A 125,080-nucleotide genomic window follows, 5' to 3' on the forward strand; every position below is an offset into this window, starting at 1 on the left:
TGTGTTCACCTTGCTTAACAAAAAGAGCATGTAAAGACCCTTATTTAATCCCGAAATCCCTTCCCTTGCGCTTTGGAGTGGTCTGCCTAGACGAGTTCAAGTCAAGGACCTGAAAATCTCCGTTTTAAGACCGGTGAAAGGCACCATTGATACTCCGGATGCACTCCCGTTCAAATATGCAGCCTCTAAAACTTTCTATTTGAGATTTCTGAGCGCACCAAAAGCTACTGCAAGACTTTTCTCAACACAAAAGCTCGGTGCTTTTGTTTTCTAAGAAAATTCTTGCTCTGTATGATATGATCGCTTGTTTCCTTGAAGATTGATATGCTCAAACTTGCTTTGCTGGTATCAAAAACTTGAAGCTAAGAGTCAATCGATCAGGATGTAAAGATGTGGTCCTGGCAGGAAAAAGATACGACTGTTGGTGGATGGCTTGCTTGGAATACTAGACTGGGTTGATGGTGAATTTGAAAAGATCTTCGCACCGACACTAATGCACATGGCTAAAAGACAAGATTGTTGCATATCTCATAGTAAATGCTGACAGCATGACGTTGAAAGGCAATGAAAATGAGCACTACGCAAGGACCGGAGATAGAAAGGCACTCGGAGCACTTAAAATCCACAAAATTTAATTTCAAATCCACGTAAAAATGAACGAATAAACATTTTATCAATTGCAGAGTGCAATTGCGGCCCTCTGCAAGCTTATGGAGCTGAGAGCCGTTATCTTGCGGAGTGGCAGCAGCAGCATCACCCGCAAATGTGCTTCTACAAACATGTTGAACAACCACAAGCCACTACAGATATAAAAAAAACATATCAAGAATTAATAATATAGTGCCGTGTAGCGAAGCAGATTCTTCAATGCTGCTGGCTTTTATATATTCACATAATGTATACAGCAAGTGTCCTCGTTAACAGGCAAAATCAATGCGGGAACGAGAGCACTGGAGTTTTGTACGTGCATGGGGAAAACAGAAAAAAAAGAGGCTAAAGGTAGATTACCAAGCATGATATAAAATTCTGAGGAGCTTGAGAAGCAATTTATGGGAGGGCAAACACAAACTGTCCTTTTTCTTCAGTAAATGGAGTGTGTGCTAAGAAACCAGGACAACAGCAAACAAAAATCATAACATTGATCTTACAAAAGTTGTTATTTTTTTTTTTTTTACATTGTATGCTTTGTAATGAATGACATGGAACAAATTTGTAATCTGTGAAACACTCGAAAACCTCTCTTGTCATGAGCAGAAAACCCTGAAAAAACCTCGCCACTCAAGCTGAAGAAGCAAATAAATTGGAGAACACTGGAGCTATGATAAATAACAATGCAGGGAAATAAATATCGAGAAAATTGAATACCATGATACAAAATTGATGCAAAAGAAAATAGTGCATTCACAGAATGAGATGTGGAGACAGCAGCAGGATCCAAACCTGTAAAAATGAGTGCATCTGTGTCAAATTATGCTAGTGGAGCAGGTAAACTACGTAGCAGGTAAAAGTTTGTACTGATAAGAGTCTCTCAACGAAAAAAATCATTCTTACCTGATACTACTTTTGCATCCTCCCTGAATTTAGCCTTCCAACTAAAAGACGGACATCAAAAAACATTTTCTTTGAGAAGCACACTCTGTAAAGGAAAACATATAGAAAACTAGAGAAGAAAGCCAACTGGCCAATTCAATCAGGCATCAGCTTTTGGGGGCAAATGCAGCTAGAGCACTAGCATGTGCAGGCGGGAGGTTACTTAATAGAGGTTGCATTTGATGACCATAGAGTGAAATCAGGTGTGAGAAAGCTCTTCCTACTTGAGCCTTGACTTCAGGTGTTTCAACTGGAGAAACCACAACCTGAGCAAAAAGATTGACCAACTCTGGAACAAGTGCAAGGATCTGCTTTTGCGTATATAAAGAAAGAAAAACAAAGAGCACAGCTTTAGTGATCGAAATAAAACTAAAAAAGCAGATAAGATTAGTATATGTCTGTGTCCTGTTACTTTCACCACCTCTTAACTATTTCAATGATCTAATAAGTTTTCACCAAACAATCTATTAGCTGTATCCATCTGAATGATGTGTACACACAGACACAAAATTACCTGTTGATTGGATGACAAAACAAGAGTATAGACACAACTGTAGACAGCCATGGACTCTTCACGATCTTCTTTTAATGGAAGAACTTTCAGGAAAACTGGAAGGACCTGAGAAAATTAACCCAAGAGATTTAGCAGTCAAGATTTATAAGGAAGAAATAAGTAAGAATATTAATGGAACAGACTGGGATGTTAACCTGATTTAATGGAACGGACTGGGGATGCGCCATTATCATCCTTGCAACAGCACCAGCTGCATTATCCCTGACAGCGTCATCTGGCTCAGACTCTCCAAATAATGGGAAGAGCCCGCGCAATGTATCACCATAATATCTGGTGTTGGTGAAAGAAAAGAGCTCCAGCAACATAAATGAATGGGCTATGTAATGATGAAATCAGCAACAAAATAGTTCCTTCCACCTTTTAAGACAACTTTCAACATAATTAATCACTCACAATAAACTGTAGTCCCACACTATCCAACAGCCACAACATAAATGTAGATTACAAAAAGCAGAGCTCTTAACTATCAATCATGGAACATAGAAAAAAGAGGGGAAATGGGTAAGTTTATGGGGTTATGCATGCATAAGGATACTTCAAAGTTGACTCCCCACCATTTTTGCACAATTCTCCAACACAAAATGCAGCATTCCTCCTGTTAGTTGCATTAGATGATGCGAGTTCTTTGATTGCTAAGGGCATCACTCTCTGAAACATGAGACGAGCTTTCAGAAAATATAGAAAAAATATCAGAACTGCCAAATAACCAAACCTTGAATGAACAAAAAAGTGTCATGTTGCAATAAAAGTACATCAACATAATCCGCAATTGGAGCACCCATGCCCTGAGCAACTTCTGCAAGGCAAGCAACCACCATAGTTCGATCTTGCAGAGGACGTGAAGCTTTCTGCACTTTCCAACCATCAAAATGATAAGAATCCAGAACGAGTCTTAGCACAAGATGACAACTAACTTGCCAAGAGGATCAATTAATAACACACCGCAAATTTCATCAAAGGTTCAAATAGGTTTGCAAAGATGGGTGCAAAATGAGAACCCATGGACTCTGCGAAAGCAGGAAGAATGTCAGAAACAGCATCCATAAGCACTTCATCATGTTCTGTGTCATCATCTTCCATATCACTATCGTCTTCCAACTGCTGACAGGCTGACTCCTCTTTTAGCAATACCAAAGTCGCATCAACAAGCCGAGACATATCTATGATCAAATCACATTAGAGCACAGCCCATTAAGATGTTTTATCTGCATCTAAGAACTTTAATTTCACGAGAGAGAGAGAGAGAGAGAGAGAGCGGGGGGGGGGGGGGGGGGGGGAGCAAATACAGCCATGCTTACATGGTTCAATAGCTGCATAACCATAATCCTTGATGATCTCTGCCACACTCGTACAAGCTTGAGCAACTACTTCCTTGTCATCATCTCCGGTCATAGTTTTGATGTAAATATCCATCACAGTATCTGCTTGTAAGAAGACATGTTAATTGGAATTTGTTCACCACTTAAAACTATGAAGATATGTTAATTGGAATTTGTTCACCACTTAAAACCAGGATATTTAATCCTGGCAGATACACACTTTATAAGCCACTATCAAGCCATGTCCTCACCAAGCATTTCTCTTGCTTTTGCCGGTCCATCCTGCATAACAAGAAGCAAGATTAACATTGAATTAGTACAGACAACCAACCATCACAGTCAGAATTGAAGAGAAGTGTATTTGGAAACTAGTTGTAAGCCTTTTCACTTCATCTTGTACCAAGGATAGACTGGAATTAAGTTGAGAATAAGGTCAGCAACATAACAAGGGAGGACATGGAAGAACTCATACAAACCAAAATGGCTCCACCGATCTATTTTCTTTTCAGGTTTTTATCCCAAGAAACAAATAAAATTCCAACTGAAACCGAAAATAAAAAATGCATGGCCAGATTGTATGAAAAGTGCAAGTTGTATATAATATTCACAAGTCATCTGTCCATGGGTGTGGAAAAGGGACAAGAGATGGGCGACATTAAGACAAGAAAAGTAAAAGATATTTCTAAAACCATCAAAGAAAGACAACAATAAGTAAAGAGCTAATGCATACTCACATTTTGACTCTGGAAGATTGCATGCGCTGCAGTCAAAATAGCTGTATGGAATCACATAATGGGATTAGTATGATTTCGGCGAGACTTACAGTGTGTTATCTATTGTTATCATATAATATTCATTCAATCTCTACATCTTTGCTATGAACAATACAGGCTTACAGAGCTTAAATCCCACAGGCTGCGTGTGATAAGACAAGTCAAGTCATGCAAGAATTAATAGCAATAACAAACATCAGGGTGACATGCTAAAATTTGTCTCTAATCTTTCAATCTCTTCTGAATTGCCAAGGAAAAAAGATGCCCACATTTTCGTTAAAGTTCCCATCCACTCTCCTCTCCTAAGAAAATGACTTGTTTTTCATATAATTATTGTTATTGCTATCTCATGGTGATCTGCTTCCACTTTGTAAACTTACTTCTAAGAAACAATCAAAAGAGTTCAATTCGATAACAGACATTAGTTTGAATGGGGAAATGGAGCAGCTGGGTATGCATTAACACTATATCATCAACAAGCCATATGGTTGTCACTCACACTTCAAAGCAATGATAGCCTGAAGCCGAACATCTTCATGGAAATACCCTGAATGTCTCACCAGAATCCTTAATGTCTCCTCCAAATAGCTTAAAACAATTAAAGAATTCAAGATGTAATACTTTATTTGTTATTTAAAATTCAAACCTCAGCATGATGATAACGGAAAATAATTCTGGGAATAAGGAGGATAGAAAATGGATACGGAGAATAAGAACTCTTTGTGTGAAGTGCATATAAGCCAAGTGCTTGAGTTGCAGCTGCCTTTTCATCCAGCACTCCTGTTCTTACACTGATATTCCGAACTCTTGGCTCATCATGAGCTTCATCATCAGATGAGACTCCACCAAATCCATTGATATTTTCATCATCAGATTCAATGATGTCCACTGCAGAACCATCATCAAGATTGCAGGAAGCAAATGCCAGGGGTACGACATGAGGAAGATACTGTTCAAAAAAATATCATTACATGTGAGCATGGGATTTATGCAAAGGACCATACAAGTTTATTTCCATGGAAATAATTAAACCTGTGCAAAGCTATCATCCATAATTTCTGCTACATTGCTAAAGAATCCATGAGTATACTCCCGAAGCTCACTGAACTCCAATCCAAAACCCTGAGAAAATACAGAAAAAAATAAATTTCTAAAAGAACATGCTGCAATTGTTAAAGAGAAATGGTAATGTCATTACAGAAATTGCAGCTTCCATGAAAGGGGGTAGAATTGGTTCCATCCTCACTCTCCCAGCAGACATGGCCACTATTCCTACAAGCTCAGTAGCCCTTGCTCGTGATCGGAGATCTTCATCGTTGGTAAGCACCATGAACGATTTCATTAACTCAAGAACCCTTTCAGAATAAGGAATGAAAGCTTGCTCAGCAGCAGATGCAACTGAACCGATTGCAGACTGCAAAAACATTACTTGGTAAAATTTATAAATATAACCAAAACAAAAGGCACAGAAGTTAATTACTAATTCAGTTTAATCACATGATTTGCCAGAGCACATGAGATGCATCTTCCTTACCATGCATGTCTCCTGCAAATTACGAGGGCTATTTTGGAGGGCTGCAAGAAGCTTCTGCATCAAAGGATCAAGGAAAGGAAGAATTTCTTCACCCATGTCCTCACAAAATGCTGCTAAAGCGTAGTATGACTTTTCCTATCCAAAATCAAATAAAGAAGATCATGTGGAGTAAAAGAGTACTGTTTATACAAGTGTCGTGCAAAATGTGATTTGCATAATAACTTGATGGTATTCTTATGTTTACCTTTACTTCATCAGATGCATCCTCAATAGCATTTAAAATGCAGGGAAGAACACTTTCATAGTGGGACAAGATTTCAGGCTGTAAATGCTCTGCAAATTGACCCAATGCAAATGATGCAGCCCCTCTAACCATTTGTTCTGGATCCCTCAAAGCCCCCAAGACAATATGAAGAATGGGTTCCAATTTATCTTTCATCAACTCCAGACAACCCTCTGAAACAACACCTAAAGCTGTAACAGAAGCTTCCCGGAACTTTGGGTTCGCACTCTGACTACTTAGAGAAGCAAACTCAAAGACAGGAGGAAAGACTTGCTTTGAGAGGTTCAAAGACATAGTGTCAATAACTTCTGCAGCAGCTCGATCAGGAGCAAGATCATCATCTTCAACAGAATCAGTTGATTCTGCAAGCAAGGGGCACATCACTTGCAGAATGGGGATGACCAGCTTATACTTTTTCAGGGAACTGTATTTGTACTTTGCCAGCCATGAAATTATCTGAATAGCCTGATATGAAAAAAACAGAGGAAGTGGGGACAAGATTGAGAAAACAAGGAGGAATTTCTGGGTCCCAACTACACATGTCAACTAAATTCAGATGTCTAAGCACACATGTTTTGATCCACCTATCTAACCTGATGACGTGTGTTGGATTCCAAATTTTGACTAGAGCAAACTTCAAGAGAGAACTGCACAATGGATTTAACAGAATCTCCAAGAAGAGGTGCAGGAGATTCAATCAGCTCATCAAAGATTTCAAAAGCAATTATTGCAACATCCTCATCACCAGATGAAAGGCATTGTCTAGCCACGTTTAAAATGCTTGGAATGAACTGGCGAAATTTGACCTGCACATATACATGGCTTGAATCAACGCTTGAAAATAGTGAGGGACAAAAATGAGCCTCTCCAGTGTCAGAAATTTAGTCATCTCTTTTAAATTGCTTTTGCCTAGGATATTTAGACCTTTCAAGATTGCTGCTGAGCATTGAATAATCCAAAGCAGAGCGCAGGAGTTGTGATTGATCCAACTCCTATTTTTTTACTTGCTCACTTAGAGTTGTATTTATTCCCATTATGTGATTGCATCATTGCTAAGATTACCTATTATCTAAAGGAGAGGGATTGAAAGGAAAACAGTGGTTCATTTGGGGCTGTTCAGGGTTCAAGGACCATCTAAACAGTACTTGTGAATAGCAAGGAGCTAATTTGAACTTTGATATGCTTTATTCTAGACATTAAGAGTCTTGGTTGAAATATTATGCATTTCATTTTTGAAGCATGGTAATAATACAGTGATGTGCAAGGTAATGTCAAAAGACAAATACTACAACAGATGACAGAGGACACAAGACAGGTGCAAATGGAGTAAAAAGATAAACCAGAAAATCAACAATTAAAAAGTAGTTGTCTAAATTCTGCTACGAGCATAAAAACTGACCACTTCATCCCCGTCATTTGTAAACTCGAGAAAAGATCCCACTGCCCTGGTAAAACATAATAAATTTTAGCAAGCAACCATACAATATTTGTTTGTTGATGAAAACAGGAGCACCAAAAACATCTAAAAAACGCTCAGCCATTACTTGAGTGCAGCAATTCTAACACGGTTGCTAGTATCATCCTGCAGACACTTGAGCAAAAGAGCTTGCAAATCTGCGAAATGAGGTTGAAATGCATTCCCGATAGTTTCAGTTAAAGAGCTGAAAAGGATCAGTGCCACCTTACATCACCAAAACAGAACACAACCAATAAGTAATCCTTTCAATTCTGGTAAAACAGTAGAGACACATAAATTATCACAGAGAGTGGGAGAGAGAAAATTACACACACACACACACACACACACACACACACACACACACACTTGTTATAAGTAGGAAAAAAAATGTATTGCCCTGATCATGCTCAACAATTCTTGATCAGGCTAATCTTGCATCAAAGTATCAACCAGGTAAAACAATGAATGAGAAAAGAAAATGTTCTTACTTCTCTATGATCTTCCTGTGCACTTTGGCTACATTGGAACAAAAAGGGCAACAAATCAGGCCACTCTCCAGCCGGAACTGCGTATTTGGCAATTATACTCACCACATTCGCACTAGCTCTCCTTACTGGAGAACTACAAGATTGAAATAACAATAATTAAAACAGTTTTCCATGATTATTATTCATCAGATTAAAGAAATGAAATGAAATAATCAATACCTGTGTTCCATGGTGATGCTTTCAATGAGAGATTGCTTGACAAGGAGTTTGAGTTGAGGAGAGAGTTTAGCCCAGTGGCCAGTGATCTTCTTGCGGAGGAGGACGGCGGCGAGTTGGCGAACATTGGGAGTTTTAGCGGTGCGAAGATGTTGAGCGAGGGCGGGGACCACTTGAGGATCTTTGGCTAGCCTCTTAATTTGCTCCTCTGCTTGCCTTCTGGCATCGTTGTCTGGCATCAAGAATTGAATCAGCAGCAGTTCAAGTGACTGTGCCATCCTTCCTTTTCTCTCTGTGTAGTGTGCTGTGCTGTGTTGTGCTGTGTTCTGTTTCTGTAAAAAGGAGAAGAGAGGGCGGAAGGGTATTGCTATTGCAGTAAAAGGGTTTTTGGTATGGGTTTTGCTTTGCTTGGTATTTAGGAAGTATTTGACAGTTGGGACAAAATGATTGTCCATAATTTGATTTTTTTTATTTTAAATTATTTTTTTAATATTTAAAAAATATTATTTTAATATAATTTCAGGTCAAAAATATTTTAAAATATAATATTTCAAAACATTGAGGTGGTTTAATTTTTTTTTCTTAAATAATTATTTTAGTCCTAGGTTTTCAACCTGATTTTTTTTACTGATAGTAAATGTTCAGCCAATTTTTAGAAGAAAAAAAAGAGCTTAAATTGTCAAAAGTACCATTTGATATTTGAGAAGATGGATGATAGTTTTATGTTTATGGTTAGGTTAATATTACTATGTCTTAAAAAGTTTTGGATGCTAATTTGATTGATATAAGATCAAAACAAGTAACATGATTGGTCAACTTCTTTTATGATCAATAGTTAAAAGAATAATACAAATGATTAACAATTAAACTTTAATTTAAGTAAATTTAGATTCAAAATAATTACCAGAGACAATAATAACATGCGCGCGAGAGTGGAAATAAAATGAATTGTTGGATTTCTGTATGCTTTCAGTTACAAATCTATCGAGTTTGTTAATAATAACCTTATTTGATTATAGAAATTTATGCAAATTATTACATATTTTGATTGCGATGCCTGTAAAGTTTTTTTTTAATCAAATTATATTTCAATCACTTTTGTAATTTAAAATTAATCGAGTTGCCATTAAGTGAAATGTAAGTGATTTGAAGAAAAATTATATATAAAATTTAGAAGTTATTTGAGACGGTAATGGTGCTAAGTTTTAAAAATAACTTTTATTTTAAAATACATTATAATAATTTTTTTAATATTAATATATTAAAACAATTCAAAAATACAAAAATTATTTTAAAAAAAATATAATTTTTTTAAGACTCTCGTTGAAACACTCCTTGTTACTCTAGATTGAAGGTTGGATCAATAGCCTTTATTTTATTCAATTTAAATAATTTATAGTATAGTTTTAAAATCCGGCTTAACTTGGCGGGTCGATTCAGGATTCGAAGTTGGAATCAGGCCGGGTTGAAGAAAAAACAAGAAAAGAAAAAACCCGGCGGGTTGACCTGGCAAGACCCGGTCAAAAACCCGGTTGCAACTTGCTGACTTTTTTTTTTTTACTAAAACAACGTAATTTTGATTTAAAAAAAAAATTGATCCGAATGACCCGATCAAAATCCAGAATCCAAACCTTATACTGGACCAAATCTAAAAATTATGATTTGTAGTCATCGTTCATCAATAAAACTAAATATAAGTATTGAAAAATCACAAAACTGTAGATTAAATTTGAAACAATAAAAAAAGTTCAAGTCACATTTTGCATTTTCTTAAATAAAATTCTCTGTATCCATGAGAAAAGTTTTCCATGCCCTCGGATTGCAAAATATATATATTTTTTTAATGATCTGAAAAGTTAAAACTGGAAGCATCCTTGAGATTTTGGATAAGTCATGTTAGAAATTGACATGGTTTGTATACGAGGTATGTTGCTGGACCACAGGTAACGAATGACACAGTGGAGGACACGAGATTTTGAGATTTTCAATTTTACTTTCCTTAATTTGTTTTTCATTTCAATCCAGGTCCCTCTGGTGGAGGACACGTGGCGAGAAGTGCTAGCGGGTGAGTTAGAGAAGGCGTATTCCAAGAATCTGTGTAAATTTGTGTGGAAAGTGAGAGACTAGCCAGCTATATATCCACCACATCATTTGATGATTTTAATGCCTTGAATTCAACTCAGTTTTTTACTCTTAAGGCTATTATTAGAGGACAGGATCCTTATCGCGGTCTTGGTCAAGCTATGAAGCTGCTGCATCTGTTGCCCAGAGAGATGCGAATGCGGAGTAGAAGGCTTTCCTTTCCTGCTCCTCGAGGGGTTAAGGCACCTTGCAGTCTTGTTAATACATATATTCAAGCAGGATTTGGGGTGTTCGATTCCGTTTCATGGGAATCTGGAGAAACGGGCTGTTCAGGTTAGATTTTGTTCATGCTCTTCTGAACAATTATATGTGATTTGCTGTTTTCTTCTCTACAATGTCGACGTGCAAGGTTTAGATGTAAAAAAGAAGAAGAGGGTTTTGACTTTTGATTGATTTGGTTCGTATCTTATCACATTAAAGAGGTGAATTCGAAGCACGAATCACTTGAGAAATGAAGTCAGTAGTAAACTCTGGAATGGAATTAAAGATTTGTTCTTTTATTGTGGCTTACTCGTATTTTTTATTTATTTATGTGGGTGTCCGGACAGTTTGCTCGTACCATAACTAATCTCACGGCTCACTGAACATCCTGCAAACCCAATAAGCATATAAAACACCGCGAGGGTGACAGACGTGCACATGTAAGTTCGAACCCGGATGCAGAGGAAAGAAACAAGTCCCTTCCACCGCTAGGCCAATACCTAAAGTACAACTTAATCGTATTTTTTGTTTCAGGGTGTTCTATTGCTCAAGACTGTTCTTGATGGTAAGATTCTTCATCGTGCCAATTTATTTCACAGGGAGCTTGTAATTGCTTCATGCTGATTCTTTCATTCTACTAATTTCTGATCATTGCACACCTGGGATGAATTGAATCAGTGGGCAGAAATGCTCTCATAACCAATGCAATAATTTTTAATTGTTAATATATAATTTTTCATAAAATAACTGTTAATAAAATTGTGTCAAAATCATATAATTTTAATAATTTTATTTAAAGAGTATTTTATAATAAAATATAAAAAAATAAACAAGTAAATAAATAAAAGGAAAGGAAGTGCAAAAAATAGGTTAGGCCTCCACGCTGTCCTGCTAAATAAGGAGGTGATTATTGTGAGTGTATAAGGTAAGGTCCAATGGTCCATGCATTTAGTCTATTATAATAATAATAAAAAAAAAAAACAAAAAACAAAAAACAAAACCTAGGTGTGTCCAGGGCCTCTAGGCCCAGAAGACAAGATTCACGCACTTATACTTCTTATTAGACAACAAGTTGCCAGCTTCGTCTTTTTTTAAATGAATGGACCATAGGTCGTCTGACGGACTACCTGTTGTCCTCTACAACTATTTTTTATGGCTAAAAAATCAAGTGGAAATGTTTTGGATCCCAAATATGAAACTATTTTTGACCAATTAACCTTCAAATATATCACATGAACCTTTGTAACCCAATTTAGAATCACATAAAACTCTCTATTCTATTTAAAAACTTAAAATTTAACCGAAGCTAAACAAATTTTTATAAATTCTGATATGTATTTTAATAATATTAAAGGATCAAACCATCATATCGAACTCTCTTTTAAGGACAAATTAATTAATAACAAGATTGATATTTTTTTATGGGAGAAAAGTGGTTGGTTGAGACATGTCTCTCTTCTTGTTTTTTTTTTGGATGATTTTCTCTCTTGTCTTGTAGTAATTAAAGACTGAAATATAATGAAAATAAAATTCAAGACTAAAATGTAAATACCAAAATCTACAAGAGCCAAATAAGGTAAAAGATGCAAAAATTAAAGGGTTAAATTGCAATTTCATGTAGAAAAAAATGGCATAATGTTTCATTATTTATTTTACTCGTCAAATGAACAGTAAAACACCAATGCTTTTTAGTTTATAGCTAGATAAGTGGTTTGCGCTATGCTACGGGTTGAACCAAATTATTCCAGCACAAAAAATAATATTCAGTTGATGATAATCTGAATCAAAATCAGGTTAAATATACTAAAATACAACCCGAGATATGAGACCGAAACAATCCACATAAAAGAAAGCGAAAAGAAATAGTAAAGTTCAAGACTTAATGTCAAAAATAAAAACAAAATTATATATATATATATATATATAAAATACTAAATAAAAAAATTCAAGTCAACTCGGATTAATTTGATGAACACAGATTAATTTGATAAACACAACCTATGATATAAGATTCAAATAATAATAAAAAAAATTAAAAAAAGTAGCTGGCAAAAAAAACCAAAATTAAACACAAAAAAGGCTCTGTATGAATACCAAAATTAATAGAGATGAAGAAAGGGCTTAATTATTTTAAAGTTAGGATCATAAGAAAACAAACTTCGCCGCATAATCAACCGACCGAATAAATGGAGAAAAGGCTTAATTAAAGTCTATGCATGAATAACAGATGACATGTCATTGCAAATTGCATATCCAAATCTTAATAAGCCCTAGCTTCAATTAATAACTACATGTGGGAGGGGAGGATGCAGTTTTGTTTCCATTCCCTTTTTGGCTTGCCCCTCTGCCCCTTTTAGGCTTTTACTTTAAAGAAGATGGATTAATCATAACAAGCAAGTAACGAGAGCTCCCTTCTCAGTTCTAACAAAACACAGAAAAGCACATCCATTACATGCTATGGCGCAGTTATCATTACGTTTGCCCACATTTTGGTGAATCCACAATTAGGAGTTTAAACCATGAAAGACAAAAGAGGACGTCCAGAGAGACACACGTTTGAAGAAATTAAAAATAAAGGCAGCATGCTGATAAAATATAAAAGATAAGTGAACAGAGAAATGATTTTGTAAGGAAAGTTACTTCTCTTTTGAACTGTCATGCATCCTCCATTCTGATTTCCATGACCATTAATTAGTGACTAGCTATCACTAATCAGTAATCAACATAGTCGAAGAAACTAGAAAACGAAAGAACAAAAGAAGGCAACAAGAAAAGAAAAAACAAGACAAAGAGGTTTCATGCCCACTAGCCTCTGCCTTTCTTTCCATCCGTCCCATGATCAAGATGAAGTAGAAGACCCATGAGGAGTCATAGAACCATTAACATGGACCTTACTCTCAATCTGGTACCTATCAAAGCTATCATGCTTGCTCCCGTTGTTATCGTTATCAAAGCTGTATCCCTTGTTGTCCGTACCAATTACTCTACCCGCAGCTTCCTCGTTAACATTAAAACCACACTTGTTGCTGCTATTAATACCATAACTATCACTGACCTTTTCTTTCCTGGACCTGTTGTTATGCATCCAAACTTTGAAAACATTTCTATCAACCCCTATCTCAATGCAAAACTCTCCAACATCTCTATCATTGATGCCCCTCGGCATCCTCCACCCCAACTTCTCAGCAAAAAGGTACATCTTTTCTTTCTGTTCTTGACTAAACTTGGTTCTTCCTCTCTTTTTCCCATGTGGGTTTATCATTACCAGACTGTGACTCTGTTTCTGGGGTTGGGTATCATCAGGATGACCTGCGCTCAAGGCCAATAGCATGTGAGGTGCAGAAGGGTAGAAAGACTGGGGGATTGGTGATGCTGGGCTTGGACTTGGGCCTGAACTTGTCGACCCTGGACCTGGGCTTGTGGTCCAGTTAAGTGCTGGTGGTGGCGGCGTGCGAGTGGTGGTGGTGGTGGTGGGGCCAAATGGCTCGCTTCGGTGGAAGTTGCGGTGGCAGCCACAGGCAGCACATTTGAGGGAGGTAGGGTCTTGAGGAGTAGTAGTTGGCTTAGGCATGAACTCCCCACAGCCATCCAAGGCTAGGCCACCAAAACCTGCAGCATGGTTTTTAAGGCATTCTCTGTAAGAGACCACCGTATGTTGCTGTGGTGGTGGTGGGAAATAGTGATTTTGGCGGGTCTTGCACGAGCCTTTTGTGAGAGATAAGGCCTTGGTGAGGTGGGTCTGGAGCGGGGTTTCAGTATCCGTGTCCGAGTCAGGGGATTTGGTAAAATGGTGGGGGCTAGAGGTCAAGTCCATGGCTTTTTCTACACGCTAAAAATGAAGAAGTTGAGGGCTATGCAGTGATGATGATGGTTTATCTGTTTTTAATGCCAAATGTCTCACGAGGTAATGTGTATTGGGGATTGTGAGGTGGGAGATAAGATGGTTGATATAGAGGGATACAAGTGTGCAAGGCAAAGGGGCACCACTCCGAGTCGCAACAAAAAACTTGGTGTTCCTTGTGTAATGTCAACTCAAAGCTTCAAAAATATGGTTTACTACTTGTCATTAGCGTGTGATTTCACCTGTTTAGCTAGTTTTGTTGTGGGCAATCAATAGAATTGGTTTTGTACTGCTTTGGGTGGTAAAGGCTGAAGAACACGTTCGATGGAAATCAGTGCCTAAATATTTGGGTTAAGGCACTTTTCAGAGAGATATGTTAGGTTTTAGGTGTCTGCTGCAATGCAGTCCTGAAAGAACACGTGGCTTGATTCTAAGGGTATACAGTAATAAAGGACAGTATGCCCTCATCATCAGGCACAGCTCATCCCCTGCAAAATATAGAGCTATGATTTTCACGTCAAGGCGTGTATTGGTCTCTCTGCCTACGCCATCGTCTCCTCTTCTGTTTGCACATAGAGTTTAATAAAAGATTTCAAACTTGTTTGCTTCCATGGCAAGAAAGAAATCTATGTTAATTTGAGAATTGTTGAAATATGTCAATTAATTAACATGGTCATGGCTAATTTTTGGCTCTAACAATTAGTCAGCATTGTTTAATTAACCTCCATCCAAGTTTTTATTTAAAATAAAATTGTGTGTATAAGAATGTAGTTGAAATTGTGTTTTCTAAAAAAATATTAATATTTTTTAAAAATATTCTTTTATATTTTTTAATTGTTTTGATATTATGATATTAAAAATAATTTTTTAAAAAATAAAAAATATATTTTTTAATATATTTTTTATTAAAAAATATTTTAAAAAATAATCGTCACAATACTTTCAAACAATCTCTAATAGACGAGATTTTAGTGATCAAACGGCAAAATATCTATCAAGTGGCAGCTCATCATCATCACCATGTAAGAAGAGGAACTATTACATAATGGAGGCTGATTTGTTTGCTATGGGAGGAGATTTCAAGGGGCAAAGTACATTGCATGATTGAAAATTGCACCGACCATCTGAAGTGCTTTCCTTGTTCCGCCAGGAACTTCTTACGCTGCTTAAAGGGTGATCAGTGATGAAGAATCTCATTGCCAAAACAAGGAGGGTGAATAATGTTGATTTAGCTAGAGGTCCACCTATTAATCATCATTTTCTCTCCCCTCGAAGCATCCTAAATCCTAATGCGGCGGCAGGTCATTTATTTATTTTTCTTGGTGCGTGGTAGTAGTCCTATCTCCTAATCATAGTGCATTTCTTTTCACTTTTGCTGGAGGAAATTTGCAAACCCCATTGCTAAACACACAAAATATACATGTTACTGAGAAATATTGTACTTAATGATAATCCAAGGAAAATTATATAGACAGATCACAAAAGTTGAAGATGTGATCTTTTGTCCTTTTGTACTCTCATCCGTGTTAATGTTCTCCGAGCACGCTTCATTGGAATCCAAGAGAGAAAAGTCTGCTCAATATAAATGCGATTTATGGGCGTTAATTCTCTCTTCGATATTTGATTAGACGCAAGATCAAGATCAAGATCATGCTTAAGGGATATAATTAAGGGGTTGCCAAACCTGCTGTGAGGTAGATGGATATGGAGAGATGATGGCGATCTCTTTAGTTGGAACAAGATGACAAAAGTTGTAATAACAACAGCTATCAAATTACCAACGCCACCCCTTGACCCTAAAACCCTAAAGCCCGCAAGATATGGCCTAGATAGCAAAGAGTCAAGAAAAACTCCTACCAATTGATTAGAAACATTGCCTGACAACAACGATGCCATCATCCATGAAGCATGCGCAAGGTGCTAGAGATCAGAATGACCCTAGGGTTGCTCCACCGGAACCTCTAATTCCAGGAAAGATTGAGAAAAAAGGGAAAAGACATGCATGCTTTCTTTGTTATTATCACTTCCGGTGTTCTGCTTTTTTACATGAAGTAATTAATTTTGAATGGTAGAAAGGTGAGGTTTCGAGGACGCGTTTAACCTAGACATGGCATCAGCAGCTGCATATCATTGTGGGTTCATGCTATATTGGTGAATTAAGACTTGTTAGACTCGTTTATGATCAGCTGATCATTCACCAAAGTAGCAAGATTTTTGTTTTTTATATGTTAGCTGTGGATGGATATGATCGGAGCTTGATCCATCTAAGAAAGACCCATAATTTTTATAGAAATTAGCCCCTTAAACCTTTCACCTCCCTCCCCACCAAAAAGAGAAAAGAAAAAGCAGCAGCAGCAGCAGCAATTGGCTGAGGGGATTTGAGTCGAGTTTTTTTCTCGGATGAATATTTGACTCGAAGTTATTATTTTGTCTCGGATCTATTCGATTACTTGGACAAGTAATTATGAGAAGAAAGAAAGGGATATTGATAGGCCGAGTCCATGGAAACTCGGTCATGATAATTATTCTTCTTGCATTATTATCTTCCACGAGCGTAGAAGAGAAACAACAAAAAAGCAAGACGATGACAATCATGTGGTGTCTGAGATCGCAATTCAACCATATTTTCAAAAAATCTTGAATTTTTTTAATTCTAAATTATTATTTTTATATCTTTATAATTTTCTGATGCCGAAATTAATTTAATTTTTTAATAAATCCTCAAGCAAAATATACTTTTAAAAATAACAACGCTCTCTCGTCATCGAGTAATTAATCCCGATCATGCAATTAATCATGGTCAGCAGGGCAGATAACGTGGGTATTTGTGCAACACTATGTTTTGAGGGCAAAAGGGAAGAAATGTCCTTCTGCCTTTATTTCTTCTATATTGGAAGCCTTGTATTTGTCATTCATGAACAAGAGAAACAATACTGGTTTTAATATCTGTTTATTTGCTGGAAAGTAATTTTATTTTAAAAAATAAATTTTTAAAAAATAAATTATTTTCTGATATTTAATAGTATAATAAAAAATAAGTTGGAAAATAATTTCCAGTATTTGGTTGTGTCATGAAATATGAGCTGGAAAATAACTTATTAATGTTTTATTTTTCTCAAGTTTATTAAAATAACGAGAAACAAATCTTACAAATTAAAAAGTTGAATAAGAATGAAATTGAAAAAAAATATAATTTCATAAATTACCTCAAAAAAAAATAATAATCAAAATAATAGAGATCGAATCTAAAAAATAAAAAAAATAAAAAATAAAGAAATTAAAATAATAATAACTAACATTTCATAAATTATTTCAAATAAAATAAGTAACAATCAAAATAATGAGGATCAGATTTGATAGATTAAAAATTTCAATAAAAAAATGATAAGGGAAAAACAAATAACAATTATAAAAATGAGGACCAAAGTTAATATAAAAATTAAATTTTAAGAGATGAAATTGAAAAATAAATATTCAATATATATATATATATATATATATATATATATATATATATATAGCAATCAAAAGTTCAAGGACCAAATTTGATATAATCAGCAAATAATATGACATTTCTAAATTTTTCACACCTTCCAGAAAGTGTTTTCTGCCTAAATTTTTCAGAAAAACACTTTCTTGGAAACCAAGCTAAATTTTTCTTTGACTGGAAAGTGTTTTTCGTTAATCAACTTTTCTAATGGCAAACAAACACAGGAAAGTTTGGAAAGTAATTTCCCGGAAATCACTTTCCAGAAAACAAACATAGACTAAATTTCACCCAAAAGCATTTTAATGTTACTTTGAGGAGAATAAATCCGGTTTGTTTTTATATTTTACAAGTGTTTTTTAAAAATATTAATTTTTTTATTTTTTAATTTACTTCAAATTCATATTTTTTTAAAAATATATATTATTTTAATACATTTCTAAGTAAAAAATACTTTGAATACTTTAAAAAATAACCACAACTACAATTTCAAACATGCTATAAATTTTTTTTAAAAAAATCCCTTAAACCAGCCTAAGGAAATAAGGAAAAGAACTATCCCGCTAATATCATGGACTAATCCCACTTTCACTCAGATTACCTGTCATTTTTCTTCCTCGTCAAAAATCTCCCTTTTATTGGACACCAAATGTGCGTCATATTTTGGAAGCATGTGACAATCTGGTTCCTGTGCGCCTGTGCCCTTAACAAGGGCACACAATTACATAAAATAGGAAAGAATGTATGAATGTTATTTTTTAAAGTATTTTTTATTTAAAATATATTAAAATAATATATATTTTTAACTTTTTAAAATTTATTTTGCACATCATCACATTAAAAAATAATAAAAATAATAATTTTGTTTAAAAACACTTAATTTTTTATAAAAAACAAGTCCACAGCCACAACAAATAAACAATACCAAACCACTAGAGCCCATTGACATTTGTTTGTAAGTACAACAACGGCCTAAAGCCCATTTTCTTTTAATTGGGCAATACCCGGTAAACCTTGCCGTTTCAGGATCCAATCAATTACCTTCTTTCTTTCTGCCTTAAACAAATGCCCTAAATTGATCACTCACGCAGTCACGCGCCTCACAATCCCCAAATGGAATCCACGTCGTGGTCAACAAATTCAACGGCGTAGATTGTTTTTGAAAAATACAGTCAAGGATTGATGAGCATCTTCTGGTGATCGAGAATCATTCAACCTTCAAGATTAGGGCTTTATTCGTTTGAAGCTTGCAAGCTAAAGTGAAAAGGGATTCTCTATGAATGAATTCACTCTCTGGGTATGGTTATTTTTCTGTTTTGATAAATGAGTTTAACATGTTTTAGTCTGATTCACCTTTTTGCTGTTCTTTCAAAATAAATGGCAGCTTGAACGGTTTTGAGCTACATGTTACTTGATAGGCAATGTTATTTCGTGGCGTGAACTTGCTTTGTACAAAGTCTCTATGTTTTATATGGAAGGGAAGTTTTGCTCTTTCATTTTGCTTGCTATCGCTTAAATGTATTTGTTGATTGAATACTTCAATTTCGTGTAAAAAAACTCGTTGATTGCTTTTCGAAATGGACAAATCATTTATGATTGGCACAGGCTTTTGAAATCAGTAGTGTAAGCAGCCTGTAGGGTAGACTTGCCCTTCTGTATTGGTTGCCTCGTTGGAATTTCCCAAATTGCAAACTAGTGAGCATTTAGATTTTCTAGGCTTGAATAGTCATAGTGTTATGATGCGATGCTGTCCTAGAAAAGAAGATGGGAGTGGAAATAGGTTAGTTTGGAGTTAATAGTGCTGCTGAGAAACCAAATCCTGCCTCCTCAACTTTTAGTATAATATCTTATCTTTCTTATTCTCTGCGTTAATCCCAATGCCTCGCTTTCTGTAAATATGCTTCAGAACAAGTTCCTTAAATAATTCTAAAGATACGTCTTTCCCTAAGTTAATCCATCGTCTCGTTCCTGGTCATTTTTATTAAGGAAATGCAATGATGTTACCGATAATTTTACTTTGTTGGAGACCCAAAGTATGTGCACTGTTATTTAAAAAAGCTTTGTCAGATCAACCAATGTAATCCACTAACCCCCCTCAAATTTGCTCAAACCATACCATGATGAGCCCCTGTTCTATGGCAGTAAAGGAAACTGAATTCTATTGGAGTATATATTTTGCTGCTCATAATCCTGTATATTTTAACTGCAGTTTCAATGATATTCGACCCCGAACTCAGTGGGAAAGATAATTGAAATTTCACGAAGTCTATGATAGGTGAGATGATCCAACGTAGAAGTGTCTCTTTAGATATGCTTAACCTGTTGTTTTCTTAGTTTTATCAGGTTAATAGCAGCATCATAAATATTAACTACTTTGTAAAAGGGAGAGCATCCTTGGTCATAACAGTGATCATGTTGTATGCCCATATTGATACGACTTCTTAGCTTCTATTGGTAGACATGAGATCTGCCCTGTTTATGTCACATGAAATAAGGTGTGGATTTTCATAGTAGTTCTTAATGAAACACTAAGAAAACCTGTAGGTCTACTTCATAAATGTACATAAAATCAGTTGTGAGGCTTCTAGTTCCTGTATGGCTGGATAGCAAGTTTATTTAATTAGTGCTTACCTTTGTTGTGGAGTTGTTGGTATTCTGGGTTAAGGCATGTCAAGGGTTGAGTTTGAATCAATCAAATAATTTTTACCCTCAGTATGCTAAACTGTTAAACAAACTTTGTTAATAAAGGAATATTACTATAGTCTACAGATAAGCATATAACTAAGCAAACAGATGCAAATTTCAAAGAAAGATTGAGGGGAGAAGAAAAAACTGTCTTTTCCTTTCAGGGAGCCATACCATCATCCATTCCGGGTTCATTGGCGGTTGATTATGATCTCAACTTGTGGCACAGAGATGATACTGGCTCTGTGAACATTTTCTCTTATGGCTTTTCTATACACATCTCTCTCTCTATATATATATAAAAAAAAACAGAAACTCTTAAAATAAAATAAAACGCTAAACCAATCAACCCATCCTCTTTAGAGTTCTTCAAAATGCAAAATTCACCACCTTCTAGTTTTCTCTGCATTGCTAGAAACTATTCTTTTTCTTTAGCTGTTGACTTGCTCTTCCTGCCTCTGTTTGAAGAAACAATTCAAATATATCAGGACCTGTTGTGGATAGGATCTGATCCTCTCGGTGCTCTTCTTTTGTTTGATTGACTTCGATCAAATGTCTTGCTTGCATGCGCTGATTTCTTTGTGTCCATTCCTTGCATATCAACATCCTTAAGAACACGTTGGCTTTGTGGTGCTGTCCCTTGAGCTTTTTGGTTGTGTCTGAGGACCAGCTCTACACTCGTCAAGCCATAAACTTCATCAGGTTGAACTGCTATGAACCCAATACATATAAGAAGGATAAGCACTCTATGAGCACAAAAAACCATTGTTTCTGCTTTGAACAAACAACAAGAGCAGAAGTATGTTGTTTCTGTTTAGAGTAATGAGATGAACACGTCTGAGAATGTGAGGTTTCTATGGTATGCTCCATTCCTGTGGATATAGGTCTGTTATTTATCCCTTGTTGGATTTGGAGGGCACTTTAAAGCAAAAAAGCAGGGAGGGCCCCAGAACACCCACTGCGATTTTTGATTCACTCAAATCATAAGCCTGCATTCTAAAAAATTTAAGGCTGTTATGGAAGAATCTGACAATGATGAATAAAGGAGTTGGAACACTACCCTTGAGAAGCCAAGTATCTTTTTCCATTTGTTCCCCCACATCTCTATCATTTGTTTTGCTTTTGCTATTGAAACAGGCCTACAACTCTCTTGAACTCTTTAACTGTCTGGCCACATCATCCGACCATGCTTACTTGGACATGCACTGGGGACTGATATTTATTCGTAGCCAATGGTCTTTCCAGCTCGGGTCTCAGCTTGGTTCAGCTCAGCTTATGTGGATGCCTTAACTACGTACTTTTGGGGCATACTTTGAGGCAAGCTTTCTACGAATAACAGGGTTTGCTGTTGCAGTTATAAATACATATTCTAATGGTATGAAGATCTTTTATGTAGGGGGGTGTTCTGGGAAATTATCATTGCTTTGATATTAAGAAAAGGGGAGTTTTGTTTTTTAAGCAGGAGTGACTGGGCAGACATAAGCCACGGGGCCACCTAGAACCAGTAGTAGATTGCTACAGTGGCAAATGTAAAGAATCAAATAAGAGGGTGGAGAATGAGGAATAGAAGAGCCCCCAAAGAAACAAGCTCTTGCTTTATGCCATTCTAAGATCTCCTCCTCACTTTAGAATTCCAAGCTCTCTTCCCTATGCAACAAAAATAACATTACCTGGTTTCTTGTGCTAAATGTGTTTCTTTATGCTTCTTTTCTTTGGGTTGCCAAGTACTTAATCCCCCATTCAATGATTCAGGAAGACCCACTTCAAGCCTCCCTCCCTCCCTCTCTGTGGATTAATTTGTAATTTTTCTCGTTTATTCATGAAGACCATCTTTCCCTTTATTCTCTTTTCCTTTACTGTTATTGTTGCTGTTATAATAAAAAGCACATGCATCTAGGAACATTCGAAGGCATATGTTCTTGTACTTTGTTAAAATGGCTGGTGAATATTTATGGTGGCTTATCAACGGTGTTTAATCACGGTCCAATAACGCAAACCCAGCTTGAATGTGTTGTTAATGTGCTGATTCTTTGCTTTATATCTTCCAAATAAAGTAGAATGGTAAAATCGATTGCTGCTTTGTATTCTTCCCTATCGTCCATAAGGATTAAATCCTCCATTGGTGGGTGGTGCATGCACATGATCAATATGCGGATTCATTTGGAGGTCTTGTTTGCTTGAGCGTCCTAATGTGTTTAACCATGAAGTCGAGTGATGAAGTCATCCTCATCTGTTTCATCACATTTTGAATCAAATTATTGCTGCTACACTAAACCTGAGCTTTCTCCTCCACTGGCTGGATTGGCATCCACCATGAGCACTTAAGAACTGTGTTCTGATGCAATATCTTCGGACAAGTATTATCGCAATTTTTATTTTTTTTTTGTTTTGTTGCTTTCATGGTCAAGTGGTGTCGTTGTCCAGTCAAACGGGATGCATCGAAGTTCAAATGCTCATGGAACACTCCTTTTCTTTTCCAACTTTTTCTCCAACAAGTGAGTTGGCTGAAAGGCTTCAGTTTCTAAAACAAAAGAAATTTTATTTTCATGACTTGCTTTGTTTTTTTGGTGTTTGAGTCCCAACTTTGCATTTGAAATATATTTTCTTAAAGAATAGAGCCGGAAGATATCTTGGGCTGCAAACTCTTTTTTTTTTCTCTCTCTCTCGAAATATTATTACTTTTTTTTCCCCCTGAGATTCTTTTTGTTTTTAGCCCCATCTCATTTAGCTTTTCTTTTTTATTTTTACAGTAAAGAAGAGGTTTGAAACTTGGTTTAAAATATTATAAGTTATTAGGTGAAGTTAAAATAATGGTTGTATATTATTTAATAACCCATCAAATGCGTGTATTTCTAACTGTATTTATGATCGAATTACAAGAACGGTAATGCATTCAGATTAAAAAATATACATACCAAATTGATACCTTTTGTATTTTCAAATGTATTTAACCTAAATACCTGAGGGTTTCTTAAACTAGAAAAACTTGGGATGGATAGATGAGATGAAAAAAAAAAGTAATTATATCAATTCACGTACAAATATGGAAAATGGGGTGATGGATAAACATATTTTAGGCCTGTATTTATTTTGGTGATTGTTTTTCAAATTGATTTTTACTTGAAAATATATTAAAACAATATTTATTTTTAATATTAATATATTAAAACAATATGAAAAAATAAAAAAATTAATAAAAAATAAAGAAAAAAATAAAAAAATTAATTTTTTTTTAAATATTTTTATAACATAAAAGTAAAACGATGGGGAGAGTTGTCTGATGGTTATGGTCGACAATGATCCACTTGTTATTCGTTTTTTTTTTTCCTCTTGAATATATAACAAGTTTTAATGTTATAAATGAATTATCTTTATATAAGATTTGATAACGGTGGGGAGAGTTTGTTAACATTACACTCTTAATTCAGAGGCCATGTCCCCTTTGGTGTAAGATAGGAAGTAGCATTTGCTACAGATTGTGGTAAAAAAAAGGAAATTTTATTTAAATCTTAAAGTGAAAACCCTAAGCTACAGATTGTGGCTTTGTAGATTCTCGAGGCTGGTCTTAAAGTCGGGACTTCTCTTCGGCACTTTCATTTACAAGCTAAAACAATGGATTGCAAGGACTCGAATCCATATTCCACGGTCCTTTTTTTTTTTTTTTCCCATTTAAGCCACCAATGTCATGTCAGGGCCGACACACAAAAGTGGTAATAGAAGATCGCCAGAGCAGTTTCTGTTAAAGTTAAAGAAAATTTGAGTATGGAATACTTACATATACTCAAAAGAATACTTGTGATATGTTCTGCTAGAACGTAATGCAATAGAAGAAGAAAATGAGCACCAATTCCTCCTATAGATTACATTTCCACAGAACAACTTATTCTTGACTACAAGTGCATGCATCATTACAGATAGTGTCTTAAAAGAGCACTAATGAACAGGATTGGAGGACGTAGAGTTTGGCATTTATTAAGATTCTGACAACCGGAAGGTTTCCTTGACCTTTCAAGAGCATAGATCGGTTTCTACCAACACCTCACTCACCTTATTGTTGTATATGAAGTGTGGTAACGATTGTTTTTTGAAGTATTTGAAAATATATTAAAATAATATTTTTAAAAATTATTTTTAATATCAACATTTTAAAATAATTTAAAAATATAAAAAAAATTCAAAATTTATCTAATCCTCGTTTAAAACGCAGTACCAAATATGGTATTATCTAGAATTGTTTATTAGGGTTTAAGGTCAATAGCGTGCAATCTAAAATGTATGAATTTGAACAAAAATTGAGTATCCATAGACCAAAATAACACTTGATACTATGACAATCACAAATGTTATCTGTCTACCTGGAATAGGTAGGCAATGGACATTGAACTGACAACCATTTTGCGTTGGGATCCAAGTATAACAGGGGACTCCTTACATGTTTTGCTGTTGCCTTCTTAGGCCAGCCAAAACATGCATCTTCAATGGAGTTTTGGGCCTGATAAGATATACCAAGAAGGATGTTAATCTGCATCCTTCGAGATTCCATATTTGTTTTTTCTCAGCCAGTTCCGAAGAAATCTTGAGGACAAAAAGCCACATTGCAGGTTGAATCATTCTCTGGAACAGCTAATCACTTCTTTAGCAGAGGAAGATTCATGATGAACCCTATCGTAAGCAATATCTGTTTCTAAAGGGACGCCAAAAAGTGAGAGCTGCAAACAGAATGTTACCGAAACACAAGTAAAAGGGAGATGCTGCCTTGTTCTACTTTTAACATTGTTTTTAATGAATAATAATCATGCCTGGAGACTGAGAGAACATATTCTTGATGCTTTATGAGCAGTTGTTTTAAACGGTCGTATCTTCATTTGGTCATCCACCTGCCAATTTCGAACGCATTTTCTCCCCATCCCCTCCTCCACTTTACAGGGTGCAGCTCGTGTGTTAGATAAAGTACCAATGGGCATGTGAAGAGAAGATGGAGCGAGCTCCTGCAGAGGCCAGCCCCATCTTTCCTGCATTCAGCCCTGCTGGTGTCGCGGTCCAAATTGAAAGCTATGCACGATATCTTAAGAGCAGAGGTGCGCCTTCAAACTAAGCTTTACAGAGTTCCATTCAATTAAATTGCATCCCTTACGATTTCTAATCGGGCACGTCAACCTTCCCGGGAACATTTCCACCATGGTGTCGATTATTTTTTATAAAACAAACACCTCTCCATCATCAACTATGATAATTATGATCTGATGAATCATTTCTTTACTCCATTCTATTATCAGTTCCTTCAAATGTTCCATTTGGGCTACATTACCGCGGGAACCCTCCTCCCTCTGCCAGTCCCTGTTTTGGCTGCTTTTTATTTCACGAAGGCTGGGGCTAACCTAATCTTCATAGGACGATTTCTCCCAAGAACTCGAGCAAGAAGCTCTCACCCCCTTTACACAACTAAATTAACAAGATATTCACAAGGCTGCATAAAATTGCTCGTGTCAGTAGAAAATAAAACCAGTTTCAGACTACTAAAAATAAACTCTCAAATCAGGAGGAAACAATTTAAAATTAAAATGTGTTTAAATTTAAACAAAGTACAAAATACAGAGAGGGGGCGAGGGCATCCGCGCTCATGTTTTGCCAGCAGATTTAATTATCCAGCTACTTTCTTTGAACTGGTCACAATATAATGCATATACACGTTTTTAAACAGGACAGATACTGATTGATAGCATTTTGGCCTTGTAAACAGGCCATTAAACATTTTTCTGGATGATATTATTCAATGGCACTCTCTTTCATCCTTCCATTACTTTCGCACAACCACTTTTTTTTGCAATATTAAACAGGTTCCTGGTGAGGAGTTACAGTAGGTCCTGGTGCAATGGTAAACTGCAGACCCCTCTGTTGCCCTGATTGGAGCACAAAAGCAACCTGTGTCGCTGCCAATGCTGCTGCCTCCTGTTAAAACAAATTATTGTATAAACTTCAATATAAATTATTTTATAACATCAATTTGATGTGAAAAGATAGCATGGACAAAGTTACAGATACAACACAACAGACTAGAACTGAAAGAAACACCAACCTGTCTTTGCCTCCGACGCTGCAAGATGCTGATGGCCCAGGCCATGATGTAACAGGGCAGAAGAAAACCAGCTGCCCGAAGCAGGAAAAGCTGTAGGTGATCAACTGGTTCGTTAGATTGGTGAAACCATAAAATCAAATAAACACTACACAACAAAGAAATGATGTTTGTCATTATCATAGAATAGATGGAAATACCAATTCCACTTACAGAAAAAAATGTAGATACGTCATCGTCTGCATCAGAATCTGTGAGAGTCAATGCATGCCGCAAGAGCAGGAGGGCCATCAACTGCAATGTAAGTGAATTTAGGATTAAAACCAAATTTCAATTGTGTAGATAATCAAAGAAAAATGAGAGCTTAAATAAGAAAGCATTAGCAAGAGAAATAGCAGATGCAAGTAACGGCCAGCATGGACACCCAGGTGGTATGCTCAAGCAGCTTCCATGTGATATAGAGGGAAGTTTGTTCAAATCTCCAAAGTTTGGTTCAATCGGGTTTCTTTATATTGTTAGTATTCTCCAGGTATTGAGAAAATATAATCATGTGTTAGCAAACAAACACTTCAATATTAAGGGCACGGGGAAAATATCCTGTACTTGTAACAGCTGACCAATTGTACTAATTCACAAAAGATTCTGAATTATAATTCTCACATGGAACCATGAAAAAAGAAAATTTTGACTCTTCAAATGCTATTGGGGGAAGTTATGAAATCAAGGGCTTACGATGGACTAATTCACATAAGGGCACAAACACGATGGTAAATACCCTTAATTCATGTAACAAATGATCAATTCACATAAAATTCTGAATAAACTTTTCACACGGAACCATGAAAAAAAAATCTTTTAGACTCCTGTGAATGCTATTGGAGGAATTTATAATTTAAGGGCTTACGATAAGAGCAACTGAACGGCAAAATGCAGCTCCACTAGCATTTGAAGTAGCATAGTCATCATACTCTGCTTCTAGAAAATGGCGCTCAGCCTCTGCGATTGCCAATAAGCGAGGATCACGCAAATCTAGTTGAGTGCCAGAGATTGTCCAGCCTCCACTGCAAAAAAAATCATGGTCAGAACGTCAAAGAAGGCATGATAATGCAAAAATCATCATTGATAGGTAAATAACATGTAAGTTATTTTGATGCACATCGAATTGTATGTAAGCGATAAAAAAAAAAAACCCAACAATCCTAGAGCAAAAGACAAAAATTAGCACCAACTTATAAGACAACAAACATACAAGAGATTTTAAACATACCCAATATCAATAGCAGTATCTTCAGAGTGTGGTGGATGAGGTGGAGCGGTGTAATCAGGTTGGTAAGGCTATACATCATAGATGAAAAATTAGCAGGATTATCAAGTATATTATGTTGTAAGTAGAAGAATTAAAAAATTGAATTGAACTACATACAAAATAAATACAAAAACAAACTGCAGACAATTATCCAACACATCAAAAATTAAGGTTTAACCTAAAAATCCTCTGAAAAGTTCAGACAACATTCTTCACACACTCTTTCATCCAGTTCCACAAAATCCAAAAAACTTCCACCAAAGGTATAGAAGCCTACATTACTTTTCCATATACACAACCACATCCTCCCCTGATAAACTAATCCTGATATAACACAATGAAAACCTAGAGTCTCCAACACCACCTGTAAGCTTCTTGGATGTTTGTTTAGTTGCAATTTGATCATTACAGCATACCGCTGCTTTGCTAGTAGGAAGTGAAATCCAAAAATTGCTTCGCATGTTTTCATGTTAAAAATGCATGTACATTCATGAAATGGTGTATGCTATACAAATCAATAAGGAACCAAGCATGCAGCCGAGCACAGAGAACACCTAGAAAACAATATTAAGCGAGCATACCTGATGGCATATCTCACAAGTGATATCACCCTTCTCATTGCACCAGTGCTGGACGCACTTCCTATGGGCATACTGGAAAAAAGAAATTGCAGTCATCATCACATACATAAAAAGTGTATAGCGAAGACTAACATCAATCTAAAGGCTCCTAGTATCCGATGCCATTTAAAAAAGAAAAGGGCAAGATGGAAAGACAGGACCTTTAGTCAGATTATCTAAAATGCATCTCATAGGCACAAACATCACGACAAACTAGCTAATACAATCTTCCGAAACAACAAATTCTCGAATAAGATGAAATAAAATTTACACTGCAAACATGATGAAATGTCAAACGATGTCTTAACAAATGTAAACACTGAACAAAGGATAAAAAAATCATGCTCTAATCCAACAAGCTACAATTATTATACACGGGCACTGGCTGGCCTATCCAGAAGTCAATTACAATGAAAACCTAACTTTAAAGAACACAAAATGAGATATTAATTATTGACCTCTCTAAGCATCAAGGAAGGAGCGACCTTTCCGTGGACCAAAAACCCTCAATTTCATAATATTTAAAATCTTTAAAAAGAACTTAATAAGAAATAAAATCTGTCAACATTAATTATACCTTGAGGCTGCCGCTGCAAGCACAAGGAGTCTCCAAATTGCTGATGGAATCCTCCTCCTGGCAAATGCGACACTCGCCCCCCTGAATCAACGGCTCCTCCTCCCCTTCCTCCCCTGAAACACGACCATCGGTTCCTTCACTTGCCCTCGAGCACGAGGGCCCGGCGTCGGCTTCCTTAACGATCGCCTGAACAGACTCCTCAGTCACCGGCGGCTTTATGAGTCGGTCAACATCCAACACCACGTGATCACTCATTTGCAATCCCTAATCTCGTTTTCTCCTCTTCAAACTAAAAAATAATAGAAAAGGAAAGAACAAGTAAGCTTATTTGAAACCCTAGGATGACGCTTAAAAACAGCGGATCGAAGGATTTCGGTAGAGAAATTTAAAGATAGAACAAAAACAAAAGAGATTGTGATTATATATATATATGTATGTTTTATAGTTGGCTTACCGGTGATTTTTTTTTAAGATTTTGATCTTTAATTTGACGCGAAATGGGTGTGTTAGGATTTGTTTGTGTATTTAAGCGAGGAAACAGGCAAGACCAGGGAGAAAGTAAGAAAACGCGTTATCTAATATTTTGCAAAACAGGGGAGGGGAGACCGGCGAGCGTGTCTTGGAATGGGTCACGGGTAAAAGTTTGAGAGGTCCCTTCCTTTTTTTTTCTTTCTTTGCTACAGTAGTAATTTTTTAAAATATTTTTTATTTTAAAATATATTAAAATAATATTTTTTTTATTTTTTAAAAATTAATTTTAATATCAATACATTAAAATAATATAAAAATATAAAAAAATTAATTTTTTTATTTTTTTTTCTAAAAATTATCCAACCCGCTTGAAACGCAAAATCAAACTATTGCATTTGCTAGCACCCCCGCGGCCCACGGTATGATTGTTTTTCTCAGACTGTTCACTTACAATAATACCCCCCAAAACTGACCCTCCCATGAATCACATCTCTTTTGATTGCTTTCAACTCTCCCATTAAAGAAATTTCTCAGAGGAAATTATGAAACGTCAACGTTTTATTCGAAAAATGTGTTCTCGTTCTCTCAGGGTTTTGCTATTCCCTACCGCCCGTGCAGCTCACGTGTCCGCTTTTCTCGTAATTGATAGATACATAGACAGGACTTTATCTTTTTTTTAATTGATTTAAAATTTATTTTAAAGCAAAATAATTATGTCAAGCTTATATTGCACGATGATGTTTTTTGTTTTTTTTTCCTCTCTCTTTATTGTGTTTAATTTTATTAATGGGGCATATAATTTCTCTTCCTGACCAAATTATACAGTAACGGAGAATTTGTCAAAAAGCTCATTCATCACGCCGGAGATTTTTCGTTTTTACTCCTCGACTGGAATGCTGGCCACCCGATTCGTTAGAGCACGACGACCTCATGTGAATGACGTCACCTTTCCCAGGAGTTTCTTTTCTTTCTTTTAATAGGAAAAAAAGAAACAAGATAAGTTGTCAGAATTAAAATAGTATTGCAGTGCAAATATGGGAATTTCTCGTCATCTTAGCAGAATTTTGGTGGGTGACAACTGACAAGTGCTCCCGATGACGTTAGCTCCGAACACCACCGAACGCTAACAAAATTTTCGGTGATTCGTGTATGATTGGAAATGTGATGTAAACGATATTTGTAAAAGTTTTAAATTTTGTTTTAAAAAAAATATTTTTTTATTTTTACATTGTTTTGATTTACTGATATTAAAAATAATTTTTTAAAAATTAAAAAAATATTATTTTAATATATTTATAAATAAAAAATACTTTAAATCATAACTGCTACCGCAATTTAAAATAGATAACCATTTTATCTAATAATAAATGATTTTTGGTATCTATAAGTGATGTTAAGGCGCTATCTTTATTTTTATTTCTAAATACTTTTTAAAGCTATATTTATTTTAAAAAAAATATTAATTTGATATTTTTATGTGTTAATGCCTGAAATAAAAAATAATATTTTTTAAATACCTTGGAACACACTATTTTTCCTTCCCAGCTTCCTAGCTAATCTACCAGGTACCACCTCTTGGAGCTGCTGTAATATGGACACAACTACCGTGGCCGCATGGTTTGGAATATTCGGTCCATTTATCTTAAGATCGGACCGAGGTGTTTTATTTTTATTTTTTCGGGGGTAAAAGACAGTTTCTAGAACTAAAACCTTTAATTTCCTCCTTTTATAATCTGGAAATGAACAATGAACGCAAGTCCTATGACGGTGTTCTGTCATCACATGCTATGCTTCGATTTTGACACCAACAAATTACATAATTTATGTTAACAAACATTGCTAACATCACAGGCATTGTCGCAAATGTTGACTACAAAATGCACGTAAGATTTTATGTACATGCATACAAATGCCTTGTCATTTCTTTTGGAAATATACATTCGGATTTATAATATGCTCTTTGCCATCCTTTGAATACCGAAATTATACTGTGTTAACCTGGACACTACACAAGAATGTTTTTTTATTATTATTAACGTGAGTGTTTGAGTTAATTTGCGTGTATCTTGACTAATCTTACGGGCTCTGAAGTTAATAATCATGTAAATCTCTAGTGATCATTGTATTGATAATCACAATGTTTAAATTTGAGATAAAAAAAACAAATTATTTAATTTTAAATTCTTATCACTGGATGGTTCACTAAAAAAGAAAAGAATGTTGCGTAGAAGCCATGCCTGATAAACTCTGTGCAACCACTTGAGCAATAAACTTAGGGCAAATGAGTTTCCTAGGCCTGAGCTTGTTTTGTTGATACGGACTGAGCTAGCCGTGGTCAGTATTTTGCTATTTTCTGAGCTACTGCGGGCTTCTTGTTTGTACTCTTGGGCTAGGCTCATCTCGTTTTTGGTTCAATGAAGGCTAGAAACAATTGTTCTTGTGAAAACTGAAGAAAAAATTAATTACCCTTTACCGTTTAAACATGGTTGAGGGATGTTAATTGTCAAGGGGGTGTCAATTATCCCCGCAATTGGTGTTTTTGGAGGAAAAACTTTATGCTTCATTACGAGTGCAATTGATATGCTTAATGAAATTTTTACATGAAAAAAATAATCTTAATAAAAAGACTACTTTTGTAAGCCCCAACAAGAAATATGGCTAATTTAAATAATTTTTAATTAAATTCTAGGAAGGTGATTAATAATAAGAGGATTTAATAGGCTTATATGAGTGAAGTATGGTCCATGGGAACATGAAAGCATGAATTATAAACCCCATAAGAAAAAAGTTATAAATTTTTGCTACTAAAAAAATGCTTATTTAGAAATTTAAACAAGCTTAATTAGAAAGGTAGATTGATACTAAGATAAGTAAATAGTCTTGTAAGCATGAAATATGCCTTAAAAGGGGGGCATGAGATAAATATGTACATGTGGGAATGTGACAAAAGGCCATGTAAGATTAAGGACCAAAAGGACAAATAACAAAAACAATATTTACAAATCAGCCCCTTTTTTTTTAAGGGAGAGCCGACAGATTGAAAAGGAGAAAAACCTCTCCTCCTCCTTCTTTCTTCATGATCTTCTCACTCAAGACCCTTGCATGCATCTCATTCGAGCTTATAAAAAGAGAGGGACAAGTAAATAAACATGAGAGTTAGACTTGTAGGTCTAAGCTAAAGAAGGAAAACAGTCAAACACCACCATAGAGAGAGAGGGAGAGAGACTAGAAGAAGCCGCGAGGGAGGAAGAAATTTGGAGCTGAAAAATCAAAGAAGAAAAGGGTCCTCGACATACTCCGTCCATTTGGAGACATTCTTGGTAAGTATTGATGTAAAGCTCCAAATTCTTAAGCTAGGGTTTTTGAACAATTTTGAGAAAATTGAGAAATTGAGACAAACAAGTAGAGTAGAGATGAAATAAATAAGAAATATGAAATAAATGTTGAGAAATGACAAACAAAAATGGATATTGTAGAAGCCCTAGTGTTTCAGTCAAAGAGGAAAAATCTAGGGAAGGGTTTTTCCAAGTACATTCGTGTTCATGCATGTTGATAATTGATGTTGTTAGATATAATTATAGTGATTTTTGTTGAGATGAATGTTTAAAGGTTACCTTAACTTGACTTTAATTTGAATATTCTTGGATTAATGTTTAGGATTGACAAAAATATATGATACTCCGAATGAAGTGAAGCTAGTTAGTGCTGTAAATTTGAGTATACGTAGAAATATCATAAAGCAATGAAAAATAATGAGTGATTACAATTCCCGCAACTTTATAAGGAAATTACCTGTGTATAAAGAAAAGCAAGAGCAAGACTACAAGCAAATTACCGTAAAAATAAATTATCAAAGCTGGCGTTTACGTACTTGCCATTTCCATCTAACAGTTGTCCCTATAAACAGCGGCCTAGATTTTACATATCTCCATCACTGTTCTTATTCGCTTCAATATTTTGAAAGACGTTGTCCTCTCGACTTCCTTAATTTTGATTTTCTTCTCTGTTCATTTGGGAGTTGTTTTCTATAATCTTTTGACTTCCTTGAAACATGTCATGAAAGAAATTACCATGAACAGATCGTGTTCATGGCTATTAATCCTCTTTTCCAAAGCAGTGATGACTGGTGATGGTGAATTGCCATGAACAACGATCTCTCTATGGGTTTGATTTATCTAATTACATCTTGTGTGACAATACAAAGTGGGATGAATCTGAGGATGTTGTATCAGATTTCAAGCATCATAAATGGATTGTGTTCATGGCACTTCATGTATCTATCTGGCTCGGTGCTTGTATCAAGATAAATGAAATGCCATGAACAGCAATCTCTTTATATGTGTTATGATCGCATAATAATGCCTTTGCATCTAGAAGAAAATACGTGATAGATGATAAAGATTGCCATAAGACAAATTTTTTTCCCCTTAACTTCCTTCTCTTCTATTCCCACTCATATCGCTTATGAATCATTCAATTTCAGCATGAATTATGTCTTCATTCTGGAGCTATTCCTTGTATTCATGCCTTGATCTATATCATTCAAATTTAAGGAAGAGTTAGATTTTGAGAATTTTGTGAAGCTTAATTGTCCGAAGTTCCATACTCATCGGTAGGGGCTATAACTGATGCATGATATTTCAATGCTATCTGGTTTAATCTCTACATCATGTAATTAAAAAATGGTTCAAAGTCAACAGTTTTGAAGTAGTCGCGTCTTCACCCGCCTATGATACCTTGTTAAAGCACTGTTCTTGTTTCCTGTTATTCCTTAAACACTATGCAACAACTCGGGCTTTTTTTTTTCTTTTTGATAATTTCAATTCAAGCTGGTTTAATACACCGCCTATTGCGTAGAAAAAAAAGCTTTGACAATATAATTTGGCAAGATTTGTGAGTTCAGCCTCCCACTTTTTGGCCTCCAACAATGCCGATGGACACCATTTTTCGTGGCTCGCCAATTTCTAGCGTCAGGATGAGTCTGTACGTACCTTAATGGCACGACATATTCAATCATACTCACACTTCAACGTGCTCATTCATCCTCCGAGTGTAAAAGAAAAACAACCTTAAGAAATAGAAATAGAATCAAAACGCAATATGCACATGGATCTGGAAAAATGAAGTGAATAGTTATTAAGCAACTCATTTTGATACAACACACTGAACAGCGTCGGGAATCGAGATTCAGAACTCCCCAATCTCAAATGGTTCCTAATTTTGTAGTCTAGGCAACAAGGAAGCATTTGCTTAAAAAAAATATTCAGGATTTAAATTCCCGCTAGATACAAAATGGGAAACTAATCTTCTATGCTATATTGTTGTTCTTTCACTAGTTACACTGCAATTTTTGGATCCCCGCATAATAAGTTGGTAAGCTTTAAGAGTGGGTGACTGTACAGTGAAACAGGGAAGTGTAGAATACCAAACGATGCTTATTGTAATTTATACAAGCTTCCACCTGATCTACCAAGCCAGGAAGATGAAATTGCATCCTTCCACAGATGCTATCAACTTTTTCCAACTCGAGTAACTATATACCGTCCCTTCTCTAGATCGTAAACTGTCTTCAACTGGGGCTTCCTCCACTTCGATATAGACCATGCTATAAACATTATTAATATGGCAAAGCCAATTAGAGACAGTAGTGTGGGCGAGTCATCACTGATAATAGTTGCAATCCAGTCAGAGTGCTCCATATCCAAGGCCACATTGGTGTGCAAGATAAAAGCTCCCAACGCCCAATCAAGTGGGATATTACCAACCTGATTAGCAAATTCAATTCTGCAGAGGGACACCACAGGTCATCAGGATTTAAATTATTGAGATAACGATAATAAAATACAACTGGGACGTGAAGAGGTGTATTCAACACATGCTCAAAGAGAGTCACTCCTTTGCAAGACTAACTTTATGTAGAAACATGAGCAGTTTCAATTCACAGGCTAATTAAATGATTTGGCAATCTAAGATGCATATATTTCCGCATTCAAAGAAAATACTATTTGAAAGTGCTGGGTGAGAAATTACCTTGGGTCGTCAACTGCAATACCAAGGCTGTCATGAAGTAGGGCAACAATATATGCCGAGGAGAAGCAATAGTGCACCAGATCTTCATCCTTGAACGAGTGGTGTTTCTTCTTCAACGTTGACCAATCCTCCCCACAGAAGTGTTCTCCAGCTATCATGAGATTGGAAAGAAATGCCCTTTGACCCAGTCCAAAGAACTAATCAATCAAATAGTTAAGTTAACAAATAAGAAAGGGATTTGGAGACATATGATCAGAGCATAATTTAAGCATGTTGGATATGGTCACAACCAAAATCAGAACATCATAGGAAAACCTTCATTGTTGTTTCTCCATCGTAGAATGCGAAACATGAAAAAAAATTATAATGTAACATAAAAAAAAGGAAGTGGGGTTGTAAAACCTTTGATGTATAAAAGAAATTTTCCATGGCCAAGAACTTCCCCTGAAGCTTAGGTATGAACACCGATCCTATTTGGCAATGCTGATAGGAGCATATCTCTGCATCCAGATAATAAAGCAACTAAAGGAACAGAAAACACAAAATGCCACGCTATAATTCTACTAACAGAATTTCATACCTTTTCCCTTTTGTAACAGTGTTAGTGCAGCTGATCTGCACTCGGAGAAGTTGCCCCTAGAATGAAGAGTTGATACAAATCTGTTCTTTTCAGTCAAAGAACCTGGAGAGAGCTTCAAAGACTCCACAACACGTGAATATCCCTTGGGAGTACAAGGATCCACAAATATTCCCTTCCCAAGAGATTCAGCAGCTGCATTATTGAGGATATACAATAACTTATGTTAAGATATCCCATTTCCAAAACCAAATAATGAACTAGTGCACACTGACCAATTCAAACCAATCAAAGATCCTAGAATTAAAATCAAACAGAAAAAAAGAAGACAGTAACTTTAACAATCCTTATGCATGACCCATTGAACATGCATGCATCCTATCAATCTATTTATCTGAAATTACTGTGAAAAATATTAATTCCATGCACATCAGTCATAGATTTATAATTTATCTGGTCTTATTGTTGCTCCCAATAATTGGTCAAGTGTGTATTAGACTAACAGAGCATATTGGGAATCTCTCTCTCTATCTAGATAGATAGATCAATTTTTGATAGATAGAATAGATAGATAGATCAAATTTAGTTTTAAATTGATTCATAAAAAAAAAGTTCTTAGATTGCATTTAATTCAGATTTAAGCACTTACAAATAAAAGGCACAGCATACTTACCCGGATGATGGTTTCCTGAGACAAGCGATTCCCTCAATGCTTCAGATGCAGCATTCTACAAAATTAAAAAGTTACAAGCTTCTAATACTTAATTTTTTCTCAGCATCCGAGAAAAAATCAATAACCAAACGTCAAAGTTCTTCCAATGTGGACAAGTGAAATCAAAAGCATCAGCTGCGACACAAAAAGTTTTATAAGAGTTTCACATATTCAAATTTATGCAGTTGATGCCTTGATAAAGATTAAAATACAGTCCATGCAGACAACACTTTTATCTAGCTAAATAAATATATGGAAGTTACAATGCTAGGAATTTTAATTTAAGCTTGTTTCCCCTGGTTTTCTGGTCAAGCGGTTTTCCTTGATTTAACAAAATTTCACCATTAAGAAAGCTATGGCTATATATATTATAAGAATTATTCTAGAGAAAGTTTACCTGTCCAAGATTAAGAAAGCTATGGCTATAGACATTATAAGTAATATTCCCAAACTCAACAGTACGTGAAAACTCAGGAGGCACTGGCTCAGTTGAAACAAAAGCCACCTGCGACAGAAGCATCAGACAGCAGGCATGAATAAAATAAATTAGCATTACTTAAAGCATAAAAACAGACAGGAAATTCAAGCAATATAAACTTCCTAAAAATATTTTGCATTGGCCGTTGACGGCCAACCGATACAAGGAACAAAAGACAAGATCTTCTCTCAAACCTTTAAACCTAGAAATACAGCAACTAACGCTAAGTACATTGTTAGAACATCTCAAATTTAAATCAGCTCTAACATACAAAACATTTTGCCTAATTCAACAAAAACACAAGCAGCAAGACCTTTCGATACATGACACTTTGCCCTTGAATGGCCACTCCACATTTCCAACTTCAATTCTCCTTACAATGACAATGCAACTGCTGTATACTCACAAATTTTCAGTGGCACAGCAGAACACCAAAAAAAATAATATAAATTTGAGACAAAAAGATAAAAACCTGAGCAGAAGCTCCACCAAGTTCAATAATCCCAGTAGTTTCCAAAGGATCGCCACCAAGAGTACCCAACGCATAATTCGCAATAACCCAAGCATACAACCCCTCATCCGACCCTATTGAGAAAACAGGGTAATCGCAACCAATGTCAGTCCTCTCTCTATAACAATTAACAATATACAAATAAATAAATAAACAAACATTTTGTACCAGTAATAACAGAAGCCCAACTATCCTGAAACTTAAACCCAGACTTCCTCAAAACCCGTCTGCACACGTCTAAAATCCGATCTCGAGCCTCCGAATCAAGCAACCGCATTCCGGCAGTCGCCATTAACCTAACCTCAGTCTCTCCCCACAATTCTCTAGGCACTCTCCCTTTCCCAAACTCCACCAATTCCTCCACTGACCCACCTGCACCTTCCGGATCCCCCGCATAAGCCGATAACCCTGGATTCACCTTCATTGCTCCTTCTTCTAAATCAAACACAACTTTCCCTCCACTTTCAATTCGGTACCCCAATACATGAATCCGGGTACCCGTACTCCCTCCGTCGATTATGATACCGTACATTTTAGAAAACGATTTCGTTTTCGATTTAAAGAGGTAATAACAAGATAAGAGAGCGATTAGAGTTATTATAATAACTAGTTTGGATTTGGCGTATTTGAATTTGGTAGATCGGGTTGAGATGGTTCGGCTGTGAAGTTTGATAGAAGGATCCATTTTTTGCTGGTCGGTGGTATTTGAATCGACCCGGTTGCGGGCATGCGGTCGTCGCATCAAAGAGAAGGAATTGGCATGTGAAGGGAATGTGAGATTTTTAGGGTTTCTGATGGATAGGAGAGTGAGAGGGCTAACAGAGCATGACGGCCCCCCCGCTCTCTATCTCTCTGAAATTCGGGTTTGGGTATGTATTTCGGGCACTCAGGTGGTGGTGGGAGTTTTACGATGATGGCAAGACGCGTTGACGGGAGATTTTTAAGGGAAAGAGGTTTTTGCGGTTCGGTTTTTCTTGCGAGGTCTTTTGGGTTCGGGTTGTGGACTGGTTTGGGCCCTTTTTTAAAAAATAATTTTTTTTAAAAAAAAAAGTATTCTCACATATTGTTTACAGAGTTTAATTTAAGGTATTTATGTAGAAATTAATGAAAAATAAATATTTAATTGTTAATTTTTTTTAATCAATGTAACATGATTATTTTAATGTTAATAATGAATTGAAACATTTTTGTAGGAATCAAATAAGTCATTTATATATTTTTTTTTCTACTGTTTTTAGAATGATGTACCCTGTAATATGCATGCTTATGATTTAAATGTATTTTTATCTATAGATAAAAAGAAATAAATTCACTTTTAACTAGACCATTTTATTAAGAATAGTTTTTCATTTAAATTAATAAATTTTTAATCTTTTAAAAAAATGCCCTGATTTTCATATCTTCATGTGCATTTGTTTTATTTCATTTAAAATTCGGTGTCATTTATATCGATCATGAAACTATTAATTTATCCAAAAATATTTTGATTCAATAGACAATAAGCATTTCAAATTTATTATTTTTTTTTTCGCGCGCGCGTGGTGTTTAGATAAGACAAATGTACATTTACATATTTTTCTCACAATTCTTTGGCATTGGACTTCTAAAAGCAAGTTTGGCTAAGTGTTTGCGACAATATTTTTATTTAAAATTAGTAATATATCATTTGATTACAAAATGAGTTGTAGTTTTCATGCATGGACCCATCTTTATCTGCAGTCAAACCTTAATTTTGTTGAAGCAAAAATTAGATGCTTTTCGTTTCCTGTTCATGCAACAGTGTTTATAAACACAGTATAAAATTGTTCCCATCTTTCTTCCTTGACCAGTGCTTCGGGTATGAGTGGATTTTGTCCAGATGAGAAAACCATGAGGGCTGTTCTTACCTGGGCGTGCCGTTGCTGGAGGCGTCGAGGGAGACAGCTGGGCTGGCCTGTTGAAACCATTTTCCTTCTGTTCAACCACGAGGGCTGTTCTTAACAGTTTTCCTTTTGTTCTTCCCCTAGTCTTCGTAATTGTTGTTGCACTTGAAGATGATGATGATGATGACGGTGATGGAGGGCTGACCTCCTGAAACCATTTTCTTCTCTTCTGTTTTCCCTTTATTCTTCCCCTAGTCTTTTAGGTGCCCTCCTTGTCTGCGTGGAGAGTGAATTAATTCACTCTTTATAAAAATTCACTCTCCATTGTTGTGAACAGTGGAGAGTGAACTGCAAAAAAAAAAAACAGTAAAAATATTTAATTTTTAATTGTATTTTATTCAAAAAAATTAGTGTTTAATATTATTTAATAACACTACATAAATTAGAAGGAGATCACATGATGGCGTGATATTTGCAGAATTTGATCATAATTTCAATTTTGTTTCTGATGATATTTTACCTGATTTTGTTGCACGCTCAAAAAACCATGAAAACTGTAGTCCTTGTCCGATGAATTTCGTACGTGATGAAATTGTAAATAGTTTAATGAAATAATAAAAAATATTTTATATAAAATATTATTTATTTTATGACATAATAGCAGTAGTTAAATCGACAATATTTAAATTAAAAACCATCAATATTAATATATATATTTTTTAGTTATTTTATAACCTCAATTTAAAAAATATTTTTAACCAAACACATTAAATTATTTTTTATTTAACTTTAATTTTTAAAAATATTTTTTATAAAACAGTTTTTTATAAACCACGATTACAGTAGCCACCACAATAATAAATAGACACAAGAGCGGAGCTCTACCAACTGAGCTGTATCCCCCGAGCCAAGTGGAGCATGCATGAAGGAGTCAGATGCTTCTTCTATTCATGTTTTCTTAAGCCACGTGCCGCTGTCGGCAAAATATTATTTTGACTTCTAGGGTCCTATCGTTTGGTTATTGGTCCTCCTAGAGTCGAGGGGTTTTTTTAAACTGATATCAAGAAGAGGAGGGAAGGACTGTAAGTGATAGCTGGAATTGATTTCTTGTTCAGTTTACTAATCAGCTATCGCACTCTTTAATCCCTCGATTACTTTTCTAACTTCCTTTTTTTTTATTCCAAGGTTAGGTAAAACACGAATGGTTTATGTTCTTCCATCTCAGAAGCAATTAAATTGAATCCTTTTTCTCAGAGGGAATAAAGCTGGACATGTCAAATCCTTTCCCAGTAGTGGTTGAAGAAATTCAACTTGTCAGCAATGTATCGTTGCTTTACTGTATCAATTAATCGAAAGTTGTTGTAGATTAGATCCGCACCACGAACACATGCTCTGATGTTGTGGTCCTCTGTTTCTAACTCCCTTTAGTGCCCTTGTCTAGACTAGACCTCCAATAATGCAGCCGAGCTGCCCTTTTCTTTCTGCAGTCAAACACGATGATGATATCAACAGCTTTTAGGGTCCAATTTACAAACGTTTTGGCCAGTTGATTTGTTAATTTAATAAAGCTGATGCCATAGTCATATTCATTCAGAGGCCGACATGGTTAAAGCCAGGATGCCGTGTCCATGTTATGGCTCATCTGATTCAGCTGCCCAAATGGCTTGAATAAAGTAAATTATGATAGGATCTGATAAGGAAATATAGTAATGGTTATGGTTTCCATCTTTTGATCCATTTATATGCATTTCATAGGTTTGACAGATACAGAGGATGGATGAGATTTGCGACTTTTATTAACACTTCAACACAGATGGCTCCTACTTGGATTCAATAAAGCATGACGGGATGGATTTGCTTAGATTTCACCATCTGTTGGAAAGTAAAGTGAAAGAATGAAGCTCCAATTTATCCTCCTTGTTTATTTGCTGATAAAAAGGGATATAGGGTCTTGACATCCAATCCAGCCATGTAAATGGACAGTACTATATCCCTAAAGTCAAACACGATTTTAGAGAAAATTCAGCTGCAAAGCATAAAACAAGAGAGATGGGAAAGTTCTGGATTTCAAATTATATTATTCTAGAAAAGAGAAAAAACCAGTAATTCTCTGTTCGGTGGTTGCGTTTGAGATTTCGCAAGTTCAAGGCTCGTGGTGATGATCATCAATGTAACCTCGACAGACCACGTCAGTGTTCAACTTCAAGTCCTAGCAATTGTTGTCTTTGTCGGGCACCAAAACGGTGGTTGTTTTGTTTAGCTTAAAATCTGTCCTCTGTTTTCTTCATGCGATCTTGAATCTGTTTGACAGAGGTGATTGGTAGAGGTGGGTTCTCACTCGGATAGCAATTCAACTTCCAAATGCCTATAAACAGTGTTATGCATTAACGAGTCTTGTCACTGAAAGATTATATACTAAAGGCTAATCAACGGGATGATACTCTCTGCTAATAGTGCTCTATGTTTGAATCTACCACCACCATCAAAAGAAGATAACGACAGACAAATTGTAATAAAAACTTAATTTTCTGTACTTCTTGTTGATTTCTGTGGACAATATTTTTTTTTCTTTTATCTTCTAAATATCCCATTACATATTCCCTATCCATGCTTACATAGCACAGGAACGAAGTGAATACCTAACAGTTTTTATTTCAGTTCTTTTAAACTTTGATGGAATCATCCCTTTTTTCCCCTCCTCTTTCTGTCCTTTTCTTCTCTCTTTTTTTTTTTTCAATTGAGAGGAGTCCTGTTATGTAACAGAAGAGTTCTCAAAGAAATAAGTTGCTATGCGTGCAAAATGCATGAGCAGAAATCATGAAGACTCACGTCTCCATTGTTGAAGAAACCGTGAAGAGGAGGCACACTAGTGGGCGCCATGTGAGTGGTCCTGCTTTTGGAAGATGAATAGTAATACTCACAAAATGCCGTGGTGGGAATGACTATCTACTCATCCTCACTATCTCTTATTCTATAGTCTATACCAGGTATGTTTGATTACTGTAGAAACAAAAATTTAATTAAATTGCGTCATGTGTTTTTATTTTATTTTAGTTTTACATATAAAATAAAATTGAAATAAATGACTGTAAAGGTAAATGAATTTTTATATATTTTTTATACACTGAAAAATTGATACATAGAATGAAATATTTAAGATATATTATTGTAAATACAAGATCCCATAAATAAAAATCAACCAATAAAAAAATATCTTTTTCAAAATAAATTCTTCAAGTAAAGAAGTTCTCTTAAAAGTTCCCGAACTTCTTTCATCTACACTTCAAATCTATAAAAAATAAAACTTTGTTGGATCAAGCCTAAATATCCCATATGAGTTCTTCAAGAGCACTTTGAAAACAAATTAAAAGTAGTTTTTAAATCATCAAATCACCAAATCTTGCTCCGCAATATACGTTTTAATTTGTATTCTTGCAAACCATAAATCTTGGCTTAATTTCACAAATAAATTAAGTCACCACATATCAAATTCAATAAAAGAATAAGATGATTGTTTATTCTTTTGCAAGAATAGTTTAAATAGAGATTATACCTAATTATATATTTAATAAAATCAAATATTTATATACACTGTTTATTTTCAGGTGCTCCAATTTGTTTCTACAATTAGTTTTCAGTAATTAAATAGATATTATGTCACTGATTAATAACACAAGTATCTCCCACTTCATCTATAAATATATGCCAATATTTTGAGTAGTGGGCAACAAAAGATGGAGTGCCTAAAAGCTAAGGAAGGGGAGAGCCATAACCAGCTCCCACTTCCTGAGGAGCCACACATAGGCACCACCTTCCTTAGAACTTGTTTTAATGGACTCAATGCTTTATCAGGTCTCGCCCCTTCGTCCTCTCTTCCTCTCTTTGCTGTAACTAAACCATTTTAAAGATTTACAGGAAACTTTCCTATATATATTAGTAGCGTTTTACTTGTGTTTTCCATGTTACATTCATCTATTCTGTTTTAAGGAATTCAAAAAACAATCATTTTCTGAGTCATATATAGTAATTCTAGGATTTGTAGAAGTACTCAGGACAGTGCTTAATACTCAATGGTGAGCTGGAGGATGACTAAGAATGATACAATTAATTACTGTCCTGTTTTGCAGGTGTTGGGATACTCTCAATTCCCTATGCACTTTCTCAAGGAGGATGGCTGAGCTTAATACTGCTTTTTGTAGTAGCAGTTCTATGTTGGTATACAGGATTACTTCTAAGACGCTGTATGGATTCGGACCCACTCATCAGAAGTTACCCTGATATAGGAGAGAAAGCTTTCGGATGCAAAGGAAGAGCTCTAGTATCCGTCTTCATGTATCTTGAGCTATACTTGGTGGCAGTTGAGTTTCTGATACTAGAAGGTGACAATCTATACAAATTGTTTCCAAACGCAGGTTTCAAACTTGCCGGGCTATATATTGGAGGTAAAACGGGCTTTGTTCTGCTCACTGCCCTTGTCATCTTGCCAACAACATGGTTAAAGAGTCTAGGCATGCTGGCATATGTTTCTGCTGGTGGAGTTTCGGCTTCTGTTATTTTGGTTGGTTGTGTTTGGTGGGTTGGTGCAGTTGATGGTGTCGGGTTCCATGAAGATGGTGTGCTTTTGAATTGGGGAGGATTACCTACTACTTTAAGCTTATTCACTTTCTGTTACTGTGGTCACGCAGTTTTCCCTACGTTGTGCAATTCCATGAAAGACAGAAGCCAATTCTCCAAGGTAGCAACCTATGTGGAAACTGGTTCTTCTCATATTTGGCTTTATGATAATGCAGCTATGCTAGCGATATCTTTTCAGTCCAAATTTGTAAGGAGTGTTGTGTGATTCTGACCTCTCTTCTGTATTCTGTCCTTTGCAGGTCTTACTCATCTGCTTCGTTACAAGCACCATCACTTATGGATCAATGGCAGTTTTAGGCTACCTCATGTATGGAGAATATTTGAAGTCTCAAGTGACCTTAAACCTACCAATCAGAAAAATGGGTTCAAAACTGGCAATATATACCACTCTAGTCAATCCCCTGACGAAGTATGCGGTTATTACTGCTCCAATCGCTACTGCTATTGAGGAAACTTTTGTTTTCCGCGACAGCAGATATCTCAGTATCCTCGTCAGAACAGTGATTGTGATCAGCACCGTGGTTGTGGCACTAACAATTCCCTTTTTTGGATACGTGATGGCTTTTATAGGTGCATTTTTGAGCGTCACTGTCTCCATGTTGTTACCCTGCTTGTGCTACCTCAGGATTGACAAATCTGCTCGAAGTTTTGGGTTAGAGTTGGTGTTCATTGTGGGAATACTGATAATCGGGTCTTTTGTGGGTATAATAGGTACATATACTTCAATCAAGCAAATCGTAAAACATCTCTGAAACTAAAAGATGGTGCAATTAAGCTTACTGACAATAAGATCGACAGCAGTAACGCTGTCATTTTGCAAAAGCAGCTTGAGGGTTGAAATCTCTAGCAGAGTAAAGAACAATATGTAGATCTTGTATGTTAAAATTGAGATTAACTAGATGTAATATTGCATGAAGATAAAGACTAAATAACTTGATTGTAGTAGTCTAAGCAAACTAAATATAAATTACAGGTTGGTTTTACCAATTTATCTAAAAATGTTTTAGCACGATCATATTGCACAGTTACTTTATTAGCTTAAAGATTAAAACTATAGTTTTATGGAAAAAGCATACATAAATGATATCTTAATCAAAGAAATGCATATTATATTGTTTTCAAGAATTGTATCCTTTATTCTTAAAATTTCAGTGCTCAATCACTTTATATAAATGGATTGATTGCAATTACCCTTCTAGAATTCTAACAACATCACTCTAATTAGTTGCTTGGACAACATCCACAAACTAAAAAAAAATATCTCAAAGATTTTTCTATAAAATACTTAAACTTTAGCTCTAGAATAACTAAAGTGCAAATAGAGCAAAAAAGCTAGGAAAAGCAAGGGAGACTAAGCTTGTTTGTTTTTGTAGCATGCTATGCTTTTCAAAAAATTTAAAATTTTTTTTGTGTTTTTTAATTTGCTAATATCAAAATTAAATTTTTTTAAAATAAAAAAATAATATTTAATGCATTTTCAGTCGAAAAATACTTTAAAAAGCAATCACTACCACGATAACAAATACTGCTATTAAAAAAAAAAATACTAGTTTTTTTATCTTAAAACCTAAACATTTTTTCTTTAAAAATAAACAGTTGAAAGAGAGAGGTTTCTTTTTAGACTATTTATTTATGGATTGACTAAATAAAAAAAACCGGTAAAAATAACTCTTTATTAATCAAAAAATTAATTTACATTAAATCAAAGTCCAAAACCAAAGGCATGAAAAGTTTTAAACGTAAGCAGAGAAAGTTTTCAGTCCCACTTCATCTAAGACATTTCTCCTCTAAAAGTTTTGGTGATTCACGGGTCAATTTTTAATTTCACATTATATAAATTATAAAAAAAACTTATTTTTTTTAATGTTTTAATGTGGACTAGAGAGTTGTATTTCACAAAATATGTCAATCAATTATTCTCTTAAATAAAATTTTGATTAACCCATAATTATTTTTTTAATTATGCTATGTTTTATGTTAAGGTTACTTTTTGTTAGACAATAATTTTTAATGAAATTTGAACTTTAGAAACAAATGAAATCCACTTTTAATTTATTCTTAAATATGTTGATTAATAATGTTTTTAAAGCTAATTTCTAACACAATGACAATACAATGCTGCCTTTATATATAAGGTCCAATCATATTTTTCTCTTCAAGGTACGTGTCGGATTTCTGTGAAACTGCATTTTCTTTTCATTTCTCAAGAGCTGGTAAAAAAAGAAAAGAAATTCTGGCACCGGCAGAAATAATGTCAATCTTCTTGTTCATTTTCCCAACAGCTAAGAACAAAAATTTCAAACATCGGCCATTAAGACACTATATATTTACTATCTTCAATTCTTCAAACAAAACAAACCAGCCAAATGGCATAGATTCTCCTTACATTAACATCATCTAAAATCGTCATCCTTAGTCCTCGATGCTCATGAACGAGGCAATTAATAGAGATGATTCACACAACTAGCCGAGATACTAGTTGAAATGGCAGATAGTTGTAAACTAAAAAATAGACGAAACTCAAATTCCTACCACCTCCTCCTTGAACCTCGCACTCCAACTGTTTGAAACAATTTCCCAACCAGACATTGCCCTCTTTAACTCCCATGTCTGGCGGCTATTCACGGTCCACTGCCCCTCTCAATGCCATTTCTCTTTTCATCAGAGCTTTAAATTATAATCTCTTGCCGGATGACTACTCTTTCCCATCTTTACTTAAAACATGTGCGATCGCTAAAGCCTTATGACAAGGTAAACGATTGCTATCAAACTTGGGCTAAATGAGAATACTTCTGCCTGCCCTACACTTATAAATATGTACACTGGGTGTAATGATTTGGATGGAGCTCAGCGAGTGTTTGATAAGATATTAGAACCGTGTGTTGTTATACCAGGCTATGCTAGAAGTAGCAGGCCTAATGAGGCATTGTCTTTGTTTCGACAATTGCAAGCGAGGGGACTTAAGACTAATGATGTTACCATGCTTAGTGTTTTATCGTCGTGTGTATTTGGGTGCGTTAGACTCAGGGTGGTGGATTCATGAATATGTTAAGAAGAATGGATCGGATAAATATGTGTAGGTGATATTGCAATTATAGATATGTATGCCAAATGTGGAAGCTTGGTTAATGCCATTTCTGTCTTTTGAGAGCATGAGTGTAAGAGATACACAGGCTTGGTCTGCGATGATTGTGGCATAATGAACACATGGGCAGGTGCAAAAGGCGATATCTATGTTCAGGGAAATGATGAAGGCAAAAGTGCAGCCTGATGAGTGATGTGTATGTAATTATTCCTGGGATCAAGCATTATCGGTGTATGGTGGATTTATAAGGTTGAGCTGGACGCTTTGACGAAGCTTGTAAGTTCATAGATGAGTTGCCGATCAAGCCCACGCCTATGCTGTGGCGAACTTGTAGCCATGGCAATCTAGAATTGGCAAAGCAAGCGATGGAGCGCATTTTTTAATTTGATGATTCTCATGGTGGAGATTATGTGATTTTATCAAACTTGTGTGCAAGAGCTGGCAAATGGGAAGATGGGGATACTAAAGAAATTTGATGGTTGATAAAGGTGCAGCAAATGTTCCTGGGTGCAGCTCCATAGAGGCAGGCAATGTAGTGCATGAGTTCTTCTCTGGAGATGGTTTTCATTCCGTTTCTACAGCTTTACTTCTCTAGTCGTTCATCCTAACATGGAAGACGAAGAGAAAGAAATCATTCTTTGATATCATAGCGAGAAATTGGCCATTGCTTTTGAACTCCTCAACACCCCCCCGGTACAACATTCCGCGTGGTGAAGAATCTTCGAGTTTGTGGGGATTGCCATTCTGCCGCAAAACTTATATCATCAATCTTTGATAGGAGGAATAATTCTTAGAGATATCGAACGATTTCATCATTTCAAAGACGGGAAATGCTCTTGTGGGGATTACTGGTAGTAGAGTCTGTGTAACTGAAATTCCTCTTGTATGATTGAGACATTTGCACCGTTCCTGTCTTTCAACAACTATTTCTACCCACTATCATTAGAAGGCTTCGGAGTTGGTGCTGTAATTGCTCCTAAAAACTCTTCGTTCAACTTATGTAAGTTCTTGAATCTTTCATCGCTTGTAATGAATCAAGAGTAGCAGGTTTGGTTCCAATTGGCAATTTTTGTAATTTCTCGTCAGGGTCGAAATTGGTGTATATTCTGAAACATTGATGTACAGCAGCAGGCAATTGATCAATACATCATTAATTTCTAGTCTAAAATTTATTTTCTTCAACAATCATTAAAAGAAAGAGGTAGTGCTACAATTTTCTTCTCACACTCGTAAAATGCGGTGGAGCATGAGAGCTGTGAATCCCATTTTTTCTCGATTACATAATTTCTTGTACTCCGAGTTTTTCAAAGCAATTCGGTTGTCCGAATGGGACCATATCGATGTTCATAATGAGCAATTATAGAAGGACGGACAAGGAATCGTATCCATAGAATAAAATGTTGTCCCATAATTTTGAAGTATCTATGTGTGTACAGGATGACTTTCCCAGTGAAAGCAGCTACACCATGTGAAGCTAAGATACAAAATTGGAATTCCCTTGCTAACCAAACCGCCGGCCAGACAACATTGAAAGATGTCAGTGCCACGCCAAGTTAACTAACACTTTGACTTGCACGCTGTGCCTACTTCCATTTCCATTTTTCTCATGAATAAGGGTTTGTTTTTTTTTTTTTTGAATTTATCATTTTATCATTACATAAATCACAGGTTTATCGTGTTATTCTAGATTGATTTAAGTTGTTTTTTTGTTATTTTTTTAATTAATTTTTTTTATTTCATCTTTCAACATTAGATTAATTGAAAATTAGATTTATAATTTATTTTTATTTGATTTCTATTAAGTTATTCCGATCTCATTATACTTGTTGCAAGTTTGACAGGTTAACCTGAGTTAAGCAAACTTTTTTCAATCTGTTATATGTGGAATTACCTTGGTCTCATGAATTTAATTTTATTTCTCGATTTGAACCTTCAACATTAGATATGTTGGAAATGAAGTTTTGTGATTTTTTTTATTTGCTTTTTATGAGGTTATCGTGGTTTCATTATTCAGGTCGCAGGTTTAACATGTTAGTTCGGGTTAACATGGGTTGTTTTTTTTGCCCCATTTTTTTATTTGCTTAACCTGGGTTAAGCAAACTTTTTTATTGATTTTTTTTTCTATTTCATCCTCCAATATTGGGTTGGTTAAAAATTAGGTTTTCTAATTTATTTATTTGTTTTCTATGGGGTTATCTCGATCTCATGACCTGAGTTATATCTTTGGTAGGTTAACCCGGATTGACTCGTGTAATTTTTTTTATCATTTTTTAATTTAATATTTTTTTTATTGCTTCTTTTAATATTAAATTGATTAAAAATTAGTCTTCATAATTTATTTTGATTTTTTTATAAGGTTATCACAGTCCCATGACTTGGGTTATATATTTAATATGTTAACCTAAATCAATCCAATATATCGCAATCTTAAATTTTGAAAAAAATATTATTTAATATATCATCGTATTAAAATTTTAAAAAGATATTATTTGTATACATCATATTTTACATTTATTATTAAATTTTTGTATTAAAAAACATGTAAGCAACACTAAGAATTTTTTTTTACAATATTATAAAAAGAATAGTTCCAACCACCAGCAAAGAGCAAAGAGCAAAGAGGTGGACAATTATCTAGTACTCTTGGGTTAGATTTCGTGGCACCAAGACCAAGCGCTCCCACTTAAATCTTAATAAGACCACGAACTCATAAAATCTGCAGTCTGAACAGCCGATCATACACATACAATAATGGAAGTATTAAAAGTTGTAGCCATCAAAAATTAAACATTCACACCACAAATTGAAAATGAACGTGGCCGCATGGTGAATAAAAACAAAAGATCAATCATACTTGGGATGAATTTAAGAATAGATTTCCCTTTCACAAATAATGAGATGCAAATGATCAGTTCATAGAATATAGGTTATATTAGGCGGAGAGCCGACGTCCATGTAAACTTAACAGGGAAATGTTCACACGTGATTGACAAGGATGGAAAGTATATCCTGTGTAGTAGATACTAGATACTGTGAAATCAGAATACCAAGCTTTCCTGATTGGCCTATAAATACAGTTCATAGCATCCTAGTGTTGCACAATCATATCACATTTTAGAAGGCTTGAAACCCATTTCACCACCAAGGTAAAAGAGAAGATGAAAGCCAATAGGACTGCAACTTTGATCAAGCTTTTGGTACTCTTGTGCCTATCAGTCCTTTGTGTTTCAAAGGATTTTGATTTCTTCTACTTTGTTCAGCAGGTAAATTAGTCTAGTCTTTGATATATGAAAGATTCTACACTAATCCTGGCTTCACAACTGATCAACAACGTTGAGTTTCTTATGAACTCCCTGTCTCTCTGTTTTTTTTTCCTCTTCGTTAATGGCTCCTGTTGTGATGCAGTGGCCTGGATCATACTGTGACACAAAGCAAAGTTGTTGCTACCCAACTACTGGGAAACCTGCAGCTGATTTTGGCATTCATGGGCTTTGGCCTAATTACCAGGATGGGAACTACCCACAAAACTGCGATTCCAAAAACCCCTTCAATCCAGATAAGGTACTTTGCACTCCATAATTTAGAGTTTTGCCTTTGAAATCATCTTCAAAATGGGTTGTCATAAGATCCCTGTACTTCTATTAATCTCTGCAAATCAGGACTGGTTCTTTTCTTGATCGAGATTTTCCCTCTTTTCATTCCTAACCAATATATGCTGTTGTGACAGATAATACGAATTTTATAGGAAAGGATGAGTCCTGAGAATTTTAATTCATTGGCTGAAATCTTGTTTCTTCTAAATAATATATACTAATAGGTAACGCAGAAAAGATGAAGATTTTATATTGAATAAGTAGGCTTTATTGATCCACTCTGGTTTTGTGATAATCGACAGGTTAGAACAATGATCATTGATCTTTAGTAACCGTGAGTCTCTTGTGGGTTCAATGTCTTGGCTATTATTCCGCACACGATACAGACACTACATGCACTAAAAACCATTTTCATGAACATGTTTTGTTTAAAAGCAAAAAAGAACCCCACCTTTTCTTCCTTTCCCCGTTACTTATTTAGACTGTTAGATGCTTATTTTTGCAAGTCTGTTTCATGGAAATAAGTTTCCTTCGATATTTACTATATGCCTCTGGCGAATTAAGAAAACTGCTACTCCCATCTCTTGGCTTTCATTTAGACTTGGAGACCTCCTGCTACTGTCCATGGCGTAGCCCATCAATACAGCTCAGAATTGGCTTAATAATGATAGGGGTATTTGTGGTATCGTAAGTAAACACACCTTTTTAGTTTCACTTTGTTCAGTTATGTCGCCGGTCGGTAGGTTAGGGGTAACAATTTCACCTCGCTCGTCGGGTATATGGTATTATCCTTTATCCGGTTTAACTGAGAGTCAGATAAAATCCAATCTAGTTTGACTAGAGTCGAATGTGAAGGGACATCTAACTCATCACCTTACTTGGCCCCACTTAATTTCTTAACTTTTTATTTTATTTTATTTTATAAAATTGTAATCTTATTTTCCAGTATAATATATGATTTTTTTTTATCTTATTACTCACGAAGGGTTTTTATGGTTTTATTTCACAGATCCGAAGTTTGAACTCTATTTTGTGATTTTATAATTCATGAATGAAAATATAATTTATTTTTAAGCTTAAAAATTATTTTTAAAAAAAATTGATTAAAAAAAAGTCAGTAAGGGTTGGTTATGATCTTAGAAGAAAAAAATATTAAAAAAAGTTTGCCATTAATTTTTTTTATTTATCTATATGGAAACATTTTACAAAAAAATTTAATTTAATTTTTTTTCCATTTTATTTTAGAAATCCAAAAGGATGTTAAAAATCATTGTTAATTTTTTATTTATTTTATGATGGATTTGAAAATATCTTTTTACAATTTTTATTTATTTATTCATAAAGACTTTCATGAAAAACTAAAGTGAGAAATCATGGCAATGAAAAAAAATACACTTCTATTCTATCAGGTGTGTTTCATCAATAAATTCATAGTTTTTTCCATAGAGGATTACTAGACTATTTTTATTTATTTATTTACAAGACCCAAATGATTATTCTAGTATTTGATAATTAGTTTGTGATAAAAAATAATAATTATTTTTTACTTTTTAAACTAAAAGATTCTGGTTGAGATAAAAAAAAATAGAAAAGATAAAGAAATCCAGATGTATATAAATAAAAATATCATTTTTCAATAATTGTTTTTCAATTTTTAATCCTTTTTTAATTAAAATCAATAAAAATTATCACATGTTCCTCCATATCTTAAAAGTCAAAATAAAAATTAAAAAATGTATTGACTATAGAGGGAGGAACCTCTTATGATCAAGAGACCAAACCATACTACTCAGTTGCTTAAATCGAAACCACGAGGATATCTTTATAATAATGAAATGATACTACTGGGACGGGTAATGTCACAAATTAAACCACTCAAAATTCTCATCATAAATCCAGCCCACAAAATGACAAGAACATTAAAGGCACACATATACCCTGTTTGTCTGATATGCTTTTCTTTGAATGATCAAGACCTCTCGGTGAGAGGACATTGATGCTAATCATTTAGTTTCAGTTGAATTCTTTCTTTCTTTCTTTGTATGCCCTTTATCTTTTGGCCATGGTACAGGTTGCCGACCTCAGGAGCAGTATGCAAAAGAATTGGCCAACACTCGCTTGCCCAAGCGGCAATGGAGTAAGCTTTTGGACACATGAATGGGAAAAGCATGGGACATGCTCCGAGTCTGTTCTTGACCAACATGGATACTTCCAAGCAGCCCTCAGTTTGCAAAAGCAGGCTAACCTCCTTCAGGCTCTAGCAAGTGCAGGTAAATCTTCATTTTCACATTCACCGGCCCCTTTTAGAGTTGTACCTTGACTATTTCTTTTTTTCTTTTGATCTTCAGTACTATGGTAGCTAATGGTTGGAGGGTAAAAATGTTACAGGAATAAACCCAGATGGAGGATCATACAGCATGAGCAATATTAAAAGAGCTATACAAGAGGCTGTAGGATTTACTCCATGGATAGAGTGCAATACTGATGCATCAGGGAACAGTCAACTTTATCAAATTTACCTGTGCGTGGATACTACTGGGAAAAATCTCATCGAATGTCCAGTGTTTCCCAAAGGCAAATGTGGCTCAGAGATTGAGTTTCCTTCTTTTTAGACCCTCGATTTAGACTGAATTGATATGTGTCCTTTCGTCTTATTCACTGATAGTTCATTTTATCACAGTCGTCGTCTCAGTGACCGCTGTATTTGTTTTCCTAGCGAGTTAAAGCTAATGTCAATGTGGGTTTTTCTTTTTCTCAAGAAAAAAGAGTATAAAGTCTTTCTTTCAGTCATTCAAGGGTTTGGCGCATTATTGGCAATGGCTTTAATTTTAGTAACTACAAACAAGTCATGGGTGTAATGAGAAATAAGTTAGGTATTAATGTATTAGTTAGATTAATTTTCCAACATTAACAAATAACCACGTAAATATTTTTTACTGTTAAGAAAAAAAACCCACCGACGTCCCATAACACCAGCTAAATTTTACCGACGGGTTAATTTGTGAAAGAAAAACAAAGGGTAAAGCCCACCAACAGCAATCTGCCCTCCTTCCTTGCTAGGATACCACCGATCGGTATTACGGTAACTTTTGGTTTTTAATTAACTGTAAGGAAAAAACTGTTTTTATTTAACTGTAAAGAAAAAAATGTTTTATTACTTAAATAGTTTTTGCCTTTTACATAAAAGGAATCCAAGGATTTTTTTTTTTCTGTTAGCTTAAGTGTATGTTTTAGTCGAGAGAACAAAATAAATAAGTGGACATTTTAAGCGTTGACCATATAAGTGGCAAAGGCCCCCCCTCCTACCCTGTGCAGTGAACCAATAAAATACTATAATTATCATTGAAAATGCAGAAAACAAGATACAAAGATAAAAATATGTGCTTTCAGAAAAGTTTCACAACAAACACGCACTGGCATCTATGACCATGAAAAAACTTTATGTAAATTTTCATAATTCAATTTTGGTTTTCCCCGAAATTTCTCATTTTTTTCAAAATAAATAAAATAAAACATAAAGAAATAATTCAGATTAATCAAGCATGCATAATTATTCAGAACGACAGTTAGATGGATAATTTGAAGTTCTATTGAAGAAACATTGGAAAATAAATTGAGAATGCGACAAAGACTGCACAAGTTGAAGGTTTGAGGACCAACAGGAAAAAGATTGTAAAGTTTGAAAGTTAATTTGACCAAAATTAAAAGCATTAATAAGTTTAAGGACATAATTGAACTTTGATTGGTTTAATTAATACAATCGGGAGCTTAATTGAAGAAATATCAAAGTTCAAGAATCAATTCAAGTCAAAATTGCAAGGAATAAAAGTCCAGGAACCGAAATAAATAGTCATTGAGGCTCTAAAGGGTTTAATTGACTTTATGATGGTAAATTTAAAAGAATTGAGAGTTTGAAGAGTCAATTGATTGAAGAAATTTGAAACTAAAAACTATTTTGCAAGGAATGCAGAAATTCAAGAGTCCAATTGCATAATTTCAGGGGTGAAATTGAAATAATTATCAAAGATAAGAACAGTTTTGGGCTTAATTGTAAGGTTTCAGAATCTCAAGGGGCAAACTGAAAAATAACTTTAATTTAACCTAAATCCCCCTAGCGGACGACTCGTCGTCTGATTTTAACCAAAGAACCCGAACGACATGTCATTCGACCACGGTTCACTTTCTTCTTCCTGTTAAACCATAAAGAACTGCCGAGAAGCCATTAAAATGGCCTTGGTTCAACCCAACTTTCCAGCCAAAATGCACCAGATCTTTCCCAAATCATAGCCCAAATCACCACCTTCAAATCTCTTAGTTTGGTTCTTCGCCCCCATGATGCTCCTCTGATGCGAAGATAACCCATCTCCAACAGTCCAACAATGGCAGGACTGTTGGTGTCCTTTTTTCATCAAACGCGGAATATATTTGAGTTGTAGTTGTCTCCAGTCAAAGTGTCTCGTTGGAGAGGAAAAAGAGGAAAATCAAAAGAAGATCAGATGATTGGATTTTTGTTTGGATATGATTCTTTTAGTCCCTTATAAAACCGAGTGGAATCAGCTTCAAACGGAGGAGAGGGACCTCTGTTGAACCCCTAAGCGTTCCCTGAGATTTGTTTTTCTTCCAAAAGGATTCCCTGGAAACCAAATCACAGCTTCCAAGAAAAAAACAAAAACAAAAAGAAACAAAATCAGAACCAACACTCTCTCATTCTTGGTCTCTCATCACTATCACCATCGGGGAAATCGAACAATTACTTTGTAGCTGTGACAGGCCGGTGTGAGTAGGAATCGAACAATCATTTTGCTGCTGTGAGAGGAGACGCCTTTGGGTGAGAGACATTAAAGGTTCTGCTGGGTCATTTGCATGATTTTGGTTATTAACCGTCAGGTTCAAGGGTGTGAAGTTCAGGCTGTAAAAAAAAAGAAAGTTTGAACACTACTCTCATCTCCTTGCATGGATCATCAATTTGCAAACTGCCATTTCCTTAAGTTATCGAAAAAAAGAGACAAACTCGGGGCCTCGAGGGAAGGAGACCCATTGTTCAAAACCTGTAGTGCATGTATCTTCACCACCACCATAACATACATATTGCTCATCTCTCTTATCTAAAAAAAAACAGGGCATGTGGTCTATGCTGAGAACAAAGAAATACCCATTGGCAACATATGTATGTTAGGACTTTAATTTTTTTTTTGCAAGAGATGAAAAGTGCTCGTTCTTGGTTCGTGGCTTTTATCATTTTTAGGATTTTATCTTGTCCATTTTTTTTTAAGTTCTGCATGTGGCAAATTACTTTAAATAAAATCATTATGGTATATTTGGACATTGTTATCAAATAATTATTTTTTAAAAGTTCTGCATGTGGCAAATTACTTTAAATAAAATCATTGTGGTATATTTGGACATTTTTATCAAATAATTTACAATCAAATAATTATTAATTTATTTAATTAAATAAATAAATAAATATATATATATATATATATATATATATATATATATAGTTATTAAATAATTTACGTAGATATAGGCTTTCACATGAAAAAAAAATAAAAAACAATTTTTATGAATATAAATTATATATAATTATCTCACATTAAAAAAATTAAAAAATAATTTATATAAATATAGATTATAAAAAAAATATAAGACATGAAATATAATATAATTATTATATTTTCAGGTTTATTTATTTTAAAACCCGGTCAAAACCCTAGGTTTCCAAATTCTAGATCAATCTCAAAGAGCTTACATAAATATACGATCTTCTGGCATGACTTTTTAATTAATTAATTAATAGTTATAGATCGATATATATAATCACTCTAAATTATTTGTTTGTTTGCAATCGTTCGTTGTATATATGAAAAGACAATTTTCTTACATCTGATCTGATCGTAAAAAAATTGTCACTGACAGTCAAGAGATTGAAATATAATTCAATAAACCGTAGGTTATTGTGCAATCATGTCTTAAATACGTTGTTATAAACTAGAAGGTCAAAAGATAATTTTGTCTTTGGACAAAATCAAAACAAAAGATAATTTTTTTATTTGGGCCGAATTAAAAACGAAACCTTTCTTTCTTATTTTTTTCTTCACAAAGTTATTTATCAAGCATTAAACTTCTTAATTTTACTTTGATATTCAAACTTTTTGGTGTTATAATTCAATCCATAATTATAAGAAAATGCATCTCCTTTAAAATCGATAGCAAAGCACTCAAAGTACAAACAATAATATTAGAGCATCTCCAACGAAGCTACTAAATAGATAGCTAAAAATAAAAAAATAATATTTTGGCTTTTCTTTACTTGTAATTCATACTCCAAGAGAAAAGTCAAACAAAATGTTAAAATGTTTTTTATTTCTCACAAATGTTATTCTTACACATCTCTCAAAAGAGTCAAAACTAATAAAGTGGGGCCAAGAAAATAATAAGCCAATTAAATATAACCATGTGAAAAAAAAATAACATCAAAATCATTAAAAAAAGTAAAACACTTACTTATTCTACTCTAATATAATTGACTTTTCAAATGGTTTTTTTTCCATTGAAATATACATGATAAAAAAAACTATATTTATACTATTCAAAATACTATTTTATCAATTTACTTCTTTGAAATAGTATTTTCCATTGGAGATGCTCTTATGCCATGCTCGCACCAAGACTATGTATGAAAATCGCTTTGAATATCATTAAATTAACTGTAATTACACATCTTTGTTTGCTTTAAGTATACCTATCCATGTGTGCAAATAAGTTGTTTGCAAGCAAAGATAAGAGCTTTTAATGTCCTACAGCTGAAGGTGAAGAAATGGCTGTTCATCAGGTAGGTGGGCATGGCAGGAGACGTGGACGTCACTTCCATGGCTTCATTATTTATCCATCTCCATTGTGATTTTAATATTTCTTGGGTCTATCTTAGGAGTATGGACTGATTCTTGGATGGGTTTACACTAATCTGAAAGCAAATGCAATCTGGAATTATTAATGACGCCAGGAAGAGACAGAAGTTGGGCTGCTGCATTGGCTAAGCAGAAATTAATTTCTCCACCTAACATTAAGATAGCTTCAGATCTTCTCTCCTCCACTGGACCACCATCGGACGCTGTCCTGAGATCAGAAAAAGAAATAGTAGCATCCAAATTAAGCTGTATTAAATAAGACCACGTGTTGTAGACCGTTGGCGGGCCAAAATGCCTCCCTCCATCAACTTGTATAAGAGTTGGATTGAATTTTTCAACACCTTTAACTCGCCACCTATTTAATACGCAAAAAAAAAACAATTATTTAAAGCTAGTTTTACATATTATTTTTATTTTTTATGGAACCTAAGAAAAAACAAGGAATTATACGGGTAAATAGTTTGTCCATTAAAAAAAAACCCTACCACATCTAACTACACCACAGTACTCTCATTAACCCTCTAAATATACTTTGGAATTGAACTGGCAGATTCCAGTTTATTTAACTATATATATTTGCAAATGAGTGGTGGAGTCATGACTATATTTGTAAACGGCCGTGAGAAAATATAGAATGGTTAGATGGAATCGTTCCCTAAATAATTTTAGTTAACATGATTGATCCATTGCTGTTTTCTAACCAACTGTTTGATCTCCACGTAATTAATAATTAGTAGGTAATAAGCAATTAGCCTACATGATCTGACTGCATGTATATATTATATAATATTTTTAAACTTTCGATAGAAAAAGGCATCGAATCCTAAATAAAAGCGTTTTAGTAAGATAGATTTGTATGATAAGACTGGAGGCTTGACACGCGAGCATTACGTTGTTATCGTTCATGTTCATGTTCATGTACTTTCCTCAAAGAGACAGGAGACAAAAATAATAATAATAAAAAAAAAACATCTCTTGCCTAGCAATGCAATGTGTTAAAAATTGAAGTTCAAGCCTTCACGGAAACTCTTTCTCGTTAGTTATAGTTTCCTTGTAAGACTCCGCACTATAAAGTGCGAACCTTTTTTTAATATATGATAAAATTCATGCATATGGAGAATATATATGCACACATATGATTAATTTTTATTAAAAAAATTATTTAAATTCTTATGATATGTTTGGTTGGATGAGTGGATCATAAAATGTAATGGTTGGTTATATTATTTCTATATTTGATTATGTAATTTTTAGAATTGTAATGTAATTAATGGACAATTGCAATTGCAATTACTCATCACAATATATTATAAGTATTATATAGAAAAAACTATCTAATGAACCATTATATGGTTAGTATCTAAGAGTTATAATATATGCATCTAATCATATATTTCTTCATTATAATGACTAAACTATATTTTTATAGAAACACGATCTAGAAATACTTGCACATAAAGATCAATTTATTCATAAACATAAAAATATAAGGATTAAATTAAAAAAATTTTAGGATCTCCATTACATTACCAAGGTTTTGCAACTAAATTACTAAACAAAGGAAAGTAATAAATCATTTCCTTCCATTATATTATATATATTTTTATTATATTATACATTTTATTACATTACATTATACCATTCCAAACATGTCATCAAATTTATAAAATTAATCAAATATTTGAAATATAGAGGAATATAAATTAACTAAATCATAGAGTTTAAGTCTCACCATGATATATATATATATATATATATATATATATATATATATATATAATGCATGGATATATTTCTAGACATAATTTATGGATGGATGTCTTGCATATTTATATGTGAATTAAAAAATATATGTAGTAGAAAATCCATCAGGAATATTCTCTCTTATTAACTCTCTTGCTTGCAAAAGGCTAATTGTGGAGAGTCGAAATAATTAACGAAATAATTAACCACACAATTTAGGGGCTAAAACGGCATCAATAATTAATAAGAAAATAAATATGAACAGGCAAGCCAAATACACAGGACTGACGTGGGAAGAACGTTAAGCACGGGAAGACGTAATAAAAAAATAAAATAAAACTAAGAGCTGAATAAAGCATATTCTGACGTCTTTATCTCATATTCCGTAAACTGGCTATAAATATACATTTCCGGACTCAACCCCAAACTGCATTCTAATTCTAAAATCTATCTTTAAAACAAGAGTTCGTTAAGTAATCCAAGTCTAGAAGTTGTATTATTGAAGATGAAACTCAACTTTTCAATCTTAATCAAGCTTGCGATTATACAATACCTTTCAGTTCTTTGTGTTTCTGAGGATTTTGGTTTTTTCTACTTCGTTCAACAGGTTAGCTAATATATATATATATATATACGAGTACATTTTTGTTTCATTAATATATACTTTAGCCAGCCAGGTACTTAGATACATATTAATGATTATACGTTCCGAACGATTCTCTTAATCAGTTAATCTTCCTTCCTAGCTTTGAGATTTTTCTTATCTCTTTAACTAATTGCTGAATGCTGATTGATTATTATCTGTATGCATGTTCATGCAGTGGCCAGGATCATACTGTGACACAAAACATAGCTGTTGCTATCCAAGGACTGGAAAACCAGTTGCAGATTTCGGCATTCATGGACTTTGGCCTCAGAATGAAGATGGCTCGTACCCACAAAACTGTAACCGGGATAATGCTTTGGATGAAGACCAGGTACATACTCAAACTTGAAGCTCACAGTATATCTGTTACAAGAATCACTGGAGATAGAATACAGAAATTATTGCTTCATCCGAGGTAAATTAATTTCCCTGCTGGGGTTGAAATTAAGGAAGAGTAAACATGATGAGTCTATAAGATCCATCAACTGATCATGGCACGCATAAATATTATCACAAGAAACAACTGCCTATATATACCCTCACGCATCACCTTATATTACTTCATATCTCCTAGCCAGGCCCTGATCCAGTTCTTTCTTTCCAATTTTCATTGATCATCCACAGAGAAGATATCGACTTGATTAATTTCCAGACCGAAAACTTTAATTTGCATCTCTTGTACAAACTAATCTTAACATGTTCTCTGTCAGAAAAAAAGAGAGGCACTTATAATTAAGTTGTTATTTACTAATCTATATAATATTTGCTTTCGTTGTAATTCATAAAATAAAGTGTTTCTCCTGTATTTTCGGCTAAGCATGGGCAATTAATGTACTTGCTAATCCGACACTGGTCTTTGACGTCACTTTTCCATTAATTACTTAATCCCGAAGGGCAGGAACTTAGGAAAGACAACGTTTAACCTATTTTTTCTAATATTTGGGGACTTTGACCTGTACAAGTGGTGCCGTACCAAATTTTCTTTTGCTTGGGGGTTCTCCAAAAGCACAGATTAGAGCTACCTCACCTTGAAATCTGAAACTTTAGGAATGGGAAACAACCATACTTTTAGGTGATGGTTGGGTTATTGGAAAAAAAATAAAAAAATACCACGGTTTCATAGCTGGTCGCATAGAAGATAATTTGATATACTAACCATTTTGTGATATAATAACCAATGAACCACGTAAAAGAAAAGAAAAGGGAAAGGTATTTTGTATTGGAAACATCTTAAGCATTGAAAATTCTATCTGGTGGAAAGTTTAAGGAGAAAAGTTGACAATTAATTGAAGCCATTTTAATATAAATAATTACCATGGTTGTAAAAAAAGCTATATAGTTAATGTTTTTTTTTTTTTGTTGATATCTGTTTAGATCTCAGACTTGACAAGCAGTTTGCAAAAGGATTGGCCATCACTGTCCTGCCCCAGCAGCACTGGCTTCAGGTTTTGGTCACATGAATGGGAAAAGCACGGGACATGCGCTGAGTCAGAAGAAATTGACCAGCACGGTTACTTTGAAGCAGCTCTTAAGCTGAAGGAAAAGGCAAACCTTCTCCAAGCTCTTGATAATGCAGGTGCGTGTATATATATGGACTCTCAATTATTCACTATTCTTTTCCTAGTCTTGATCAAGGAAGCCATTAATTAGATATTGTTTCTAACAATAATGGGCTGCTCTACAAAATATGGTGCAGGAATTAAACCAGACGATGAATTTTATGACTTGGACAGCATAAAAGAAGCTATAAAAGATGCTACTGGATTTACTCCTGGCATAGAGTGCAATATCGATGCATCCAAAAATAGCCAGCTCTACCAGGTTTTCATGTGTGTAGACATTTCTGGGTCAGAATTCATAGAATGTCCGGTGCTACCAAAGAGAAGATGTGCATCTAAGGTTCAGTTTCCTAAGTTTTAGATGACTGCTGTTATCTTAGGGGAGAAAGATTCTGCAGTATTTGTGGGTTATCTGACCGTATTCCTTCCTTTATTGAGCCTCTGGCTATAAAATTGCATGAGCTTGGCTATGCATCCTGTAATAACATGTCTTCTGTAAGTCTTTGTTAATGCATTGATTTCCTTTATACCCTTGCAAAAAATAGTTTCATTCTGAAAGAAAAAGAAAGAAAGAAAGAAAAAGAAAATTCAGTTTCGTTTCTGATCAGGATCTGAAAAGGGGAAAACCCAGCTCATCTTTCACCTTCATGGGCCAAAAGCCCACTCTATAATCGGCAGTCAGTATCTGTATCCATCGGAAAAACATTCCGGAAGTCTAGAAGCTAAGATCCTCCTTGCTGATGCCCAATTGAAATTTCTAAAATCTACTCAATTCAATGCATTCATTAAATTGATGGATGGATATTCTAAGTTTTGTAGTTCGCTGTGTTTGTTTCATAAGAAGTCCCAACAAGCCTGGTTAACTGAAAGCCTAGTTTTCCATCCTCCTCTTTTCAATACAAGAGAAGAGAGCTTTGTTCTTATTTCCTTTCTCGTCCCCTCAGCTTTAGATCCGTGGCATTAGAAAAGGTAATCTCTCAACCACGAAACTCGTTATCGGTTTCATGAAATCAATCCCCAGTCAGTGTCGCGTCCCACCTGCGGGGTAGCATATATCATGAGATGACGTTAAAAAGGCCATGTCGATCACCCATCAAAACCAACAAGATAGCCATGGCCATCAAGTCCATTCTCTCTGTTGTTGTCTCTGTTTTTCTTTTTCCTTTTTTTAAATTGCAATCCAGGGTATCCCGCTTAATATCATCGACGTGTCAACATGAAAATAAATGAATAAATAAAAATGATAGGTTCTGAAAAGAGTAATGCTTAATTCACATAAAGAACACTTCTAAAGACCTCAAGCTTGCAATATAATATAAATAAAAGCTAAATTGATTTAAATACCAAGTGCAATGGTGAAATAAATAAAAATAAAAAAACACGGTAAAATGAACAACAGGCATCAACATTGTTTTATAAAAGTGGTGTTTTAGTTTTAGTTTAACTTGCTAATAAGAGTAAGGCTGACTTTTTATTTTTAGTTTAACGTGGATATCTGAGTCAGCTTGCGCTTACCTCGACTAATTTCACGGGCCTTGAAGTTAACGACCATGTAAACTTCTAGTGGCCATCATATGAACAACCACATGGCTCGAACCTGAAACCACAAAGGGAACAAACCTCCTGGTCCCAAACTTTTATCACTGGTAACCACTTAGATGATTGTAAAGTTGACTTTTTAGTTAAACCCACTTAAAGTTGTTATATAATTAAAAACTAGCTGTAGAATCCAAAAAGAATTTCATATTTAATATTTTTGAGTTAATTTTTTTTTATTTTTTTGAGTTTATTTTAATTGGTTAATATAAAAAATAATTATAAAAAATATTATTTTAATATCTTTTGAAAAAATTAAAAAATAACACTTGTCGTTCTTTCATTTGCATCCTTTATGCGCGAAAACACTTAAAAGATGCCTTCATATTAAATTAAGTAAAAAATAAATAAAGCACAACCGAACATCACTTTTCTCGTATCTTTCCATAGTTGACTATGCAGTATAAAATTAACCAACACGGAGAGAATCTACCATCTTCCCTTCCCCTTTCCCTTTCCCACCGATGAAGCATACTTTAGTTGTAGCTCCAAACGACAAAGATCCAACAACAAAACACAACCACCCTCATTTCTCTCCAGTTTTCTCTTCCTCGCCACCCACTCTCTCTCTGTCCGCAGATTCAAAATAAAATAAAATAAATAAAGAAACAGAGGTTAGTTTTTAGTTGTCTTTCTTAGCTTATATAGTTCAGTTACCGTTGCTCTTTCGAAGCTTGTTTCTTTACATTGTCAATTTAATTTGCTCAAATTCGCTTTAATTTTTGATTTTCGTCGCTCTTCTTGGATCTGTCTTACTTTTCATTTGTATAAGCTCTCCTTGGTTTCCGAGAGAGGTGAGCAGCCGGTGAGGAATTTGATTCTTTGTTTGGAATTTGAAAAGTCTCTTCGTATAAAGCAAGCTGGCTGGCTGCATGTCTTAATTTGTACTAACTGCTGTTTTTTCTTTTTTTAAGATTCGTGATTTTATTTTCTTGCATTTTCCCGGGAAACAAACAGGAGATAGGGCCAATGTGTGCAATTTTAGTAAGACAATTATTTCACGAAGAAAAAAAGAGGAAATGCGCGTTGATTATTTTGAGCCAAGTTTGTATAAAATTCTTAGAAAATTAAATTTAATTAGTAAAGGGACAAAATCAACGAGCCTGAAGCGATTTGACAAATTCAATATTTTTTATTAACTTTTGTGAGAGTATTACTTGTAGTGTTAGTTTTATAATCAAACATTAAAACCGAAGTGGTCCCTACGTCATTAGTTCCGATGGTTAGTGATTTAACTGTATTACATAGTTATATCTGTTTGCCACTACCAGGTGGTCTAGAAGTTAAGAAGTCACCACACAATTTTAATGGAGCAAGCTTTTTCTTGTTTATTTCTTTATGGTCATCAAGGGATATAATAATAGAGCCACTGAAGTCGGACAGTGCCTGCACCCTTCTATTGGATCAATAGTGGCGGGCCAGGGAAGGCATTGACTGTGTGGACTTGTTCGTTAGTTTCATGTTTCAGTACAGTATGTATGATGGGCGTCCCTGAAAAATGTTGTGATAGTCATTTTTTCTCTTGGAAATTTATCAAAGCTGAAAGAGATGGTGAGTTTCGGATATTTTGAATTGGAAAGAAAACTGTGTTTCTTGTTTTGAGTGTTGATCTGGAAATGAGGTGGACACACTTTTTGCTTGTGATCTATTTGATATTGCCTTTTGAAGCTTTCCGAGGGAACTCATCTCTGGAAGGTCTTGCATCCATTTTTGTTGTAAACATCATTTTCCTGAGTGGTGAAGTTTCCTCTGTGTTCCATTAAAACTAGTTTCTTTTGTGTCTATCCTTAAAACTAGTATTGATTTTCCTAAGCACTGATGGACAGCCTGTTTTCCTTAATTTTGGTATTTCTATATGTTTTTGCATAATCTGATCATTCATGGAACCTTTAGCTATAATCAATCTTTTGGCACGTGCATGCACATTTTGGTAGTGTTTAGATCTTTTTCTTAGCAAAATTTTCTACTTGTGAACAGATTAATGAATTTGGAATCTCGCAGCTTGGCAACAGTTAATGAATTTGGGATCTTGCAGCTTGGCAGCCTTCTGTGGAACATTTAATGAAGTTGTGTGGTGAATTTGGCATTGGTTCCAGAGTGATTAAGCTGTGGTTTGTCAGGACTGAAGTACATGTTTGTGAGCTTGCGAGGCTTGGTTGCTAGTTCAACCAGGTAGCTGACTGAGAATGAGAGGATCTAAAACTTCCTTGAAAATGAAATGATCCTTCTACATTTATCTCTCAGATTCTGGTTTTTATCTGACTGAAGATCAGAAGATGTCAACTGTTTGTCCTGTATATATTGATCTTTTCCTCTTTATTAGCACCTTGGCCTGGACTTCCATTGCACAAGTTTCTTAGAGATTCATTCACATGAAGAACATAAATTGTGGGATATTGGATCCTTTAAGCTCGATCACAAGAGAGATCAGTCTCAAGAACTTCGACGTCCCTGTTTGAACAGCAGAATGAAGAAGAGGTACAGTGGTGTTCTGTTTGCATCCTTGTTCATGTTATTGGTCCTTAGATATGGGCTCCTGAAAAATCCAATAGGAGAAATTTATTCGTTGAGTCCCTCCAATGCAAGTAAGCCTCTTGAATGGGTGCATCCTGCTCTTCAACCTGCAGTTCAAAATCCAGAGAATTCTTCTCAAGTTTTTTCTACAGATACCATTGTCTCCAGTCTGTTTGCTCTGAGAAATATTTCCAATGAAGAGCAAAAATCTCTGCAGACATGGAATCTACTAAAACACTTGAGTGATCATGCTCAGGTTTTATCAAATGGAGTAGAAGCTATTAAGGAAGCTGGAAATGCATGGAGCAGCCTAATGGCTTCCATCGAAGAGGAAAGACTTGGTTATACAAATGAAAGTTCAAATAGGAGAGTAAAAGAGAAACAATGTCCTCATTTTCTTAACATAATGAATGCCACAGAGCATGATAATAGCGGTTATAAATTGTGGCTTCCTTGTGGCCTGACTCAGGGTTCTTCCATCACAATTATTGGCATTCCAGATGGTCTTCTTGGCAATTTTCGGATTGACTTAACCGGGGAAGAACTTCCTGGGGAGCCTGATCCACCCATCATTTTACATTACAATGTTAGGCTTCATGGTGATAAGATTACAGAGGATCCAGTAATAGTCCAAAACACCTGGACTGTGGCTCATGACTGGGGTGAAGAGGAGCGTTGTCCTTCTCCATCTCCTGAAAAAATTAAGAAAGGTACAAATATCTACCACATTTTTTTCACTTTCAATTCAACATAGATTTAATGTTTATGCTTGCCGTGCATAGACTTAATGTTTATGCTTGCCATTTAATTTTGTGTTCATTTAAGTTTAATATCCCATTAATAGCAGTTAGGATCGGCTTCTGTATCCCAATTTGTTAGTTCTTTTATTGCCTTATGTATTTTCCCCTCAGGTCCATCGTAAAATTGTTGTTGTATATTGCATCATCCTATTAATAGCAATCAAATTGTGCACTGAGGTTTCTAAAACTTTCCATATTTAACGTAGAAAGCTAAAGTGGGCAACTAAACCCATTGGTCACTTTATCAAATTGTATCTAGATGAAGCTTTCTAAGGAATTGAACTAACAGTTTGTGATGTGGTATCTGGGTGCTGTCATCTATAACTTTTGTCCAGCCTAAGCCAATTAAAATTTGTAGCATTGTCATTAACTCTATTATGTGGTGATAACTCTATTAGTTTTATATACCAGTGGATGAGTTGGATCAATGTAATAAGATGGTGGGAAGAAATGATACTCGGGTGACTGGCATGCATTCTGATGGTTCAAGAAGGTCTTCATTTCAGGAAGGAACTAAAGTAAGAAGATATTTTCCATTTAAGCAAGGTCAGCTATCTGTTGCAACGCTTAGAGTGGGAACGGAAGGAATCCAGACGATTATTGATGGAAAGCATATAACATCTTTTGCATACCGTGAAGTAATTTCCTTACTTTGATGCTTGTGCTACTTTTGGAATTTAGTTTACCATCCCAGTTTCTTTGAATTCATTTGCATGCCGCTTTGTTGTCTGTTCAGACTTTGGAGCCATGGCTAGTAAGTGAAGTTAGGATTTCTGGGGATGTAAAGCTAATTTCAGTTGTGGCTGGTGGTCTACCTACATCGGAGGATTCAGAGCATGCAATTGATCTGGAAGAACTCAAATCAGCTCCTCTCTCCCGAAAAAGATCACTGGATCTCTTTATTGGTGTTTTTTCTACAGCAAACAATTTTAAGCGCAGGATGGCTGTTCGGAGAACGTGGATGCAGTATGCTGCAGTGCGATCAGGGGAAGTTGCAGTGCGCTTTTTTGTTGGTCTGGTGAGCTTGATTTAAATTCCTTCATTTCATGCAGCAATTTTTATGGGAGTGATGCATATTGACCAAAAAATTGGAGAAAAGAAATTTTTTCCTAATTAAGGATTGTGCACTTCATGGAAATCAGAATTCATTGACCTCATCATGAAAGGATCAAATCCTTTTATAGCAGGCCCTAAGTTTCTATCTGAGCCATTTGTGATGAAGGTCTAGGTAGTGGTAACATGAATTTGCATTACAGGTTTTGTTAACAAATTTTGTGTGTTTCATTGTCTGTTGGAAGAAGCCAAAAGTTTGAGGTCTATGGTTATAATGATGTAATTCTGTTTGCTGGGCCACTTACAAATTTGAGGTGTGTTCTGCAGCATAAAAGTCAAATAGTGAATGAGGGACTCTGGAATGAAGCGTGGACATATGGAGACATACAGCTGATGCCTTTCGTTGACTACTACAACCTCATAACCTGGAAAACTTTAGCTATCTGCATCTTTGGGGTACGTTTTTGTCTATTCTTTAGACATACATGGATGACTGGACCTTTTCCTTGTTGACCTCCTCTCTTTAACAGACAGAGGTCGCAGCAGCCAAGTATGTCACAAAGACTGATGATGATGCATTTGTTCGTGTGGATGAAATGCTAGCTTCTTTAAAGAGGATCAAAGTGAGTCATGGCTTGCTCTATGGATTAATCAATTCAGACTCGCGGCCTCATAGGAGCACTGAAAGCAAGTGGTATATTAGCCCAGAGGTAATTCTCCATTCTTGACCCTATTTATACGTAGAAGGCTCACAAATGATTACGGCTTTTCTTAAAATGTTTATATATATATCTTTGCCAGTTTGGAATAATTTGGGAGATCATGCGTATCCTGTGTCATAGCAAAAAACTATTCAACTTGAATGCTCCTAGTGTAGTATACAGTTGTCATGTTAGTTCCACATTTGGCTGATCATCCAGAACTTGTCATAAACGCGATTATTTGCAGATTCACCTAAACACAGACATCACAAATAAATACCCATCATATACAGAAGATCTGGTATATATTCTTATTACAAGGATTTCAAGCAGGACCCTGAAATTTTAGGTTGGTTCAATTCAGATGCAGGTTTAGTTACCTGGTGTAATGTACATACCAAGCCGTAAAGCTATTACTTTTTTTCTTATGCTATTTCCTTATCCTCATTTTTTATATGTGCTAAAAAAGGAATGGTCTGAAGAGACATACCCCCCTTGGGCACATGGTCCTGGTTATGTGGTGTCACGAGACATTGCCGAGGCAGTTTACAAGAGATACAAAGAGGGCCGTTTAAAGGTATGGAAATGATAGTAATCAACGGATTGCTGTCTAGTATTATGTCAGAACATGACAGTCTATTGTTCCAAACCACCCACAGATCAACTCTATATTTCTCAGAATGAAAATTGTTGATGGTTGATGTGGCAGATGTTTAAGCTAGAAGATGTAGCAATGGGTATCTGGATTGCAGAAATGAAAAGGGAGGGTTTAGAAGTTAAATATGAGATGGAAGCGAGGGTCTATAACGAAGGGTGCAAGGATGGCTATGTTGTTGCCCACTACCAAGGTCCTAGGGAAATGCTTTGTCTATGGCAGAAACTTCAAGAAGGAAATGGTGCTAGATGCTGCGGGTGAACGATAGACTTGCCATTTTTGTTACCAGGGCTCTACAAAACCACATGCTTTAATAGAATAATCTCCTTAACCAATCTCCAATTGAAAATTTTGCTTACCATATTGAGTAAATAGAGTCTCATCAGAGAGGAGTCGCTGGCTCCAAGGGCTTTCACAAATGTAGATGTTGCCACTGTACAATTATTACACTTCAGATTGTTATATTTAGTGATCAGGTGCCTTGTACGTAGGAAAAATCAGTGCCTTGTATAGATAGATAGTTCTATCTTGTAACAAGTTTATAGAAATTCTTCTCGTCATAATAGAGGGATTTTACCCTTACATATTCTTTCTTTCAGTTTTTTATCCCTTTCAATTTCACTGCTTCTCGCCCGTTGAAACCCATGCTCGCCCATTTCTGTTTGTGTATCAAATACAGAACTCTGGACGCACTTGAAAAAAAAGGGAAAAGCACACAGTAGAATCTCACGATCATACAAAGAAAAAGAAAGGAATCATTACTTGATAGTAGAGACTAACAAATACAATTATTCCCAGGTCAATATTAAACAACAAAGTTTTAACAAACCCTGATTGCTGATAGGCCAGGACTGAAAACATTCAATAAAAAATCACTCTAAAATAATACTAGCAAAAACACACTAATAATCAATTAGCCATGCATCCAATGCCATGTCGACTTGTAGGGAACACCAAGAACAGGCCACTGCAAATTACACCAACCATGAGAGGAAAGCTCTCCATCACTTCATCCATCTCCTTGACATGCCTAGGAAACAAGCAATCAGTCACTCTATGATCTGACAACGCAATTGCCATGAAGACCATCACCGACATCATTGCATGAACAAAATCGGTAAACCCAATTTTGTACCTCTCATCTTTAGGCACATCAACGGTAAGACCAGGATTAAAAACAGCCAACCCTTTTGTAGTAACAAAACCATAGTAAATTTTATCATCCGGGCCTTTAAAACTGTCGGTGAAATGAAACAAAAAGCAGGAAACAGAGCAAAGGCCAAGCAGGACATGTATCATTAGGGCAGTAACAGGAGTGCACACTCCATTCCTGGATATTGATGGGAGAAGCATTTCAAAAGTCAAAAGGGTGCCTGTAGGAAGGAAGTTGACAAGCATTGATGTTTTGGAGATTGTTTTTTGCATTCCTTTAGCCACGGCTCTCCTTTTGTTGCCTGGTTCTTTAGGGGCTTTGGTGAGGTTGCATAATGGCTTTGGTGCTCTTGGTTCATCATTTTGTGGGGATCCAGTGGAGATTTTTGTTGCTTTTGGTTCATTTTGAGGGGATGCAGTGTAGATTCTGATTCCAATTTCTTCTCCTGGAGTTTGCTCCATTTTCGCTGGACGTTGACAACAATGTTATCCGAAGTAAGCGAGGAAAACAAAAGAGATTAGTAAAAAAATAACGGGTCTAGACTGAAAAGAGAGTTCTTGCTGCGAGATCGATAAAAATTGATGGGTTTGGGTGTATAGTAATATAAAAAAAAAATTAAAAAAATTATTGAAATATATTTTCAAATAAAAAAAAAAACCAAACCACCTCCCAGTTATAAGAAATTCAATTTCTAACATCGTCAAACGGTTAGTAACTGCCTCCCAAGACCGAATGGCTGCCATTAACTTTCACACCGTTCCCACAAATACACGATGTACAAAAAAATCCCTTGACCTAAATACATGTAAGAGACTAGTTTGAATTGGAGTGACGGAAGACAGAACACTGTACATCGGCCTGACTTTGTATACTGATCCTTCTACAGTGCTAATGAGCCCATGTTAGTGAAAGAATTGTTTGTTTTGGGGAAAACAAAATCTCAATTTCTTCATGGATTGAAAAAGAAAAGAAAAAACACCACCATCTTCTCATATGAAGTCCCAGTTTATATAGATGCAGAGGAGTTATTACGTTCATTTGACAAGAGAAAATAATTAGGGGCATATCTATCTTGGTAAGAATCCATGACGAGAAATTGCAATCTCGAAAGCTTGCATTCTCTCTCCGCCGGCAAAACCATTGCGATCATAAGATGATATTTCATTGATCTTAAGATCCATACAGGCCTTAATAAGCTCTTCGCCAAGACATTCAGCAGCTTCCTGCAAAACAATAATCGGAAGCAATGAAAACAGAAAGTCGAAGAGGAAGAATGCCAATGGACAAGCACATAGTATTTGATGTATTTCGAAATCAGCAGTAGATATCAATAAAGATATATTTCTTAACCATGAAATACCAACAGCTTTTTCCCCCCCGAGAATTCTCTAATCATGATAGAATACTTACAATGGTGCTACGAGGGAGATCACCGCTTAAAGGTTTCTGCAAAGTGCTTCCGTAAAATAAACACTTCTTGCTTTGGTCATCTACCAGCATGGCATACAACTGTTTGGTCGAACAGAAAACTGACAGCCTTGGTTTTGTACGTGTGCCATTAAACTGGTGAAAACATTTGTAAATTAAGATAAGAAAACAGTTACAACCAAGAAATCATCTCAATCACTATCTATGTTTTAAAAGATGCTCAAACTATTTTGACCAGAAATTGATAGAATTTTTCAGACATTCATAAACTAATTCTATTCATAAGATTGGGAAATCCTTCACAAACCATCCATGTTCTTCATTCTGCACATGGAGCAGGATAGCCTAATAACAGTGTAATTATCCTCTATTCGATAGCACATAGCAGTGATTTTAATCAGCAAAATGCATGTCAATTGGAAACATCACCTCCTTTCTTATTATATCTGATCCGCGAATGTACTTAAAGTGATCACCTAGAAATAATATGCTTTCCAAGCATACACAGCCATTCAGATTCACAAATAGCCAAGCATCGAATGGCAAAACATTTTTTTTTTTGCAGTTGTTGATAAAGCATACCTTCTTTAGTGTTCTTCTATTTCTGATTTTCGCACTTTCTGTTCGAGTATTTGCTCTTCTTTTCGCCACCAATGTCTTTGTTTGAAAATCTGGAATAAAATTGAGAGGGGATGTAAATCAAACCAGAAATGCTAAACTAAACCAGTTAAAAGGGTTTGGCTTACTTGAATTGAATGTGCTGGTTGTACTTACTTCTAGTTTGTATGGGAAGGAAATTAAAAGGTTTTAAAGGGTTTCCAAAGACATCACAAGTTTTGAACGGGAGTGCGGAAGGAACACTCCTAACAGCCATCACACCGTGGAGTTGTTGCAAGATGAAATCAGATGACCCAAAATTGCAGAAGGAATAAATTACGTTACCAGAGCACCTGTAGAAATCTTAAAATAAAAATAATGAAAAACTAAGACAATTTCTTACTTGCTAAAACAAATCCCATAAATTCTCGGCAGATTTCGTTCAGGGATTTTAACAAGCAGTTGGTGAGAGTCCCATAGTGGGAAGGCAGCTAATTAACAACGCAAACCTCGAGCATCATTTCGTCTAGGTGGACTACAGTGTAGGGATTCATTTATGCTGGGATTAAAAACAATTTGATTAAATCAATAAAAAAGGTACTAATTGGTGTCTTTTTTTTAAGAGTTGTCAAACCACCAAAACTCTCAATCTGGGCATTAAAAAATGGATCTGCCTGCATCATCCAACAAAATCCTGCTCTGACCAAATTAACAAACCTGAGAGGTGATTTCTGCAAGATTCCAATTTCACTTCTAGATGTTAACAGATACTCCATTCGGCCAAAAGGTTCCTGTCCTCTTCGTTGATTAAACTTTCCCTATTCTTTCAACAAGCAATGAATTCGAGGGCAAGCAATTTGGGTTATTAAAGGAAAAAAATTATTTGCTTCGGTAATATGCATAGCGTAGTGTTCTTGTGGGTGAAGACGGTTGTTTCGTGTCTAAAGTTTACAGCTTTTGTTTGGATTTGAACAGTTAAAAACTTGGACTTTCAAGGCTCAAATTTTAACTTAGAATAGAAAACAGAGAGATAGGGCCATCCTAACCAAAGAAAGGAAACCGAGTGAAATAATAATTGATACCTGTGCCTTGTTGGGTACCACCACAAGTGGCACTACCAAAAATATCTTCCTTTTGTTTAAAGTCTTCATTGAAAAAGACTCTGCCTTCTGGTGGTGAGGAGAATAGATAAACATCACTTATTAGCATATCTTTTGTTCCAGATCTTTCCACAAGCTTCTAGTTTTCCTGTGGGCACGCCGTTGTTTCCCTTATAATCTCCATCACTTGAACCTTGTCTATATCTCTCACAATTCGCTAAAAATCTAAACCTCCTCTCCCTCTCTCCAAATCTAAAATACCAGTAGTGGTACCTCATGGCCTCTGAGACTGAATTACCTGCTGAATTATCTTCTATGTTTGAGAGGCTTTTAAGGCATAGAGACCTCTCTTTGTTTTTACCTTTTATTTTTGGGTTCACCTCCACTAACTCCACAGAGGAACGTGACCCAGATCAAGAACCACAAACAACAGACCCAAACGAAAGAATCATCCTTATAAACCCTCTCACTCAAGGCATGGTGGTGATTGAAGGAGCTGCAAGTCTTGAATCTTTACTTAGAGACATAGGTAACAAGAATGGTCAACCACCAGCCTCAAAAGCATCCATAGAGGCCATGCCAAGTGTGGAGATCGGGGAAGATAATAAAGATGGCGAGTGTGCTATCTGTTTAGAGGAGTGGGAGCCTGGTGCGGTAGTAAAGGAGATGCCTTGTAAGCATAGGTTCCATGGTAATTGTGTAGAAAAGTGGTTAAAGATTCATGGGAATTGCCCTGTTTGCAGGTATAAGATGCCTGTCGATGAGGAGGAGTTGGGGAAGAAGAGAGATGGGGGAGATGGAGGGAGAGAATGGAGGAGAGCTGAAAGAGAGATTTGGGTTAGTTTTGCATTTAATGGTAATAGGAGAAATAGGGATTCAAATGAAAATCCTTCAAGTGATTCTACTGATTTCTCTACTTCAAGTCCAAGTGCTGATCATGAAACGGAGAGTTAAGAGAAATTTTTGTGAGATTTTTTTTTAAATCCTTTTTACCTTTCTAAATAACATGTGTACAGAGAAGTGGTTGTATTTTATGTTTTCAATTTGAGCAATAAAGGAAGCATATATTTTTGTTTCAAATTTTACTGTTGCGCTTGAGCAATAATGTGTCATAATATTCAATAGCTTGATAAGTGAAACCATTCTAATTCAAGCTGTGGAAAGAATCTGCTCTGAGATAGCTAAAGAAGACAGGGTTAGTTATGGATGGCTATTTGAACTTGAATCCAGAGAAATTTAGGAGCTTAGATTGAGTAAATAGAAGGTCGGCAAAGTCATGAATTGGACTTCAATGGATAATTCCATCACTTCATAGATTGATTGTAACAACTGTAATTCCAGATAGTTGTCCGACTTGGGTGCTGAAACGTATTGCTGAAGTTGAGAATATTCAATGGTGTCATATTGACTACAGAGAACAGAGGCTTTCTCCCTTTGTCGTATAATCTTGATGCCTTGACACTTGGCCTAACATTAAAAGGGTAGCCATTGATTTGCGTCTGGTAATTCCGAGAAGAACTATCTATTACCTTCAATCTCTTTACTCCATACACTTTGTAAGCTTTGTCATGTGCCAACTACTTTAGCAACCAATATGATAGTGGTGAAGGTGCTCGCGTTCATCATGCAGAGCTTTTGCTGGTTGTCAGGATTGGAGGTCAAACTGTTTTCTAAGTTCAGTCTCCATCAACAGAGAAAAAGACTCGGATCTTGCTCTAATCTATCAACCAATTTAACTATCAGCTAGATACCTGAATTCCACTGAAGGGTCTTTGCGTAGGGTCTTTGGTGTTCAAAATCTTGCTTCCCCTTCAATTCTGGAAATGCAAGCTTGATCAAAATTGGCAATATCTCGTCTACCCCTTCCAAACGTAACACTTAACAATAGGATTTGGGGATTAAGCTTCATAAGTTGGAGTTTTGCTGCCACCAGTCCTTTATGTACCCAATGCATCATGCTCTCGTTTTCTTTATCCTGCATCATTTGAAGAGAACTTGCGAGAATGAAGGAGAGATTGATTATCTTAGCAATAAAATTTGCTATAAAGATTGCTGAAGCCTTTTACCTCTTGTAACAACTATTTATTGGTGTCTGTCTTTGATAACCACTGTCATGGAAGATGATATTCTTTACCGTTTCATTTACAAAAAAAACTGACATCTTCTAGATTCCTAGTCTAAATAAGATCAGCTGAGGTGTGATTTTTCGACGTTCATCAAACATTGTCCCATTAATCTTTGTTCTTTCTAGCTGAACCTGTTATAAGGTAGCACCCCTACTCCAAGAAGGCCATGTTTGATATCAAATTGCCGTCTAATTAACTGAGGAATAAAAAACATTTTAGATTCAACCAACTGATTACCTTCCTTAACCATTTCTTTTATTCCACTTGACTTTTTTGTGAAAAAATCTTCAAAGGGGAAAAATGTTATATTCTTGTGTGCAAAATATGGAATGACTTTGTAAACGAAGATATGTAAGACTTGTTATAGAAATAAACTGCATTGAGAAATGAGATAATAAGACAAGGTAGGGTGATCTGTGAATTACAATGTAAGACAATGTAAGCTTGTTTACTCTAATTTGGATTATTACTTCTTATTGAGAGAGAGAGGGTGGATTATTGCTACGTTGAACTGGAAGACGCACATCAAGTTACTGAACATTCTCCGATGGTGACGCATAAAGCTTAATTATTCTATATGTGGGTGTGGGTATGGTTGGATTTGGATGGTTCATGCTGGTTGTTTTCCGCGAGAATCTTGATCCCTTGATACCTTCCTAGCATCAACAGCGTAGCCATTGGGTTCGTTCCCGGTGATTCCAAGAAAGTCGATCCATCTACTACTCTCAATCCCTTTACCCCATGTACTCTGTAGTCATTGTCAACAACCGATCCAACAGCGCAACCACCGTGGTAATGATAGAAAGTCCTAACATTCTTCTTGCAGAACTCTCTCTGTTCACGAGGAGACTTCGAATTACTGTAGTGTTCCTTACCCAGGAACCCAGCAATGGATTTGGACCTTGCCACTCTCTCAACCAACTGAACCATCTTGATACATTCCTTCATGTCCTTCTCCTTGGCTAGATAGTTGAATTCAACTAAAGGGTTTTGCCTAGGGTCAGTGCTGTTCAATTCCAGTTTCCCTTTGGACGCTGGAAATGCAAGCTTGATTGAAATTGGTATCCTTGTTGCATTGATGCTTATTGGTAGGATTAATCCCTGAACTATGAATTTGAAGTCATCTGCTATGCCCACGATTTGAGGTGGATCTGGTAACTGAACTTGGGGGTCTGACTCTAACAAAACGGATATGGACGGGTTGTCTACCATCTCTTGTCCAATCTCTGGAAAGTCTAGCACGAGTGGGATACCAAAGTTCTTCAGGTGTCTTTTTGGTCCGATGCCACTCAACAATAGGATCTGGGGACTCCCTAATGTTCCTGCTGACAGAATAACATCACCCCATGAACCTGAATTCTCTAGCTGCTTCAGATAAGCTTCATAAGTTTGACTTACGTTGCCATCGCTCTTGATGAACCTAATACCGTGAACTGTTGTCTCATTTTCAGTACCTGCGTGGTATGAAATGAATTAACTAGCACCAATAGATTGACTGTCCAAGCAAATATACGGATAGGAGGTCATTTGAGTTTTGTTTGTTCATAGCTGTTGAAGTTTGCTAAAATCAGCAACTAGAGATATCTTTGCCTACCTTTTTTATGGAAGATGATATTCTTTACAGTTGCATTCAGAAGAACTACGATATTATCTGGGTTCCCTGTCTCTAAAAGATCAGCAGAGGTGTGCCTTCTCCCATCGTGATCAAACACTGTCCTTCCCATCTTTGTGCCCTCTACATGCTCCAAGCTGAACCCATTATAAGGTAGAATTCCTGCTTCAAGAAGGCCAAATTTGACAGCAGATTGCCATTTGGTCAACTCAGGTTTAAAAACCATTTTAGACTCCACCCACTTATAAGATTCCTTGACCAATTCTTCGTCCCATCCAGCTCTTCTAACAAAAGCATCGCTAGCTCTGCTATAGAACCCACCATTTATTGCTGATGATCCTCCGAGAACTCGTCCTCTAAGGTTGGAAACGCCGTCCTTGGAGATAAAACTTTGAGAAACTGATGAGAATTCATTGGTTTGGAACAACGCGAAACCATAGAACCTTTTGTCCAATACAAAAGGATTTTTATATGGTGAGCTTCCTCGTTCGACCAACAGCACAGAATATCTCTCTGAAAGTGTTGCTGCCAGGGGGCAACCAGCGGTGCCTCCCCCTACTATTATGTAATCGAATGACCTTCCAGAGATCTGTGTGACATCTGGAGTCATGTAGGGGAGAGTTTTGCCTACAACGAGGGGAAGGAGATTGAATTTGTTAGAATAATGTTTCAGCTTCTACTCGAAAGCTGTCATAATACAGAATTACTCATTTGGTTACGTAACATACCTTGACACTTTGAAGAAGATTGAGAAAAGCTAACAAGTAAAATATACGAAGCTGCGAGAAGTACATGAAGAAGCTCCATCTTTTGTTTTTCCAATTTGCTCGACAGAGGATTAATTCGATGGCATTGGGACTAATGCGCCGGTTTAGTTATTTGGGCATGCTGGTAAGAGTAGACTTCGCTTGTTGGTTCTTTTGGTCAATACTTACGGAACATGTTGGGTTATTACGAGAGTATTTGAAACTGAATTATCATTGCTTCTCAGATAATTTTTTATATTGAAATACATATTAATAATATTTTTTATTTTTAAAAAATTATTTTTGATATTAGCACATCAAAACGATCTAAGACATACAAAATATATTAAATTTTAACAAAAAAAAAATTAATTTTTTTGAAAACGTGGTTTGCACCGCATTCCCAAATGTATTCTATATTTGGATCTGGCGCATCCTTTATTATATATGGAACATGTTGGCTATTTTTTTAATTTATTGTAACTTAAAAACACCATAGTAACATTAATAAATCAATTTTCAATCATAAAATATCATCTAGTTGCTCTAAAAAATATAAAATAAAACAAATAAAAAAACTTTATAAATTATAATCCATGTTTTGTTGCATGATTAAAGGGCAACATCAACTTCAATGAACTCCTTTTATAAAGATAAACCTATTAAAATCAATATTGATTTTTTTTATGATCAAAATATAACTGACCGAACACTTTATATTTTATATCTTAGCATTTAAGGACTGAAACATAAAAAAAATATAAAATTTGAATACAAAATATAAAATACTAAAACAACTGGGAGCAAGTAATATACAAATTAACACTTTACAAACCACAGTGAAGTTTTCTAAATGAGAAATAGTTTTTATATATATATATATATATATATATGGCCCATGTTCCAGAGCTCAAGACATAGCTCACAAAAGACACGTGTCCAAAACTATGACGAGACAGGAAGATGACTTGGGCATCAAGGGACTGAACGGAGCTCGTATCCATTCAAGCTTGGGGGGCTCTTTCGGCCCAGTATTTCACTAGACGAGAGATCATTGATTTGGGCTCTTAAGAGCTTTAATGGCCGAACAAACCCACAGCACTCGCATTCGGGTGGAGCTGTTAATCACGAGGTGCATCCTCTCAGGGTGTTCTCTTTTATTTTATTTTTTAAAGAAAGAAATATTCTCTTAACATAGACAAAAAGTTACAGGATTAAATATCAAGGTCTAGTTATTACCTCCAAGATAGTTTCGCATGCTTAAGAATCTCCAAGAAAAAAGTATCCAATTAGGACTATAACAAGTTTTAGGGAAAATTTTAATTTGTTGGAAAAAAATTCATTTTTTATTTTTTAAAAGATAATTAAATAAAATTCATGACGCAAGAAGCCTGCGCAGTTATCAGGGCCGAATTGTGCCAAGACAGGAACAAAATAGTAGAAAACGCTCAAACTCTTAAGAACAGAATGTCTGTTCTTCATTTTTTATATATATAGTTTTGTACACATGATTATTTGAGCCCTCATTTTAAGAGAAATTTATCATGTGTTAGCAGTCATTATTTTCATTATTTTATTTTCTAAAAAAAAACTAAATTTTGGTTTTGATTTTATTTCTTTCTTATTTTCTCTTAGAACATGGCTTAACCAAAACAATCGATTTCATGAAATTGATATTGTTTATGGTCTTTGAGAATTTGCTATGGGCATGGCTGAGTAGCAAAAGGAGAAGCAATCTCCCTTTCCTCAAGAATCTCTATCCCTTGATAACGTTCCAGCATTAAAAGGGTACCTGGTGATTCCAAAAAAGTCGAGCCATCTATGACTCTCAATCCTTTATCCCATGTACTTTGTAATCTTTGTCAACAACTGATCCAACTGTGCAACCACCGTGATATTGATAATGGGTGCCTACATTCTGCTTGCAGTAATTTCTTAACTCGCCAAGGCTCGACGAGTTATGTTGGGGTCGAGTACTCGTGAAACGTGTAATGGACATCGACATCGCTATTTTCTCAAGCAATTGAGCCGTCTCAGCACACTCTTCTTCCAAGTCAACTTCGTTTTCAAGATAATTGAATTCCACTATAGGGTTTTTTCCTAGGATCTGTGTTGTTCAATTCCAGCTCTCCTTTTGATTTTGGGAAAGAAATCTTGCTTGCAATGACTATGGTTCATGCATTGAAGCTAGTTGGGGCGATTGCTCCCTCGGGTATGAATATGAAGTCTTCTTTTACGCCCGCGACTTGTAGAACATTAGAAAATTGGTAATCTGTGTTCGTGCTTGCTTCAATGCGTGGATTTTCTTTCATTTCCTGTCCAGCCCCTTCAAAGTCTAACACAAGGTGGGATCCCAAAGTTCTCAAGATTGTTTTTTGGACCAACGCCGCTTAACATTAGGATTTGGGGACTACCTAATGCTCCTGCTGACAAAATAACATCACCCTGCTGAACCGAATTCAGAGGCTTGTTGAGGTAAGCTTCGTAAGTTTGATTTATGCTGCATAGCTCTTGATGAACCTAATACCATGAGCTATGCTCTCGTTTCTTTGACCTGCATCATTTAAATATAACAACTTACTAGCTTCAAGTGATTGATTGTCCAAGTAATATTATTATGAGATGAAAAACAAAAAAACAAACATTTGCTTTTACATAATAGCTATTATGATCTGCGAAAACCAGTGTTTAATTGAGAGATCTTTGCTTACTATTTTTATGAAAGATGATGCTTTTTACGGTTGCATTCAGAAGAACTATGATATTATGTGGATTGCCTGACTGCAAAAGATCAGCTGCGAAGTGTCTTTTCCCACAGTTATCAAACAGAGACCCTCCAACCTTTGTTCTCTGTATATGTTCCCAGGAAATCCAATATAAGGTAGAACTCCAGCTTCAAGTAACCCAAGTTTGACAGCAAATTGAAATTTCATCAACTCATTGGGTCTAGAAACAATTCTAGACTCCACCCTCAACAATGTAATCAAATGACTAGCCCGAGACTTCTGCGACGTCTGAAGTCATGTACGGTAGGCTTTTGCCTACGATGAGGGAAACAGATTTAATCTATTAGAATCAATGGTTTGATTAATCATTCATTCTTTGTTGGATGTTTAATGATTTTTCTGCTATATTGATTTCTTCCTGTAGGCTGTTCTTAATTTTTTCTACAATGAACCAAAGAGAAAGAAGATATTAGCATGAATTTTAGGCTTCTAAATGGAAGCTGTCATAACTAGAGAACCTGTTTCTCTAAGTAGCATGCCTTGTATCAATGAAAAAGAACGGGACACCTTAACAAAAATAGAAATAGAAATCTGTGAAAAGACAATAGCTGTGAATAACGTGTGGAAGCTCCATTCTCGATCTTCCGGTTTCCTTTCCCCAGGGCTTGCTTAAGAAGGAGGAGAAACGTTAGCAGCATATATTGACTTGTGTGGTTTGGTTAATGATTTGAGTTTTCAGGCCCCCTGCAAATAAATTTATTGAAGTTCCTTGAACGTTAATATAATCAATCTTAAGCATGGTTTGGCTAATGATTCATTCTTTGTTGGATGTTTAATGATTTTGCAGCATAATGATTTCTTGCTCTAGGCTGTTCTTGTTTTTCTATTGTTTTATGCATGCCTTTTTGGCCGTCCCTTCTCCCTCACTTGCCAATTCTAGTGGAAGTCCCAAGTAATCACTGGAGTGATCCTGAGAAGCATGGTTCACAGTCAAAACTGATTGAAAAGTTGAATCTGGGTCAATTTCCTAAAATTGGAGTTATAAGTCATAGATGTTGAATACAGCACATGTGATATTTCATCAAGTGAACTGCCAGGTGTAAATATTTAGCTAAAGCTGGTAGCTGGCCCTCCGTTGTCATCTTGGGTTCAAATCCAGCAAGAGGATACCAGACTCCAAGTGTGGTGTGGATGGTTTTCCTTGAAATGAACCAGGAAAGAACTTAGTATTGTTACATGAAACACAGCCAACGATGCCCTAAATGGTTAGACCTAAAAAAGAAAAACAAAGAGAGAGACTGTCTTAGAAAAACTTCCAGGAGATGTATTCACAAAATATATATATTACACCATCTTTTTATATATATGGATATACTTTAAAAATGTTCTTGGGTCCATACATATACCAATTATACATAGTTTATAAACAAAGATTTAACTCTATCAGGTAACTTTCCTGCAGAGACTATATTAATAAGAACCCTTCCAGTATAAAGTCCTGAGATTCTCCAAAGGCACCCAGTTGAGTTGTTCAATTCCCTTCGACTTTAAGTCTATTCATCTCGAAGCTGATTCAATCTCGTGTTGATATTAACTATTCAAATCAAACGTCCCCAACCTCAACTGATCACCATTTTTCAATCTTCTAGCCAGGGGCTGCTCTACAGAAACACCATCAGATATGATACTACCACTCCTCTTCTTCCCTTGATTACTTGAATCATTATCCAATAGGTTTTCTTGGGGGTGAATATCCATTAAAGGAAGCTCAACAAAGGCTGTATTGGACTTGTTGGTGTCATGAATCTCATTCTCTTTTTGCATGTCTTCCTTTCTTCCAGAACTCTCAGATGATGTCAAGGAGCTTTCCATTGAACATACTGTATTCCTCATTTGTGTCCTTTCTATGTCTTTTAAAATTGAACCTCCTGTTTCTGTCAGTTCTGATATTGAAGAACTTGGACATCCACTATTAACCATTGAGACTAATCTACAGAGCTCGGCTTTTGCAAGTTCTATACCCATTGAAGAAGAATTATATCCAGCCAGAGTTTCCTGTGCTTTCTTCAATACTGTCTGTAAGTATTTCCCTTGAGCTTCAATTCTCAGCTGCAAATGTCTCTGTACCTGCAATAAAAATTTAAACCGGATTCGCATGTTCTGATAAATAGACTGAGAAAGAGGTTTGAAGAAAGGAATTGTTTTCTTGGTCTTACCTCAATCTGTTCATGAAGTTTCCTCTGCACTTCCATTTGCATTTGGAGAGCCTGTGCAATCTGAAAGCTTCTGTTGAACATAGCACTTTGAGTAAATAAAAAGCTTTTGTATTGTTATCTCTATAGAATTTCATCATAAAGCAGGTAGAGATTATGTCAACTATTACTCGTTAATTGGATGGTGGTTTCCATCACTGCAGATCCCCCTACTACTTCGAGTCACTGCAGACTCTTTGAAATGATCATCACTACTTTGAATCTCTTTGTCATCTGCAACAAAAAGAACTATAAAACAACACTCCATTGGTAGAATATAAATGAGAAAAACTAACTATGCACAGTTTATCAATCTGATTCTTTATAATTTAGAATCACCTTCTTGCTCGCTTTCAATGCTGAACAGGGACTGCTGACTCTTCCCTAGCCTGTATTTCTGCATCAAGAAGCAAACATAAAATCACAATCTTGTTTTTCTGCATTATAATAGCATAGGTTGATCTGATCATTCTGGAGAGAAAATGCCTGTAAATGGCTCTTCAAGTGGTATAAAGTAAGTCCAGGAATCCCCATCACCCTCATCAGACTCTTTGGTGTTGCCTCTGCACAAATATAATCACAGAACAGTTTAGGAAACCTTGAGCTCGTTACAAAAGATTGACAAGTAAGGTCACTGAGGTCGTAGAAATACTTGATACTTACTATCTGCACCTCCAAGTTGATTGACTGCTTCAACAAACCTTTGATGAAGTTCTTGAGTCCATTTTAGCCTAGGCTTGGCATCAGTAGACAAAACCAAGTTCATACTTTGATGTTGCAGACCCATTTCTGTTTGGTGAATGATAGACAAGTGGAAGGCTGAAACATGAATATGAGTTATGATCCTTTTCAGCTATGCTTGAAATTGTGGCAGCTGTGTGATTGTCTTTTATAATTTCGGAGTAGTCGGGCTGTCCGATGTTCTCACTCCGTATCTGGAAACATAAGTGGGGTTATGTTGGAAGGGAATATATGCTATGAGCTGTGGCTCTTCCTTTCTCCCACCTCCCATTTCATACTAACTTTTTCTTTTTAAAAAATTTCCTTCTTTCTTCTTTGACTTGAAAGGGGAGAGGGAGAGAATCTCATAGGCAGCAAAAACGGAGAAAGCAACACACTTCAATTTGAGTCTCTCAAAAGGAGAGAAAGAAGAAAAGTGTATGGTTTGTTTTTATCTTCCTGTATTCCCACCTCCCCTCTCTATCTTTCTCTCTGCTTGATTCCCTGCTGAGTAAGGTAGCCCCACCATGATGAATAATGGGTGCAACTTTCCTAGCACTCTGAGAAGCTTTGAAGAAAAACAAATACGTTGATGGGAATTTGTTATAATGGATATTTCTTTTTGGTGACTGAAAGGGACAGCCAAATGGGTCGTTCTTTTAATTTTACACTCTTTTCCTATTTTCTTTTTTGAGCAGGCTGTATTGTGATTGGCAGATTCTTTTTGTTCTTTATAGGGCTGAAGGAATCAAAGAATCTAACCTTAGATTTTAGGACTCAACATCGCCTCATTTTTCTAACAAAGAAGTGCCCTATAAAAGAGAATCAAATCAGCCATCTTGTTATAACGAAGACCAGATAAACTATACAAATGTAATCACCCCTTAATGCAATCTCTTTTACATGGGAACAAAAATTGAGCCAAAAAGAGACACAAATGTGCAAGTTTATCCGCTTACAGTCACAGGGGGGAATCTTATACATATACAGGGCCAGCTGCTTTCATGCTCGACATACAGCTAATGCCACGAGATGTACCGTCCATCATCAAAACCAACCCCTTTTAAGTATATTCAAGCCAAACAATCTTTGTTTCCTTGCATCAGAGTTATCCAAAGGAATCCGAGTAAAATCAAGAAAGCATCTGGAGAAAATTGAGTTTTCGTGTGCACTGATTGACCCCTTCTTTTCTTTTTCTTTCCACAGCCAATCCTGTCATGTTCTTACTAATTAATACCACTTCCTTTCTTTTTATAAAAAATAAAATAAAATTGAAACACAAAAAAGAAAACTAAAGTTCCGATCTTGTTGTGGCATGTTAAAGGAAACAACCAGCTAAACCAATAGTCTTAAATGGAAGTGATACAAAAGCAACACGACCAACAATCTGAAACTGATCCAACATCTCATGGTGGTTGTGATGCAAAAGCAACACAACCAACCATCCAGTGCTACTTGTTGACATGAATCAACAAGGTTGATTTGGCTCTGTCTCTCTCTCACTCTCCCCGAGTGTACGTGACTGTGTAAGTCACAAATGCATAGACAAAATGAAATGAAAAAAGGTCCGCATATTTATGGCAGCAGCACACTTCTGTAATATGAAAACAATCTACTGGACTGCTCAGCATAAAAGTCTCTTGCTAATAAATAAAGAAATATACTCCAAAGGGAATGTTAGCTTTAAGCCTGTAGTCCATATCCATGCAGAAACTGAGAAAAGAAATTTTCACCCATAAAAGAAAACAAAGGAAATGAAAAGAAAAAGAAAAAGAAAAAGGGAAGCCAAAATGGCCAACAACAAATCGTAAAAGTCGATTAAATCAGATCGATATTTGGATTTCTTGGGTTGCGGTTTAGAGCTTTGATCACTGGAATCAAAATCCAATGATTGATCTCCAAAGAACTGCCATCTGATCGGTGCCATATAATCAGTATGTCTAGCTTGCTGCGTTAATCGCTTTCCCTGGATTCAAAGGTGTAGAATGTTGGATACTAAAGCAATACTTTAAACATGCAATTACAATAGCAACAGTACTATGTTTATTTAATTAACAGAGAGAGTAGAAGACATGTATAGTATACTTGTTTGCTACAGTTAAGGATTTCAAACAGTTGACTCGGCCTGCCATTTTTATCAACAGCCTTTGGACACCCTACAGCGAGGACAGAGTGAAAAAGTCCCGTGATTGTATTTTTACTACCACCATCATTCCATTATAAAAACTTCAACAAGAAGACCAATATGGTGGATCCAATGTAGTGGTAGGTCCATTTTAACAGCAAGTTCTTCCTAAGCAAGCATCTGCTTCTGTCCTAAGACTCTACTCATTCATTAGTGGCAAGTCTCATGGTTCTTAGTCAGGGAAAGGATTAAATACTATTGAGAAAGTTTTTATGATATGTGGCCCGAATGTTTGAAAAACAAGAAAAGAAGTAAGAGTTATTGAAGTACCTTTCTCTTTAACCAGCTGCTGTACTTGAAGGCTCCTTTCTTGCTTTAATTTATTCCACAACAGGTAAAGGAGATTCTGGGATGATGCCAAACGGGCCCACGAATTTTTTTAGGTCAGTAGGAGAAGGTCTGGTGAATCAAAAGTCATTTAAGCAAAGGTGCCTCTCATCGATTATTATTCTTTAAAGGGACCCATTAGAGAGGAGATCTCACAAAGCCAATAGCATGGAAAGAAGATGAGAAGAATATGGCCTCAAGAATCAGGAAAAGAGAAACAAAAGGAAACGATTCACCATCCCAGCAAAGTAAAAAATTAGATATAATACTGATGCAATTTCATGTCAAACACAAGCCAAAATGACATGAGCAATGTGTCATTAATCTATTTACATTTTTATATGCATTTGATATGAAGAGAAAGGAATCAGCTAACTACTCGCAACTCTCGAAATGCAAAGTTAAAATAACAATCCATGCACAGAAAGAAAGAAATACATTAATGATGCAGGCATCTTCTATAAATGAATGCTCAAAACAGTCACGAATAGTGCTGCTTCATTGAGAGACTAAAATCCTCTGGGAATAGTTCTTGCTGCAAGGTTCAGGTCACTTTTTTCGGAACTTCAAAAGGTTTTGGCTTCCTGTACAGACAAAACAAAACCAGGTAATTTACACCCATCGGCAGACAGCACATAGACTCATTGTTTTAGAAGTGAAAAGAAGCAATTCCATGTATTGTAACTGCGTCAAGAATGGCAAAGGAAAACGAAGAGAATGGAACCATTTCAAGTGTAACAACAAACAAAGTGGCTTGCTTTCATTTTCATCCATTTTCAAGAGAATTCGCCCTCAGTAACTAATCTTCCACTGGAGCATATGCAACATCATAATCCAGCTTCGAAAGAAGAAATGGTCCACAAATCTTCTAATTGCAAGTCACTTAGGGTCATGACCATACAGAATCGTCAAAACTGTTTAATGATCCAGATAAACAAGTGAAAAGCCAGTCTTAGGTAGATTTTAAGTAGTCAGGTGACTAGAGAATAATAAAAAAGAAAAAGAAATCACTGTTCATAACTACTATCAACTTGTCGCATCATGTTTAACTTCCAGAAAGTTTAACTTCTTATCTAGGCCTACATCTACATGAACACAATAGTAAACAAAAAAACGAAAATTCAGGTCCATCTCACATCTGGCGAATAGGGAATGTGTAAAATCAACATTCAAAAGCCAAATGTAAGCACATGGTTCATTAGTGGTAGACATAATTGCTTTCTTCACCGAACACTTGCCTCATTAAGTGATGTCCAACTTCTAGAATCTTTTTTACGAGGCACAGCAATCTCTGTCCAGTACCCCGCGACTTGATTGACAGGGACAAAGTGGGATCGTGTAGAAATATTCCCTCAAACAATCCAGGCAAGACTAACTCATTTCTGATAAAAATGCTACATCTAATGACGTAAGATGTCTCAGTTTGACATGACTCAACCCAGAAAAACACAACCCTCTTCACTGCTTGAAGAGGGTGAACAAGTTCAGGAAGAAAACCTACCACCCCAAAATACACAAGGCACACTCCAAGATAGTAAGATAAAGCTTCATAATAATAAAGACGATATGGTAAATTAGGGTAGTTACGTGTAAACTGTCTAAAACTGACTAGTATATATTTAGTGAGGTGACTGACAAGAATCCTAATGGGGCTACCCCCATAACTCACAATGAAATGATAATAAAGCAGAGCATAATTGCATAATTTCTATTAACTTGATTTACCAGGAAGCTAAAGAAAATTTAAAGTTGAGAAAAGAAAATACCCAAAAAAAAGAAAAGAAAATAACAACATAAACTCTTTCTGTATTTCTGATAGGTTCATAAACAAGTCAAGAAGGCAGGGCACACTCTCTTCCAGGTCAATATGAGGACCAAAAGCAATTAGGATGCAAGGCTGGAGATTTTATAGCTATTCAAGATATTTGAGCAGCTTAATTGAAATCAACAGTTTATGTAAATGCAAGCAATTTCTCAATGAAACTGGCCAGACTTTGGAGGTAGAGTTCTCCTTCAATGTTCAATGTAGTTTCCAATTCAATATTTGTTTTATATGGAAAATGCCAGCCTTTCCTAACACTATATATGATGCTCGACTACTGTGGATGGTTTGAAATAATTGCTGTCACAAGATTCTAAATTCACCTAAAATGCAATAATTCTGACACAAGACAAGAAAAGCCTAATCATACACAGCACATGAGAAAAAATGGACCTGGACCAGGACCAGAGCACTGATTCTTGAAACTGCGTAAAATACCAGGGCAATATAATTCTTGTATCCATTCAATGACAATTCTTGAACTTCCAAAAGCCAGGTTTTCTTCGTGGACACCAAACATCATATGACTGACTCTTCGTAATGTAAGAGGTTAAAGAGAATCATACAACGTGATGCGGAATTTGAAGCCTAATAAGAAGAAAAGAAGTTAAAGAAAGAGAAGGACTTTGTAAATTTTATTTAATTCATCAAAAGTTATGATAATGTAAAAAAACTTATATATAAATAATAAAAATCTAATCAAAATCAAATTTAAATTTAAAAACCACTAACTAATAAAAATCTAATAAAATAACATAAATCAAAATTAATAATAAATAAAATAAATAAAATTTAATAACTTAGACTTGGATGAGCCCAATCTCCCAACCAAAAACTAACAGGTTGGGGTACTCTCCATCATCAATAATCATACACATATATAGATCATTTCTTGCATCCAATATTTTCAATACAACAACATCCTCGTGTCAAAGTAGATGGCTCGGGGGTTGCCGCCACGGCGGTAGGTGGCAACTTTGACGGTGGAAGATGTCCAGATGATTGGAAAGTGGAAACTTATTGAAGTGGGCTGGGGTTGATCTCATGTATAGGGCAGTCCTCTTTAATTGTTGAGCTTCTTTTTTCGGCCGTAGGGCTTTACCCGAACCTGTGTTGCCTCCAAATATGTTTGTTATTATTATTATTATTATTATTTTGGAAATTAGAATGAATTAAGTTTTTGGCCCTTTGCATTTTGCAAGCATGAAATACTCTGTTGCTGCTTAAGCAGTACTGTACATCAGAAAAAAAAAAATCACTGCATATATAGTAGAAACAATGGTAATGTAATGTTCAGAATCACATATCATTATGCTCAAAATTCAGTTAGGAACTACAATTTGATGTATTCAAGTAACGAGGAGATGATCCCTTTGAATGATAAATTATATCTCAATATATATATATATATGAAATATACGTGCAATTTTGAGAGCCTAAGCCCCCACTAGGCCAAAAGGATTTGAGAACTAAAATCCGAGTGGTTAAATAGACAACTTGGGTCCTCCAAATTGTTTTCTTATTTTGATAAAGTAAAACGTCTCCAAAATCCATCAAGTCCGTCGGATGAATAAACAAGAACAATTGGAGCCGAAGTAAAAAGCCCAAACATCCTAAGTGGCTATGCAACCCCATTCATAGTTTTCAGACCCGGCCCGGTCCAAGGCCCGGGTTCCGGGTTTTAACCGGGTCGCCCGAGTCAATTTTTTTTAAATTAAAACGACGTAGTTTTAGTAAAAAAAAAAATTAATTTGTAATCCCTATACTTATCTTTACTATTTTAATATGGACTAAATGAGAGGTGATATATTGTCAGAAGGAATATCTTCTTAAGGCCCAGCTAGTAGTTTCTTGTATTTTAATTTTTTATTTTTCCAATTTGATTTAATTTTGTGGTCATGAGACTAAAAATCTGTGCTTAGTAATGGAAATAATTTATAGTATGATCATAAATGTAAACCTATTATTGACTCGAGGCCTCGTTTTACCTTCTAATTACGTTGATCCGTGGGATTGAAACCTCCACCAGATTTATTCGAGAAGATGGAATAATTTTACAAGCGGATATAACAAATGATCATCAACTCCACTGCAGCCTCAGAACTCAATCTTGAAGCAAGGCGGATACTCCATCGAACACATGATAAACATGGCAAAGCAGATAATTAACATTTCAAGTTACTTCAGTCTACATATTCTTCCACTAGTGGTTTTAACCCTAATAAGCTCCCGGCTTTATTCTGCCTACATAAACTTAACCTTTGCCTGGAGGAACTGAGCAGAAGGGCCCTTTTTTTGTTTACAAATCTACCGTGCAATCCTTGAACTGACTGAGCTTAATTAGTTCCCCCCCTGGCCAGAAGGCGGCTCAGGAGTGTGGCGGTTATTGGGTCCTGTTCCTGAATAATCAGTGTACTCCAGATTCTCCCTCCCGGCGCCTCGCTTTGTGATTGTCTGCATTTTCAGATGTCAAAAGAAATCGTAGATTAATTTGCTTTCCTCATTCCTAGGTTCAATTAATATAAAAGAGCCCACTGACAAACCACTTAGCCCATGAACGGTACCTGGTGCTGGGTGTTCCGATCAGGAGATAGCATATCTTGACTATTATATAATAGATCATCTCCAGTCCCTGTAAATGCAATCAACAGAATGAAACAGTCGTAGCAATTATTCATGAACAAGAGTTAAAAAAAAAAAAAAAGATATATAAGGGGGTAATTTAAGGAGACAAGTTTGTGGATTTACTGGATGTTGAGGTAGCATTCAAGAAGATAAGCTGGGAAACTACCAGTAGAATTACTAGTGAATGAAGGAATTTGCCTGCCATTTCTAGCCACTTTTGAAGCATCATTCCTTTAACATTATTTTTCTTAACTTAAAACGCATGTTGCTCAGGCATTTATACTGCAGCCTGTTTTCGTCTTGTGGTGACTCACGCGTTATTCACCAAAAGTCGTCAGGTCAGAGAGAAATGCACTTCTTAATGGAGCACTACCAGACCAACTTGGGCAGCCTATCCAGAAGCCTTTATCCTCCTTTCTTTATCTTTTCTTTCTTTCTCTTGGATTACAAAAGGCGTGCTTTCAAGCTCCAACCTTGTCAAAGGAACTTTATGTACTTTCATGGGTCAAAATGGAGAGCCGAAATGAATTTGTCAATGCGTTGCTATGATTGAAGAAGACTGGCTCCCTTGGCCCATCTGGAATTAGTGGAGAACATTGTATGAGGTAGTCAAAAGAATTTACAAACTACTCATTACTTGAGTGAAGCCCGCCAACCTTCACATCGGAGAGTGGCAAGAGAAGAGAAACATTAAGTAACATCACTGATCACCGGTGATCCTGCTATAGTCCGATACCGTCGTTAGCAAGCACTTGCCACTGGGCTTGATGTCTACGGCGGTGATATTGTATCGTTATGATTTTGATTTCTGTCCTCGTAGCTTAACAAGGTTGATTTAGTCCTTGATGTTTTTGGATCTTAGACAAAGTTAACTAATTTCTCCCTTGATCTATTTGTATTCTTGTTGTTACGTTATAGTTTTAATTACTGATCAAGTTTGGCAGCGAGGGCTGGTTCAGAAAATTTAAACCACTGCTCTAGCGCGTGGGTATGTGAGTATAGATTGCAAATTATAGTGGATATCTCTCTCGCTGATTTAAACTTATCGGGTCCGGTTCACTGCACTTTGTGATTTTAGGCAACTGGGCGTTGTACGTGTGAAGATATTTTAGACGACAACCCAATCTGAGATCGTCATCGTTAACTTTAACTTAGCTGTTTTAATTATCAATCAACTATGCGCACATATTGCTCATGACACGCATTGGAGGAGTCCATAATCGATCACATCCACATACTCTTCGGGAGTGATTGTTTTAGCTTTTGTAGCTTAGTTTAGGTTCGGTACAATTTAATTTTTTATAAAATTTAATTATAAAAATTATTTTTTATTATTTTTAGTTTTTTTATTGGTTCCACGTACAAAACTCAACATCCACCTCTAAAACAAACATGCACTTTATCTATCTATCAAGTACTGACAGACTACTGTATATATCTGATTATGTCAACCTTCCGAGCACGCTCGAATGCGCTTGGAAGGGTTTTAATTTTAGTTGATTTTTAAAGTATTTTTTATTTTAAAATATATTAAAATATTTTTAAACAAATTATTTTAAATATTAATATATCAAAAATAGTATGAAAATATTAAAAAAATATTAATTAAAAAATAAACAAAAAAATAAACTTTTTTAAATATATCTTTGAAATACAAGAACCAAAGGGACAGCGTGTATCATTTATGGTCGGCCAGAAGCAAAGTTGTGGTGCTCTAAATCGAAACTGATATCATGTGTGGATTGAAACTGACATGTTCGAAGGCACATCTGCAGACAAACCCTTCCTCTTAGAACTTTTGAACGGCTGTCATTGGCCATTGCATGCAGTCGCCTTCATCCAGTTGTAATGGCAGTTCCACTTCGCTCCACTTTCCACCTATATAGCTTTTCAGAAAGCACTAGGTAACTAAAGATCTTCGTCTCAGTTATCCTCTTGGGCTATTTTTAAATCCCAACAAGTCTTTTGGGTTCAATCTGAAAACCAATTTTATAATACATGGGCTTCCAGGGATTTAAACCACGTGGCATGGTTTTGTCATAGACTCAGTTTTTTATTGCAGTATTAGAATGAGGCACGGTCGATGATGGCGTGGTTCATAGCACGACATCTGGCCTTACGTTTCAGTACTGATGAGATTTTGAAGTCGGTAGCCTTGTGGTTTTGGTTGGAAAGAGAATAAATTTTGAAAAATTACCTTTTCTTTTATTGATGTGGTTGGAATATATATTCGGTTATAATTATAATTAAATTTAATGTTCATAAAATAAAAACATGCTCATGATTTCTAACTACATAAAAGTATGATGCTTAGGATACAAACATTAGAGTCTAGTTGGGAGTGTGGTCGCGGTTGCTTTTCAAAATATTTTTCATTCCGAACTGCATCGAAATAATATTTTTTATTTTTAAAAAATTATTTTTAAGATCAGCGCATCAAAACGATCCAAAATATTAAAAAAATTTAACGAAAAACAAAATTGAATTTTTTAAAAACACGGGTTGGCCCGCGTTTCCAAACGCTCTCTAATATCCCACAGCAACCATATTTTAGAAATGGTGAGCAGATTGTAATTCCTTTTATTTTCTACTAATTTTATTATAATACTTCACATTAATTCAAATCAAACCAAGTTCTTTAGATGAAACATTTGAACAAATTTATTTTAGGAAACATTTGAGTCGAAGACGAATGGCTCCAGTAAAGGGTGGTGTTTTTTAGTTAAAGTGTATGGGTAGAGCGACTAATTAAATTCACCTTCCTATCAAGATGTGATTTATGTTTACTATTTTTTTTAAAATCAAAATAAATTATTTGACAACAAGCTTAGCTAATGCCACGAGAATTAAAAAAAAATACATGGAAAAAAAAAGGAAACAGGCATGAAACATTGCGTGAGTTTTTTTCATAAATAAAATAAGTAAAAATCAGAGCCAAATTTATTTTTTTAGAAATGAAAATATCAAAATAAGAAAAGAGTAGTAGAACGAGATGAAACTTTCAGTTAATCTTAACATCTTTGTGTCTTTTAAAAATATAATTTCGATTTTGATTTCTTCTTGGTTTTATTGTCTTATTCAATTTTGATTCTCAATTTTTTCTTCCTTTTCCAGGTTTTTCTGATCCATTCACATGACATACTCAATCATTGATTTCTTAAAAGAAACATAATTAACAACTCTCTTACACCGTTAGCAACAAATTTGGTTGGAGATGCCATGCATGATCAGTAATCAAAGGTGCAAGGTCTTGAGCGGCAGAAATTAAAGTGAAGGTGCTAACGTAACTAATTTCAAAATATACGAGGGACCTTGGAATTCATTTTACCATTATTTTAAACTTTGAAGGTGTGTTTGTGTAAGGGTGTGTTTAGAATTGTGATAGAGATTATATTTTTAAAGTATTTTTTATTTGAAAATACATTAAAATAATAATTTTTTTATTTTTTTAAGACAGTAAATATGGTAGGTTTCTTAAGAGACTTTGTATACACCTATAAGTATAGAGAAATCATTAAATCAATACAAATAATTATTCTAGATGGAGAGGCATGATGGTTTATCATACCTTCAATACTTTTATTTTTTAGGATTGTCTAGGATCAAGCACATAACCTTAAAACTTGGTTTGATAGAACCTTGACTCAAAAGTAATTTTATATCTAAGAATCAAAAGTATTGAAAAAAAACTTGGATTCAGAGATAACCTTATATCTAAAAACTCTAAATATGCAAATGACACCGCAAAACCAATTATTCTTTGATAAGTCATTGTATGATCTTTATCCCTGCAAAAAAAAGGTTGTTTTGCCACAAATAAACAAAAGAAAAACTCGCATTTATTCTCCAACTTGCTGCTGAAACTTGCAACTAAAAGAACATAATATAATCTCCTCTAACTAACCCTAACGGACCTCTTTTGGGTTGCAAACTAATGAAGCTAAACTAGTAATCAACTAACATAAATCCAGTAATGAAATAAGCCCCTAAACAATGTCTAATGGGCTAGAACAAACTCATGTTAAAAATAATTATTCAACATTCAATAAATAATTAAAATATGATAATAAAAACAAAGTCTCCATGCTAAAGTTTCTCCATGTAGCCCGAATCTCTAATTTTTTGCACATTCTTGCAGATTTTCATTCTCGACTTCAAACATGTCGTTCTCTCTCATCTGGATGAACTATTGAGCCGACAATATATGGTTGGAAAGCTTGTGAAGTATAGTTTCCAGAACAACGTTAATCGCAAAAAACTTCTACATATAACTTCATATATATATCCCAAACATTACACAAAGGTCTAGTCTAGCAGTTTTTATAAGATTTGTCTGGTAATTTAGACCCTCTGTAATAACATGTTCTCGAACTCCATTTTACCTGAAAATTTTTCAATATATATATTTCCATGTATCTAGTATCTCCCTATGAAATTTCATATCGTTCTGATGTATGGTTTAAAAGATATATATGGTCTCGCAAAAATGGCCAGCAAACATTTTAAGGTTAAATTCAAAATTGACTTGATTTGTATCATCCTCCTCTTCTGTAAAAAGATTTGACCTCGAATCTGTATCATGAAAAACATCTTCTGAGGTCAACAAAACAGTATCAAGCTAAAGAATAACATCATCATCAAAACCAAAAAGAACCTTGTCAACAAAGAAGGTCCCCCTGATATACAATCTCTCCTTTTCAGTCATCTTCTCCTTCTTCAATTTCAGTTGCTCCTTATATATTTGTTTAGGTGTCAAAGATACAAGAATTATACGTTTTTCATTCATCTAAAAGGAATATTTATTTATTACTCCATCATGCATAATTCTCGTATCATATTGTCATGGTTTACCAAGCAATAAGTTACTAGCTTATATTAGCACAACATCACATAACACTTTATCACAATATTTACCAATAGAAAAAGGCAACCAAAATCTGTTTATTCACTTTCATTTCACCATCATCATTTAATCATAGTAATTTATAAGGTATGAGATGTTTGGTAGTGTGCAAGTTCAACTTTCTCAGCAATTAAGTACTAGCTACATTAGTGCAACTACCACTATCTATAATTAAGCTACATGCCTAATTATGAACATGGCATGTGGAATATGTTCTTCCTCTGACCTTCCAAATCATCCAACTTGACATGCATATCTAGTGCTCTCCTCACCACAAGTGTCTCTCCCTCAGCCGGATACTTAACATAAACATCATCAGCATCCTTCAATGGTGGCATCTTCTCCTCTTCATCCTCCTCGTTGGTCTCAACCTCATTATTAGCTTTCATAATCATGACTCTTTTGTTTGGATATTGTGAAGCAACATGACCAAAACCCAGACAACAAAAACATTAAATGTCACAGTTACGAGAAGTAGAAGTAACATTGTTACCTTTAACAACGACCGGGGTGTCATTCTTCTCTCTAAGGTATTCAGTCTTGCCCTCCTCATTCTGTTGTGACGGAACACCCTCAGTGTTAGTCTTCCAATTAGGTTTCCAAAGTTTTAAAGGGTCTAATGGTTGGCTTTTTCAATTAGTACCCTTTCATTTAAGTTGTTTCTTCACGTTCATGGTCATATGCATCATCTCCTTCAACTCCACATAATGATACAACTCCACAATATGAGTGATATCATGATTAAGGTCATTCATAAATCTAGCCATAGTAGCCTCCCTATCCTCCTCAATGTTAACTTGAATCATAGCAAATTCTATCTCATTAGACCTAGCATGTTTATTAGACCCGCACTGCCTTGAGCTTTGCTAACTATCACGCCCAAGCTCTTTAGTTTTGGCTGACTGTCAAATCTAAATCTTTTTGATCTGGCTAATTTGCCAAATTCAGATTACCTTGAGCTTGGCCGACCGTAACGTCTAAGTTCTTTGGATTTGGCGTATTTATCATATCCATTTTATTTGGTTAAGATTTTTTTTATTTATAAAAATCTTAACCAAATATTTTAATTTATCACGTGTAAACCATGACCGTTTATTTTTTGATAATCTAAAGAGCATATTCTCACATTGGTCCAATATATCTAGAAGAATTTAATAAATTCTTTCAAACACCAGTATGAACCTAAAAGATCAAGGGATAAAACATTCATTCTTAATCATTAAAAAAGAGGGAATAAAAATAAAAGTCAAAAGAGTCTGAAACACGTACGGTGGAGATTTGTCGAGACAACACCCCCCCTCCCCCCCCGGGACAATTTTCTGAAAGCAACATTCTTGTATCAAGACTAGTGTTATTTTGTATCAAGATATGGCTGGGATTGTTATTCCCGGACGGTGCTCTTTATAGTTAATCTGATAAGCCCTTGCTTTCATATATATATATATATATATATATATAAAGGTGCCAGTAAAATCTGATAGATACATGTGGGCGTGGGCACGTCCACGTTCTGATCCCATCAAGAACAGTCGATGATTGGGTGAAAATGTCGAAAACTCAAATTATCTTGTTATGAACACGGAAAGGAGAAAAGCAAATGAATATTGCGAATTATGGGTGTGCAGTGCAGGCTTGCAAAACAGCTGAGAAGGATGTTAAGGTGTCTCCCAAAAAAAAAAAAATTCCAATTTCCAACCATCCAGTTATTACGGGTGTCCATCCCCTCTTCCCGCACAAAAGAAAGAGGAGCAAAGAGAAGAAGAAACTCAAGGAAAATAAAGGAAATAAAATGGTAAAATATTTTTAATAACATTAATACTGCAACTTCCTATAGGATAGGGGTGAGTATTTAGATATAAAAAAATATTACCGATTCAATTTTTTTTATTTCTTTTTCAAATTATCCAACCTGAATTAATTTTTTTGATTCTTCTAATTATATTTTAAGAAATTCACAGAACTCCTGAATTTTCTGAAATGATTTGAATATCTTCAATTTATTTGGCCCAGTGTATTTTATTTATTTCCCAACCTAGTGACAGGTTACTTATATAGTTTTGAGCTATTTTTTTTTATTTCAGGTAGTTTAGATTTTCTGAAATTTCTAAACCCTTGCCTGATTTTTTCCAAAATTACTTCAGAGAACTACCTGAATTCTTCATTCTTTGAAGTTTTCCAGACATGTTTACTTGAATTAGTTCGAAATTCTTTGAATAGTGCTCGTTCCCAGAAGCAGGTGCAGTAACTCATACATGTTAAATCTCAGTTGATGAATCACGATAGTATTGCGCTAGCTATTTAATCTTTTGCCTGGCTTTATTAATTAATTTACTCTTGCCCTTTAAATATTTGGTTCCAGTGTTCAGAAGTAATAGCTTTTTTATTAGAATATATTCAAGTTCATTTTTTAAAAAGAAAAATAAGCTACGTTATCATCTAGAATCTCAGGGGAAACATATTCGGAAAAAAGGCGATGCTCTGCAATGTCAAGAATGTCTAATATTTTAGCGTTCTTGGATCAAAGCGACGTTCCTGGTTCTGTTGATGGAGAATATTCTGTGTAATTAGAAATTATATAACAAAAATGATAGAATGAAGGTATCTCTCAGTAGATTAATTAAATATTGCATGCTTCAGGTATAAAACTATTGAGCCGAGGAGGTGGAGTTTTTGTAACAGCACAGAAAGGAAGGGTGATACAGAGAGCCACCGCGAAGATAGATTTATAAGAAGAAAAAATGAAAGAGGAGTTGCTGGATAAGAGAGAAGGAGATGGCTGTCTTACCATCCTGCAGCAACTTGACACGTGGAAGTATCCAAGAAAGCTATCCTGCCCTTAAGTAAGCAAAGGGCAGCCACTAGAAGAAGATTCGTTCACAGAATGCAACCCCCCGCAATAAGGAAACGAGGGTAGGAGATGCTTCCTTACTTAAATGCTGGTCCTGAAACGTTGTGGGACGTGGATGCTATTTTTTTATTTTTTTTAAATTAATCTTTTTAATATATTTTATATTGTTTTTGATATATCATGCCAAAAATAAATTATAAAGATAAAAATATTATTTTAATATATTTTTAAATAAAAAATAATTTAAACGACACTTCTATTAATTTGTCGAGGGAATCAACTGCACGGATGTGTCAGGTGACCTTTTCACTTCGCTTTTTGCAGGCGGGCCATGTTAGAATATAGTCGTGATGTGGCAGCTGTTAATTCCTTGCTAGCTGTGCAGGACAGCAAGGTGGGTCACGTGCCACGTGCTTACATGGCAAGTGGGGTTCGATAGCTTGTGAATGTCCCAACCAAAAACTCGTCACGACTGCTCGCCTTTTGTAGTCATTTTAATTTTGCGTTATATATATTTATTTGATTCATTCAACCGAACGCCGTCTTAGCTCAGCTGGTAGAGCGCATGGCTTTTAACCATGTGGTCGTGGGTTCGATTCCCACAGACGGCGATTAAGTTAATTTTTTAAGTTGGTTACTTAAAAAGGGGCGTATTTCTTTTCTTCATCAGCTTGTTACAGGAAATTGTGATTGCATTAATGGCTTTGAAGCCTCTGCAAAGTCTTTTTATTTTTGTATTTTAAAAATGTTTTTAAAAAAGAATAATTTTTTTTAATTTTTTTTTCAAATTAATATTTTTTTGGTGTTTTTATATCATTTTAATATGCTAATGTCAAAAAAAACTTTTAAAAAATAAAAAAATATTATTTTGATATATTTCTGAGTGAAAAGCACTTTAAAAAACAACTGCAACCACACTTCCAAATACGCAATTAGTTTATTTCATGGGAAACCACTTTCCTTATTTATCATTGGAAAATATTTTTATTATTTTAAATAATTGTTTTTCAACCTTTCTCTTTCAAATTTATCTTTTATGTCAACTTTGATTCTTATTGTTTTTATTTTTTTTATCATTTTCTCAATTAAAATTTATTTTTTATCATATTTGATCCCTATTCTTTTAATTACTATTTTTTTATTTAAAATAACTTATGAAACTGAATATTATTTTTTTTAATTTTATTGCCTTTCAACTTTTTATTTGTCATATTTGATTATCATTATTTTAAATGTTATTTGTTTTATTTAAATAATTTATAAAATCTGAATTTTTTCAATTTTATTATCCTTCAGTTTTTTTATCTGTTAGATTTAATTTTTTTTAATAAAATTGAAAAAATAAATTAAAATATTAATAAATAAATTTTCAATTTATTTTTCATAGTACAACCAACCAAACACAACTAAAAAGTATTTTTTAATTTATTTTTTATAGCATGATCCAGCATAGAAAAACAATACACGTGTCCTGAAATATTAGTTTTTTTTCCTTTCAAGATTTCCGCAGGAACATGATTAGTGCATAAACTTTAATGACCATGCTCACTTGAATTGGATTCTAGCATTTGTTTTTTTGTCTTTTTACAGTTTACTAGAGCACGGAAACAAGATCGTCTCCGCGCATGGTTTTCCTCGATTTCGCTCATAAATTAGAAGACTTGACTCCATAGTTGTAAAAAGTCATAAAAAGCGACTTCGATAGGCAACCTAATCAGACTAGATTACAGTGTAACTTTGACGTCCATGTCCAATTTATATGTGAACTTGAACTCCATGATTCGTACTATGGTCTAATTTAATTTCCAGTACGAAACTCAAAATCCAGATGTCCATTCCCTAAATAAATAAAAAATAGTACCTTTGATGTAGCCTAGATCTAGAAAACGAGAGTCAATATTTTTTGTTTATTCGAAATTGATTTAAAATATCGTTTCGCTTTAGCTTGACTTGTGATTTCACCTATTTTATTCGAGTCACGATTATTTTTAAAATATATTTATTTAAAAATATATTAAAATAATATTTTTTTATTTTTAAAAATTATTTTTGATATCAATACATCAAAATAATTTAAAAACACTAAAAAAATATTAATAACTTTAAGTCTTGATAACTAAATCCAAGCTTGCTATCGAACTCATAATTTTGCAACATGCAATTCACTAGCTGAAGTGCTTTGAGATTTGATTTTAATATAGATACAGTAAGATTTCTTTAAAGTTGGGTGAATATGAGATATATTTCTTCAAATAAATGTGACAGAAATAAAATATATATTTTCTGACATACCAAATCAAAGAATATTAATTTTCACTAGGTTGAAGACAAAAAACAAAAATCAAATTATGATCTATTTTGTGTATTAGATTTAATCTAATCTCTTAAGTGCTTAAATCTAAAGTGCCAAAATAAGCTTCGATTTAACATCAATTATGTTTGGAGAAAAATTAATAAAATCGAAAGGTTCGAGATTCAATTGACAAGGGATAATACATGGAGGGCAAAATCGAGGTTTCCCTCTGGAAGAGAAGGAGGAGGACGAGTATTTGACGAATAAGAGAGGCGAGTATTTGAGAAAGGAGCGAAACGCTGACATGGCAGAAAAAAGAACGGGACCGAGCAGCACTATCTTCACAAGCAAATGCGGGGAATCCAATAGCAAGAAAGATCTCAAAGGCCACATAAACTTGTGGCTCACAAAATTTTGCCTTTTCTCTGATGTGGCATTCCCCCACCTTGTTTAATTACTTACCACCACCAAACAAATGACTTTCAAACTCTTTCTTTCTTGTTTTTATTTTTCTCTCTTCTCCCACCTCGTCCGATCCCAAAAAAAAAAAAACACAACACACCATAACAGGAGCTGAGAAAGAGGGTTTGACTCTTCTTTTAAGGCAACCAAGGAAACAGGAATGTCAGATTTGGCGATAAAGCTGTTTGGCAAGACGATTCCACTGCAAGTCAATCAGCAGGAGGATGTTTCTTGTGCTGCTAACAAGTACGAGTCCTCCTCAGGAACGCCTCCCGAGTCCGAGGACTGTTATGATAATACTGCTACTGCAACTTCCTCACATGAAAACCACAACTCTCATAAGGAACGAGGAGAGCAAGAAGGGAACAACAACAGGGTATGTGTTTTTGCAATTTGTTGGATTCTGTGTTTGCCGTAATTATAAGAATTTGCTGCCATGTATTTGCAATTTTCTCAAGTGTTACATGTTATAGAATTTCAAAATCAAGGAATTGTTCCATTCTCTTGCCTTTTCTCTGTGGCATAGAAGGTTTTCATCCTCGCTTTTCACCTTTACTAACTGTGGTAATTGTCGGGGATTAAAATGTTTACCAAATCTTAACGTGTTCCATATATTTTTCCCCTTTGTGTCGTGCTTTCTCTGTAACTTCATGACATTTGAGGGGGATATTTTAGAGAAATTTTTTATTCGACTTCGTTTAAAACAGAGTTAGTGTCGGTGAACTATAGGGGCCACAAGCTCTGTATCAGTATTTCACTGTTACTTTGCATTTTGAAACGGTTAGCAAGATTGATCCAGATGTTTCCTCAAGGATCATAGGATTTTGTCAGATTCCTTAACTTTTGATAAGCCACATCTTTTCTTGGACTGACTAAGTATATTACTTCTCCAAACAATTAATCTCCAGTCTTTTCTGTTTGATCATCTGCCACTGCGTGTGTTTTAGGGAAGGCTTTGCTTTATTTTTGGAAAACGGTAAATCTTTATGGTTTTGCCTCTAATAACAATTTTAGGTTTTAGTACTTGGAATAATTAAACACTTAATCATCAGTTGACAGTGAGACAGAGTTCTGCTTGAAGTTGTTTTTAAACTCTGTAGCCCTACAGAGTTTTCTTTAAACTAAACTGATTATATTTCAATTTTAATTCCACCTATTTCCACCTGCTTTTGGTTTGAGAAATTGTAAATACGACTCTACATAAGTAAGCTGTCTCTATTTCTTCTCATTCATTTTATTCTTATATGTGTGTGTGTGTATTTTAGGAGACTTCAGGAGAGGAAATTGCCAATGATAAACAAGAAGATGTTACCTCGAATCAGATCAACAAGGACTCAAAAGGTCCAACATCATCAGGCATTAGTGAGAACCCAAAGACTCCCTCAGCTGAGAGGGAAACTTCATCACTGAAAAGCAGCAAGAATGAAGAACAAAGTGAGACAAGCATCTCGCAAGAGAAGACTTTGAAGAAGCCTGACAAAATACTTCCATGCCCTCGATGTAATAGCATGGACACTAAATTCTGTTATTACAACAATTACAATGTCAATCAGCCTCGTCATTTCTGTAAAAACTGTCAGAGATACTGGACTGCTGGAGGAACCATGAGGAATGTGCCTGTGGGAGCTGGAAGGCGCAAGAATAAGAGCTCTTCTGCTTCACACTATCGTCACTTAATGGTATCAGAAGCTCTCCGAACAGCTCAAGTCCATGCCATGAATGGATTTCATAACCCCTCTCTGGGAAACAACGGCACTGTCCTTACCTTTGGTTCCGATTCTCCTCTTTGTGAATCTGTTGCCTCTGTGTTGAACCTTTCAGAGAAAACACAAAATAGTGTTCGAAACGGGTATCATAGACCTGAACATAGAATCCTTGTGTCTTGTGGAGGGACAGGAGGTGACGGGGATGATCACTCAAGTGTATCTTCCGCCACGGCTTCAAATTCATCAGAGAAGGGATGCAATGGTACTTCGCGAGAAGCGGTTAACAAGGATTATCAATCATTTCCTCCCCAGGCACCCTGCTTCCCGGGGCCTCCTTGGCCATATCCATGGAACTCTGCGATTACTCCACCTACGTTTTGCCCTTCAGGCTTTCCAGTATCGTTTTTCCCTGCACCAGCTTACTGGGGTTGTACTGTTCCAAGCCCTTGGAATGTACCGCCATGTGCATCCTCTCCATCAGCCACTCTAAACCACAGTACCCAAAGCTCCAGTCCTACTTTTCCACTGGGGAAACATTCAAGGGATGGCAACATCCTTAATCCACCCTGCTTAGAAGAGCCCTCCAGGGACGGCACCAAATCAGAAACGGGTGTTTTGGTTCCAAAGACCTTGAGGATTGATGATCCTAGTGAAGCTGCAAAGAGCTCTATATGGGCGACCCTCGGGATCACGAATGAGAAATCCAGTTCTATTAATGGAGGAGGTCTCTTCAAGGGCTTTCAGTCAAAAAGCGAAGACAGAAATTACATGGCAGGAACAACTTCAGTGTTGCAAGCGAACCCTGCTGCGTTTTCCCGGTCTCTCAATTTCCATGAGAACACTTGATGAGAGATCAGCTAAGTTGTACACTTTCTACTATAACAGTAATGCAATGAAATGGAGTTTTTCATCAGAGTGCTGTAGCTTCTAAATCTCAACGAATTTGTGTTCCCTTTTACACTAGAAGGTTGACACTTACATCACCAGAAGGCCACCTTATTGACAGAATTCCTACAGAGAAAAGAACCCAGAATAGCGTGTCCCTATTTTGACTCTCAAGAATAGCATAGCCACCTCTGACAGGACCATGTACTTCCCTGCCACTTTAAGACCAGTAGTTTTTCCTTATCCATCTTAGATGATATCTGTTTCCTAAGTTTTTCATGTACATGGTATCTTAGATGTTTATATATTTATGTAAGTGTGTGAGATAACTTGACAGAAGAGAGATTCTTGGTTGTAACAAAATCCTTCTCTTTGTAGAATAAACTTGTAAATCTCATTTAGTACTTGACTTTTTTTATGAAACTTTAACTTGAAAAAAGGATTTACAAAAAAAAACGAAGTGGATTTTATTTTTTGCAAGGTCTTATATACCTATGACCCCGAATACTCACGTTCTAAAGTTATATTTTTTTATCCAAGTATTTTTCCTCTAGAAGGGCTCTGACCCTAAAATCTTATGATGGAACTAGCAGTTCATGGATTCCCTTCCATGCTGAGTAAATCAGAAAGTCGTATGATTCAACTTGTGTTCGGCATACTGTCATTCAGTGCAAATCATGCCTTTGTAAGATCCCCAGTGCTACAGTTTAACACAGCAACTTACAGCTTTTATGATGCCTGTGTTTTCTTCACTGTTCATCGAACTGAATGATACTCATGGTCCCTCTCCCTCCTATTGCTAATTTATCATGTACAAAAGGGGTAGGGATGGAAAATACAAAGGGAGATCGATGAGGGCTCATTTGAACGGATAAACTTGAATTTCTATATGCCTCAGAAAGCCAAGGATCTTTCTCTTTCACGCCCAAAGAATCCAAACAAGCAACAATACCAAAAGGCGGAAACAATGGGAAAAAGTTCTCCTTTTTTTCCATCTTTTTGCCTGCGTTTTCACTTTCTTTTCTTTTGTATTCATTTGACACAAAATGCGCCAGGAGTGACCCATATTAGCTAAACCATATTGTCAAAGCTGTGATGTTTACCATCCTCTGTGTTTGGCTTCTACTGATAGATCAAAATAAAGTTAGATATGTGTGTCTCTGATCCATCAGCTCGGGTGAAACAACCAGACATTTCATTGTTATCAAAAGCAGAAGGCCACAATCTATGCAAAAACTTTAGTAGTTGTTATGGGACCCAATGCATGTGATGCCATCCTGCAAGAGATAGCAGGCCACGTATATATACTTGATAATCTCTTCTTTTTGTTCCTTTTGCTTTTATTTTATATGGAGACAAATATTCTTGTATTGTCTAGTTTCATGATCTCAGCACAAGGAAATCCCACTCGAACCTAGCAACTCCTGCATTATCTGCCCAAGAGCTGAGGTTTCGCATCAATTCCAACTTTTCATGATTGGAAGCCTCATAAAATCTCTCAAACGTGTGGCTCTCCTTGAAGGAAAAACTTCTTCCCTGCATGTTAGCATCAGCTCTTAATAAAAGCCTTAATTGGCTGTCCTAACCTAATTTACCTAATACGATATGTGGAGACCTTTCATACACTGTACAAGCCCCACTGAACTACTTTTCGTGGGCATTAGCTTTAGCCCAACGTCAACTTCCTAGTACTATTATTTCAGTGCATGATCGATGTTATGCAATAGCAGCAAATTGAAGACTCCTTTCTTAGGTATTGATAAAGCATATGAATTCCCAAGTCAAGCTAGAGCACTTCATATGCAATCAATCCCGTGTATCTAGCTATAATATTCCATTATAGAGGCTATGGCCCGATATGATCTATCTCCTGATCTACCATACGAGAATTTCCCATGCGGATGTAACAATGATAATATGATTGCCTCTATCTTGATCAAGTCATTTAGCATGTTGGAAAGCAACCTGTCATGCTATCTCTTTTATTTCATATAGTGATTGAAAAGATCAAGGTGCATTTTAACTCAAAAGGCATGCATGATCGATCTCCTTTATATATATCCCACTTGGGAGAAATACAAGCAGGGAAAAGATTGTGTGCAATTTGATTGTTTATGAGATTCATTCATGGCCGAAGTGACACTTACTTTCATTTATCATCCTCCTAATAGGAAAATAAAAATATTTTTTTATAATTATTTTTTTAAATAATAATTATAAAAACTACTATAATACCAAACACATTCTTAATTAGATATACGAAGAACCTTGCATGACGACATGAACAAGATAAACACGAGATGCAACGTGAAATAAAAAATCAAGTGAAGTTCATTTTCACTTTTATATTAATTACAAAGTAGGAATAGATCTTCTACTCTCTCGTTTACATAATTTCATTTTATTATTTTAGATTAAAGTAGGTATTCAGACCAGTTTACGCGTACCTCGACTAATTCCACAGGCCCTAAAGTTAACGACCATGTAAATATTCAGTGGTCCTGAAATTTATAGAACTCGAACTGGTGACCTCTAAAAAACAAATTTAGAGTCTAACCAGTTGAGCTACACCCCTATAATTACATAATTTCACTTGTTATTACTAAACTTGAATGTTCTTACCATGTTACGTCACTTAATAACATAATTTAGTTCAAACATTTTTAGAATCCTTAACGGTAATCCTCGGTTCTTTTTTCAATTTAAACCAAGATTTGTTAACGAATGATAACACACCTAAAGAGGGCAACTAAGAAAATGATGGAACTCTCCCACCATTCCAAACACAAAAATTCAAGACGTTGATATATACTTCCAAATATTGTCACACACAAAAAAAAAACTGGACTTTTAGAATATCTTTAATAATATGATATATTATGTGCTTGTTTAGTATAGTTGTGTTTCCAAAATACAATTGCCTACTAGCTATATTTGGTTGGAAGATGATGTTTGGTAGAAATATATTAAAATAATATTTTTTTTATTTTTTAAAAATTATTTTTGATATTAGCACAATAAAATAATTTGAAAACATCAAAAAAATATTAATTTGAAGTAAAGAAAAAAATAAAAAAAATTTAATTTTTTTAAAAAATACTTTTAAAATACAAAAACAAACAGAAAATAACTTGGTTTTTCGTTCTACATTGCTTCCTGAATCAAAAGTAGATTCAATTGTTAAAAAAAAAGGAAAATGTTGATAATGTTGATTTTTCAGTTGACGATATAAAAATCTAAAATATACATCAAAAGCTTGATCAACATGTTGAATAGAATTAATAAAAAATGGTATGTATAGAAAAATTCTAAAATAAGTCATCTACGATAAATTAAAAATGTACTGAGATGTCAAATGATTGTTGAGATAAAAAAAAATAATCATCCTGTCATTCCCTTAATCCCACGGCAGCGATGGAGAAACGGTGCAGCTCCGACACAACTTTTTTTTTTTTACGTGGGGTGTCCGGGCCAGTTTACGCGCACCACGACTATTCTCCACGGCCCACTGGACATCCTGCAAGCCCAGGAGCAGGTAAGGCACCGCGGGGGTGACAGGCGTGCATATAAAGAGTCGAACCCGGGACGGGGGCGGAACAAGTCACACGATTGACCACAGCAGCTAGACCCTTAAGTGCAACTTTTTTTTTCTTATTTCCCCCCCTCCCTCCCTCCCTCCCTCCCTCCCTTGATTTTGTGCAAGACCTGGAAACAAAAAAATAAAACTTTTGTGGCAGTCCAGAGTGATATGTGAGACGGTACATTATATAATTGTGTCTTCCCCACCAAAATTAGTTTTTTCACCTATAGATTTTTGCGTTTTAAAAAACAATATTCTACTTTCAAACACCCCAATAATAATAATAAAAAAAAAAGAAGGAAAACTCACACACTTTTAGTTTAGTCCCTCTCGTATTTATCTTGTGAAGCGTGTGATATGTTTTTAGCTCGGCATTTATTACACTTTTATGGCAGGTTTGTTGTTTGTTTCCATTGTTTTTAGCTCGCTTCATGTACTCCCTCCCTCCGATTTGTCTTTTCAAGTCGGTGTTAATAATGCAGTGTACTTGCTCGCGGAGAAAACAGTGAAACTTATAAATCAAATAATTGTTTTGCTTTTGGATCATAATAAAAACAACTTTATTATTAATTAATTAAAAGCAATAGTTTGTTATGCAATACATTATTTTTTTTAAGTGAGAATATAATTCTTCAAAGAAAAAGAGTCAATTTATCAAGCATTAATTGTATTAAATGCTACTTTAACTCCGCGATAGCACAGCATAATAGTCAAAGCTCATGACCAATCACGCCCCGCAAGTACTATGAGCCTCTATGTGCTCTATGAACACATAGAGGTATAATAACAAACTGACCGACCCATTACATGACCCACGAGGAGTGTGGCAAAGAAAATGGACCCATTACCTTAGGACCAGAGAAAAACGGGCTGGATCTTGTACTGGAGAATTATCCGCCATGAGAATGGAGGAGGAATCATGTGCTTCATTGACCACTGCCCAAAACTCATTACGCCTCTATTTCAGGTTTAAAGTTCTCTAGTCTATAATAATGCCACTAGTAAAAAAAAATAAAAAAATAAAAATAAAAATTATAAGTTATACCAGGTTGATAACTAACCCCCGAAAAATAAAAAAAATACCTATTTGATTTTTATTCTCTTGCTTGAACCAATCATATTTTTTTCTTGTTAATTGCTGGCTTACATCAAAGTTTATTATATAAATAATAAAATGAATTTTTTTTTAATGTAGGGTTTGAAACTTGGGTGTGTGTGTGTTCTCATAAGAAGAAAACTGTGTTTTTTTAATATGGGATAAGAAATTTTTTTTATTTAAATGCTTCAATTTAAAAGAGAAGATAATACATTTTCAATGTGGGATAAAAAAATTAAAAATTAAAATAATCTTATAAATTTTATTATTTGTAATATATATAGCTTACATTTACATTAATTGTTTCTTAATTTTTTATATAAAATATTAAAATTTTAAATATTCTTTTTAATTTTTTTTCAAATTAATCTAAGTTAACCTATATAATTCAATATCTAATTTCTTGACCAGGTCACCCAGGTTTGAGAATGTGGTTGCGGTTGCTTTTCAAAGTGTTTTTTACTCAGAAATGTATCAAAATAATATTTTTATTTATTTTTTTAAAATTATTTTTGATATCAGTATATCAAAAAAAATTTAAAATATAAAAAAATATTAATTTGAAGTAAATAAAAAAATTAAAATTTTTTAAAAATATTTTTAAAAACAAAAATAAATAGCACCATAACTACAATAAGAGGGAATTGATCCGTCACCGGCCATCTACGTGAGAAGCTTTTGAAAAAATCTTCAAAAACTACAAAGCCCAGGCCCGGTTTACAGCACAGGCATGTGACCCTTGTTCAGTTCCTTTGTGAAACTAGCAAGAACCCAGAAATCTAATTCTGCACTTTTGCCCATTTAAAGGTAGCTGCATAAGCCTTGCCCGCTCACAAGGAGCCACAGACACGCCACCAAAACACCAGATTTGATGTCTCTTGGCCCAATCGATTTCTGGTCTCTACTAATCTAGCAACAATTTCGATTAATTTGAAAAGGGAACCTGTAAAAACGAGATTATATTTGTTTTGTGTCAGCAATTATAATTCCAATTTTAAAATTCTGAAAGAATCTAATCAAAAAATGAAGTAAACTAAATTAGAGGCTTCTAATTTTGGTTTAGTTATGGAAGCTAGATAAACACGACGAGGTCTACATCGTGGTGGACTTATTTCTACAGAGGACAAGCTAATTCACAGTTCTTCATCCTTGTTTTCATTTTATACCAATTTAGTTTAGAAAGCTTGTCATTATATATATATAATCATGAAAAACGAAAGTAGCCCAGTTCATATCTGTCAGGACCGAAATCACTGCAAAATAATAATAATAATAATAATAATAATAATAATAATGAATTTCAGTTCTAAATAATTCATATTATGCCGTCCGAGTAGCACGGTCGCTCCACAAACATTGACGTGTGCGCTGCTTGTTATAATAATAATTTTTTTTTAATAATTTATGCAAATACCAAAGTACTCTTAATCTCACAAATATTAACAAAAAAAAAACCATAACAAAAAGACCAAAAAACCCCTCAATCATAGCTATAAAGTTTTTAATTTAAAAGGTACTTCAATAATTACATCGTGCTAAAAGGGGGAACTGAATACACCCTTGCCCTAACCATTAAGAAAATTCAACTTTTAAAAAGATATTTTTGACATTATTCTATGTAAATAAAAAACTTTTATATCCTGATTCAATCTCGTAGTATAAATATTTTTTATGAAAAATACAATATCATCCTTAAAAGTATGTTATAAAGGTTAAATTATGAAGAGCAAAATAATAATTTTATGGTGCAAATTAATCACAATAAAATATAAGTACATGCACAACAAAAAAAAATTTAACAAAATGTATTGTCATTGCATATATAAAATGTTTAATGAACGGGACTTCTTTGTAATTACAAGTACAAAGGTTTTATATAAATACATGGCTGACCTGTATTGAAAGGCAGCCAAATTCCCCGAAGTTTACCCTAACCACCGTATATATGTTTTTAACATTAAGAACTTTGCATAAAAGACAAATGTTCGGTTTACTTTCTTTGCTATTGAATGGGGTATTTATGTTTAGTTAAAAAAATGATTTTTTTAATTTAAATTAAATTAAACATTGTTTATATACTTTTTTTAATTTAATAAAAAGTTGAAATTTTTACTTTTTAACCTATAAAGTTTATTTATACCACATATTTTATTTCAAAAAGTTATTTTGAATCATTTTTGTTAAACATATTTGTAACTTAAAGTCAATTTAATTTATTATTTTTGAATTATAATTAAGGAAAAAATAGTTTTTTATAAATACTATCAAATATACTCCAACCCAAAACTGATCGATCCAACTTTCTTCGATGATTCGCGTGGTAGGCAACAAGAAGCAACGGCCTCAACTTCGTGAGGGATTCCTAAAAGTAATTTCACACGTTTAAGTTTAACCAATGTAGTAACTAGTAAGTACAAGAAATGTTTCACGCGTCTGTACTGTCACAGGTTGAATAATTTCTTTTGATATAAAAAAAATAATAAATTAAAAAAATTCAAGTCTCGTGTCATGTCATTAATTAAATTGACAATTGAAATATTTATAAAAATACAATAAAAAATACAACTGAATTCAATTTATTCAAATTATCAAACAATCCAATACAAACATATGAAAACAAATAAAGCATCAGCTTAGAAGAAAGAAGGAAGGAAAGCCAACTATAATATGACTATAATTATATTACTGTAGATAGTAAAACGCGTTGCGAGGCACTGATAGTTTTTTGGATAATAGCCTTTAAACCAAAAGAAAACAGTTTGCATCTGTCTTAATTCTATACGTATGTTCTTAACTTCGAAGGTTACATAAATATCGATGAGCTGCTCTGTCAGTTGAGAGGAAATTCTGGAACAACCCCCCAACTCCCACGTCATCTCAAGTGGGAAGTCAATTGCTCCTCTTGCCGAGTAGATTTCCCCAAAGTTTAATGACAACTTCATCAGGTTAGTTTTTTCCTGTGTCCTTCTCGAACGATTCCGTTTTTGAGTTCTATATAAGTAATGGGGTCTGAAGGAAAATAGAACCTGTTAATTGTGTATCTGAAAGAAAGTTCCTACACCATTAATAACCCAATTTCTTTCTCTCACTCCCAGTGGAGAAAATGTTAGCAAGGATGTCTGGCCGTATACTCTTAAATATCCTGTTTTACCTTCAAACTCTACTAAATCTTTTCTTCGCAAGTGTCAAAACAAGCTTGAGTCCTGAAAAGTTGAAAAAACAACAGGGTTGTGTTCAATATCATGACAGGGAACATCATGAAAAACTAAACCAGGCAGATATAAAAAAGGTCATGAACAGGTTAGGATTGGTGCTTCATGAAGACGGCTTGGGTGGTGACGAGGGGTTCGGTGCAGATGAGCTATTAAGTTTATTCGAGGAAGAGGAGCCCTGCAGCTTGGAGGAGGTGAAGGAAGTTTTTGACGTGTTTGATGAGAACAAAGATGGGTTTATAGATGCAAGAGAGTTAAACAGAGTGATGTGTCGTTTGGGTTTGAAGGAAGGGATGGAAGTAGAGGAGTGTTCAAGAATGATCCAAGCCGTTGGAGAGGATAGGAAGGAAAAGATCGATTTCAACGACTTTTTCAGGTTTATGGAGAGGTGTTATTACTGAACGCTTGTTACAACGTTGCTTGATGATTGAAAGGCATGTGAATTATTATGGATATTTTTCTTTTTGGACAATCCTTGTTTCGTGAGGCTATTAATTAATCCAGTGCAATTTGTTCTTCCTCTTTTTTTTTCTTTTTTTTTTCTTTGAAACTGCTTGCTAGTGGTGCAACAATGTAGTATCATGGGAAGGCTTGACCTCCTCCTTACATTATGTATAAATCTAGATGGAAAGATAAATTTGTCATTGTATTTGTTATTTTCCTTTTCGTTTGCTGTCTGTCCGAACACAGGACCAGAAGCCCAGCCCTGAATGCATTGACGTATGTATGTGTTCAAGACTGTATCTTTGTCTGGATGAGATGTTTTGTTGGGCTTGATGCAGACCCCGAACACAGTATAAATACCAAATGTTTATGGGCTGTTGGGTCATCTATGTTTGTTGGATGTAAATCCGGAACCGCCACGCCAAAAAACGTAGAGAAGACGAAAGAATGAAATATAAAGCAGCTGCTTCATGGTGGCGTGTTGGCCCATGACAACAGTATACCGAAAGATCATGTCACCACATAATACGTTTCTTGAACGGCAGGAAACTATATGCACACGGAACTTTTTGCGCAGAAGTAGACAGCTGCAAACAGATACACCCCATGTGGGTGTGGCATTAAATCTCAGAAGATTCTGCCGATGAGGGAACGAAAGGAAACGGTGTTCAACAGTTCCCATCATGAATGCACTGGGAGGGGTGGGTGGTGTTTGCTTCTGGTTGCAGACTTTGTGCCTGAATTCTGCAGGCCCGTGAGAAAAGGATGTTTGACACAAGTTTCAGTTTCTTGTTTTGCGTCTTTATTAGCCTCCGCATCAGCAGCAGCAGCAGCAGCATCGTCACCGTGACCATCAACAACAAAATTCAACATCCTCTTCCACTTTGCGGTAACAAACCAAACCACCTCTTTTCCCTTGTAAAAACCATCCTTTTAAGGTCAAGCTCCTGATAATCTTCAACCTTTGCTTCCCTTTCGGACAACGTAAAGTAAGCAAAATACTCTGATACTAATGTCATTTCCTAGTTTTCATTCCAAGCCCTTTGAATTTGCTCCTTCCTTCTCAGGAGACTGTCACTCCATGTTTTATTCAAGGGTGATGCTATTCTTCACATACTACTTACAAACTCAATTACGTCCAATTAAACTCTATTGGGTCCATTCCATCATAGAATATGCATCAGTTTATTTTAATTTATATGTGAATTTGACAAATAGTCTCTATCCTGTCCTCTGATTTCTTGTAAGTGTCACCACATGTTGCGTTCACATTTGAAAAAAAAAAAAAAAAACACATATACCCAGATGTTGGAATGAAGTTATATATCCTCATTATTTCGGCAGTATTGATGACAGGCTGTTTTGAAGTGTGGTTATTTATATTTGAAATGTGTTGTTATAATATTTTTTATTTTTAAAATTTTATTTAGTGCGGTTAATATTATTGTGATTTATATTTGAAATGTGTTTTAATAATATTTTTTATTTTTTTAATATCAATACATTAAAAATATTTAAAAATAATAATAATGAAATGGTGGTTTATCAACGGTGACAAACACATAACACTAATTAATATTCAAATCTTTTTATTAAATTTCCCTTAATCTATACTAAATCAACGTGAGAGCTGCATTGGGAAAGGAAATTAATCTGACTGGTGCACAAGGATATTCAAGAAACCTCTTAACGTAGAATAAGAAAATATTTATTATCTTGTATCTTTATGATCTGTCTCTGATAATTTTCTTAAATGATATCTTGCTCTCTTTTTTTTCAATATTGTTTTTTAATAATTGAGTTTGAATCATATCTAAAAGACTTAAAATCTTATGGTTGGAAACTCATTATCAACTTTATATATTATTATTGTTATTAATCTTTTTTTTGTTATTAATTAATTTATTTTATGTTTGATTGATGGTTTTATAATTTATCATAAATATTATCATTTTTAACGGTCATGATTAATTAGTAAAAGTAACGGAAAAAATCACATTAAGAACACATAATGATGAAGGGTCCCACTAGACAGTACTGGTAATTTTGGACCAAGAAAAAAAAATAGCACGGGCGATGGACGTTTTCAAACAAAGGAAAAGGCAAACGACATATCGTTGCTCCCCTCTTTCAAAAGCTCAAGATTAATGTTCTAAAGGCCAATGACTTCAGATGGATAGAGGGAAAGAGGAGGACAAGTACTATATATATAAAGATATAAGAAAGGATAATATGACATTAATACTCCTTAATCGGATCTATTTGTTTCACTTTAGCAGAAGATTTCACTAAAAAGAAAACAAAAATAGGGTGCTGGTGTGACATGACAGCAACAGACGAATGCAGATTTTTATCTTCTGCCATCCAACTGCAACAATTCACTAGAATCCCTTTATCTTTTTCCTCTAATGGCCACTCGGTTATATTGGAGCACATCCACATTAAGCATCTCTATGATATGATTTCTGCACAAAAAAAAAAAGGTTTACAGCTTTTTTCTCTAGCTACACTTCTGACTTCATGTGGCTCCTACCCCGAGAAAGTCGATGAATGGTGGTGGAACGGTCTCAGAATGGCCGCTAACTCTGCTCTGATCTGCCACTGATGGGGATGAACATGAAGGCTCACTTGCTGAAACTGCTTGAGGTAATGTCGACGCTGTGGAGTCTGAGAAGCAATAAGGGTATTGGTGGTTTGACTGTTGCATTGTCAGAATGTATGAAGGGTGTTGTTGGGGATAGAAACCAGAAATGCGGGGTTCATTATTTGGCCTATCCCATGATATGGTTTGGCTGAACATGCCCATCATGTCATTACTTTTGGGACCTGCAAGAAACACAGACCAATTACCAAGATGAAAATAACTACTGGCAGTTAAGAGAAAGAAGCATGCCCAAGTTAATACAGAATTTAGAGCAACAAATGAGTTGGGGGAGCAGGTTTGTTTCGGTCAGCGAAGCGAAGGAGTAAATGAAACTCAGATTAATCAACCTGGTTTCGACTGAAAATAAATTGAAGAGAATAAAGCTAGGAAATGTGGTAGGCTATCCAAAAAGAAACCAATGAGGGAGCAGCACAGAAACCCAGATACACAAAAGATTACACAACATGAGCAAAAAAGAATGTTGAGAGAGGGAGAGAGATTGGGATTGGGGGATCACAAAGGACACATACCAGAGAAGAAATCAAAAGGTGTCTGCTGTGCACAAAACCCACTTTGAGGAACCTTAATGCTTGAGACTGCTTCTCCCCCACTGGTCATGTGAGGGGATCCATTTAAGCCATAGTCAACCCCACCGCGACCAGCACCATTAAAGTTTCCAATTTGACAAGGAGATAACTTGTTTAGTCCACCAGCACTGGAGATGCTGGGACAATATGGTGGTTGTACTGTTTTCATGCCTGCATCTCTACCGACAAAGCTTGGAGTTTCCTCCGTTCTTCTGTTGACAGATTGACTTAGCCTCCTTCTCCTGTAAGCACTTGATTGTTCTCTATATTTTCTTGCCATTATGACATGCCAGTGGTTCTTGACTGCGTTATCAGTCCTTCCAGGGAAAAGTCTTGCTATCATGGCCCATTTGTTGCCATAAAGTCTATGAGCTTGCATTAGTCTCTCTTCTTCTTCTTCAGTGAAAGCTTTTCTGTTTATCCTTGGATCCAACTGGTTAAACCACCTTAATCTACAGCTCTTACCTTCACATGACAATAATCAAAATGAGCCAAGCAGAAACTAGTGAGAAGAACCCCTTAACAAATGACAGCGGCAAAATTTGAACAGAAGTTTACAGTTTCTTTCTCATTAGTATTTTACCTGATCTACCTTCTAACTTCTCAGCTATAAGGTTCCAGTTTTGAGGGCCATAAAGAGCCACGAGTTTTTTCAGCTGGGTATCTTCTGCCGGCCTCCAATGCCCTCTTGTACAAAGCTTTGACTGCCCACTTTCTGTTTCCTTGCCACTCATCATATTTTCATCTGGGTTTTCTTCATTAGATGAGTTAGCTTCGTGATTTACAGTCTCATTGTTCTCTCCGAACCCATCACTGCTATCAGAAACCCTGACCTCCACAGCAGTATCACTGTTAGCATGATAGTTTCCCATGAAAGGAAATCCCCAAGTAAACCTCCCATTTTCCATTTCATGAAAAGAAGAGGTAGGTGGTGTCATTCCAGATTTGGGACAAAGAGAACCAATGTCTCTATCGATCATTCCCATTGAAGAACAAGGAGAAGAAGTGGAAGATGAGGGGGAAGTAGAGTAGTAACAAGCAAGACCATTAATTTCTGCTGTTATTATCTGGCGTTGCATGTGTAACAAGGTTCTGGCCATGCCTTCATTTCTATCTCTGACAAATGCAGTTATACAACTGAACACGAATTCATCCTGTGAGAGTCTAAACTCTAAAGATAAGAAGCTAGCTTTGACAGACAGTGATGAAGCGAAGGAGACATGTAAGTCTCCTGATAACAGAGAAAAACAGCAAGGGCTTTAAGAGAGAGACCTACACGGTTTTAGTGTTATAATCTTTTCTACCTTGACTCCGAGACTCCAGGGAAAGGAGAGAAGGTTTAAAGGGAAACGCAGTGTTTGTTTTTGGGTTTGAATTGTCCTTCTAGAAAAATTTAATATTTTATTTGTTTTTATACTATTTTGATATATATAAAAAATATTTTAAAAATATTATTTTAATATATTAAAAAAAACTAAAACAATCTCTACATTTCTTTCTTTTCTTTGAATCATCACACGTGTGAAAGTGAGAGACACACTCTCTTTTCTTTCCTGTTGAAGGTTCTTACTTCTTGGGCTGTCTCCCTCTCTTGTGACAAGAAAGACTAAAATGTGCGAGTGTTGCTAGCTTGGGCTTTTACAGCTTTCTTTTCAAGGCAGAAAATGAAGGCATCACATAACAGCCCCCGTCAAGCTCCAGTAAAACCTAGCTCCGCTTCAACTCCTCCTCTCAGCCCCTGTCAAGCTCCAGTAAAACCTAGCTCCGCTTCAACTCCTCCTCTCAGCCCCCATCAGTACTTGTTATCTCTTACCTATAGTGTTTGTTTGTTGGTACATTAATAGTTGTGTTTTAAAAAAAATATTAGTTTTTTTTGTTTAAAATTATTTTTAAAAAATTTATTTTTAAGATAGTACATTAAAATAATTTAAAAATATTAAAAAAATAACTTAAAACAAAAAAAATCAATTTTTTTTAAAAAAACACACGAATGCCTTAACCTAGGTTTCAATTAACCACCTGAAGTTGACCCATCAACTAAACGCCTGTGCCAAACCATTACTTCATTAATGTCACTTTTTACAGATAGCATATGCGCCTAGCCTAGATGTGTTGCGCCATGTAGCATCCATGAAATTCAAATTTCTCCAGTAGCAAATTAATTTATTTTTTATTTTTATTTTTTCGTGACATCTTATTTTTTTTTACTGCCATTTAATTATTTTTGTTCATTTTATAGTTACTAATTCTTTATAGAATATGCATTTTGACTTCTAAGATGATGAATTAATTTGGTGGAGAAAAGAAATTAGAATTGCGCGGATACTACATACACAAGACATTTAGCTGTGCATGTATGTAGGTATTAACCATTGTTATAGTTTGAAAATTATTATATATATTTTTTGATTAATTAATTAATTCTAAATATATAATTGGAGAAAAATATGGAGCCTGATTGTAACAGTTCAAGAAGCAAATTTACCTTGACGTCATCTTAATTCCAACACGACTGTACAGTCCTCTCTGTCACTTTCACGGGGCCATTTTGCTGTAAGAAAACACGTTACCCCTATCTTTTATGCGCGCGTAATTTAGAGAAACTCATTATTATTTTTAGTTTAACAGGGTGTCCGGGCCAGCTTGCATGTATCTCGATTAATTTTACGGATCCTGAAGTTAATGATCATGTAAGCCTCCACTGACTATCATATGAGCAACCACATAGCTCGAACTTGAGATCACAAATAAAGTAAATCTCTTGATCACAAGCTCTTATTACTCGATCACCATGTAGAAGGTTGAGAAACTCATTATTTGTATGTATATACGTGGTCCATCGTATGAACTTCGCTCAAATATTTGTTTGATATGTCCTCGTGAAGTTGTGTTGGATGATAGAGTGTGTTTGAGATACTGAGGTATAGTTGAGGTTTTCATGCTATATTTCTAAACAATAACAATAAAAAGTATGTATTTTTATTTTTTCTTGGATAAGATACCGTATATTTACATGCAATTTACTCTAATTGTAGAGGTATTTTATATTCTAGCTTTAATACTACTATTAAATCCGTGACTTAAAAACATTATATTCCATGTCAAGTTTGTGATCATTCTGTTTATAAACTGTTTAATAAAATAAAAAATATTTATTTAAAATAATATCATCTTTGAAATAAAAAAGTGTGAACCAAACGAGTGCTAATTCGATTCTATAATATTAATTTATTTTAATATATTTTTTTATACCAACCAATAAATTAACAATTATAGAAACTATATTTTTAAAATGGAAATAATAAAAAATAAAATTCATGAACCACATCTTTGCCTGAAATCTCCATCTCTTCTTTGTATTTCTTTTCTTAATAAATCTCATGAAATAGCTAATACAATGTTCTTACTTATTCTAAATGCACCATAAAAATTTTAAAAGTAATGTGGTTTCTATAGAATTTTCTGTAGCCAAATTTTCAATGAATAAAAATGGAGGTATTGAATACTCGATATTTTAATAAATGAACACTGATGTCTTGTATTTAAAAACGAGAACAGCAAATCAATGCTAGACCATAAATTTCAGCTCCTGAACTTCTATTGACAAGTCGGATCACTCAATTCTCAAAGAGTAGGTTTTCTCGACATTCATCAGTTAGAGCAGTGACCAAAAATGCGCGAATTTTCAATCTCGAGGAATGTCTTTAACACTGCACTTTCATTTATCGAAACTCTTGCCATAAAATACCAAAAAGAAAAATAAATTAGTGTTAAGGAAAATAAATCTCCTTATTTGTTTATTTATTTTTATATTTTTCTCTTTACCTGTTGGAAAATCCACTGATAGACGTTTCATTTATTGCGGTCACAGTAGCAGGAATGTACCATGCTTGCTGAGGAGTTGCGGTCAAAAACTTTGAAAACCTGACTCTCTGTGGGAAACACACCGAGCTATACTATCCCAGTGCATTTGCCAAAAAGCCCCACCATTTGCAGCTACTTCCAACCTCCCCACGGCCCTTGGGGTCATAGGGTCCCAACCAAAGAAGGCATGTCTCTGCGTCATTTTACTCACTGTCCCACTCCCCCCTCCTGCCTTCTTGAAACCGCGCAACTGCTCTATGTCACTGTCATTTATGGTGCTTGTGAACATGTGAACTTGCTTGTGGGACGAGATCGCTGGGACTGATGTCATCATGACCATCTGTTTAGCTAGCGACAAACAAAATCTTGTATTTTTAATATATATATATTATCATCGTTGAGTAATATTAAGAGCCGACGGTTTGGTATTGTGATGGTGTTAGTGATATAAAGTTAATTTGTGTAATTTTTTGTCAAATTTACCTTTAATGGCAAAAGCCGTTTTCGTTTTGATTTTTATAAAAATTTTAATCTAGAACATGCTTGATATGATTTATTGAAGATTAATTTTAAAATTTAGATTGTAATTCAAAATTTATTTTTCATAAATAATTTATGATGAAAATGAGTTGAATTATAGGTAAATTTGACAAAAAATTGCACAAATCAACTTTCTTTTAAGAAAAAGAGACCAATCAATAAATATTTAAACTTTTGATTGTATAAGAAATTTGATTTTTTATTTAAATAAAATATCATTTATAAGATTTAAAAAGTAAGTAATGATAACATATCATGTCCATTAGAGAAAACACATAGGAGAGTTTGCGTGTTGAGCCTTAAAGGTATAGAAATAAATAAAATCTTCCAAAAACAGATAAATTAAGCAAATGCTGTGAGAAACAGACACCAGACGGAAACTATAAAAACCGAAACCATGAAAGCAGCAAAACCCTGATAGGCACACCAACAATATACAAGGAGCAAGCTCAAGTCTAACCCATCCACAAACTGCAATTCGCAAAAGTGTTGAAGTAGCAGGCCCTAAATTGGACAGGTAATAAAAAAAAAGAGTCCGTAACACAACAAGAGCAGGAGCAGACCCTGCTTTGAATTAACAGCCACAGCAGGGCAAACGATTTAAGTTCCATAAGGAAGAAATGCCACGAAGGTCGATATGATGATGGTCCAGTAGAAAGACCAATGCAACAACAGCAATACTAAAAATTAAGCTGCCAACATCGGAAAGTGAGGCCCTTCAAAATTTAAAAGACATCGCTTCCACGGGACCATGTCAGTGGAGAGCTGCTTGCATACTTTTCAAATTACGAAGGAACCATACTCTACGGCACCGATTCACTTGGTCTCGGACTTTTCAGACGTTAAACCGAACCGGAGTGTGGAATTCACATGCGTTTGGCATATGTAAAAATATGGCAATGTATTTGCTCCCATCGTTCAAATCTTCGCCTCTGGTTCCCAAATAGAAACCGCAGGCTTTCTTCTTTTATTGTGCCGTCTGCCACCTGCCTTTCCATTCCTACGTGTGCCCTTGTTTTCACGTGTGGAACCCATGTCGTATATGTGTGTGTGTAATTATTGTCCCTGACTTGCCTCGTTACAAACTTAGGATGCCTCTCTTACGTTCCCCTGTCCCTGAATTGATCTTAGTCCCAACACTCTCTCCCAGAGAGCGAACCATCACGAGGCAGGCAGAAACCCCAATAGGAAGAACCAAAAAGTTTTTTAAAGAAGGTAACAATTGCGTCCACAAGCATTAATATCGGGGCTAAACACCTAATTAAATTAAACGCGGCAAAGTTGATGCAAATTACAGTTAAGACCCAATACCAAACACATTAGATGCAAGGGTGTGTAATTTACTTGCAATTCTAGATGGAAACATAATCCAGGCTACAATTCAAACCCTAGAGAGGTGCTTGTCACGTGATGTGAAACTTCAGATGAAGAACGTTATTGATTCACCGGAGCACAGAGCAAAAAAATGTTAGAAGAAGCATCCCGTGGCCGTGCTGGCATACGAGTGAGAGTGAGGGTTGCTGTCGAGAAGAGGATCTGTTCCCTCAACGCCCCCGAGCTCAGGTGAATGAGTTTGTTATAATTATACTAAACACATGAAAGAAAGAAACATGCTTTTGGGATTACCCTTGTGAGATACTATATCAGAGAGCTGGCCTGATCAAATCTTTACCGTGCATGAGATAAAAGAGGCAACAGAGGTGTCCTATACACGGGGCCTGACCCATCGTATAAACAGTAGGGCTGATCCACAAGATTCTGCTGGGGCTGTTCCCTTGGAATCATGTGGTCAGGTATGTAAGGTGGGTGCCTTCGTTGCAGATGGGTACCCCATAACCCGTAAAACAAGACAAGTATCGGGGGTTTCAAAGGCAGAAGCTAGCTGTGCTCATGGAAGTTGGAAGAAGGAAAAAGAAAGAATGATCATCAATATGCTAAGGCCTCTCTCTCTTCCCTGCGCACGTTGCATATCAAGTACGCAGGTCCGAAGGACTAAAAGCAACTATAAATTCGCTTCACCCATGCCAAGTGATCATATGTGACTTTAATGGCTGCTCTTAACGACGACCAGTTCTTCAGGAGCTGTTTGGGAGATGCAGTTTCGAATTTGTTGGTGACGTCGTCGCTTGATAGTTTGAATGTGTTGTCGAAGGGTCCAGCTAAATCCTTTCGAATTCTGGACTGGACACACATTTAAGCGTTCTACAGTACATTGCAAATTCTCAAACAAGCCTTTGCGATGATGGGACGCATTTTGGCGCTCGAAGAGTCGGTCCATGTCTAATCCTCAAAGGTATTTCTAGCAGAAATGATAATTTAATTCGAATCCATCAGATTAAAATTTAAATGATTTTTTATATATATAATTATCTTAATTTATAAATAATTAATAAAACATGGATGCTACTAAACTCAACCCATAACATAATTTAAACCCAGATATATATATATAATAAATATTCAAAGGACCATCTAAAATCTAATAAATAAAGTGTGGACATCTAAATTTATCATTCAATAAATAATAAATAAAATATAAATATAATAAAAACATAACATGTGAATATCTATTACCATCCATAATTTTAAGATACAATTACTAATTTATATTTTCAATAATATAGCACCTTAAATACCACATCCTATTAAGTCGTGTTTTATTTGAATTTTTATATTTTTAAATAAATTTGATACAGGTAATATTTAAACTAGTAAAATAAATCCAATGAGTGATTTTTCAATATACATGCATTTTTGTAAACAAAACCCGTAACTCATGTGACAAATATTTATGTATTGTTAATGGGTTTTTTTTAATGTAAATAAAATTAAATCATATAAAAATTAATTTAATATGACTCATCTGGTGTGTCTAAAAACAACCTGAATAACCAGTAAAATAAATAATTAATATGAGTTTAAAAAATAACTTGAATCAACTAAGGTTAATCTACCAAACTTGTAACTCAAGCCAGGAAATAAGGATAATCTTGTAAAAAATAAACCGAAATAAATCATGAAACTTAATTCTCAATCAATCTAATGTTAAAGAATGAAATTAAAAAAAAAATAATTAAAAAAAAACTTAAATTAACTAAATAATCCTATTATACCCACAATCCGAGTTCAAAATAATTTCATACAAAAATAAATTATAAAATTATAAAGTTGAACTACCTTGTAAATTTGATGTTAAAAGATATAATTAATATAGAAAAAAAATGAATCATATACTTGAAAAGGGGAAAACAGTATTATTTAAGTGAGGACCGAGGAGTACTATATGACGAGAGAGATATTTAAAACCTTCGGTCTTCAGTTTTTTGTTAATTGGTGTAATTATGTAATATCTAGAGTTTTTATTTGTAGAGATAAAAGCAAGAAATATAATTTTACAAATGGTATAGCTACATCACCGATTCTTATTCCAAGAAAATTTATGTGTGAATCGAGTAGATAGCACAAATGTAAGCTAAGGTTGAGTCATGGATCGATTTAATTTTTTTAAAAAAAATTAAAATTAATTAGAATGATTTTATTATATTTTTTTTAAATCAAGATAACAAGGTTTTAATCACGTCAGAAGATCAATTCAATTTGAATTGTTAACCGACCGAGTCATCTAATTTTTTTATTTTTTTCTATTTCTTATTCAAATCCAGATCCGGCAGGTCTCGGGTTAACTAACAGGGATAGGACGGATTTTGGCAAGGAGCTAGCCTATGAACAATCATACCCCATCTAAACTTACAGTACCAAATACCAAATCCAATCGATCGCAATGTCAGGGTCCGGCATCAATCAATCAAACTAGTCTACCGTCTACGACGCGCAGGCTCGGTCATACCAAAAAACCAATATTCCATGAGATAAAAGGTGTTTGTGCATTATTTTTTTTAAAGCACGCTGCCCAGTTCCCTTGCTGAACAGAACAAGCAAAATTAGGTTAGAAGTAGCAGATTCAGTTCTGCTTTCTAGTTCCACCAAAAAAAGTTATTTGATCTATACAATTATTGACAAAAGCTTTTGCAGCAGATACAAGCCACTCGTTTATCTCCCTTGGTGTGTTTTAGAATACCACTCCTGATCTGGCCTATGATGATATTATTTACGAGGTATCAATATTTTAAATCAAGATATTTAAGAATAATTTTAATATGTTGGATAATTAATTAAATTTTTAGTTTAAAATAATACATTATTATTTCTAGTCAATGTATCTCGTGGTTTAATATGGAAAATCCAAGTCAAGATAGCTAGTATTTGATACTTGTAAGTTTAATTTAATAGATATAAGTTAAAAATATTAAAAATACAGAGAATTTATACCTTGAATTTGAAAAATTTATAATATATTTATAGTCACGAGTTTTATTTTTTTTATAAAAAATAAGTTCAAATATATTTTCTGAATCTAAATATGTTGGACTCATATAATAACTGGAGGTCATGAATCTTTGAAATAAGTTGTGCTCATTTTTTATCTGCATCCATGGATCCACTGAAGCCATGGTATAAATGCTCGACCTTGATAGCATACTGCAGGTTCATTCCACCTCGTGCGACCCCACAAAACCCTCATATAAAAAGAAGGAAGTCTACTTGTTCAAGGTGGAAGTAATAAAAAGATTAGGGTTGCAGTGCTTGCTTGTGACAGGTAGCTATGCTGCTATAACCCTCGCTATGGACAGAAATGAAGTCAGCTGACAGGTTACTGTGTGGAGATGGTTCGTTAGACTGGGTTCCATGAAACATCCAGGTAAGGAATGGATCTATAAGATTTATTATGCCACTTATAGAGATGAAGACTGCCATAGGACTTTAATGGACAATATCAATTGCTGATACACAGAAATGATCAAAACCCAGAAAAGATCTTCCAAAAAGAGATGACCTTCATTCAACAAATTTAACACAAACTGCTCCCTTGACCGTTCAAGGCAGTGTAGCGGGCCCTTTCCTGGGAGCATCTTAAAAGGGACCAGGCTACGTAGAATAGTCAAAATTTTAATATGATTTTTCATATAGTGTAAATATAATATTTTCATATATATATATATATATATATGCCCTTTATAAATCATCCTCCTCACACAATTAGTAATATCAAATACTTGGTATATGATATTTATATAACTTGACAAGACATAAAAGCATATATTATAAAATAATATTTTATTTAAAATTTATTAGATTTTATTATTATTCGTGTTTTATAGAGAGTTACCTTTATATATAAATGTTGAATATATTATTATTCTAATTTTCTAGACGTCCAGTCTAGTATAAAAATGCTC

At 35.1% G+C, this 125,080-nt stretch overlaps 16 protein-coding genes, 4 long non-coding RNA genes, 1 other non-coding gene and 2 pseudogenes across 33 annotated transcripts; 12 read left to right on the forward strand and 11 right to left on the reverse strand.

Annotated features, from left to right (window-relative positions):
- Positions 1-1,116: 1,116 nt before the first annotated feature.
- Positions 1,117-8,635, reverse strand: LOC7460688 (uncharacterized). The gene is made up of 21 exons (XM_002312206.4): positions 8,240-8,635; positions 8,021-8,153; positions 7,618-7,754; positions 7,473-7,518; positions 6,667-6,879; positions 6,035-6,538; positions 5,791-5,925; positions 5,455-5,670; positions 5,289-5,378; positions 4,961-5,205; positions 4,756-4,844; positions 4,218-4,258; positions 3,735-3,765; positions 3,463-3,585; positions 3,107-3,324; positions 2,917-3,012; positions 2,700-2,812; positions 2,299-2,434; positions 2,105-2,209; positions 1,552-1,898; positions 1,117-1,440 (listed from the first exon to the last, which is right to left on the reverse strand). Exons 1-20 carry the CDS (start codon positions 8,512-8,514, stop codon positions 1,698-1,700), a joined length of 3,147 nt encoding a protein of 1,048 aa, XP_002312242.1. The 5' UTR covers positions 8,515-8,635; the 3' UTR covers positions 1,117-1,440; positions 1,552-1,697.
- Positions 8,636-10,222: 1,587 nt separating this feature from the next.
- LOC7498168 (uncharacterized) lies at positions 10,223-11,209 on the forward strand. Its single transcript, XR_002983104.2, has 2 exons — positions 10,223-10,651; positions 10,927-11,209. It is a non-coding gene; the product is annotated as an uncharacterized LOC7498168 (long non-coding RNA).
- Positions 11,210-13,144: 1,935 nt separating this feature from the next.
- Positions 13,145-14,849, reverse strand: LOC7460689 (zinc-finger homeodomain protein 11). Its single transcript, XM_002312207.4, has one exon. The coding sequence runs from the start codon at positions 14,391-14,393 to the stop codon at positions 13,419-13,421; it is 975 nt and encodes a 324-aa protein (XP_002312243.2). The 5' UTR covers positions 14,394-14,849; the 3' UTR covers positions 13,145-13,418.
- Positions 14,850-18,918: 4,069 nt separating this feature from the next.
- LOC112328505 (uncharacterized) lies at positions 18,919-22,433 on the forward strand. Of its 3 annotated transcripts, XR_002983451.2 has the most exons (3): positions 18,927-19,204; positions 20,117-20,182; positions 21,730-22,433. It is a non-coding gene; the product is annotated as an uncharacterized LOC112328505 (long non-coding RNA). The 3 variants fall into 3 exon arrangements; XR_008059959.1 differs by having other exon boundaries at positions 18,919-19,204; positions 20,117-22,433; XR_002983450.2 differs by lacking the exon at positions 20,117-20,182 and having other exon boundaries at positions 18,919-19,204.
- Positions 22,434-26,141: 3,708 nt separating this feature from the next.
- On the reverse strand, positions 26,142-29,798 carry LOC7498170 (uncharacterized). The gene is made up of 8 exons (XM_002312209.4): positions 29,623-29,798; positions 29,169-29,457; positions 28,553-28,624; positions 27,933-28,000; positions 27,570-27,726; positions 26,879-26,959; positions 26,669-26,758; positions 26,142-26,541 (listed from the first exon to the last, which is right to left on the reverse strand). The coding sequence occupies exons 2-8, from the start codon at positions 29,421-29,423 to the stop codon at positions 26,422-26,424; spliced, it is 843 nt and encodes a 280-aa protein (XP_002312245.1). The 5' UTR covers positions 29,424-29,457; positions 29,623-29,798; the 3' UTR covers positions 26,142-26,421.
- Positions 29,799-32,674: 2,876 nt separating this feature from the next.
- Positions 32,675-40,289, forward strand: LOC112328340 (uncharacterized). Its single transcript, XR_002983108.2, has 2 exons — positions 32,675-32,959; positions 39,777-40,289. It is a non-coding gene; the product is annotated as an uncharacterized LOC112328340 (long non-coding RNA).
- On the reverse strand, positions 34,753-38,910 carry LOC7498171 (probable apyrase 6). The gene is made up of 8 exons (XM_002312210.4): positions 38,116-38,910; positions 37,909-38,021; positions 37,356-37,463; positions 36,920-36,974; positions 36,250-36,441; positions 36,072-36,169; positions 35,670-35,866; positions 34,753-35,423 (listed from the first exon to the last, which is right to left on the reverse strand). Exons 1-8 carry the CDS (start codon positions 38,687-38,689, stop codon positions 35,150-35,152), a joined length of 1,611 nt encoding a protein of 536 aa, XP_002312246.1. The 5' UTR covers positions 38,690-38,910; the 3' UTR covers positions 34,753-35,149.
- Positions 40,290-43,501: 3,212 nt separating the features above from the next.
- On the forward strand, positions 43,502-45,443 carry LOC7498172 (amino acid transporter AVT1I). The gene is made up of 3 exons (XM_002311265.3): positions 43,502-43,661; positions 43,937-44,544; positions 44,684-45,443. Exons 1-3 carry the CDS (start codon positions 43,544-43,546, stop codon positions 45,194-45,196), a joined length of 1,239 nt encoding a protein of 412 aa, XP_002311301.1. The 5' UTR covers positions 43,502-43,543; the 3' UTR covers positions 45,197-45,443.
- Positions 45,444-46,167: 724 nt separating this feature from the next.
- LOC112328440 (pentatricopeptide repeat-containing protein At2g02980, chloroplastic-like) lies at positions 46,168-48,697 on the forward strand (annotated as a pseudogene).
- Positions 48,698-50,618: 1,921 nt separating this feature from the next.
- Positions 50,619-53,912, forward strand: LOC7460690 (ribonuclease 1). Its single transcript, XM_002311266.4, has 4 exons — positions 50,619-50,792; positions 50,935-51,090; positions 53,194-53,392; positions 53,511-53,912. The coding sequence occupies exons 1-4, from the start codon at positions 50,688-50,690 to the stop codon at positions 53,732-53,734; spliced, it is 684 nt and encodes a 227-aa protein (XP_002311302.2). The 5' UTR covers positions 50,619-50,687; the 3' UTR covers positions 53,735-53,912.
- A 6,284-nt stretch (positions 53,913-60,196) lies between these two features.
- On the forward strand, positions 60,197-62,508 carry LOC7460691 (ribonuclease 3). The gene is made up of 4 exons (XM_002311267.4): positions 60,197-60,383; positions 60,598-60,753; positions 61,797-61,998; positions 62,119-62,508. The coding sequence occupies exons 1-4, from the start codon at positions 60,282-60,284 to the stop codon at positions 62,340-62,342; spliced, it is 684 nt and encodes a 227-aa protein (XP_002311303.1). The 5' UTR covers positions 60,197-60,281; the 3' UTR covers positions 62,343-62,508.
- A 1,461-nt stretch (positions 62,509-63,969) lies between these two features.
- Positions 63,970-69,884, forward strand: LOC7460692 (beta-1,3-galactosyltransferase GALT1). Of its 9 annotated transcripts, none has more exons than XM_052454939.1 (8): positions 63,970-64,191; positions 65,555-66,801; positions 67,303-67,529; positions 67,628-67,909; positions 68,272-68,400; positions 68,475-68,654; positions 68,893-68,994; positions 69,115-69,222. In XM_052454939.1, the coding sequence occupies exons 2-7, from the start codon at positions 66,045-66,047 to the stop codon at positions 68,992-68,994; spliced, it is 1,677 nt and encodes a 558-aa protein (XP_052310899.1). In that variant the 5' UTR covers positions 63,970-64,191; positions 65,555-66,044; the 3' UTR covers positions 69,115-69,222. The 9 variants fall into 9 exon arrangements, with proteins under 9 accessions (XP_052310899.1, XP_024463429.1, XP_024463423.1 ...); XM_024607655.2 differs by lacking the exon at positions 68,893-68,994 and adding an exon at positions 69,355-69,884 and having other exon boundaries at positions 63,977-64,191; XM_024607657.2 differs by lacking the exon at positions 68,893-68,994 and adding an exon at positions 69,355-69,884 and having other exon boundaries at positions 63,977-64,191; positions 65,579-66,801.
- Positions 69,885-70,035: 151 nt separating this feature from the next.
- Positions 70,036-71,299, reverse strand: LOC7460693 (protein DMP8). The gene has a single exon (XM_002312211.4). It carries the CDS (start codon positions 70,912-70,914, stop codon positions 70,210-70,212), a length of 705 nt encoding a protein of 234 aa, XP_002312247.1. The 5' UTR covers positions 70,915-71,299; the 3' UTR covers positions 70,036-70,209.
- A 140-nt stretch (positions 71,300-71,439) lies between these two features.
- LOC7498173 (uncharacterized) lies at positions 71,440-73,695 on the reverse strand. Of its 2 annotated transcripts, none has more exons than XM_024607664.2 (5): positions 73,561-73,695; positions 72,656-72,841; positions 72,464-72,552; positions 71,864-72,016; positions 71,440-71,676 (listed from the first exon to the last, which is right to left on the reverse strand). In XM_024607664.2, the coding sequence occupies exons 1-5, from the start codon at positions 73,685-73,687 to the stop codon at positions 71,521-71,523; spliced, it is 711 nt and encodes a 236-aa protein (XP_024463432.1). In that variant the 5' UTR covers positions 73,688-73,695; the 3' UTR covers positions 71,440-71,520. The 2 variants fall into 2 exon arrangements, with proteins under 2 accessions (XP_024463432.1, XP_006379666.1); XM_006379604.3 differs by lacking the exon at positions 73,561-73,695 and adding an exon at positions 73,196-73,541 and having other exon boundaries at positions 72,656-72,831.
- Positions 73,696-73,854: 159 nt separating this feature from the next.
- Positions 73,855-74,658, forward strand: LOC7498174 (E3 ubiquitin-protein ligase MPSR1). Its single transcript, XM_002311269.4, has one exon. The coding sequence runs from the start codon at positions 73,855-73,857 to the stop codon at positions 74,530-74,532; it is 678 nt and encodes a 225-aa protein (XP_002311305.1). The 3' UTR covers positions 74,533-74,658.
- A 1,380-nt stretch (positions 74,659-76,038) lies between these two features.
- On the reverse strand, positions 76,039-78,212 carry LOC7460694 ((R)-mandelonitrile lyase-like). The gene is made up of 3 exons (XM_024607663.2): positions 78,045-78,212; positions 77,299-77,943; positions 76,039-77,158 (listed from the first exon to the last, which is right to left on the reverse strand). Exons 1-3 carry the CDS (start codon positions 78,121-78,123, stop codon positions 76,278-76,280), a joined length of 1,605 nt encoding a protein of 534 aa, XP_024463431.1. The 5' UTR covers positions 78,124-78,212; the 3' UTR covers positions 76,039-76,277.
- A 1,550-nt stretch (positions 78,213-79,762) lies between these two features.
- Positions 79,763-81,930, reverse strand: LOC112328441 ((R)-mandelonitrile lyase-like; annotated as a pseudogene).
- A 161-nt stretch (positions 81,931-82,091) lies between these two features.
- LOC7498175 (myb family transcription factor PHL8) lies at positions 82,092-84,967 on the reverse strand. Of its 2 annotated transcripts, none has more exons than XM_052454940.1 (6): positions 83,704-84,967; positions 83,527-83,603; positions 83,380-83,437; positions 83,172-83,274; positions 83,005-83,074; positions 82,092-82,915 (listed from the first exon to the last, which is right to left on the reverse strand). In XM_052454940.1, exons 1-6 carry the CDS (start codon positions 83,825-83,827, stop codon positions 82,379-82,381), a joined length of 969 nt encoding a protein of 322 aa, XP_052310900.1. In that variant the 5' UTR covers positions 83,828-84,967; the 3' UTR covers positions 82,092-82,378. The 2 variants fall into 2 exon arrangements, with proteins under 2 accessions (XP_052310900.1, XP_024461762.1); XM_024605994.2 differs by having other exon boundaries at positions 83,172-83,289; positions 83,704-84,264.
- Positions 84,968-90,240: 5,273 nt separating this feature from the next.
- LOC7498176 (uncharacterized) lies at positions 90,241-91,166 on the reverse strand. Its single transcript, XR_002983200.2, has 3 exons — positions 90,843-91,166; positions 90,659-90,726; positions 90,241-90,548 (listed from the first exon to the last, which is right to left on the reverse strand). It is a non-coding gene; the product is annotated as an uncharacterized LOC7498176 (long non-coding RNA).
- A 7,842-nt stretch (positions 91,167-99,008) lies between these two features.
- On the forward strand, positions 99,009-99,081 carry TRNAK-UUU (transfer RNA lysine (anticodon UUU)). The gene has a single exon. It is a non-coding gene; the product is annotated as a tRNA-Lys (tRNA).
- A 2,168-nt stretch (positions 99,082-101,249) lies between these two features.
- On the forward strand, positions 101,250-104,220 carry LOC18101447 (cyclic dof factor 2). Its single transcript, XM_006379606.3, has 2 exons — positions 101,250-101,601; positions 102,491-104,220. Exons 1-2 carry the CDS (start codon positions 101,386-101,388, stop codon positions 103,775-103,777), a joined length of 1,503 nt encoding a protein of 500 aa, XP_006379668.3. The 5' UTR covers positions 101,250-101,385; the 3' UTR covers positions 103,778-104,220.
- Positions 104,221-111,607: 7,387 nt separating this feature from the next.
- LOC7460695 (probable calcium-binding protein CML45) lies at positions 111,608-112,105 on the forward strand. Its single transcript, XM_024606983.1, has one exon. The coding sequence runs from the start codon at positions 111,608-111,610 to the stop codon at positions 112,103-112,105; it is 498 nt and encodes a 165-aa protein (XP_024462751.1).
- A 2,276-nt stretch (positions 112,106-114,381) lies between these two features.
- LOC7460696 (transcription factor CSA) lies at positions 114,382-116,748 on the reverse strand. Its single transcript, XM_002312216.2, has 3 exons — positions 115,963-116,748; positions 115,323-115,844; positions 114,382-114,974 (listed from the first exon to the last, which is right to left on the reverse strand). The coding sequence occupies exons 1-3, from the start codon at positions 116,477-116,479 to the stop codon at positions 114,667-114,669; spliced, it is 1,347 nt and encodes a 448-aa protein (XP_002312252.1). The 5' UTR covers positions 116,480-116,748; the 3' UTR covers positions 114,382-114,666.
- Positions 116,749-125,080: the final 8,332 nt, after the last annotated feature.

Source organism: Populus trichocarpa, chromosome 8 (genome assembly GCF_000002775.5).
Source record: "Populus trichocarpa isolate Nisqually-1 chromosome 8, P.trichocarpa_v4.1, whole genome shotgun sequence".
Classification (NCBI taxonomy): Eukaryota; Viridiplantae; Streptophyta; class Magnoliopsida; order Malpighiales; family Salicaceae; genus Populus; species Populus trichocarpa.

Excerpts from the sequence above, each read along its gene's own strand:
- LOC7498170 (XM_002312209.4), bottom strand. The coding sequence starts at position 29,423 with ATGAGTGATCACGTGGTGTTGGATGTTGACCGACTCATAAAGCCGCCG. Across the intron at positions 27,727-27,932 it reads GATACTGCTATTGATATTGG|TGGAGGCTGGACAATCTCTG; the intron begins GTATGTTTAAAA and ends TTTTTTTTGCAG. Across the intron at positions 26,542-26,668 it reads AGCGTCGGAGGCAAAGACAG|GAGGCAGCAGCATTGGCAGC; the intron begins GTTGGTGTTTCT and ends TTGTTTTAACAG.
- LOC7460692 (XM_024607655.2), top strand. The coding sequence starts at position 66,045 with ATGAAGAAGAGGTACAGTGGTGTTCTGTTTGCATCCTTGTTCATGTTA. Across the intron at positions 68,655-69,114 it reads AGTGGTATATTAGCCCAGAG|GAATGGTCTGAAGAGACATA; the intron begins GTAATTCTCCAT and ends GTGCTAAAAAAG. Across the intron at positions 69,223-69,354 it reads ACAAAGAGGGCCGTTTAAAG|ATGTTTAAGCTAGAAGATGT; the intron begins GTATGGAAATGA and ends TTGATGTGGCAG.
- LOC7460689 (XM_002312207.4), bottom strand. The coding sequence starts at position 14,393 with ATGGACTTGACCTCTAGCCCCCACCATTTTACCAAATCCCCTGACTCG.
- LOC7498173 (XM_024607664.2), bottom strand. The coding sequence starts at position 73,687 with ATGCTAATAAGTGATGTTTATCTATTCTCCTCACCACCAGAAGGCAGA. Across the intron at positions 72,553-72,655 it reads CCTTCCCATACAAACTAGAA|ATTTTCAAACAAAGACATTG; the intron begins GTAAGTACAACC and ends ATTTTATTCCAG. Across the intron at positions 72,017-72,463 it reads ATAGAAGAACACTAAAGAAG|TTTAATGGCACACGTACAAA; the intron begins GTATGCTTTATC and ends TGTTTTCACCAG.
- LOC7460688 (XM_002312206.4), bottom strand. The coding sequence starts at position 8,514 with ATGGCACAGTCACTTGAACTGCTGCTGATTCAATTCTTGATGCCAGAC. Across the intron at positions 6,539-6,666 it reads AATCCAACACACGTCATCAG|GCTATTCAGATAATTTCATG; the intron begins GTTAGATAGGTG and ends TTTTCATATCAG. Across the intron at positions 4,259-4,755 it reads GGCTATCATTGCTTTGAAGT|CTATTTTGACTGCAGCGCAT; the intron begins GTGAGTGACAAC and ends GATTCCATACAG.
- LOC7460695 (XM_024606983.1), top strand. The coding sequence starts at position 111,608 with ATGTCTGGCCGTATACTCTTAAATATCCTGTTTTACCTTCAAACTCTA.
- LOC7460691 (XM_002311267.4), top strand. The coding sequence starts at position 60,282 with ATGAAACTCAACTTTTCAATCTTAATCAAGCTTGCGATTATACAATAC. Across the intron at positions 60,384-60,597 it reads TTTTCTACTTCGTTCAACAG|TGGCCAGGATCATACTGTGA; the intron begins GTTAGCTAATAT and ends ATGTTCATGCAG. Across the intron at positions 61,999-62,118 it reads CCAAGCTCTTGATAATGCAG|GAATTAAACCAGACGATGAA; the intron begins GTGCGTGTATAT and ends AATATGGTGCAG.
- LOC7460690 (XM_002311266.4), top strand. The coding sequence starts at position 50,688 with ATGAAAGCCAATAGGACTGCAACTTTGATCAAGCTTTTGGTACTCTTG. Across the intron at positions 50,793-50,934 it reads TCTTCTACTTTGTTCAGCAG|TGGCCTGGATCATACTGTGA; the intron begins GTAAATTAGTCT and ends GTTGTGATGCAG. Across the intron at positions 51,091-53,193 it reads ACCCCTTCAATCCAGATAAG|GTTGCCGACCTCAGGAGCAG; the intron begins GTACTTTGCACT and ends GCCATGGTACAG.
- LOC7498174 (XM_002311269.4), top strand. The coding sequence starts at position 73,855 with ATGGCCTCTGAGACTGAATTACCTGCTGAATTATCTTCTATGTTTGAG.
- LOC7498172 (XM_002311265.3), top strand. The coding sequence starts at position 43,544 with ATGGAGTGCCTAAAAGCTAAGGAAGGGGAGAGCCATAACCAGCTCCCA. Across the intron at positions 43,662-43,936 it reads TGGACTCAATGCTTTATCAG|GTGTTGGGATACTCTCAATT; the intron begins GTCTCGCCCCTT and ends CCTGTTTTGCAG. Across the intron at positions 44,545-44,683 it reads ACAGAAGCCAATTCTCCAAG|GTCTTACTCATCTGCTTCGT; the intron begins GTAGCAACCTAT and ends TGTCCTTTGCAG.
- LOC7460693 (XM_002312211.4), bottom strand. The coding sequence starts at position 70,914 with ATGGAGCAAACTCCAGGAGAAGAAATTGGAATCAGAATCTACACTGCA.
- LOC7460696 (XM_002312216.2), bottom strand. The coding sequence starts at position 116,479 with ATGGCCAGAACCTTGTTACACATGCAACGCCAGATAATAACAGCAGAA. Across the intron at positions 115,845-115,962 it reads GAAGTTAGAAGGTAGATCAG|GTAAGAGCTGTAGATTAAGG; the intron begins GTAAAATACTAA and ends TGTCATGTGAAG. Across the intron at positions 114,975-115,322 it reads ACCTTTTGATTTCTTCTCTG|GTCCCAAAAGTAATGACATG; the intron begins GTATGTGTCCTT and ends TGTTTCTTGCAG.
- LOC7498171 (XM_002312210.4), bottom strand. The coding sequence starts at position 38,689 with ATGCGACGACCGCATGCCCGCAACCGGGTCGATTCAAATACCACCGAC. Across the intron at positions 38,022-38,115 it reads TTGGGCTTCTGTTATTACTG|GGTCGGATGAGGGGTTGTAT; the intron begins GTACAAAATGTT and ends TTTTCTCAATAG. Across the intron at positions 37,464-37,908 it reads TTGGTGGAGCTTCTGCTCAG|GTGGCTTTTGTTTCAACTGA; the intron begins GTTTTTATCTTT and ends CTTCTGTCGCAG.
- LOC7460694 (XM_024607663.2), bottom strand. The coding sequence starts at position 78,123 with ATGGAGCTTCTTCATGTACTTCTCGCAGCTTCGTATATTTTACTTGTT. Across the intron at positions 77,944-78,044 it reads ATCTTCTTCAAAGTGTCAAG|GCAAAACTCTCCCCTACATG; the intron begins GTATGTTACGTA and ends CCCTCGTTGTAG. Across the intron at positions 77,159-77,298 it reads TATCATCTTCCATAAAAAAG|GTACTGAAAATGAGACAACA; the intron begins GTAGGCAAAGAT and ends CATACCACGCAG.
- LOC18101447 (XM_006379606.3), top strand. The coding sequence starts at position 101,386 with ATGTCAGATTTGGCGATAAAGCTGTTTGGCAAGACGATTCCACTGCAA. Across the intron at positions 101,602-102,490 it reads AAGAAGGGAACAACAACAGG|GAGACTTCAGGAGAGGAAAT; the intron begins GTATGTGTTTTT and ends TGTGTATTTTAG.
- LOC7498175 (XM_024605994.2), bottom strand. The coding sequence starts at position 83,827 with ATGGGTCTGCAACATCAAAGTATGAACTTGGTTTTGTCTACTGATGCC. Across the intron at positions 83,604-83,703 it reads TCAACTTGGAGGTGCAGATA|AGGCAACACCAAAGAGTCTG; the intron begins GTAAGTATCAAG and ends ATATTTGTGCAG. Across the intron at positions 83,290-83,379 it reads CATTGAAAGCGAGCAAGAAG|TTCTTTTTGTTGCAGATGAC; the intron begins GTGATTCTAAAT and ends GTTGTTTTATAG.